This window comes from Cetorhinus maximus, chromosome 10 (genome assembly GCF_964194155.1).
Source record: "Cetorhinus maximus chromosome 10, sCetMax3.hap1.1, whole genome shotgun sequence".
Lineage (NCBI taxonomy): Eukaryota > Metazoa > Chordata > Chondrichthyes > Lamniformes > Cetorhinidae > Cetorhinus > Cetorhinus maximus.
Genome location: NC_135888.1, coordinates 85,063,232 through 85,207,410, shown reverse-complemented (window position 1 = coordinate 85,207,410; position 144,179 = coordinate 85,063,232). Strand labels below are relative to the sequence as shown.

Below are 144,179 nucleotides of genomic sequence, written 5' to 3'. Positions count from 1 at the left end.
AAAGACACATTCCGCAAATAAGGTACAGAACAAGTAGATTACGAGACAGCCCAACCACCTACGTCATAACACTCATAAATAGTATGTAAATGATTGAAAATTTAATGAACGCAACCTGACTACCTATGATCTATGGACTTTAATACAAAATGCAAGGTGCTGTAGATCTTTTATTTCTATTCTGTAAATTAAAGAGACCTGCGTTTTGCAAAGTATTGTAATTATTTGCATGTTGAAATTATTATAATTGCGCAATCCTTTTATTATTTTATATTTTAGTTTTATTTTAATAATTGTCTATGGGCAGAATTTTTAACTCGGCGGGTGGGCGTGCACCTGACCTGACCAACCGTGAAATGACACGTAATGATGTGCTGATGTCAACGTGCAGTCACGCGATAGTTTGGTCGGTGGACGCACCCCGGAGCCAGCTGCATGCCCACCGACAATTAAAAGGCCTATTAAGGCCATTAAGTTAACGATTTACTTTCATTTTTCACTGCCCGTTCAACCTAACGGTTGGCAGGCAGGCGGAAATGCCAAGCGACCTTTGCATTTTTTTGGAAACGTCATCCACGGGCGGGATGAGGTTTCTAAAAGCAAATACAAGTAAAATAAAAGCTTTATTTTTTAATTAAAAACATGTCCCTGCTCATGTGACAGATGAGGGAACGTGTTTCATTACATTTTTCTGCGTTTTTTACTTTTTTTTTTGAAAATTCTTCATCTCCCTCACGTGTCATGCTGGGCGGGCCTTAATTGGCCTGCTGCATAAAATTGCGGAGCGCTGCTGATCAAGGGCGGCAGTCAGCTTCCTGACTGTCTCCGCCAACTCCCGCCGATCCCACACGCCAAGGACAAAATTCTGCCCTATAAATATGTCCATCAATCTGTATGTCTATCTGTCTGTTGTCTCTCCTCATTCTTCTAACCAAACTGTATCACCTCACACTTTGCTGCATTGAATTTCATCTGCCATGTGTCCACCCATTCCAAGAGTCTATGTCCTCGTGAAGTCTATTACAATTTTACTCACTGTTTACTGCACTAACAGCAACAGTCCTTGTATTCCTCTCTATAGTCTGAAAAACACTCATTCACTACAACTCTATCCCTTAGTCAATTTCGTATCCATGCTGCTACTGCTCCTTTTATTCCATGGTCTTCAGTTTTGCTCATATATAGTACCTCATGAAATGTTTTTTGAACCTCTGGCTACACAACATCAAATCCATGCTGGCTCTCCTTTATTAGTCCAGGCTTGTCCAAGTGGCTGTTAATTTTATTCTGTATTATTGGGCTGGATTTTGTGCCCCCTTAGTGGTGGATTTGCAGGTAGGGATGCCTATAAAATGCCATAAGCGCCATACCCACCAGCTACTCAGCCACCATTGCCCCCACCACATTTATCAGCTGTTGGGATGGCGGTGGGACTACCTGCCCGAGGGCCAATTGAGCCCATTAACTGGCCAATCAATGGCCATTTAGGGGCCTCAGCCTGCCACCTCTGGGATTTAACCAACCTGGAGATGCCAATCTGGCAGCTTTCATTGTGTGGACTTGAAGGGGTCAAGAGGGGGACCTCCTTGATGGGCCCCCTGGAGGGCCCACCCAAGGTCTTTCCCATTCTGGTTCCCCTCCACTCCTGGCCTGTCTACCCCAGCCCTTGACCTCTTCTTGCCCCTCTCGCTGGGGCCTCTAACTTACCCCCTTCCCACTTAGCTTTAACTGCGACTACATGGTTCCTTACCATTGGGGACTGGATGCACTCCCTGCAGTGGCCACCTCTCCCTGTGGCACTGCTGGCACCAGAGAGCTGTCGGCCATTTGGTTAGCCAGCAGCTCTCAGAAACAGGAGCAACTGCCCAGATGGAGGCAGAAGGCCCGCCTTAAACCAATTAATGGCCTCACAGCCATTAACTACATGCAGGACAATCAACTGAAGCAGGAGAAAACTTGTCCTCAACTTTTGCGCTGGGGCACTAGGTGGGATGATGGGTACCTCAATGCCCCATAAAATCCAGCCCATTGTTTCTAAAAGCTTTGTCATCACCGAGGCTAAGCTGACTGGCCTGTAGTTTCTGAATTTATCTTTCCCCCCTTTTCTGAGTAAAGGTGTAATGTTTGCAATCTTCCAGTCCTTTGGTTCTACCCCTGCATCTAAGAAGGATTGGAAGATTATGGTTAGCACCTTGGCAGTTTCTACCTTTACTTCCTTCAGCGAACCCTGGATGCATCCAATCTGGACCAGGTGACTTACTGCCAGGTATTGCCAGCCTTTCTGGTACCTCCTCCTTATCTATTTTTATCATATACAGTATCCTGACAACCTCCTCATTTACAGTAGCTTTGGAAAAGTCCTCTTCCTTGGTAAACAATGATTCAGGGTTTCATTTAGTACCTCAGCCATGCCTTCTGCCCCCACCGGTAGATCTCCACTTTGGTCCCGAATCAGCCCCACAGCTTCTCTGACAACTCTTTTACTGTTAACTTGCTCTGTGAGTATAGAATTTATAAAATTAGCACAGTATTAAAGGGCAGGACTTTTACCTCGTTGGGCGGGCATGGCAGGCAGGCCCGGGACCAGTCGCGAAACCAACTGCTACCCGTGATCGGGTCCCGACCGCAATTTCATGCTGGCTGGCCAATTAACAACCAGCCAGTGTGAATCGTGCACTGTAATGTTGAGCACCGCCGGGGTGGGTATGTTTGCGCATGCGCGCGGGTGCACGCTCAGAGCTACCTCAGGGAGCTGAAGATTTTTAAGAACATAAATAAAGAATTAAAAAATGTTAAAACCATGTTCCCTCATGTGCCTCTGTCACACGAGCAGGGACACGTTATAAATGAGATTTTTAATTCCTCTTGGAAACCTCATCCCGCCCGTGGATGAGGTTTAATAAAAAATCCAAAGGGCGCCTGGCAGATTCGCCTGCCCGTCGACTGTAAGGTTGGACGGGCAGCGAAAAATTGCATTTAATTATCACTTTAATGGCCTTAATAGGCCTGTTAATTGTCAGCTGGCATGCTGCCGACTCCCATGCGCGCCCGCCGTCCGAAATATTGCGCAAATACACAGTTACATCAGGACACTCGACCGACATCATCGCTCGTGATTTTACGCTCAAGCGTGTCGGGCCCACGCCCCAAACCGAGTGAAAAATTCTGGTCAATAGGTTCAACCAAGATTTAGAATTTCGTCCCATAAATATGGGATATCTCAACTAAATCAATGAATACCATACCAATTAATACCTTGCCGAATATTGCTAATTTAGCTGATCTCAACCAAGAGGACATCCAGTGCGATGACAAACAATTAGACTCAGAATCCTTAAGCTACGGATGGGAACGGTCAGAGTCCCCATTCTAATTATTATTCAATATTTCCTGTTGGAAGTTATGCAGATATTAATGTTCAATATGGATAGTTTCAGCCTTGGCAGTGCCTCTATCTCTTCCCCTAAATGGTTAAAAAGTCTGTCAACGCTTTTTATTTCAGTTTGCTCCTCAAGAACAAATAATTAAATGGGTGCCAGAGGAATGCTGATACCTCGTACCTCAGCATTAGTCACTACCTTCAGGGTAGAGAGGGAAAAATTGATATAGTTCTTGAATTGAAATTGTTCTAACTGAGATACAGAAATTGTGACATAAAATAGACCATTTAGCCCAACCAGACTATGGCAGGCCAGTGATACTTATCCTTGATGGGCAGTTGTCTTGGTCACAGTTACCTACCCTGCTTCTATGCTTCTCTATCCACCTTTCCAAACTAATCTTGAATGTTGGCATTGTCTTTAACTCAATTCCACAGCCTCACAACTCTTTATTCTTTCATTTATTTTTTTCATAGGACATGGGCGTCATTGGCAAAGGAAACTTTCTTGCCCACCCCTAATTGCTCTTGCGCTGAGAGATTTGCTCAGCTCTTTCAGAGGTCAGTTAAGAGTCAACCATTTAAGGAAATTAGTGAACCAGATGGGTTTTTACAACATCATGATAGTTTCATGGTCACCATTATTGATGACTAGCTTTCAATTCAAATTCTACCAGCTGCCATGGTGGGATTTGAACTCGCAGCCCCAGAGCATTAGCCTGGGCTTCTGGATTACTAGGCCAGTGACATTATTACTATGCTGCCATCTTCCCCACTGTCATTGCCTGAAGTAATTTATTTTCTCTCTGCTCTAAATTTTTTCTGTTTAATTTTGTATCAATGACCCCTTGTTCTAGGCCCCTCAACTATTGGAAACTGTCTGCTTTAATTTCAACCTGATGGGCACCCTTTAATGCCCAATGGGCAGGATTTTACACGTGGGCGAGCGGGGGCGGGGCCCGCTCACCGACACGTAAAATGATGCATGGTGACATCGGGGGGAACTCCCAACGTCACCATGCCCCATTTAAATTTTCAGGAAGGCGGGGGTGCAGTGAAATCAGCTGCGCGCCTGCCGACCTATCAATGGCCAATTGAGGCCATTGACAGAGTCAATTATGTAATTAAAGGACCTGCCCGTCCAACCTTAAGGTTGGCGGGCAGGCCAGGAGCCCCAGCACGAACTAGAAAAAGCATGAAACCTCATCCACGGGCGGGATGAGGTTTCATGTAGGTTTTTAAAAAGTTTAATAAAGTTTTTGGGAAAATTATGGGGCATGTCCCAACTCATGTGACATTGTCACATGAAGGGACATGTTAGGGAAATTTTACATTTCTATTTTTAGGTTTTTAACATTTTGAGCCGATCTCCCTGCACTTAGCCTCAGGGAGATGAGTGCGCTCTTTCGTGCGCATGCGCGAAAGAGCGCACACTCGATTTTGGGATTCCCCCCCCCCCCACCCGCACAGGGAGCACATAGCGCTTCTGTGCGGACGTCATGCTGGGCAGGCCTTAATTGGCCCGCCCACATAAAATGGCGCCGCACCTCCGATTGGGGGCGCCGATCGGAAGCGCGCCTATGCATGCCTCTCCATCAACTACACCCCTCGACGGGGGGAGGATTCAGCGCTATGTGTCCTAAATTCCTCTATTCTTCCACAACACTGAGCCTATTTCCATTCAGAGTATAATTATTGCTGTTGTATTGCCAAAGCTGCTGCCTTTCAAAAGTGATTTTGGCAAGTATTTTACAGGCCCACAGGAGGCAGAATGGGGAGACTGGAAAAATCACAGGGGGCTGCATTAGATTGGCCCCCTGAAGCAGTCCCACCCTCGGGGCATTTTACTGACAGCAGGACCAAATGCAGAGAGGCCCAATTAGCAGCTATTTTATACTGCTGTCAGCATTTTACTAATTGAGGGGTGTCCCACCCCCAACGCCATGTGGGGAGGCTGCCAACAAAATGGAGGTGGCCTCCCAGCAGCAGCCCATCAGGGAAGGTCTCACAAGTCAAAGAAGGGGCCACGGGCAGGGAAGGCAGCACCTGTGGTCCCAACAACCAACCCCTCCAACCCTTGTGAATTTTTTTTCTCCTTACCTAACTCCAGCCCTAGATCTGCTGCATAGCTCAGCAATGACCACCTATCCCAGCATGGACAGCCTGTTCAGCGGGCCCAAAGATGGCCAGTTATGTGGTTACCTGTAGTATAATTGCTGAGCAGGTCCAACTGTTGGAAATGCAGGCTTGGGACCAGCTTTTTCCCTGGACGACAGGGTCCTGAAGCCCCTTGTAAAATTCAGCCCATTGATTTAGCTATATTTAGCTAGGGAGTGCTTCATTCAATAATTGGGCACAGCATCCCTTGGCTAGGCGGGGAAAAAACTAACTTGGATTCATGCTTCCAATTGCTGCTGCTAGAATGTAAGTGTCATTACCAGTCTGCCCTAGATATTGCCTTGGATTTCAGTGGCACCACTACCTCCCCATAAGTGAATCCCATATTGCTTACAATCAGAATGCTCCCTTTAATAGTTTAGGAATACAAAATTCAGTTCTCTAACTTGTCTTCGTGCAATGGGAGGCAAGTGATGAAAAAAACAGGGATCGCACCTGATGACTTCTGGCGTGGTCCAACTCAATTGCCAAGTATTGAAGGCCAATAACACAGTTATCCCGATTGAGTAGCAAAAGTATGCAGAGAGGAAGATCATGTTGTTAGTTAGCATCTAATGCTGATTTGGCACATAACCCACTATTTTGGACCTTGGTAGTCCTGCTAATGCCCTCTCTCAAACATGCACAGTTGAACATGCAGTAATTTTTCTTTTGTCTAGCTTTAATAATCATAACCAGCCCCCTGTTGAGCCTGCAAGCATTCAGCAGTGCATTTAGTTGTGGGCTGCACACCACAATCATAGAGTTGAGCAGGTAACACAAAGTTTATGTGCTGCCTGTATCACTCCCATCAGCCACAGGGCAAATGCACATTATGAATCTTAGTCCCGCTAAAAGGCCTTATTCAATTTTTAGCCCCAGATATCTAAATATATAATATAGTGTGACTGAAGATCCTGTCAATAAAATCCTATTTGTTATATGAACCGGATGCCACAATCTCACATGTGCAGTCACACAAGATGAGGCCAGATTTGGATCATCAAGATGTTTCATTTTACAGACATTAAGTGAACATTCGGAGAACATTTATAGAAAACCTCTCCCTACTTCAATTTAATTCATTCCCTTCTCATATTGTAGAAAATAATAAAGTATGCCATACTCTTTCTATTAGCAAAATAAGCATGGCTTTTCTGGTCAATAGTTCCTCTGATCCGACTTGCTGTATCTTAAGGAGCAATAGTTTAATCTCTATCTGTCTGCCTCATCAAATCTATATTACGACTCCAGATCATGTGTTTTCATGTTCTCTGTTTCCACCTGGACAGCAAGACTGTTCCAGACAGGTTTCAACAAGAAACAGATAAACTTTATTACAGAGAGCTTTTCAGGATGCTACATGTTTCAACAGGGTCCTTGACTGGACGCCCCATCCCCCCAGATTTCCTGCACTTATGGCTCATTGGTCGGAGCCTCCAAGAACATCATGTGACCCCCCCTGATAGACAGTAGGAGAGGCTATACCTTCAGTTACTACATTTCCTTCCCCTTTAGCCTTTTATAGTTTCTATTTACAGAGAACATTTGAATATCCAACAACATATATATATATATATATATATATATACAACTCAGGTGATTAAAGATTAAGTCTCTGACGCGCTTTCCTTATTCGGTTAGAGCAGCGTAGCTCGAACCACTTAAGGTTCTTCCACAGGATCAACATGATCAGGAACTGCAGTATGAGATACATCATTAGAAAGTGGCAGTTCGGGGTTTGGCAACTCTACAGGGACGTCGGGCATATCTACTCTAGGTTGATCTGTCACCTCAGGGACTTTATTGTTCGACGTTAATCACAGGCGGAATAGATGGTTGTTGGAATATCTCTCTATCATGAAGATGGTCCACGTGTTTTCTAACAATTCTGTCTTCCACTTTCACCTGGAAGGACAGGTTTCTGGGACAATAGTTCCAGGAACCCAACAAGGTCCACTTCCAAATTTTTGCACGAAAACAGTGTCTCCTATAATGAATCTGCGAGCTTTGCAATGAATATCGTGATTCAATTTTTGATTACTCTGATTCCCTGCTACCATCCCGCTAAGTCTGGAAACACCAGGCTTAACCTTGAACGTAGGCAATGTTTCATCAATAATTCAAACGGTGTTAAACCCGTAGTCGAATGAGGTGCTGTACGATAACTGAGAAGAAAGTGGGAAAGTCGAGTTTCTAAAGTACCTTCTGATAACCTCTTCATTCCAGATTTGAAAGTTTGCACAACTCTCTCAGCTAAACCATTTGATGAGGGATGGTATGGGGCTTTTTTAATATGTCTGATTCCATTTAAATTCATGAATCTTTGAAACTCGGTACTGATAAAGACTATTGTTATCAGAAATGATGATTTCCAATAGCCCATGTATGCTAAAACAATTACGCAACTTTTCGATGGTTGCGTTCGATGTTGGTGATCTGACTTCATACACATCCATCCTTTTAGAATGTACATCTACGGTCAATAAAAACATGGTATCTAAGAATAGCCCTACGTAATCAATATGTGGTCGAACCCAGGGTCAACCAGGCCACTCCCACAGACGCAATGGAGCTGAAACAGACAGCCTCTGTTGTTGCTGACAATGGGACAGTGCTTGACCATGCTTTCAATATCACTGTCAATGTCTAGCCACCGGACATAGCTTCATGCAAGCATTTTCATCTTTGATATGCCTAGGTGGGCACTGTGAAACTCTGTCAAGAGTGGTTCTCTTCCTTGTGCTGGGACGACAACTCTTAATCCCCACAACAAGATTCCATCTTGACAACTTAACTCTGTTTTTTTGGCATGGAATGGTCTCATCTCTTCAGACACTGGTGAATTTGACCACCCTTGCAATGTAAGGGGCAGAATTTTCTGCCTGTCGGGCGGGCAGAGCAGGAGCGGCCGTGGGCAAGCACGGACTCGATCGGTGCCTGCGATCAGGTCCGCGCCACCATTTTGTGCGGGCAGGCCAATTAAGGTCCGCCCAGTGTATTTCCTGACTCCCATGGATAGCGGGAGTGCGAGGGCTGCAACGGGCGTGCACAGGCCTCCGGGTCCTACGGCAACCCGGCAGTCTTTTTAAAGGAAGACCTGGCAGCCTCCTGTACGCTGCTCACAATGGCCACTTCCAGGTCACACCGCAGGGGGTGGGCTGAACAGGGCACGCTGGAAGGGCAGAGCAACAGGGCAGGCTGCAAGGTCTGCCACAGGAGCAGGGCAGGCTGCAGGGTAGGCCAACGAGGGGCCAATGAACCCCTCGCTTTTCTGATGACTGCCTTGCTGCCCTCTTCGAGGAGGTGGCAGCACGGCGGGAGGTATTGGTCCCCCAGGATGGGAGGAGGAAGCCCCCCCCACGTGACCAAACGTGCCTGGGAGGAAGTGGCAGAGGTAGTGAGCTCCCACGACGTGGTGCAGCGCACCTGGATCCAGTGCCTTAAGCACTTCAATGATTTGTTGCGCTCTGGAACAGTGCGTACCATGTTGGCATTGGGCATTTAACCCAACAGGTAGACTTAGCCCCCTCCCAATCTTACTGTCATGACTGCATTGGATCATGTTGGGCATTTCTCGTATGCTGGGTGGGCAGGCAGATAGTGCCCATGCTTAGACCAGCCTGAGTGGTTCATGAGGAGTTGAGTTCTCCCCCACACCATGTGTTGCACTTAGTCGCACATGACTAGTCTGGGGGCAACCTGCAGGAGATGCAGCTAGGCGCATACTTAGAACTCCAACACATGTCCTGTTCACGGTGATGAGATTGTGGAAGGGGAGCCTCAAGGTCTCGTGGTCAAGAGCCATCTGCTGCCCTCGATGCTGCACGTAGTTGTGCCTCCTTGCTATGGGAGCTAAGATCAGTTGTTTCCTAAAGTGATGTACGCAGAACGTGTGCAAGGTGACCGTTGGGTGGTTGGGGTGGGGAGTGGGGGGTGGGGGGGCGGGGTTGGGAGCAGGCATACTATCTTCGTGTGACTGATCAGCAGTAGCGCGGAGAGGAGGCACTGGAGGCCTGACATGGGCCACTGTGGTTGGGGTGCGGTGTGTGTGTGCAGAGTCCATGTGCAAGTTGCCTCAATGAATGGCCTTCTCTGTTTTTCAGGAGAAGAATGCTCACAATGCGTCTGAGCGTTCGAGGACTGGAGGCGGCCAGGCCCAACTGTTGATGTTAAGCCGCCTCGAACAGGAAGCCCTGGAGCTTGAGAGGCGCCATGCACCCAGGTCAACTGGTGTCGGTGAGGCTGGAGTGGAACGACCAGATATTTGAGGCCAACAGTGAGATCCGCTATGTCCTCCCAACATCCATAGCACTGATGATTTTTTAATTTGTTATTGTTGCAACATTGCTCGGTCACAGAGTGATAGAGTCAGACATGTGGATCATAGAAAAAGGTCTTTCGGCCCTTCAAAGATGCGCGCGTCAAACACCTTCCTAAGTCTCCTAATCCCATTTCCCAGCACTATCTCCATAGCCTTGTATGCCATGGCATCACAACGGCACATCCAAAAACTTATTACATGTTAGGAGGGTTTCTACGTCCACTGCCCTTTCAGGCAGTGAGTTCCACATTCCCAACACACTCTGTGTGCAAAAATTACTCATCACATCACCTGCCAACCTCATACCCCTTACCTTAAATCTATGCCACCTGGTTACTCATCCCTCCACCAAGTGGAAAAGTTCCTTTCTGTCGACCCTATCTATGTCCCTCATAATGTTTTAAACCTCAATAATGTCACCCCTCAATCTCCTCTGCTCCAGGAGAAATAACCCAAGTCTATGCTATGTCTCCTCATAAGTAAAACTCTCCAGCCCAGCCAACATCCTGGTCAACGACCTCTGCACTCTCTCCAGTCCAATCACATCCCTCCCGTGTTGTGCATTTCACAACTGTACGCAGAACTATAGCTGTGACCCAGGCAACATTTTCTGCACTTGGAACATTACCTCCCTGTTCCTATATTCTATTCCTCGGCTAATAAAGGCAAGTATGGCATTTACCTTCTTAAACGCCTTATGTACCTGTCCCACTACCTTAACGGGCCTGTCGACATGCACAGCAAGGTCCCTCTGATCCTCCTCACTTTCCATGGTCCAACCATTCATTGTGTATACCCGTGCCTTGTTTGTGATAAGTGTGCATCACTTCACACTTATCCACATAACATTCCATTTGGTATTCCTTAGGCCATCTGAGCAGCCTGTCTATATGCACCTGTAATGTAAGGTTATCATCCTCACTATCTGCCACCCCACCAATATTTGTCTCCATAGGATCTGGAAGGTTGAGCACATACTGAGCCGGGGGAAAGGGATGAAGTGTGTCACTGTGTGCACGCTAACCGATCCACTGTCCTTGTTGTTAATTTCAGCATCATCGGAGCCTGTCCACCAGGAGGAATTCCAGATGCCCCCTCTCACACCTGAGGGCCCTCAAGTGTCACCTGCGTCACACCATTTCTGCGAGGCAAGCACCAGCGCAGACACTAGCACCTCGGTGAGCATTGCAACATCGGCTAGTGTCCCGGGGCACAATGGAGAGGGCACTTCACAATCGCTGGAGTAGCTGGCAGAGACAGAGAGTGCCGATGGCGCCAGCAGTTGGAGGGCTGCAGGGGACCAGGCACATGCTCAGTCGGTGCATGATGATGTGCCTCTGGAGTCGTTCGCAACGCAGCAGCTGCAGGAAATGCGGCCGGGTGTGCGGGAGCATCTAGGAGTGTTGCATGAGATGGTGCTTCGCTTGGTGTCCATGGTGGAGGAGTCCACGCACAGCGTCACTGATGCAATGAGCCTCATGGCTGAGCGTCATGCTTCCTCCATGGAGAGAGCAGCGATTCTCGTGGAGAAGGGCTTCCAGGAGACCAATCAGGTTCTCCTGGGGTTATGCTTGGACCTGCAAGCCCTCACAGCGCCAGTGGCAACAGCTGGTCATTGCCAATGTGGGAGATGGTGTGGGCTTCAAGCTTCCCAGCTCATTGCCCATCCATCGATGGGGAGCAGGGAGGTCCAGGTCGACCTCACGTCAGCGCAGCAGCTGCCTGTCGTATCTGCGGGATCCTCTCAGGGCACTCCGGATGAGGGCACCAGCTGCTCCGCCCCTCTCCCAGTGACAGCTTCATCAGGTGAGACTGCGACAACTGGGGAGATGGCAGCTTTGGAACTGGGAGATCCCTCCCAGGTGGGCCCAGCACAGGCTCCACAGGCCAGGGGACGACCACCAAGGTCATCGATGCCAACAGGACAGCAGAGTCAGCAGGCTGTCTCAGATGCCACTCCGAGTGATGGGGCGGCACCAAGACATAGCACCCATAAACGTGAGCATAAGGCACCTTAGGCACACCACGGGTTTCTCACTGGCGCTTTTGTGTTGGCCCTAGATTAGGTCCTTATTATTTGTTTCTGCTTGATTAACGTTTTGTTTTGAATTTGTGAGAACTTCTGATGGTGAAAATTAAAACCAGATGTGTTACCATGGCTGAGGGTGGCTCCTTTGTTCTGCATTTGTATGTTTAAGATAAATGTCATGAGTGTTTGAGTCGACATTGAAGTCTATGTCCAAAGCTCTTAGTTGCAGTTGATGACCTGGCAGATTTAGTACTTAAGTGCTGAGTACGGAAGCGCCAGGCAAGGCTGGTCTTGCTGATCCATTTGTGTGGAGCTAGCTGAAGGTTCATTGGATTAAAGTCTCCCAGGTGTCACTGCCTACTTGGTGTAGTCCCGGGTCAGCGTCTACCCCCTCAGCATTCCCCTATGCCTCCTCATCCTCAGAATCAACACTGGACTCATCATGTGCAGCCGCATAACATCAACGTCTTCATCGTCCACTGCATCCCCCCTTTCCAGCGCAAGATTGTGGACAGCGCAGCATGCAACCACTATCACCAACACACGATCTGGGGAAGCCAGCAATGGCCACGAAGCCTCTGGCTTGCTGTGTCTGGCTTGCCTAGTCCCAACGGTAGTGGATGAAGGTCAATGCACGCCTGAACAGAGCGTCTGTAACCTGCTTGACACAAGTGTGGACAGCTGATTGGGAGACACCACAATGAACACCCACCGAGCCCTGGAAGGAACCAGAGGCATAGAGGTTGAGGGCAACTGTGACCTTCAGAGCCACTGGCATGGGGTGTCCACCCACACAGTTAGCGGAGATCTCAGGGCCAATCATCTGACAGATGTAGTTGACTGTCTCCCTTGAGAGTCGGAGCCTCCTTCGGCACTGCACCTCAGTCATATTGAGGTAGCTGCTTCACCGCCTGTATACCCTGGCAGCAGGATAGTGGCATTTTCTGCGGCCCCTTCCGCCTTGGACTATCTCTTGGCCCTGTGCCCCTTGTGCCTGCGCCTGTCCTCCCAAAGGTGGCTCCCTTGGAGGCCGATTGTGCACTCCTGGACTCCTCCTTATTCTAGCCCTCCCTTCCTCCTCAAAGGAGCTGCCTCCAGTGGAGAGGTCAGAACCCATAGCCAGGCTAAGGGAGGCCTCTGGAAAGCTGCAGGCCCATTAAAGATTACTGACTACAGAGTGCTGACCTGAAGGTTCAAAATACACAGAAAGCTGCTGGAATTTGTTCTGAACTGCTACAGATCACACAGGCAAGTTTAAAACAATTTCTGCAATAAATACTCCACAAAGCAGATTGACAACCCCACTGAGCCCTCTTATCCCGCCCGTGGATGAGTTTCATTAAAAAGTATCTTACCCGCCTGCCCGTTGTGCCCAAGCACCAACCCAAAGATCGCACGGGCGCCTGAAAATCGCCATTGATTGACGATTTAAGGGCCTTAACTAGCCCGTTAATTAATGACGGGCACGCGTCAAACTTCAGCGCGTGCCCGCCCAGCGAAGTATCGCGTCACCACGCCCACCCCCCCGCCAGCCCCCCGCCACCCCCCCCACACGTCAAGCAGAAAATTCTGCCCAAGGTCTCAGACTTTCAACAAAATTGGATCTTTGCTCGTCCAATTTCTAATTTGCTTCACACACACAGGCAAAGAATCCAAGAAATTCAGTAGGAGCCACAACTTCTTATGGCACTGGGGCATGTACAATGCTATCTAGTAACAGGAGATGTCTGAGTGCGTGCACATTTGCAATATGCAAGCCAGGACGGTGTATAAAGGAATACTTATGCGCAGATAATATCAAAGGCCAATGTTGTATTTTTGCTGATGCTATTGGTGGAATGGCCCTATCCTTACTGAATAAACCAACTAATGGTTTATGATCTGACACAATGGAGAAATGTCATCCATGCAGATACTGGTGAAATTTCTTCACTCCGAATACCACCGATAACCCTTTCTTTTCTAGTTGGGAATAACATCTCTCGGCTGTGGAGAGGGTTCTCGAGACAAAGCTAGTGGGCCTTTCTGATCTGATTTCTGTCTTTTCTTCTTCTGTTTGCAATAGAGTTTCGCCTTGTCCTTCATTTTGAGTTCACTGTTTGCCAAGTTTCTGTCTGGTGAAATCGTAACTTAGTTGAGCTACCCATGGCCTCATTATCCACTCGCATCTTGAAAACTTCTATGTCTCTTCGTTCTAATGCCTCTTCTGTTTCATTTAGCTGATTCTTCAGCTCTTCAGTCTCTTTCTTGTATCTCTTGGCTTCCTCCTAGAATACTGAACATAGTTGAGTATTATCTGTCAACTGTTTCTTCAGTTTGTTCAGAGTGGCACTAAATTAATTTTGTTTCTCTTCATGATTTTCCAGAGGAACAAACTCTGACCTGAGGGATCCTTGCAGCATATGAAGGTCCTTTGATTCTCCTAACTCATCCCGAAATACAGTACCATATTTCCATACCAGTTCAGGAACTCCTCCTCCTCTCAAGTGAAATATTTCAGAGCTGTCAAGCTGAATTTTTTGTAACCAGTCTCTACCCAGGAGACTAGGCCCTTCACCTGTCACTATTATCACTGGAAGTTCAGCTGTCTGTTGTCTATAAGACACAGGTACTGTGGCAATGCCCTTTACCTATATTGATTTTCCAGTGTATGTCTTCAATTTAGCGGTTATCCACTCCAGATTCAGTTGCTGGGTATCTTCATTTAGGTATTTAAATGTGTGCTCTCCCACCACTGTGGCTGAGGTTCCAGTATCTACCTCTATTATTAGTGGCTTCCAATTAACTTGCATTGTGGCAGTGATAGGCTCGGTTTTTACAGCAGGGACGTTGTACAGAGAATAGATGTCGGTATCAGCAGCTTCAGGTTCTGCTGTATTTTTCAATTCAGTCATGTTGGTTTGCTGCTTTATTGGCTGTTTCAATTTTGCATTTCCTTACTACGTGACCTTTCTTATGGCAGTAATGGAATTCTGCCTCCTTGAATCTGTCCGGTTGTGGTCACCCCCACATCTAAAACAGATTAACCTTGAAGTCACTGCTGAAGTGTTTTTACTAGGCTTTTTCATTTTCCTAACAGTGGACATTGCCTCTCACTTCAATGTTGTGTCTCTGGTTTTCGCGTCACGCCCGGTGTTAAGTCCCCATCCCACAAGAAGAACAGCACCATGTTGAATGCTTTGCAAAGCCTGCAAATCTCTCGTAGCACTTTCCATGGTGAGGGATATTTCCATGACGCGCTTCAAATAGATGTCAACTTCTGCGAGTAAGTGGCTCTGAAAGACTTCGTTGTGAACTTCACAAACTAATCAGTCCTGCAGCATATCATTGAGTGTGCTCTGAAGTTGCAGTGTTCTCTCAATTGCTTCAGTTTCGCTCTATAGGTTGTGATGGTCTCTCCCGGAAAACTTAAACTTAAACTTAAACATCTGCATTATTACAGATAGTTTCAGCTGAAAATGCATTTTCGCAAGGTCCACTAATTCACTAAAGGACTTAGAATTGGGCACGTTCTGGGCTGTCAGACTGCGGATGAGATTGTATGTCTTGCTACCACATACAAACAGAAGAATTGCTTTCTGATTTTCCTCCGTGGTAATTTTGTTCGCTACAAAATAAAAACTAAAGTGCTCTGCATACTGGCTCCAGTCTTCCATACTCGCATTGTAAGGATCAATTCTGCTGAAGAGTGGCATGACTGGTGAGTCGCCTTATCTTTTTTCCTAAGATTCAATGTACTCACGTTAACAAGGTGAGGTGCAGCGCCAGAGCTATTTTACCCTCATCTCCAACTGTAATGTCTTGATGTATCAGACAGGTTTCAACAAGAAACAGACAAACTTTATTACAGAGAGCTTTTCAGATGCTACATGCTTCAACATGATCCTGGACAGGAAGCACCACCCCCAGATTATCCGCGCTAGGGCTCATTTGTCGGAGCCTCCAAGAGCATCACGTGACGTAGGAGAGGCTATACCTTCAGTTGCTACAAAGTCAAGGGCTAAGATTTTGAGCAGCTGCTTGCTCTCCCTATCCCTGGACAACCTGTAAAACTAACAATTAAACCAGCACCTCAAACCCAACCACCCATCATTGCAGAAGAAGATTCTGGTATATACAGGGTTAATGTGGGACTGAGTACAGTACTGCCCATACAGTGATGTAAGAAGGCACATCACCTAGACCTAGGGCCAGTGTGGTATTGGCCAGAGATATGTTAAGACCTAGGATGGGGATAGCTCCATGCCTGTACCCTTTACTGTATATTTGTACATCATTACAAGACTTTCTGTTAACATACAGAAGATTATGAAGACATCTTTAACATACACATTCTGTAACCAACACCATAGCAACATGGTGGCAGCTCCAGATCAAAACCCTCATCCTCCCAGAAATGCTGAAAGACTAAGGAAAAGGACATATTTCATGGATTCTGAACTGAAAGAAGCTCCCAACTGAAGCTACAGATGCTGAGAAAGTTTGCCAGAAAAATCTCCAAAGAGAAGAGCCTGGAAGCTAAGGGCAGGAGTTTTACTGCAGCAGAAGACACCACACAATCCCCCTTGGCAGTTCAGCTTCAGCACACAGAGCTCATAGCCTGCAAGGGTGAGCTAAATTCTTTACTCTTCCAGGCTGCAGCCAGTCCTGAGAAGCCCTTTTACTAATTCAGTTAGAAGTGCCGTTTGAATGAAACCCATCGCTAACCCAGATTCCCCAACTCTGAGCCTCAAGGCATGGCCTCTGAGCTAAATAGAAAAAAACAAATTAATAATTAACTTACTCAACTCTTGGGGACCTCATGACTGTTCAAATCCTTAAACAGGAAGCCTGCGGTTCATTCAAACGCCTTGTTACTTGCAATGCTAGATTACTGATTAAATCATGTTGGTAGATCGACGCAGCCATTGTTAAAAATTCTTCCTTCCAAAGCGTGCCGCCACCATTTTGAGAAGCCTGCCAAAATCAGCAAGTGCAGGAAATTCATTATTCTGCAGTGGATGGCGATGCCATCTTAGAAACCTGTCAGCTCTTAAAACTGTACCAACACTTCTAAAGTCTTCAACATGGATCATAATTCCACACTTCCAACTCCACTGTGACTCACCCAAGGCCCAGACCAGTCAAAAAATTGGAGCTTTTGGAGGAAAATATTTTTAAAAATACAGCATTGTTTCAGGTTTAAATAAAAAATCAGAAGCAGAACAAGTGTACTCACTTCTTTACTCAATAGGGCTAATTGCAGACAGCAACATTGCACAACAGGATATTGATGAGTCATCCACCAAATTTGAAGAGGTTTTAAAATTCTTTGACATTTATTTCAACTTGAGATCCAAAAGAATATTGGAAAGAGCTAAATTCATTAAGAGACTCTAATTGCCTGGGGAACCTGTCAATTCCTTCACCGATGATCTTTACAGGATGGCAGAGGGGTGTAAATATGGCGCTTTAAAGTCTGAGCTCGTCTGAGACAGAATTGTGGTGGATCATGTTGCAGATGAGTCACTCTCTGACCTCCTACAAGCTAAAGATAATCTTACACTAGACAAGGCAATCCAGCTAGTTAGATTTTCTGAGCTGCGCGATCAGCAGGACAATCCTGAGGGGAGAGAATACAACATGGGGCAGAAGCCAACCCCCCATCCAGCTTATCAGACCACAGAGACACAGGAACAATCCAAGTCAGAGAAAGCAATTCCTGAACCTCCCAGCAGAGTGACCTTGCCTGCACTACGATGTGAAGCACCCTCACAGGAGAGATCAGTGTCCTGTGAGTACTGCCCAAAGTTTCCACTGCAACAAACAGGGACACTTTGGTAAACTGCAAATCAAAACCCCAGCACCGCACAGGCATCCCAAAGGTAATCTGTGATGTTGATTCTGAAAACCCAGAAGACACACAACCATGCTTCTTGGGTGAGATCAAACATTGTGGTTCCTTATTTTAGAATGCTGACATCCTAATATATGGTCTTCTAACAAATTTTAAATTAGATTCATGTGCCAGCATTACAGTCCTGTCAGACGAGGAACCATGACTCAAAGGCCTCTGACATCAAACAACAGACACCACTTTACCAAGCAAGAGGAGTCCGACTCCCAGTCATCAACATGATCCTGGAACCACCAAGGTATGGCAGCAAACAAACCTTAGAGCTGATGTATGACAACCCTAACCAGCCTTTCTCTCTCCTGAGCAGGGATGCCTGCATAGCCCTGGATCTCCTCCAGACAGCAGGTGATATAAAGACTACCATTGTCGCTAGCCAGCCAGAACAACACGGTCCTGAGTGGTTAAATACTAGAGAGTATTCAGACTTGGATTTCACCTTCGATCTCCCTTCTCTCTTTGCGGAGCAGGTTTGTCCATTATCATTCCAGGTCCCGGAAAGTTTCCAATGGTCAGACCAACCTACTACCCACAAGATTACCATGCCACCTCCGGTGAATGTGGTACCAGAGAATGATCAGCAGTCTGAGAAGCCTGTACCTCCAACAGAGAGGATGGTACAGCGGGTCGACAAACCACACTGCAACTTCCAGCCAGCATGCCACAACCACATGCGTAACAGTCTTATCACCACTGAACACAAAAAGCAGATGTGAGCACACCACTCAACGTTCTTCTCACCACAAGAATGCTCTTTCCCAGCTTCAGAGGGCTTCCAGACAGCCCACACAGAAAAATAAAAAGAAAAAACAGTGCCAAGGAGATGAATACTGTCTTTGCTCACCTCGCAGAAACAATCAAGAGTAATAGCAACAATGCATGGACACAACAGCCAAACCGACCAGGCATGAGTCAACATAAAGCAATGGTGAAAAAGAATGAAACCATAGCCAAATGCCAGTCCAAACTCCAAGCCAACAACAAGAGCCGGAACCAGCAGAACCTTCTACTCTCATGACAGAGCGGTGAATGAGATGTGGAAGAATTATAAGGCCTCTAGACTGTCTGAACCTCTAACTTCAAGGACTTGAAGCGGGGAGATGGGGTATTGAGAATATTGTTAATGCTAATATTGTAACAGCAATAATGTTGGAATTGCATTCAGGTTGTAAAATAAGGTAAATGCATAAAATTTATAACAATGTAAGACCTGAAGTAAACTAAAATAACTCTATATCCATGGGATAAAGATGTGGGGAGAGGTATAGCATAACGGTCTGGTGTATAGAGGGTTAATGTGGGACTGAGTATAGTACACAGTGATGTAAGAAGGCACATGGCTTAGACCTAGGGTCAGTGTGGATTTGGCCAGTGACGTGTTAAGGCCTTGGATGGAGATAGCTCCTTGCCTGTATCCTTTTCTGTATATTGTATATAGTTACAAAGTTACAAGTAATTAATAAAGACTTGCTGTAAACATACAAGAGGCTATGAAGACTTCTTTAACAATACCATCCCAACAACCATCACCCCACACCCTCCACAAGAAGCCATATCAACTCCATCACTCACTCTCGTATCTGCAATGGATTTATGTACTGTATCTTATTTGTCTCCACTCGATCAGGGGTACAAGAAATACCATTCTGCAATAATGGGTAAGAAAATACACTGTATTGCCTGATTAAACTCCATTAGTCTCAAATAGATATGGCATGTGAGAGGCATCAGTTTAAGAACAAGCCCAAAGTAACAGTCCTCAGCACACAGGTAAGCCTTTACACCAACAGCACACTTGACAAATTTGTTGCTGAAAGGCACTGTAGCACTGCACCTGGGGCAAGTGCAGTGATGTAAACCAAAACTATGTGTCACCTAGATAATGTCCCAGGAAGCCGTGCCCTGACTTGCTAATACAGCCCTTTCTCATGTTATGGGTTAACTTTCCTCCTTAAAAAGGGGACACTGAAAAATAAAAAAGTACTATCGTGCCTGTGTCAGCAAACTGGAAAAATAAAGCCATTATTCTATATAAAAACTTTCAAACTGCTATCAGAAGGGACATTTTGTTCAAATATATTGTCCCACCACTCAGGCTACAGGCAGGATTTCTGTGCAAAGGTGGGTTGTCTAAGGAATCCCCATTATATGTGTTAGAGCAAGAGGAGGAGGGGGATGCACAAGAAACACTGCTGGGTGCAAGGATGGTAAAATAGCAGTGAGGGAGGAGAACACTAACTGGGACATATCCAGCCAGGAGTACTGTTAACATTTGTGTTATTTCTACAGAAACATCCAGCCCATTATAGCAGGGTTTCTGGACTATTCAACAGAAGACTTAAAGTACAATTTTGCAAAAATCAAAGTTAATGTGCTAATAGCTACACTAACAACCAATTTAAAATAACCAGTTAAGCTTGTAACGTGGCTCATTTACGCTTGCTTGAAGTGACATACATTCATGCATAGGGATGCATTCTCTGCAAACAGTAGGAATATGTTCAAACCTTGCACCTTTTATTGAATTACCATGCTTGGGGAGCAGTAGTTCCCTGGTGCGCTCACCATGACAATGCCTCAGCCAATCAGAGATGACTTTCCAACCAATCAGCACCCTTTTCTCTTGTAGTATAAATTGTTGAGATAATTTGAAATTTGGCATTCTTGCATTTGTCCTGATGAGTATAAGGCAAAAAGCTTTGGCAACATGTCTCTCTTTTCAACATTGTTAAGGAATTCTTAACAATGCACTTAGCAAAGTATAGCATGATTAGAACAAGTCAACATTATTTTAAAAAAAAGAAAATCCTGTTTGGCAAATTTATTAGAGTTTTTTGAGGATGTAACTAGTAGAGTGTTGTAAGATGTAGGGTGTAATTCAGTAGGTCTTATGAAGATATTTGTACTCTTCCACAGTAAGTATTTATTAACTACTAGAAACTAAGTACATAGGTACAGCAAAGGTTCAAGCTGTAAGTTGTCTCCATGCTTGCTTCTACACACAGCTCTGTCCAACACTACACTGACCACTAGGTGCAGGTCTTGTGTTCTCTTACATCACTGTATGGACGGTACTGTATTCAGTCCCATGTTAACAATTTATGTGCCTTATACTAAGCCTCCCCCCAAGTCTTTATCCAACTTATTTACAAGTTATCTCAGTTTACCTGATATATTTACATCATTACATCTCCTCCTTTCAAGTCTCTGAGTTCATAGGTTCAGGTGGTCTTCAAGTCTTATAACCCTTCCATATCATTTTTTAAAAATTCATTCATGGGATGTGGGCTTCACTGGCTAGGCCAGCATTTATTGCCTAGCCTTAGTTACCCTTGAGAAGGTGGTGGTGAGCAGCTTTCTTGAACTACTGCAGTCCATGTAGGTACATCCACAGTGCTGTTAGGAAGGGAGTTCCAGGATTTTAACTCAGCAACAGTGAAGGAACGGCAATATATTTCCAAGTCAGGATGGAGAGTGACTTGGAGGGGAACTTCCAGATGGTGGTGTTCCCATCTATCTGCTGCCCATGTCCTTCTAGGTGATAGTAGTCATGGGTTTGGAAGGTGCTGTCGAAGGAGCCTTGGTGAATTCCTGCAGTGCACCTTGTAAATGGTACACACTGCTGCTACTGTGCGTCGGTGGTGGAGGGAGTGAATGTTTGTGGATGTGGTACCAATCAAATGGGCTGTTTCGTCCTGGACAGTGTCAAGCTTCTTGAGAGTTGTAGGAGCTGCACTCACCCAGGCAAGTGGGGAGTATTCCATCACACTCCTGACTTGTTCCTTGCAGATGGTGGACAGGCTTTGGGGAGTCAGGAGGTGAGTTACTCATCACAGGATTCCTAGCCTCTGACCTGTTCTTTTAGCCACAGTATTTATATGGCTAGTCCGGTTTAGTTTCTGATCAATGATAACCCCCAGGATGTTGATAGTGGGGATTCAGTGATGGTAATACCATTGAATGTCAAGGGGCGATGGTTGGATTCTCTCTTGTTGGAGATGGTCATTGCCTGACACTTGTGTGGCGTAAATGTTACTTGCCACTTGACAGCCAAAGCCTGGATATTGTCCAGGTCTTGCTGCGTTTGGACATGGACTGCTTCAGTATCTGAGGAGTCACAAATGGTGCTGAACATCATGCAATCATCAGCGAACATCCCCACTTCTGATCTTATGATGGAAGGAAGGTCATTGATGAGGCAGCTGAAGATGGTTGGGCCCAGGACACTACCCTGGGGAACTCCTGCAGTGATGTCCTGGAGCTGAATTGACTGACCTCCAACAACCACAACCATCTTCCTTTGTGCAAGGTATGACTCCAACCAGCTGATTCCCATTGACTCCTGTTTTGCTAGGGCTCCTTGATGCCACACTCGGTCACTACTGTTGTGGAGTGGTCGGCTCTGTTGCTGCAGGTAAACTTTGTTGAATTGGAGGTTATTCTGGCATCTGTGTGTCTTCCTCAATTTCTCTCCACTGTACATTGGGTGGGAGCCTTCGAGGGATAGAACAGGAGGCTCCTCCTGTTTCTCCTGACTGTACCCTCTTGGGCAGAAACATCTATCTGTTCCCCTTACATAGAATCCCCATCACTATTGCTCTCCCATTCTTTTTTCTCCCCCTGCCTGTGTAACTGAGCCATTCGTGGTGCCACAGACTTGGCTCTCCCTGCATTCGCTTGAGGAACCATCTCCCCCAGCAGTATCCAAAATGGAAAATCTGTTAGGGAGGAAGATGGACCCAGGGGACTCCTGTACTACCTGCCTAGTGTCTTTACTCTGTCTGGCAGTCACCCATTCCCTTTCTGCCTGTGCAATCTTTACCTGCGGTGCAACCACCTCACTGTACATGCTATCTATGAAAATCTCCACCGTGCGGATGCTCCACAGTGATTCCAGCTGCTGCTCCAGATCCAAAACGCATATTTCAAGTAGCTGCTGCCGGAGACACTTATTGTACACATGGTCACTATGGACACTGGAAGTGTCCCTGACTTCCCACATTGCACAGGAGGAGCGTTCCATGTGACTGAGCTGCCCTGTCATGACTTACCCTTAAGTTACTCCTTTTACTTTGACTTCCTCTAGTTTAGAGAATATTATGGACATTCGAAATACTCACCAAGTCCTACTTACCATGGCCACTGCTCTTCTTTCTGAGGAAAGGTAGAAAATGAAAGGATCAGCTCCTTCCCTCTTCAGAAAAATCACTCACGCACCAAACACCAACTGAAGTACTCAAATGTTGCCCAAGACAGCACTCAGTGCAGACAAGGCAGAACCCTAGCCTTTATGCTCCCTGAATCTAGCTTGTGAAAACCTATTTAAACCAGTTATCCAATTAATTAGCTGCAAGCGGAGCCTGACTGAGCCCTGTTTTAAAGCTGGACTAAAACTCACCTTCTCCCAACCCAAAGAGCAACTTTTAGTTAAATGCTAAATTAAAGAAAAATGAGACTGTAAATAGAAGTTAACCCTTAAATTAAATTAACCCTTAAAACTCCCTCACTCACCAAACACCAACTCAAGCACTCAAATGCAGCTCAAGACAACACTTAGTGCAGACCAAAACACAAACCTGGTTGTGGGCCATGAATAGGGTCTCTCGGATTCTTTTGTCTTTCACAGGAAGTTTAATGCCTCCGGCTCCATATAAGTACATAGGTACATAGGTGGCATCAACTGTTGGGTCACCAGCCATAGTTCTCTGTTTGATAGGATTATAACACTGGCTCCCGTGTCCAATTTAAAGTTTGTGTGATGGCCATTAACTGAGATATCCGCATTCCAGAATGAACATCTAGGATCTTTGATCTCACCCAAGAAGCATGGCTGTGTGTCCTCTTGGTGTGTTGTCTCAACCTCGTGAATCCTCTTGGGATCCTCTGTGTGATTTGGTGTTTTGACTTTGCACAGCTTCCTGAAGTGTCCTATTTGGTTACATTGAAAGCATTGGGCTGAAACTACCGAACATTGATCACGCCTGTGTGGGTGCTTTCCCCCAGAGCGCTGACATAGTCACTCTACTGGTCAGTTAGGGTATTGCTCCCCTTGGCCTGGAGTGTCCCTGTCCCTGTGCTGTTTCACGAGCTGGACAGTGGGTTGTACCATGGTGTTTTGACACAGCAGGTGTTAAATACTGAGCTGTACAAATCCCAGGGGGAAACTTGAAACAACTGTCACAACTAATTTTCAATTTGTATGTTTCAAAATGTGGGCTTTGAATTCAGTAATAAGAACGCCAAGTCTTAAGAGGTTTTTATGAAACTAAATCAAACATTTATTAATAAAAGGTTGTAAGCACATACAAATTACTGCTACAATAATTTTTAAATCCCCTAGTTAATCTCTTTCTCAGTTACATCTTCGTTAAGGCAACAGTAAAATACATAGGGCAGAATATTGCGCTCATTGGACGGGCACACACCTGACCCAAGCGAGTGTAAAATGACACGCAAGGATGTCAGGTGAGTGTCCGACGCCGTCGTGCACTCGCGTGATATTTCGGTCGGCATGCGCACCCAGGAGTTGGCAGTGCGCACTGCCAACAATTAACAGGCCCATTAAGGCCATTAAGGTTCTTATTAAATGAAATTTTTCGCTGCCCATCCCACCTTATGGTGGCCAGCAGGCAAAAAGGCCAAGTAGCCTTTGGATTTTTGGCGAAGCCTCATCTAACATGTCCCTGCTCATGTGACAGGGTCGCATGAGGGGGCAAGTTATTAACATTTTGAATTTCTTTATTTTTTATTTTCAAAATTCTTCAGCTCCCTGAGGCAGCTCTGTGCCTCAGGGGGCTTTTACTGCGTGCACCCCAGTGCATGCTCACACTTCATGCTTGTGCTCCTCCTGCCCCCACCCTGGCAGCGTTGAGTGCTGTAGCACATATTTCACGCTGGCTGCCCATTAATTGGCCAGGCAGCGTGAAATCCATGTCGGGGCCCAATCGCTGGCAACGTTTGGCTTTGCGACCGCTCCCGGGTCCGCCTGTCACGCCCATCAACGATGGCAAAATTCTGCCCATAGAGCTTAAAAAACCCAGGCAAAGTAAACGATACCCTGAACAGTTGAAAAGTGAGTTATTTTAACTTCAGTCCCTGGAGGCAGCAGTTTGAGGCATAGATACTGAAGGCTTTTCAAACTTGTTGAATCTCAGACTGCCTACCCATACACACAACCTTTGCTTCTTTATACATGTTTTTCCCTTTGAATGCAAATTCCCATTTTTTCACTGTCTTTGGACTTTATCTTTCTGATAATAAAAAATCTATCCTAGAACCAATTCCAGCAGTAATGTTGGGAAAAATAAATAAACACACTATGTCTTACTACTTTTGTTGACTATGTATACATTACACCCTCTCCTTTGAATTCAAGCCATTCTAGTTTGTTTAAAAATGCATATGTTCCCTTTACACTTCACATTCTCAAGCTTCCCATGTTTTCCTAATTAACATTTCAAACCTAACTTCTCTTCTTACATCAAAGAGCCCAGACTAGTTGCCTCTAATTCAATTAAGACACACACATACACACATCCCACTATTACTCTATTTTACAATAAATTCCAATAACATTATGAGAATTATTATATATTCCTGACAATGCTTTGCTTTCTCCCCTTAATATGGATCTGTGCTGCAAATGGATTTCAGGTTGTCTGACAATTTGGATGGCTTTCTCAAGGGTTAGATCGTTCTTCATTTGAAGCATGTCTGAGAGTGTGTCGTCAGCCACTCCTACAACAATTTTATCCCTAATTAGCTCAGATTTCAGGTCACCGTAATCACAGCCTTCAGCCACTCTGTAAAGCTCATTAATGAAGGAGTTGGCAGGTTATCCTGACCGCTGGGCCCGTTTATTAAATTTAGTCCTTTCAAGAATTTTGTTACTTCTAAGCTTAAATAAGTGTCAACTTAAAACTTCATTAAGTTTTGCAGGTGATTCATTGATTCCTTGTCCAGTTATCATATCAAGTGGATTTCTGGTCCATGGTTAAAATTTTTAAAGGTTCAGCTATAAGAGGTTTTTGAAACCCCAGAAAGGTGCCAATGTACAGTTCTTCACAAAGGTTTTTCCCACACTTGACAGTTTTGCTGGGCTCCCGCAGTAAAGGTGTTCGTGATCTCTGGCTAGAGATTTCCCTGCTCTAGCTTTGGAAGCGTCAAATCATGGCTTTTGCTGGATTTTTAAAGCTGCCTACTCAGTCATAATTTATTGCTAATTATTTTTTTCTCTCTTTATTTGGAGTGAGCTGGTGCTGAGTGGGAATCCGTTTCTTGGACTGTGATTTAAATGGTCATTTCTGATCACTGCAGTATTTAACTTTTTTCAGGAATTAAACATTTTTAGCTCACCCCTGCAATGGTCTGCTGACTCTGCACCTCTGGATATTGAAGCTGGAATTCCATGGGGTTCAATGGAATCATCTGCTGCAGTGAGGAATTTAATTTCTGCCTTCAGCTTCCAAGCTTTTCTTTGGAGCTTTTCTTTGGCAATTTCTTTCTGTGCCTTCACTTCTTGAGTTTTTCTTCAGGTCAGAATGCTTCTTTGATTTTCCCTTCAGTTTTTCAGGGTTGTAATTTTCTTTCATTGTGTCTGTGGGGTTTTGAGTTGTTCCATCAGCTGGCACCATGTTGTAAGGTGTTGGGCATAGTTTGATAGGTCATATTAAGTTATTCATGCTATTAGGTAGTTCAACAGCATGCATTTATTAACTCTAGAAACTATATGCATCCGTACAGTAAAGGTCCAAACTAGGAGCTGTCTCCATGATCGCTTCTACACACGGCCCTGTCCAACACTATACTGACCCATAGGTGCAGGTCATGTGTTCTCTTACATCACTGTGTAGGTGGTATTGTACTCAGTCCCATGTTAACCCTTTATGTGGCAGGCTCTTATACTACATAGAATAGCTAAAGGGGATCCAGAAGATGTAGTATACCTGGATTTCCAAAAGGCATTTGGTAAGGTGCCACACAAAAGGCTAATAGGTAAGGGCCCATGGGGTTGATGGTAATAGTGGAGTGCTGCGAAGATCAGTGTGTGGCCTCAGCTATTAACAATATAAACTAATGACTGAGATGAAGAGACAGAAAGTAATGTATTTAAATTTGCTGATGGTACAGAGCTAAGTGGATAGGTCAGCTACTGGGGGAACACAGAGTGGCTGCAAAGAGATATAGACAGGTTAAATGAGTGGGCAACAATATGGCAGGTAGAGCATAATGTGGGGAAATTTGAAGTTATTCATTTTGGTCGTAAGAATAGAAAAGCAGAATTTTTTTAAAAGGTGTAAAACTTTTAAATGTTGATGCTCAAGGAGGTTTGGGTATGCTTGTACAAGGAAGTAAGGAAGTTAGCATGAAGGTACAGCAAGCAATTAGGAAGGCAAATTGCAGATTGGCCCTTATTGCAAAGGGATTGGAGTACAGAAACATAGAAGCCTTGTTACAATTTTATAGGGCGTTGTTGAGACCCTGGAATACTGTGTGCAATTTTGGTCTCCATATTTAAGAAAGGATGTACTTGCATTGGAGGCAGTACAGTGAAGGTTCACTCAGTTGGTCTCTGACATAAGGCAGTTGTCCTCTGATGAGAGGCTGAGTAAATTGGGCCCATAATTCAATGGAGTTTAGAAGAATGAGAGATGATTTCATTGAAATTTACAAGATTCTGAAGGGGCTTGATAGGGTAGATGCGGAAAGGTTGTTTCCGCTGGCTGGGGAATTTGAAACATGAGGGGAAAGTCTCAGGATAATGGGCCAATCATTTAGGACTGAGATGAGGAGAAATTGATCCACTCAAAGGGTTGTGGATGCTCCATCGTTGAATACGTTAAGAGATTTTTGGTCTCTCAGGGAATCAAGGGATATGGGGAGAGGGCAGGAAAGTGGATGGAAGCCAAAGATCAGCCATGATCATATTGAACGGTGGAACAGGCTCTAAGTATCGTGTGGTCTACTCCTACTCCTATTTCTTGTGTTCTTGAAAAAGAAAGAGTCCACGAGACCATCTGTGGTTAACTAAGGGAGTTAAGAATGGTATCAAATTGAAAGAAAAGATGTACAATGCTGTAAAGATGTGTGGTAGGCCAGAAGGTTGGGAAAATTTTAGAACCCAGCAAAGGATGAATAAAAGAAAGGATGGAGCTATTGGAGTATGAGAGAAAACTGGTAGGAAATATAAAAACAGACATTAAAAGCTTCTGCATATTAAAAGAGAAAGAGTAGCTAAGTGAGCTTTGGTCCCTTCGAGAATGAGAATGGGGAATTAATAATGGGAAACCAGGAAATGGCTGCGACTTTGAACAAGTATTTTGTAACTGTCTTCACAGTAGAAGATACAAAAAGCATCCCAAGAATAATGGAAAAGCAAGGGGGAAAAGGGAGGAAAGAACTTAAAACAATGATCACTAGAGAAAAAGTACTAGGAAAACTAATGGGACTAAAGGCTGTCAAGTCACCTGGACCTTCTAATGGCCTGCATCCTAGGGCCTTAAAAGAACTGGTTGCAGAGATAGTGAATGCATTGGTTGTAAACTTCCAAAATTCCCAAGATTCTGAAAAAGTACCAGTGGATGGGAAAACCACAAATGTAACACCTCTATTCAAAAAAGGAGGGAGTCAAAAAGCAAAAAACTATAGGTTAGCCTATATTTGTTGTTGGGAAATGCTAGGATCCATTTTTAAGCAGGTAGTAGCAGGACATTTAGAAAATCACAATACAATCAGGCAGAGTCGCCATGATTTTGTGAAAGGGAAATCATGTTTGACAAATGTATTAAAATTCTTTTCAGGATGTAACAGCAGGATGGATAAAGGGGAACAAGTGGATGTAGTGTATTTAGATTTCCAGAAAGCCACATAAAATTTTAATGCAGAAGGGCACATGGGGAAGAATTTTATGGTCCCTCGCCAATGGGTGGGCCATTACGTGAGGCGGGCGTAAAGTCCCCCTTTCCAATGTCTGTGCCCTGCTGGTGGTCCCTCCCCACAGATGAGGCGACGACAACCACCACTACCACTGCCACCATCAAATGAGGATGTTGTCGTCCTGGACTCCAGGACTTGGAATGGAGGAACTGCTTGCAGTCCCAGTCCTGGCCACCGCTGGCGCTGCTGAGACTACAGAGCTGTTGGCCAATCAGATTGGTGTGATTCCACAGGCCGGACCTTATGCTATTGGAACCCACTAAGGTGGATATATCCCTTTCACTATACCTGTCTAAAAGGGCACCATTGACAACAATAATGATGGATTTGCCTTGCATTTAAGATTAAGGAAGAGAGTTAGGGGTGGCCACCAAAGAGTGAGATTGACTGACCACAAAACCCATTGAAATATGTGAGTGTTGTGCTTTTTTTAAGAATGTTGAATGAGCTTAATCTATATTTTGATATGAAATGAGTTACGATTATGAGTCCTGCGTTGGAAGCCAAGTGGAAACAGAAAAGGGGAATGAGTTTGAGAAAAAGCAGATGCAACAGACGAGAGAACGGCGCCGCTTTTTGGCCCCGACAGCCGCCGTGGCTGCTGCGCAAGCGCGCTGGTGCCGGTCTGGCCCAGGGGATTGTGGGTAAGGTGGCGGATGTTGATGTTGCCGGGCTCGAGCTCCCGGTGCAGCGGCGGCGGACACGGTCTGTCCGCGCAGGTGAGGGAGGCAGGCGCGGCTGCCCCGAGCCGGGATCCAGACCAGAGCAGCGCTCTCTCTCCCCGGCAGGGAAGGCCGGGCCCTGCTCCTGGCTCCTGCTGAGGAATTGCAGCCTGATTTATTACCCCCCACCCCCCCCCGGTTTCCGTGGAAAGGAGCCGCCGCCGGGCCTTGGTCACCGCGGCCTCTCCTGCAGCCCGAACCCCCAGGAGAAGCCGCCTTCATACCGGCCGCTGACACTGCCCTGGGGTTTGGATCAGAATAACCGCTGAGACTTCCTCTAGAGAGGGCGAAAACCCAGGCCGTTTTTTTTTGTGGGTTTTGAGGAACCTCTTCCATTTCTTGTGTCTGAAGAGTTTTATTAATGTGGAATGTAGAACTGAGAGCAGCAAAATATAGGCTAGACATGAGGATTTTCAATTCAAAATATTCTCCACCCATAATTTCCAAAACAATAAATAAACACTTCCTGCATTTTTAAACTGAATTTCTCTCATGTCATCCTACAGTTCCCATTTCAGGTCTGCATTTGCAGCTGCTCATTCATCTGAAGCTATTCTGCTATGGGCGAATAATCTGGACGTCAGCACTTTTAACTGCCCTGGGTGTGACTAGAGATATGAAATACTAGATGTCTGACTTACTTACCAAGTCGGCACCTGATTTGGTTTAAAGTGTTGAATTCTGGGTTACACCATCTGGTTTGGCTCCTAGGCGAACTCCTGTCTAATATTTTTGTAATGGTTCCCTGTGTAAAGAAGAGATGGGTCTCTGGGGTGAGATTCGATACTGAATTTATCACCTGGAAGGTAGACAACCATTTTTAATAGAATCTTTGATCAGTGTCTAGGCAATTATTTAGGGGTTAACTTGCTTAGCTTGCTTTCATTTCTTCCTATTAAAATTCCCAAGGGGCCTAGCATGCTATTGTTTCCAAGAGATTTCCTGTTTGATCTGCTTGCTATTGTCTGAAGTTCCTAGCTGTTCTGTTGATTAACAATGTGCTATAAGCCACAATGGTCTTGGGTTCAGGGGTGCTAAGCTGGTGGCTAGGGTGACTTACTTAAGACAGGTCTTTCTAGCCTTCAGCTTTAGTAAGTCTGCAATGCTTATTCTGAGCTTCACTCCTGAGCATTCCCTGCCGCCTGCTCCCTACCCACCATCAGCCCTATATAACAGCATCTATAGAGTTGCAAGACCAGCCTGAATCCCAGGTAACAACATTAAAACGGATAATGAAAAGCTGTAGAACAAGAATGACCTGTCAATAGTTACATTTGGCAGAATATAAGAAATTAAAGTGGAAACAGTTGGACAAGTACAAGAGTCATAGTGAGAAATTTCAGGATGAATGATTTGCAAGGATAAAGTTGTGGAAACAGGTCAAAGCTTAACCTTGTTATGAACGAAATACATTGCAAAGACACACTGCAGTTACTGGGCAGTACTTGTTCTCAGTTCCCATTGCTACTTTTAGGTTTGACAACAGTTGAACTTTCACAATATTGAGATGTGCGTTAATGTTTTTGATTAAATGAGAAATTAAATCCCCACTTATATTTTCATGCTTATACTTGCTATTTTAGAAATTCTACTATGACCGATGGAGTGTAAATTATCAATTTTTAAGGTGGCTGAGGAGAAAAATATGTTTTTGTAAATAAAGCCCTGTAGGATAGCACTGGTGGCATCATTCATGACACTTCAATGACATTTGGCTGGACAAGGGATTTTAGTGCCAGGGAAGGAAACCTTTCCAGAATGGTTGCATATTGTGTATTCATCTTTTAAACATACTGTGTATTACAGATGTGAAATTATATAGCGATTAATGATATTGGCTATTCAAGAAAAGCATGCTTTTATCATTCCCTCTCAGATGCCCCAAAGTATACAGTGAATTATTTGTTGGGCATTTACTGTTAGAGAGGCAAAAACAATCATTACATGATGAATAAAACTGACCAAATAGCAATTAGGTTACTTCTGGGTGCTTGATTATTGATATAAACATTGTAAATCACAACCATTGTGTAAGCTGCTTCATTTATTTTTCCATGACATTCTTTCCATAGTAGAAAAAATTTAGAACATTTTTGATATCAGCAGAAAATATCCCAAGGTCAATGAATGCACTTGGGTAAAGAATAAAGCTCTATCCACTCTGCCCAACGACTTGACATCTTAAAACATACTGCATCATTGTGAAATATTTCAATTTCATCAAAGGCTACACTGTGGCCTATTGACAGAGATTGCCAATTGGTGCTGAATTGCTGATAGCTCTGTGCTGTCAACCCATGCCAATTAGAAACAGTGTCTACCTGAATTTATTGCAAATAGGATACTCTCAGCCAGTAGACAGAGAATAGTTTTATCGAGCTCATGGGATTGGAGTTCACACCCCAAACACAACAGACCAATGTACTACCTAATTATCTGGGGATAATTTGATAAAAAAATTACAGGTCTTGTAGGAACCAGCTGATTGTTTACTGAAAGTTTAATTTGATATGTTTGGACTAGCAGTGACTTCAGAAAGGAGGGCACTTCAGAGGCACTTGCTGAAGATGGGACCTCGACGGAAAAGCATCAAAAAGTGCTTAAATGTGAATGAAGGAGGGGAAGCTGCAAAGCAAGATGAACCAAGGGACTATATGAATCAGTTTTCACATGAAGTGCTCTGTCACATATTCAGGTGTGTGCATGTTTTAAGTGTTTATTTTTTAACCTTTTCATAATTGTTGGGGAACCAATTGGTCTCTCTCTCCCTCATAAAACACACGAATAAGGGTTGCTATTAGACTCAAGCCTGCTCTGCCAATCAATCTGATAGTGGCATCAATGCCAGTTTCCTGTCTACCCCTTATACCCTCCCTTGTCAGTCAAGAATCTTATCTACCTCTGCCTTAAAAATATTCAATTACCCTGCCTTTGCTGCTGTCTGGAGGAGAGTTCCACAGAATCACAAACCTCTAAGAGAAAAAAATTCTCCTCATCTTTATCTTAAATGTTCCCTTATTTTTAAACTGTATCCCACAGTTCTGGCATCTCTCGCAAGGGGAAACATCCTCTCAGCATCCATTCTGTCAAGTCCCCACAGGATCTTATATGTTTCAATAAGATCACCCCTCATTCTCCAATGGATACAGGCCCAACCTGTCCAACCTTCCCTCATAAGATAACCAACTGCCTCATCCCAGGAATCAGTCAAGTGAACGTTCTATGAACTGTTTCTGATACAATTATGTCATTTCTTAGATAAGGAAACCAGAACTGTATGCAATACTTCAGATGTGGTCTCACCAATGTCCTGTGCAACTGTAGCAAAACACTTTTATGTTATATTTCCCTTGCAATAAATGCCAACATTCCTATCTATCTTTCGGTCATCAGCAATTGTACATAAAGTCCCTTCATCCAAATCATTGATGTAGATTGTAACTAGTTGAGGCCCCAGCACTGATCCCTGTTGCACTCCACTTGTTACATCCTGCCAACTTGAAAATTACCCATTTATGCCTACTCTCAGTTTCCTGTTAGCTAATCAATCCTCTATCCATGCTAATATTTTTCTCCTTTTTAATTACCTATATTTTTAAATATTTTTAGCTAGCTTTCTCTCATACTCTAATTTCTCATTTGTTATTCTTTTAGTCATTTTTTGCTTTTAAAAAAATATTCTGTCCAATCTTCTGATTTGCCACTGATTTTTGCGGAATTGTATGGTTTTTCTTTCAATTTGATGCTGTCTTAAACTTCCCCAGTTAACCACGGATGATGCATCTTTCCCCTAGAATATTTCTTTCTCACTGGAATGTATCTTTGTTGAGTGTTATGTAATATCTCCTCAAGTGTCTGCCACTGCATCTCTACTGACCTATTCCTTAACCTAATTTGCCAGTTCACTTTAGCCAGCTCTGTCTTTATGCTCTAATAATTGCCCTTATTTAAGTTTAAAACACTAGTTTTAGACTCTTACCTTCATCAAACTGAATGCAAACTTCAATCATGTTATAAAAGCAAAAATCTGCAGATGCTGGAAATCCAAAACAAAAATAAAAATCATGTTATGATCTCTGCCACCCCTGGGTATCTTTACAATGAGGTCATTAATTAGTCCTGTCTTGTTGCACATTATTAGATCTAGAAAACCCTGCTCTCTGGTTGGCTGTTGAACTTGCTGCTCTAAGAAACTGTCCCGAAAACACTATGAATTTATCTTCCCAGGCTACCTTTGTCAATCTGATTTGCCCAATTTATGTGTAGATTAAAATCACTCATGATTATCACCATATCTTTGACACAAGCCCCCATTATTTCTTCCTGTATACCCTGTTCTACGGTGTGGTTACTGTTAAGGGGTCTGTAAACTATTCCCACAAATAACTTCCTGCCTTTGCTATTTCTTATCTCTACCCAAACTGATTCTACATCTTGATCTTTAGAGGGGGGATAACCTTAGCTCTAATGTATTGTCATCCTTAATACAGCTACCACTTCAACTTTTCCTAGCTTCCTGTCCTTCCGAAATGTAATGTATCCTTGAATATTCAGGTCCCAGCCATTGTCATCTTGCAGCCATGTCTCTATGATAACTATCAGATCATTGTTATGACTATGCAGTTGGTACAACTGAGTTATTTAAAATTCCCAGAGGGAAACTTCAAACAACTGTCATAAACTATAATTTTAAGTCTTATATTTGAGATGTGACTAAATTCAGGAATCAGACCACCAGTTCTCGAGGCTTGACATTAAACTAAATGAAACATTTTATTAATTTACACAGGTTAAACTAATATATATACATGGCAAAAATTACTACTATCATAACTTTTAACAAATTCCCAAACTAATCTCCATTAAGGCAACAGCAACCCATAGACTTAACCAGATATCAGGCAAAGCATTTTCACCTTACAAATTCAAAATGAGGCTCCTTTCACTTTGGTTCCTTGCAGACTCCGTGGTAGGCTTACAGACTTTGATCTTAAACAAAAACATAAGTACCTGGAAAAACTCAGCAAGTCTGACAGCATCTGCGGAGAGGAACACAGTTAACGTTTCGAGTCCGTATGACTCTTCAACAGAACTAAGGAAAAATAGAAAAGAGATGAAATATAAGCTGGTTTAAGGTGGGGTGGGACAAGTAGAGCTGGATAGAGGGCCAGTGATAGGTGGAGATAACCATAAGATGTCATAGACAAAAGGACAAAGAGGTGTTGAAGCTGGTGATATTATCTAAGGAATGTGATAAAGGTACAGATAGCCCTAGTGGGGGGTGGGGGGAAGGGATCGAAATAGGCTAAAAGTCTCCGTCGCATCTGTTCTGATGATGCCACTTTCAAAAACAGTTCCTCTGACATGTCTTCTTTCTTCCTTAACCGAGGTTTTCCACCCACGGTGGTTGACAGGGCCCTCAACCGTGTCCGGCCCATCTCCCGCGCATCAGCCCTCACACCTTCCTCTCCCTCCCAGAACCATGATAGGGTCCCCCTTGTCCTCACTTATCATCCCACCAGCCTCCGCATTCAAAGGATCATCCTCCACCATTTCCGCCAACTGCAGCATGATGCCACCACCAAACACATCTTCCCTTCACCCCCCCCGGCGGCATTCCGCAGGGATCGCTCCCTCCGGGACACCCTGGTCTACTCCTCCATCAACCCCCTCCCACGGCACCTTCCCATGCAACCGCAGGAGGTGCAACACCTGCCCCTTTACTTCCCCTCTCCTCACCATCCAAGCGCCCAAACACTCCTTTCAAGTGAAGCAGCATTTCACTTGCACTTTCCTCAATTTAATCTACTGCATTTGCTGCTCCCAATGCGGTTTCCTCTACATTGGAGAGACCAAACGCAGACTGGGTGACCGCTTTGCGGAACACCTTCAGTCTGTCCGCAAGCATGACCCAGACCTCCCTGTTGCTTGCCATTTCAACACTCCACCTTGCTCATGTCTGTCCTCGGCCTGCTGCATTGTTCCAGTGAAGCTCAGCGCAAACTGGTGGAACAGCACCTCATCTTCCGACTAGGCGCTTTACAGCCTTCAGGACTGAATATTGAGTTCAACAATTTTAGATCATGAACTCTCTCCTCCATCCCCACCCCCTTTCCGATCCCCCTTTTTTCCAATAATTTATATAGATTTTTCTTTTCCCACCTATTTCCATTATTTTTAAATGTATTTCCGTCCATTGTTTTATCTTTGCCTTTTAGCCTATTTCGATCCCTTCCCCCCACCCCACCCCCACTAGGGCTATCTGTACCTTTATTATCACATTCCTTAGACAATATCACCATCTTCAACACCTCTTTGTCCTTTTGTCTATGACATCTTTTGGTTATCTCCACCTTTCACTGGCCCTCTATCCAGCTCTACTTGTCCCATCCCCCCTTAAACCAGCTTATATTTCACCTCTTTTCTATTTTTCCTTAGTTCTGTTGAAGATTCATACGGACTCGAAACATTAACTGTGTTAACTGTAACCTCTGAACTAAACCTCTCTAACAACAAAACCCCTTTCATAGCACCAATTTTACTAGTAATGTAAACACATTGCATGGTATCTGCTAGATAGGTGTCAATTTTCAGCCCACCTCTTGAATGCTGTATTCAAAAAATGCAAATGCACTCTATCTCTCCCACATATCAAAACGAGTACACATCAAAGCACCCAAACTAGCTGGCCTTAATCCAATTAAGAGAAACACCCAGACTAAACCTCTATTTTAAAAGAAAAATATTTTCCAGTAATATATACATTAATAGCTTCATGACAATCATACACCTTTATTTCCAATTGAGCTCTCAATTCATCTGTGTTATAAATTCTACTTGCATTTAGATACAGAGCCTTTAGTTCTGTGCTTTTACTATTTTTGCAACTTCTAGCCTTACCTTGTGGCTCACCCTTAGGTTTGTATGCTCTGTTCCTTCTTGCCATGCTCTGATTATCATTGTTTTAATTGCTACCTTGCTTCCTTGCCTTGTCTTCTCTCTTTAATTTATTGCATCTTCTCACACTTGATCCCTTGCTCCCACTATTTAATTTAAAGTCCTCTCTACTGCCCTGGTTATACGACTTGCCAGAACACTGGTCCCAGCATGGTTCACGTGAAGACCATCCCGACTGTACAGCTCCCACTTTCCTCAAGTACTGGTGCCAGTGCACTATGAATCAAAACCCATTTCACCCACACCAATCTTTGAGCCACGCATTTAACTTTCTGATTATATTTACCCTATGCCAATTTGCTCGAGCCTTAGGTAATAGCCCAGAGATTATTACCTTTGAGGTTCTGCTTTTTACTTTAGCCCCTAGCTGTTCATACTTCCTCAGCAAAACCTAGTCTTACCTATGTCATTGGTACCAATGTTTGTTTTGTTTGATGCGCAAAATACCAGTGTTTTTTTTATATGGTGCCAATGTTTGACTCTAAAGCTGAGATGAAATGTTTCAACCTTACTAATAGTTTCCTGACTTAGTCAGTGCTCCTTACTAAGCTGAGCACTGAAGGGACATGGAGGAGAGAAGGGAAAGAAAACAGAATGGCTGTGCTTGTGAAAATGCACTCCCTGTTGATCCATTTTTGTATAGTATGCACAGCAATTCTATAGCACCCTCCAAGCTGTGCTAGAGCATATGAATTGCACTCCCCCTGCCTAGTATATTTTTAATGAATGTAGGCATGAGTGTCGACTTTAAAAATTGTTTCAGTAAAGTGTCCCGGGTTCTCATGGGTATGTGTCAGAGTTCTGTCATTGGCACTACTGTATATCATTTATGTACCACTTCTTGATAATTCAGAAGCATGAATTAGCTTTCACATATGCCATATTTTCACAACTCACCTTTTTGATTACATGGCTGCCAGCTACCAGTGACCTGTCTGTAATCAAGCTGTCTCCAGCTGGACAAATATTTGAAGCAGAGGGGCATAAAAGGGTATGAAAAGAGAAGCAGGGACATGAGATTATTTTTGGATCCCTCTTACAAAGAACCAGCATAGATATGATGGACTGAATGACTTCCTTCTTTACAAATTTCCATCATTTCATAGTCTTTGGTTTTAATGAAATTAAGCTACCTACCATGAACCACTGTCGTGCTTCCTCAGCCAGAAATACAACTTGCAGGTAAACTTCTTCAGTGCTGTTCTTGTCAGCTTCCCCATTTCAATCATTTATAAACTGGCTGTGCTCACCTGCTTCCCCTCATACATGTCCTTGATTAGCTTCTCTGACTTCCTCAGTCCCAGAGAATCAACTTCTAATATGACTCTCACCTGCAATCATTCTTACCTCCAGTTCTGTATACTTGCTCACATCCTATATCATCCAATTTTAACCTTTCTATTCCCTTATACATTTCTTATTTCTTTCTCTATCCTTTAGCACCTTTCACTACATCTTTCCTTGCCTTCAAAAATCTAAGACCCTGAGGTTTCATTCCAAGATCCTCTTCCTTCACTCCCTCCTCGGCTTGGTATCTACTCACCAGCTAAGTTACTCTAAACTATTCTGAGACATCTTTACATGTAATGAGGATTGTGGAAAGTTGATCATTGACATGGCCATCTGGTTACTTTACTCATTTTCCTCACCAGCTATATTGTTTGTCTACCTTCAACTCTTCCACCCTCATGTAGTCTTCTAATCCCCTTTATCCCCAATATTCCAGGTCATTCGTCAATATACTCTCAAGCTTTCAACTACTAGTGGTAGTAGTAATACTATTAACATATAATGCAAACCATAGTCTAGGTTTTCTAGAAATGAACTCTGTTATTGTTGTTGATTATGTAAGCATTAGCTCAATGCCCCAGTATCTTGTTTGCAGGTATCTTCCCCTGCAGGACATCATGTGTATGGAATGTTTGTCCCGGAAGTTGAAGGAGGCAGTTACTGTATATATGCGAGTAGTGAAGGTTGTTGACTTGTGTGCTGGCTGCTGGTGGGAGTACATGCCATCAGGTGGGTAAAACATGAAAATTAAAGACAGGTTCACATATTGCAGTAGTAGCCATATTAGTTGTGCTCTAAATGTTCCACAAAGTGCTAATGTATTCTTGCAATCAACTAAAAATATACATGCAACTTTCAGGCTGTCTGTTAAAAGTCAATTGCGCCTGCTTTCTTGCACTGGTTCTTTTTAAAGCGTTGAAATCGGAACTTTAAATTCTAAATATTGTGTATAATGTACTTTGCAGGTTAAATGCTGGCTGCTACAATGTTGACTTTGGTTTACATAGAATCAAGTTTCAATTTCAGGGCAAATTTCCAAATTCATTTTAATGGTGTCTGTCACACAGCACAAACAAAGCCATTTGGCCCATCGTACCTGTCTTGGGTCTTTGGTAGATTTATCCAATTATTCCCACTCCTCTGCTTTTTCCCATAACCCTGTAAGGTGTTTCGCTTCAAATATTTATCCAATTTTGTTTTGAAGGTTGCTATTGAATCTCCTTCACCCTTTCAGGCAGTGCATTCCAGATAATCAAAACTCACTGCATAAAAGAAATCCACGGGCAGGATTTTTCAGTTGGCTTGCAGAGGAGGGCCTGATATGCCGACGTATAAAATGACATGCGATGACGTTGGGCATGCATCCTGACATCATCGTGATGTTTCGTTCGGCGGGTGCGCGCTAGAGTCAGCTGCGCACCCGCTGATATGTAAACAGCCTATTAAGGTCATTAAGGAAGTAATTAATGCAATTGTTAACAATGCCCGTCCAACCTTAAGGTTGCAGCCAGGTGAAAAGGCCAAGCGGCCTTCACATTTTTTTAGGAAACCTCATCCACAAGCGAGATGAGGTTTCCTAAAGCTTTTATTAATTAAGTAAATCATTTTTACTACATATAAAAACATGTCTCATCTCATGTGACACAGTCACATGATGGGACGTTTAAATGAATTTTTAATCCATTTATTCATTAATTACAATAGCAATTCAATCTCCCCGAGGCAACTCCATGCCTCAGGAGATTGAAGCGCTTTCGCGCGCATGCACGAAAGAGCTCTGGCCCCGACACCCTCTCCTCCCCCCACCCGCATAGGTGTCGCTGAACGCTATGGCTCGCGTCTTACACTGAGCAGGCCTTAATTGGCCCACCCACGTAAAATGGCAGTGCGGAGCCTATCGCGAGTGGCTCCACGACTGCTCCTGCTGAGCCCACCCGCCACCTAAAACTTCAGGCCCATGTTTTGGCCCTGGTTCTTTTGCCAATCACCTTACATCTGTGCACTCTTTATCAACCCTTGTGCCATTGGAAGCAATTTCTCCTTATATCTTTATCCAAATCCTTCATGATTTTTGAACCCTTATATCAAATGGTACCATCGTTGCTCAAAGGAGAACAACCCCAGCCTAGAATCAGCAGTCCTTTTCAACACTTGTCATACCTGTGCTGGCTCCTTGAAAGAGTGCTCATGCTTAGTTCCACATCCCTCTTTTGCCCGTAACCCTGTAAGTTCCTCATCCTTAAATATCTGCCCAACTCCCTTTTAAAATGGAATCAGATCCCACCACCTTTTCAGATAGAATGTTCCAGATCTAGATAACTGTGGGGGAAAAAAATCTCCCCCCGTCTCCCCTCAAATCTTTTGTCAATGATTTAAAATCTATGATGGCTGGTTATTGATCCACTCACCAAGAAGAAGAATTTTTTTCTCCATCTCTCTATCAAAACCTCATTATCTTGAAAACCTCTATTAGGCCATTTCTTAGCATTCTCTGTTCCAAGGCAAACAACCCTAATTTTTTCAATCTTTTTTCAACTGAAGTCCCTCATCCATGGCAACATCCTGGTGAGCCTCTGTATCCCTTCTAAGGTCTTTACATCTTTCTTGAAGTATGCTGCTTAAATTATCTGCATTACTCCCAGCTGAGCCCTAATGAGTGATTTATATCCGTGTTTCTGCCCATTTAACCATTCTGTTTATGTCATCCTGAAGTCTACAACTTTCCTTCTCACTATCTACTACGTTGCTGAGTTTCTTTTCTGTGAAGTTTATAATGCTGCTCCTTACAGCCAAGTCTAGGTTGTTTGTAAGAATTAAGAGTAATGCTGTCCTAACTGAGGTTCCTCATCCTTGGTGTCATTCTAGTAAATCGCTCTGTGCCCTCTCTCACGCCTGAGGTTTTTATTCAAGTGTGATGCCCAGCCCAGAATGGGGCCTCACCAGTGATTTATAATGGTTTAGCACCACTGCCTCACTTGTGCCCTGCTTCTTTTAATAAAGCCAAGGATCCCTTGTGCCTTATTAACAGCTTTCTCAACTTACTGTGTCAGCTTCAAAGACTTTTGTACATGGACCATTTCTCTTCCCTGCTTCCCCTTTCCCACCCTCCAAGGACTCATTGTTGCTGCACTCATTTTAAAAATGTACCATTTAGGTAGTTTTGAGTTGCTGTTTCCAAAGTTTTTTTTATGACTTAGCAAGTAAACTAGATTGCTTGTCGTGCACTGTGACTGGGAAGGCAGGCTGACTTGCTCTTGGATTGCTTCCAGTCATGCTTGTAACAAGTTGCCAGGCAGTATTCAATTGCACTCCAACTTTTGTCTTTCCTCCTCATTCCCACCTACCAGCTACTTCAATAGGCTTACTAAAATTTGAAGTTATGGGAATTAAGGCTGAGAGCTATGTGAACAGCACGTTTCCAGTTATTGTCACCCCACAGTTTAAGGATATGCCGGGCAGTCGAGGAGGATAGTGCAGGAATTCCAGAAATGTGTCTCACTCTCCAACCCGTATCAGTTCTGAATACCGATGAAACTGATGATGCCTCTGATGATTGCAGCCAGAATCAGGTCCATGACACCAAGGCTATCTCAGCTGTATAGAGGAGACAGGAGAGGTAGCAAGAAGATTGGAAAGCAATAGTGATAGAGGTTTCTACAGTTATGGGAGCAGACAGATGTTTCTGCAGCCGCAGATGTACATCCAGGGTGGTATGTTGCCTCCATGGTCTGAGGGTCAAGGATGTCATTGAGTGGCTGCAGAGCACTCTGACGGCCGAGGAACAGCTAGCGACTGTGTCCATATCGGTACCAAGAAAATAGGTAGAAAGAGGAATGTGAAAGAAAATAACAAGGGCATCAAAAGCAGTGATCTCTGAATTACTCTCGGTGCAATGTGCTCGTGAATATATAAATAGGGTAGAGCAGATGAATGCATGACTGGATTGATGGTGCAAGGAGGAAGACTTTAGATTCCTGGGATATTGGGACCAGTTCTGAGGCATATGGAACCGATACAGGCTGTATAGGTTGCACCTGAAAAGAGCCGGGAGCAACGTCCTTATGGGTTTTGATTGCGATTGGGGAGGGTTTAAACTAAGTTGGAAGGGTAATCAAGATGTAACATTAGAGAGGAAAACCAAGAATTGAGAGAGATAGTCCTAGAATAAGAAACAGTCAGATACTAAGTGGGGTCAGAGTAAGAGGAAATGTGCTAAAGTCTAAATTAGGTTTAGAGTGCATGTATCTGAACACATGGAGTGTGGTAGCTCAGGATGATGATTTGCAGGCACACATAACCAAGAGGGAATATAGTGATGTGGCAATAATAAGACATGGCTCAAAAATGGGCAGGACTGGGAACTAAATATTCCTGGATACAAGGCATTCAGGAAAGAAAGGAGGAGGGTTGATGGTATTGATAAAGGAGAATTTTATGCTGCTGGAAGGAGAGGATGTGGCCAAGAGGGGTCAGAAGATAATCTATTTGGTTAGAGCTACCATTGCACCACGGGGTGTATTCTGTAGACCACCAACTAGTGGGAAAGATATAGAGAAATAAATTTGCAAGGAGATTACAGAGGTGCAAAAAAGAGTGGATATAATTATCATAATATAGGCTGGGGAATTTACACATGCAGACAGAGGGCATGGCTAAGGTACTAAATGAGTACTTTGCATCTGTCTTTCCAAAGAAAGAAGATGCTGCTCAAGTCATAGTGAAAGAGGTGGTAGTTGAAATGCTAGAGGGGCTAAAATTGATAAAGAGGATATACTAGAAAGGCTAGCTGTACTTATAAGTTGGTAAGTCACCAGGGCTCGAAGGGATGCATTCGAGAATACTGAGGGATGTAAGGGTGGAAAATGCGTGGCACTGGCCAAAATATTCCAATCTTCTTTAGATACAGGGATGGTGCCAGAGGTCTAGAGAATTGCAAATATTACACCTTTGTTCAAAAAGTAGTGTAAGGATAAGCCCAGCAACTACAGGCTAGTCAATTTAACTTCAGTGGTGGGAAAGTTTCAGAAATGATAGTCAGAAAAATTAGCAGTCACTTGAGCAAATGTGGATTAACTAAGGAAAGTCAACATGGATTTGTTGAAGCAAAATATGTTTAATTTGATTGAAATTTTGATGAGATAAGAAAGGATTGTTGAAGGTAATGCGGCTAATTTGGTGTAGACTTCCAAAAGGCATTTGTAAAAGTGCCACATAACAGGCCTGTCAGCAAAGGTTAAGCTCATGAAATAAAAGTATGGGTACGAAGTTGTCTGAGTGACAGGAAACAAGTACTAGTGAGTGTTTTTTTATTGGGACTGGAGAAAGTTATACTGTGAGGTTCCCCAGGGGTCATTATTAGGACCACTGGTTTTCTTGATCTATACTTATAACCTTGGCTTGGCTGTGCAGGGCATGATTTCAAAATTTGCAGATGACGTAAAACTTGGAATTATTTTAAACTGTGAGGAGGAGACTGGTAGACTTTAAGAGGATATAGAGAGTGGAATACACTGGCTAGTGACAGATGAAATTTAATGCATTGAAGTGTGAAGTTTATACATTTTGGCTGGAAGATTGAGGAAAAACAATATATAATAAAGGATACATTTCTAAAGGGTGTGCAGGAACAGAGGGACCAGCAAGGAAGGTATATGTTCATAAATCGTTGAAGGACGGTTTAGAAAGTGGTTGAAAAGGCATACAGAATCCTGGGACTTTATAAATAGAGGCATAGAGTGCAAAAGCAAGGAAGAAATTGTGACCCTTTATAAAGCACCAGTTTGGCCTCACCTGGAGGATTGTGCCCAATTGTCCAATTCTGAGCAACACACTTCAGGAAGGATGTGCAGACTGTAGAAAGGGTGAAGAAAAGATTTACGGCAATAGAATCATAGAACAGTTACAACACAATAAGATGATTCTAGGGACAAGAATAGATTGGAGATGTTGGGCCTATTCTCCTTGGAGAAGAGTTGGTTGAGAGGAGATTTGGTAGAAATGCTCAACATTGAGGGGTCTGGACAGAATAAATAGGGAGACACTGTTCCCGTTTGCAGAAGGATTGAGAGCCAGAGCGCATCAAATTAAGTTGAATAACAAAACCAAAGGTTATCAGAGGCAATACTTTTGTATGCAGCAAATGGTTAGGATCTGGAATGCATTGCTGGAGAGTGTGGTGGAGGCAGATTCAACCATGGATTTCAAAAGGGAACTTAATAATTATCTGAAGAAAAAAATGTACAGGACTATGGTGTAAAGATGTGAGAATGGGACTAGATCAGTTCTTGTAGAGAGCTGGCATGGACATGATCAGCCAAATGTCGTCTCCTGTGCTGTAACCATTCTATGATTTTATATCCTATACCTCTGTGCACTTGTATATTAATATGGTGTCAATGTATCATAACCATAAATTGTAGACATCTCTTAATTAGATGCATATTATGGATTGCAATGTGCTTGAGAAATGTTTAGTTATGAGGAGAGATTGGATAGACTGGGGTTATTTTCCATGGAGCAGAGGAGATTGAGGGGGGACTGATTGAGGTGTATAAAATTATGAGGGCCATAGATAGGGTAGACAGGAAGGAACTTTTCCACTTGGTGAAGGGATCAATAACCAGAGGGCATAGATCTAAGGTAAGGGGCAGGAAGTTTAGAGGGAATGTGAGGAAGAATTTTTTTCACCCAGCGGGCGGTGAGAATCTGGAACTCACTGCCTGAAAGGGTGGTAGAGGCAGAAACCCTCATTACATTTAAGAAGTATTTGGATGTGCACTTGCGATGCCATGGCATACAAGGCTATGGGCCTAGTGCTGGAAAATGGGATTAGAATAATTAGGTACTTGTCTGACCGGCGCAGACTCGATGGGCCGAAGGTCCTTTTTCTGTGCTGTAGACCTCTATGACCCTATGATTAAAATTGTGTTGTAATTAATCTGGGGTATTTAGAGTGTGTATACTAGCTAATTACTCTATGCTAGTGAAATATAAACTGTTTTTGTGTATTTAATACCAGGTTTCATCGATGCCAGCTTTTTAATACTATTAAAAAAAATGCCTGATTTGGAACAGCTGTATGGGTTGCATCCTCGACACTTAGAACGACGGCGAGTAAGAGGGCATGTTGCATTCAGCATTCCTGGTGTACTTGAAGCTTTGCAAGCCTGCCCAAATCTATTGGCAAGTAAAAATAAGCTTCCAACAAGCGATATAGTTCAGCTAGTTAAAGATTAATTACATATCACACAAGCAATAACAATTTTTTAAACTTGGTATACAGAGAGCAAAAATCGGGTTTAATAATAAATTGATATTTATAATCTGCATGGAATAGAGAAAAATGGCACAGATTGTTGATGTTTGCAGTTGCTAACTATAGGTAATGTGGCTATTGTTACCATATAGTCTTGATTATTAGAATTTCCCTTATGCTGTATTGAATTCCGTTCTAAATCAGCTCACTTTTCTTAAGCCTTGTTAAATATCGCAAGGTGCTAAACAGTCTAGCCTCATTATAACATTCCCTCCAATTTAAATATGCAATGTCTACGTGTATTTGTATTGCTGGCTGATTTCCATAAAGTACTCTGTATACCCCTACTGTACACTCTCATTTGGGAGGAAGCTAAACCAGTTGCCATCACAATTGTGATGGCAAAATTACTGGTTGAGTTAATAGATCTCGGCCACAGACTGATATAAACTGCATCGTGAAACTAGTGTTTTCTGATAGGCTAATCACATGCACTTCCTTCTCTGTTAACAGGATTGCCAAGTAAAGACTAATGCCTGTAGCAAAATAGTGAGAATACTTAACGCAATGGAAAAATCAAAACATTACAACAACGATGTACTATTGCAGCCAGTTCCCATGAATCTAGTATTATTCTCAATGTATCTAGCTGCCTTTTCTGCGTTAGTTAATGGTACAGTAGTTAAGCATTGGAAATAATATGGCAAGCTCCTGAACCAAGATTGTATAATATTTGCAGATTTCATTATTTAGAATTAAAAACATAAAATGCTGGAAATACTGAGCAAGCCGGGCAGCATCTGAAAGGTCATTGACCTGAAACATGAACCCTGTTTCTCTCTGCCACAGATATTGCTTGACCTGCTGAGTATTTTCAGCATTTTTAAAATTTCGGATTTCCTGCATCTATTGCATTTTGTTTTTGTTTTATCATTCAAAGATGTATTCTGACTTGTTTTATATTGTAACTTGGATTCCAGGATCCAGCTCCCAACTTATGCTGCTTAGCAGCAGACCTAAATAAAGCTGTCAGAATTCCAATTAAAAGAATGGTAACCTGAAAACAGCTTATGATGAGGCTTCACTGTTTTAGTTTGTGCTTACTGCTGTTGTAGTGGCAAATATTTTGAGAAACTATGTGAAGGTAAATCTCAAAAATAGGTGCTGAAGATTGGTTTGAGATTTCAATAGTAAGTAGGTGAGGGAGTAATTTACTAAACCCTAGTAAATTACCCTCTAACATTAGCGAGGGAGTAATTTACTTCTTAGGTTCAAAATAAACCCTGCTAGATTAGTTGGAATCAAAAAAATACTAGAAGAAATTCCATTTCCCCACAGTAGAATGCCCTGAATGACCTTTCCAGAAATTTGCTGAAAATTGCATAAATTTACGTCAACTGAATTATATAATTTACCATCAAGTGTTTTAGATTTGTGACTGTTCAGAGCTATGCAAATCTAAGTGAACTTATTGTATGTAGTGTGTTCTTTGGCTGTTAATTATATTATGAAATTCTTGTTTACTCAGTATCTTTGTTTTGTTTTTGACTTTGGTAGGGTGTAGAAACTTCCCATTTAGAATTAGTAGAAGCCATCTGGAATTACATGCCACAGGTCCACATCTTGGGAAAGTTTCGAAATCGTAATGGTGCTTTCCCAATCCCTCCAGAAAACAAACTAACAATTCCAGTAGGAGTCAAGATACAAACACTTCACCTAGTTGGTAAGCAGTTTTTTATGCATGTGGTTTTCAGTGAAGAAAAAAGGATTTGTTTTAAAATCTGTTGGCTGAAACATTCCTGTAAATTTGAATTAATTTATTTTAAATTTCTTTCTTTTTAGGAGTAAATGTTCCTGAAATCCCTTGTGTCCCAATGTTAAGACACCTGTATTTGCAATGGGTCCGACTAACCAAACCTCAGCCTTTTAAAGACTTTCTCTGTGTCAGTTTACGCACTTTTGTAATGCGGAATTGTGCAGGTATAAAGGAAGAGTAATTTCATTATCGATGTTCTACTGTACAGAAAATGGTTATTTCTTTAGAACATTTTTTCCAAGTTGCATAAAGTGCACTCTTGTTATTATAAGCCATAGATAATTAGTAATAAAGCATGATTTGTGCTTACAGTATAAAGAAAATGTTTTTGAAATTTAAAAAAAATCCATTTGCTGTGTTGCATTTTGTAGGTCCCACCAATTCCTTAAAGTATGTTCCATTAGTGACTGGGCTAGCTTCAGCAAGGAACTTAGAACATCTTGAACTAGTTCGAGTACCTTTTCTTGGAGGACTGATTCAACATGTAGTTGAGGACAGCTCAAGATCAGGTATGTGACTTGACATTATGCCTAAAAATAGGTTAATGTGACAAAAGTTTTGATTTTGTGGCTTTTAAAAAAGAAAGTAATTGTGCTTTGGTTGTTTATCAGCTAGTTAAAACTAAAGTGTTGCATTAAGCCTATTCTTACAGAATGTCACAAGTTTGTTATAGTTTCCCTGGTAACAGGAAGTCGGGGGAACATTTGTGGGATATAAAAAGGGCTGTTGTGTTCATGTGAATAATTAGAAAATTTCATGACATTGTCAGGCTTATGATTTGAGAAGAAATGGGTTGATGTTCTTGAGAAACTGTAGGCCTGCAATTCAACTTTGGTAGTAATGCAAAATGGGTGGTAGTGGATTGATTGCCTGTTATACACCCTTTTTCCATTTTTCTTTCTATTCGAGTAGCATGTTTAATGAATGGCTGATTTGCTACCCAATCCTTTTTTGCACCTTTGCTAAGTTGAATTCCACTTTTTATGTAAGGAAAAGAATTACAACAGATTTCTTTTAAGCTCTTTAAGATTGCAATCTTGTACTTTTCTCCACTGGTGAGTTAGTTAAGACTGCAATAAATAGACAGCATATTAATGGTAGATTATCTTTTGTTCTCTATTTAATTAATAAATTCACTTTGTGTAATAAACTTTAAATGAGGTCTGATGTGATACTCTGCAGCTCTCGAAGATTGAAATGAGATTTTGTGGAGGCATAAGATAGTCCAGTACCTAAAAGCAATTACTCAGCAGGATTTGCTGTCCATTTACCCAGGTGCGTTATCAAAATAACTTGCATAGATCTCAGGTTAAGGATAGGCAATCTCCAAAGGTACAAGCTGATGGATTTGCCCATGAGAGTGGTATGAGAGCTGGAATGATCTGGGGTAAAATGGTTAGAAAAGACCTAATTAAAAAAAATATAAATAGCTGAGTCAATGCTTATGCTGCTACAGAAATGCACCTCTTTAAAAAATATATTCTTCTTGATATAGGTGGTTTCCGAAATCTACATACTATTGTGTTTGGAGCATGCAAAAATGCACTAGAAGTGGACCTTGGCTACCTCATTATCACTGCTGCACGTAGGTGAGTTTATGCAACATATGCCATAAATGACTTAGTAGGGATAAGGTGCACCTATAGAGGACAGTGCCATAACATACAAGATCATAACAGAATGTAAGTTATCTCAAATCCCATTTCCTAAACAGAATTTAAAGATGTAACAAATGCATCTTGGATATTAAGAGAAAGGAAAAATTCCAAGTGATTGTGAAAAATGTGACTTGTGTGAGCTATGTTGCCAATAATTTATTCTTATTTCAGTGCTGTTCTGTTGTTTGTTCTACATGTGATGATTTTTAATAATGTTATTTACTACAAAGTAATGATTTAATTGGCACATCATTCCACCAAGTTGGAAAATTTATGAAGTTGCATAAGATTTGATCTTATGGAATTTGTATTGAAGTTTCATAAGTTAATTTCCTGCACAATATTATAAAAATAACCTTTTTAAGGTAAGAAACATCGGCAATACAGTTACTTTGTGACAGTACAGAACAGGATAGATCCTTGGGTAGTAAACAGGCAAAGAAAAAACAAAAGCTGAAAGCCTATTTCAAGTGATAGAAGGACAAAGAGATTGAAAAGCCTTGTAGAGTTAGTACAAGAGGGGATAAGACGTTCCTGTAAATTCATTGTTTCTAATAGTGACACTTGGGAAGCAAAGTTTAGCTTGAGCCTTCTTTGCTGGAAGTCTAACTTGATAAATTTTAGGAATCAGGCACTGCTAACAACATAATATCATAGAAATTATAGTTACAGAATAAAGCTATTTGACCAGTTGTTCTGGTGCTAGCAATCCACTGGTGCTTTGTATTATAATGTTTCCTTTTCTTTGCCTGCCCCCTTTTAATACCACCTTCAATTGTTTATCCAGTTAATTTTTATATATACCCCACTGTGTTATCAGTGCCACTTGGGAGTAATTCATTTGCATTGTAATGATCTTTTACATGAAAAAGAATTGAAACCTGTTTGCCCACACCTCATGCTTCTAATACTGATTCATCACTTGAGTGGAAACATCTTTCACTATTTGGCTCTGATTTGTCACTCTGCTTGTGACACATCTATTATTGGAAGACCAGAAGCTTTCTCCATTTAAATATTGGGAAGACCGAAGTCATTGGGCAGAATTTTGCCCTTGGCGTGTGGGATCAGTGGGGGTGGTCCGGAAGCCGACCGCCACCCGTGATCGATAGCGCACCGCAATTTCACGCTAGCGGGCCAGTTAAGGCCCGCCCAGTGTAATACGCGAGCAGCAGCGCTGAGCGCTGCCTGTGCAGGCGGGGGAAGGAGGGTGAGCAGGCCTAGCGCGAACTTCACGCATGCGCGCGAATGAGCGCTGAGAAATCTCCCTGAGGCACAGAGCTGCCCTCATGTGACTGTCACATGAGCAGGAACATGTTTTTAATTAAAAATTAAAGTTTATGTTTCATTTGTATTTGCTTTTGGAAACCTCATTCCGCTCGTGGATGAGGTTTCCAAAAAAATGCAGAGGCCGCTTGGCCTTTTTGTCTGCCCATCAACTTTTAGGTTGAATGGGCAGTGAAAAATTCAGGACAGTTGATTACTTAATGGCCTTAATAGGCCTTTTAATTGTCGGCGGGCACGCTGCCGGCTCTGGCGTGCGCCTGCCAAATAAACCATCACGCGACTACATGCTGACGTCGGCACGCTCGGCTGACGTCAACACGTAGTTAATCTCCTCCCAAGGCTAGGCCAGTTTCTATGGACCTAGAAGGTAGGGATGTTGACATATGGGAGGGGCCACTCCCACATCCACATCATGTAGAGCTAAAATGGTGCAGCCTGCTTTGTCTCTATAGCTGTGTTTAAATGCAGTGAGCACCCTTGTCAGGTCTCGCTGTTCTACATTTAGATGGTGAATATAGGACAGAATTTAGCTCTTGTTGGGTGAGCTCAGCTGGGCTGGTGAGTGAGGGCGGTCAGGAAGCTAACCGCTGCCCACGATTGAGGCTGGAAGGCGATTTCACGCTGGTGGACCAATTAAGGCCCACCCAGCGTGAAACGCGAGGGGCAGTGCTCAGCACTGCTTGTGGGGGGAGAGGGTGAGTGCGAACTTCGTATATGCGCGCAAGTGCACACTTCAGAATCTCTGAGGCACAGAGCTGCCTCAGGGAGATGAAGAGTTTTTAAAAAAACTATATATAAAGAATTGAAAAATGTAATAAAACGTCCCCTCATGTAACTGTTAATTAAATTTTAAAACTTTTATTTTTATTTGCTTTGGGAAACCTCATCCTGCCCGTGGATAAGGTTTCCAAAAAATTGCAAAGGCCACTTGGTCTTTTCGCCTGCAAAAAATGTAACTTAATTGATTCTTTAATGGCCTTAACCGACCTTTTAATTGTGCCGGCCACCGAAATATCACCCGACTGCGCGTTGACATCAGGGTGCTTGCCCAACATCAACGCGCGTCATTTCACGCTCGAGCGGATCGGGCATTCGCCCGCCCGCCTAGTTGAAAATCTTATCCATGGTGTCCAATTTTGCTAGAATTTCTGTGTTTGCTGGCCAGACAGTCAGGGATTTAATGTGGACCTCGACCACGTCTCCCTCCAATTTGTTCCTCTCATCCTCCGGCTTTGTTGTTATTGGACCAATCGTTACCTGCTTGTCCCCTTCTTGGCTGTAATATTATTTTATCGTGTTGACATGACACAGCCTTAGCTTTTTCCTGTGGTCTAGGATATCAGTTAGGTAGTTTACCTCCTCAAGCTTTTTTTCTACTCTGTATGGGCCACTGAACTGGGCATTTAGGGGCTCACCCTGTATTGGTAGGAATACGAGTGCATAGCCTCCCGACTGAAAGGTTCATGTTTCTTTTCATTGCTGTTTGGGAGATTTTTTAAGTGTTCTCGTGCCACATTACAGGCTCTCGTGAGTCGCTCAGGGAATACTGTTACGTAGTCTAACATGGGGACTTCCTCCTTCTGTTTGAAAAGTCTCCCTTTGATTTGTTGCATAGGACCTCTCACTTGTTGTCCGTAAACAAATTCAAACAGGGTAAAACCGGTGGACTCATTGGGGGAGTCTCTGGTAGCGAACAGATGGAAACCTAGTCCTTTATCCCAGTCATGGTGGTATTGGTGGCAGTATGCCCTGATCCTTGTTTTTAGGGTCTGGTGGTACCGTTCTTGAGTTCCCTGTGACTGCAGATGATAACCTGAGGACTTCAGCTGGGTCAGACCCAGGTTACCCATGACTTCTTGGAATATTCGGGACATAAAATTTGAGCCCTGATCTGACTGGATCTCAATGGGCATTCCATACCGTGGTGGTAAAGAATTGTGTTGATTCCCCCATCACTATTTTAGCAGATATGGTTCTCAGGGAACAGCCTCTGGAAAGCGGGAAGCCACATCCCTGATGGTAAGAATACACTGGTAGCCCCGTTCTATTTTGGGCAGGGCCCCACACAGTCCACTAGCACTTTGAATGGTTCTCCGAAAGCTGGCACGGGAATCGTAGATGCAGATTTTATTGCAGGCTGGGGTTTTCCCACAACCTGACAGGTGTGGCAGGTTCTGCAAAACCATACTACATCCTTGTGGAGGTGTGGCCACTATAAATGCTGGCTGATGTATGCTTGGGTTTTCCGTATACCAACATGCCCAGCCATCAGGATTTTGTTTGCTAGCCTTGATATTTTCCCTCGGTGGGTATACTACTTGGTGGATCACTGTCCATTCCTTGTTTGTGGGTCTGTGAGGGGGCCTCCACTTCACCTTATTTTTCATATAGTTGCATTCAGGGATTGCCTCTGCCTCAGCTTCAGTTTGGGCAGCCTGAGTTAACTCTTTTAACAACAGGTCGGCTTGCTGAGCTGCAACCAGGGAAGACCTACATATTATAAAAGCAAAATACTGCGGATATTGGAAATCTAGAGCAAAAACAAAAATACCTGGAAAAACTCTGCAGGTCTGACAGCATCTGCAGAGAGGAATACAGTTGACGTTTCGAGTCCGTATGACCCTTCAACAGAACTAAGGTAAAAGAAAGTTCTGATGAAGGGTCATAGGACTCGAAACGTCAACTGTATTCCTCTCTGCAGATGCTGTCAGACCTGCTGAGCTTTTCCAAGACCTACATAATTACCTCCTTAGGTCCCCTAGACTCCCGAGAAAGGTCTCAGATAACCAGGCAGTAGGGTCACCTGTATGCAACGCCACTTTAGCCTCCTCTGACAGAGTCTGTCTGGCCAAAGACCGGTTACCACACAGTTAGGGAAGTGCCAGGCACCTTCTCTTGCAGCTGTTCTGAGTCCCTGATGTTGGTCAACTTCTCTGAGATAACTGGGGATGCTATCACTTCTGATCCCACCAGGTCATTGCCGAGGAGCAGGTCAACTCCATCCACAGGCAATCTGGGAATGACTCCCACAATCACCGGTCCTGACAAAAGACTGCACTCCAGGTGCACCTGATATAAGGGATGGGCATGTACCCTCCTTCAATACCCTTTACCAACACCTGGGCACTTACTGCACTCTCTGGTAGAAAAGTCTTCCCAGCAATAGAGTTCAGCTGGCCCCTGTATCCCTCAGTGTCGTTATAGGCTTACTCACCTTGCTCTGGGGAAATGTGGCCACTCTTCCGTCTGCTACAAAATCCTTGTAAGTCAAGGACCTACCTGCAATCACTAGTGTGTCTACAGGGATTTGCTGCCACAGTCAGAACCGTAAGCTCAGGTCTGCTATGCTCTCTGTCTGACACCCATTTTCTGCCCAAGTTTGTGTGCCCCAACAAATCCTACGGGTTTTTCCCGTAACCCCCAGTAATCAACACAGAGATGTCCTGCTTTGTGCTGTTAGAACACATGGGCTCCTTTGCCTCACTCCTCTTCTCAGCACCATCCTTTCTGGCCTGAGGAGGGCCCCCTACATTTCCAGCTGTTACTTCTCACACAAGGATGCTCAGTTTCCTATCACTCTCCCACCTTCTATCCTTCTCAGTTGGCTGGGGGTGACTAGGGAAGGGTTTCCTTTAGGATGAGGGTTTGTGGACAAGCTCATTAGCATCAGCTAGGGTTGCTGGCCTCTGTTACTCTCTATTCCGCTGTGAGTTCTTATCGTGAAGGGTATGGAGATTTTGAACTCCTCGAGGAGAATTATTTCACGAAGGCTTTCATAGGTGGCCTCAATTTTAGTGCCTGGACTCACCGATCAAATGCGAGTTGCCTAAGCCATTCGACTTCCAGTACGTCTGGTCAGGTCGTTTCTGAGAGTACGAAATTTCTGATGGTACACCTCATGGAACAAATGGGACATTTTGGGGTGCCATAAAGGAGAGGACACACTGATTACCAAATTTCAAAATGACCCAGATACTGGATGCAAGCATCAGTGCAATGGAAAGATTAAAGACAGGCAGAATGAGGATGAAAGCATCTTTAGCAGATCTAGCTATCACAGCAGGAAACAGAATTGGAATAGAAATAATAGGCAAATACATACCAAAAATGCCTAAAGAACAGTTAATAGGTGCTTCAGGAGTGACTGGAAATATCATTATGGAGTGAAAGCAGGGTTCTCAAAATGATAAATGACAGTAATGAAGATAATGAGGAATCTGAACGAATTATACTGGCCACAAGAAATTTTAGTCCTGTGATGAATGTGTTGGTCGCAGACTCCTCTGTGCAGTGCTGGATAGCATTTACACTTCAGTATGTGGAACAGATTGGTTAATATGTTACCTTGATCATTAAGTTGTGAGGATCGACACAAGGTTAAAGAATATATAACTACTATTTCCTTTAAATTTGGTGATGACATCACATTGAGATCACTAAAGAGAGTTGTAATTTCATGTAAAATAGCTGGATTAAGTCACTTTCTGAGTACTGATGTAGTCTCTAGTGCAAAACCTATGTTGTTGAGTAAATCTATGAAAAAGCATAAGTGAAACTTGACATGGAGCATGATAAGGCAACTATTTCTGGAAAGTCAGTAGATTTGTAGTTTACCCATTCAGGACATTTACTGTATCCCCTTAACAAAACCTGCTGTTTTTCATCAGTGTGTTAGACAAGTATTAATGGCATCAGGTAATAAGAATCAGAGGGAAAAAACATTTGTCTTAAAAATTGCACTGGAATTTCCTTGCGCTACATGTCAAACATCTTGCTAAAAATTGCAGGTTGATGAGGAGCACACAAGGCTAATAGAAGAGAAGTGTGAAATCATTGCCACATTCTATTGTAAGCTTTCCATTAGCATGTGACTTTAACAAGTTAGTTGCCATGGATCTAAAGGTATGGGACAATTAAATATTTTCATTCTTCATTTTGTAGACCTGGTGACTAGATTATCTACAATTTTTTTCACCATAATACTTATTAAAGACAAAAGAGTTATTACGGACAAAAATTTGGAAAAATGAATAGGGAGCAGACTTAATTACCAGCTGAGTTCCTGACTAATAATGGGGGACTCACACTTCCTCCTACCTCTCCCTGGACCATGACCCCACCACAGAACATCAAGCCATTGTTTCCAGGACTGTCACTGACCTCATCTCCTCTGGAGATCTTCCTCCCACAGCTTCCAACTTGATAGTCGCCCAACCTCGGACGGCCCGCTTCTACCTCCTACCCAAAATCCACAAACAGAACTGTCCTGGCAGACCGATCGTGTCAGCCTGTTCCTGCCCCACGGAACTCATTTCTCGTTATCTTGACTCCCTTCTCTTTCCCCTTGTCCAGTCCATTCCCACCTACATCCGTGATTCCTCTGACACCTTACGTCACATCAACAATTTCCAGTTCCCTGGCCCCAACCGCTTCCTCTTCACCATGGATGTCCAATCCCTCTACACCTCCATCCCTCACCAGGATGGTCTGAGGGCCCTTAGCTTCTTCCTTGAACAGAGGCCCGAACAATCCCCATCCACCACTACTCTCCTCCGTCTGGCTGAACTTGTTCTCACACTGAACAATTTCTCCTTTAACTCCTCTCACTTCCTCCAAATAAAAGGTGTGGCTATGGGTACCCGCATGGGCCCCAGCTATGCCTGTCTCTTTATGGGGTATGTGGAACATTCCTTGTTCCAGTCCTACTCTGGCCCCCTCCCACAACTCTTTCTCCGGTACATCGATGATTACTTCGGTGCTGCTTCATGCTCTCGTCGGGACCTGGAAAAATTTATTAATTTTGCTTCCAATCTCCACCCCTCCATCATTTTCACATGGTCCATCTCTGACACTTCTCTTCCCTTCCTTGACCTCTCTGTCTCAATTTCTGATGATAGACTGTCCACCAATATCCATTACAAGCCTACCGACTCCCACAGCTACCTCGACTACAGCTCCTCACACCCCGCTTCCTGTAAAGACTCCATCCCATTCTCTCAGTTCCTTCGCCTCCGTCGCATCTGTTCTGATGACGCTACCTTCAAAAACAGCTCCTCTGACATGTCCTCCTTCTTCCTTAACTGAGGTTTTCCATCCACGGTCGTTGACAGGGCCTCAACCGTGTCCGGCCCATATCCCGCGCATCCTCCCTCACGCCTTCTCCTCCTTCCCAGAAACATGATAGGGTCCCCCTTGTCCTCACTTATCACCCCACCAGCCTCCGCATTCAAAGGATCATCCTCCGCCATTTCCGCCAACTCCAGCATGATGCCATCACCAAACACATCTTCCCTTCACCCCCCCTGACGGCATTCCGTAGGGATCGTTCCCTCCGGGACACCCTGGTCCACTCCTCCATCACCCCCTACTCCTCAACCCCCACCTATGGCACCTCCCCATGCCCACGCAGAAGATGCAACACCTGCCCCTTCACTTCCTCTCTCCTCACCGTCCAAGGGCCCAAACACTCCTTTCAAGTGAAGCAGCATTTCACTTGCATTTCCCCTAACCTAGTCTACTGCATTCGTTGCTCCCAATGCGGTCTCCTCTACATTGAAGAGACCAAACGCAAACTGGGCGACCGTTTTGCAGAACACCTTTGGTCTGTCCGCAAGAAAGACCCAAACCTCCCTGTCGCTTGCCATTTTAACACTCCACCCTGTTCTCTTGCCCACATGTCTGTCCTTGGCTTGCTGCATTGTTCCAGTGAAGCCCAACGCAAACTGGAGGAACAGCACCTCATCTTCCGACTAGGCACTTTACAGCCTTCCGGGCTGAATATTGAATTCAACAACTTTAGATCTTAAACTCCCCCTCCCTCCATCCCCACCCCGTTTCTCCCCCCTCCCCTTTTTTTTCAATAATTTGTATAGATTCTTCTTTCCCCACCTATTTCCATTATTTTTAAATCTAAAACTAAAACCTTGTTAGTCTTTCCACCCCACCCCCACTAGAGCTGTACTTTGAGTGTCCTGTCTTCCATTCTTAATTAGCACTTTTCTTAGACAAATATCACCACCTTCAACACCTCTTTGATCCTTTTTTCTGTGACATCTTTTGATTATCTGCTCCTATCACTGCTTGCTTATCTCCACAATCACCACACCCTCAACTTCTCTCTCCCCCCGCCCCCCCACCTTAAACCAGCTTATATTTCTCCTTTCTCCTAACTATGCTTCAGTTCTGCCGAAGGGTCGTGAAGGCTCAAAACGTTAACTGATTTCTTCTCCACCGATGCTGCCAGACCTGCTGAGTTTTTCCTGGTAATTCTGTTTTTGTTTTGGATTTCCAGCATCCGCAGTAGCTTTTAGCTTTTTGTTTTTAAATCAACAATCTGATTTAGAGAGTGCTACTCCCATCCTGGTTAATCATAGTAGGTCATCTAAGATTATATATCTCAAGAAGAGACAAAGCAATTGCAAAGCTTGATAGTTCATTTGATTGGGCAGTCAGACTGGACCAAATACTCTATACCCTCTCTAAAGCCCTCCTAAAGTGTGCTCCCTGGAATTGGTCAAATTTTGGGGCCTAATCTATGTGTTATATAGGTTTAGATTAATTTATTTGCTTTTGTACTCTATGCCTGTGTTTACAAATCCAAGGACCCTTCTTTAACAGCCTTTTAAACTTTTCCTGCCACCTTTAAAGCCTTATGTACATATACCCCCAGGTGTCTCAGTTCCTGTACTTGCTTTTAAAATTGTACTACAATCGAATATGCTTTATCCATACATTAGAAAACTGAACAACAACCAAAAACCAAAAGTTTTTTTGAACAACTATGTCGTTAATTTGTATATTCATAAAGCGATGCTGTAGTAAGTTAACAGGTAAGAAGTATGGTGTGTGAGAATTGGCAATTAGGAGAAACAGCCTAGTATTTGTAGACTATAGCAAGCCTAGGCTTAAGGTATTGTAATGTAAGTAGGCCTAGGCCAACCATATATACGATAGCTGTATCACATCTGAAAATATTTAATACCAAAACACAGTCGGTCCCAGGAGTTTCAGTTAAAGGATAATCGACCAATATTTTGTTTAAATTGCCCCTCATTCTCCCTATCAAGATGAATTACTTAATACTTTTCATCTGTCCTCCTGAAGTCTGTTACTATCTTTCTCACTTTTTTTTCTCATTCATTTACGGGATGTGGGTGTCGCTGGCTAGGCCAGCATTTATTGCCCATTCCTAATTGCCCTTGAGAAGGTGGTGATGAACTGCCACCTTGAACCACTTCAGTCACTGTGTTGTAGATATACCCACAGTGCTGTTAGGGAGGGAATTCCAGGATTTTGACCCAGCAACAGTGAAGAAACAGCAATATATTTCCAAGTCAGGATGACGAGTGACTTGGAGGGGATCTTCCAGGTGGTGGTGTTCCCATGTATCTGCTGCGCTTGTCCTTCTAGATGGTAGCGGTTGTGGGTTTGGAAGGTGATGCCTAAGGAGCCTTGGTGAGTTTCTGCAGTGCATCTTGTAGATGGTACACACTGCTGCCACTGTTTGTCGGTGGTGGAGGGAATGAATGTTTGCGGAAGGGGTGCCAATCAAGCAGGCTGCTTTGTCCAGGATGTTGTCAAACTTCTTGAATGTTGTGGAGCGACATTCATCCAGGCAAGTGGAAAGTATATCTCTCACTCCTGATGTGCCTTGTAGATGGACAGGCTTTGGGGAGTCAGGAGGTGAGTTACTCACTGCGGGATCCCTAGCCTCTGACCTGCTCTTGTAGCCACATTATTTATGTAGTTAGTCCAGTTCAGTTACTGTTCAATTGTAACCACCAGGATGTTGATAGCGGGGGATTCAGTGATGGTAATGCCATTGAATGTCATGGGACAATGGTTAGATTCTCTCTTCTTGGAGATGGTCATTGCCTAGCACTTGTCTGGCATGAATGTTACTTGCCACTTGTCAGCCCAAGCCTGGATATTGTCCAGGTCTTGCTGCATTTGGATATGGACTGCTTCAGTATCTGAGGAGTCGCGAATTGTTCTGAACATTGTGCAATCATCAGCGAACAAACCCACTTTTGACCTTATGGTGGAAGGAAGGTCTTGATGAAGCAGCTGAAGATGTTGGGCCTTGGACACTACCCTGAGGAACTCCTGCAGTGACGTCCTGGAACTGAGATGATTGACCCCCAACAAACATAGCATCTTGGAAAAACTCAGCGGATCTGGCAGCATCGGCAGAGAAGAAAAGAGTTGACGTTTCGAGTCCTCATGACCCTTCAACAGAACTGAGTAATATTAGGAGAGGGGTGAAATATAAGCTGGTTTAAGGTGGGGGAGTTAGGGGAGAGAAGTTGGGGGTGGGGGGGCGGTGGTTGTAGGGACAAGCAAGCAGTGATAGGAGCAGATAATCAAAATATGTCACAGACAAAGGAACAAAGAGGTGTTGAAGGTGGTGATATTATCTAAACGAATGTGCTAATTAAGAATGGATGGCAGGACACTCAAGGTACAGCTCTAGTTGGGGTGGGGTGGAAAGACTAACAGGGCATTAAAGGTATAGATTTAAAAATAATGGAAATAGAATAGGTATAGATTTTTAAATCTATACCTTTAATGCCATGTTAGTCTTTCCACCCCACCCCCACTAGAGCTGTACCTTGAGTGTCCTGCCATCCATTCTTAATTAGCACATTCGTTTAGATAATATCACCACCTTCAACACCTCTTTGTTCCTTTGTCTGTGACATCTTTTGATTATCTGCTCCTATCACTGCTTGCTTGTTCCTACAATCACCCCCCCCCTCAACTTCTCTCCCCCCACCCCCCCACCTTAAACCAGCTTATATTTCACCCCTCTCCTAATATTACTCAGTTCTGTTGAAGGGTCATGAGGACTCGAAACGTCAACTCTTTTCTTCTCCGCCGATGCTGCCAGACCTGCTGAGTTTTTCCAGGTAATTCTGTTTTTGTTTTGGATTTCCAGCATCCGCAGTTTTTTGTTTTTAACATAGCATCTTCCTTTGTATCAGGCACGATCCAACTAGCGGAGAGTTTTCCCCCTGATTCCCATTGACTCCAGTTTTGCTAGGGCTCCTTGATGCTACGCTCAGCCAAATGCTGCCTTGGTGTCAAGGGCAGTCACTCTCACCACATCTCTTGAGTTCATCTCTTCCGTCCAAATTTGAACCAAGGCTGTAATGAGGTCAGAAGTTGAGTGACCCTGGCAGAACCCAAACTGTGCATCAGTGAGCAGGTTATTGTTAAGCAATTGTCGCTTGCTAGCACTATTGATGACCCCTTCCATCACTTTACTGATGATCGAGAGTAGGCTGATGGGGTGACAATTGGCTGGATTGGATTTGTCCTGCTTTTAGTGTACAGGACATACTTGGGCAATTTTTCATATTGTTGGGTGATGCCAGTGTTGTTGTTACATTTGAATTTTGCGTAATGTTCAAACTTTGAAATTATACCCTGTATATACAAGTCTAGCGCATTAATATATATCAGAAATAGCAGTGGCCCTCAGGAGACACACTGCACACTTCCCTCAAGCCTGAAAAACAACCATTTGCTTTCTGTCCCTCAGCTAATTTTGAATCCAAGCAATCATTGTCCCTTGAATCTCACGGGGTTCAATTTTGATCAGTCTGTTATGTGGCACTTCATTGTTGTGGTTCTCAAATTGTGATCTGCCAGTGTCATCGAGTGGAGGCCTGCGGTTGGTCCAAAATGCAAGTCACTGACATGCAATGCCACGGCTCAGGCTATATGAGAAAACAGGCCAAGACCCTCATCCCCATTACTCTCATGATGTGTCACAAGATTTATGTTACTGTTGATTGTGCTTGATTAATATAGATGCAAGGTAAGTATTAGTTTCTCAGGTTATTCTTATTTTACAACATTTTTAGAATGTTTCAAATAAATGTGTTGTCTTGTATCATTAATATTTATAATATGAAATTGTCTATACTTTTGTTTCTGGCATAAATTAGTTTACCTATGACATTTCATTTACAAAAATCACATTATTTTCCCAATAAATTCTGATGAGTTTTTTTCTGGTGGCAAGTGAAGTAGGACAGAAAGGTGGCTTGTGGGGTCTTTTGCCCTGCCTAAGTGGCCCATGGCAACAAAGTTTGAGAACTACTGCTTTATTGAATATTTTTGAAGGTATTATACACAACTTAAATCTCTCAAACCTTTCAAAGTTTTGAACACTTTCTGGAGTGAATGCTGGCCTAGTTTTTAATCCTCTTTATAGCTATCTATTTACCTCTGGTATTATTCTAGTGAATCTACATTACACTATTTCAATAGCTTGAATATTCTTTCTGTAATGGAAAGCCTAAAACTACATACAGTACCCTAGATTGTGGCACAGAAGGTGAATTATGCAGATTGAATAGAAAAACAAGGATGTGATAAATCAGTGTTCTATTTCCTTAAAAATATTTTTGATTTTTTTATGGTTGATTCCTTCCTCAATCATACTTTTAAAGACCTGAATATCTGCATTTCCAGAATCTGTGTTCCCTGTTGTTATTCCTTTATAAGTTTACCATTTTGAGTATAATTTTATTGCAAAAAAAACCTTACAATTAAATCTATTTTATTTGGTATATATATATTTCATTTAGTTATCACCGTAGAGTTTACTACATAGATTCAAGATAAGTGGCAGAAGGTGTAGGGGGACATGAGAAATAACTTTTTTACGCAGAGGGTAGTGGGTGTCAGGAATTCGCTGCGCAAGTTGGTGGTAGAGGCAGAAACTTTAAACTCTTTTAAAAAGTACCTGGATCTGCACCTAAAGTGCTGTAAGCTGCAGGGCTATGGGCTGGGTGCAGGATGGTGTCCTCGGGCTGGCATGGACAAGATGGGCCGAATGGTCTCCTTCTGTGCTGTAACTTTTCTATGGTTCTAAGTGTATACTTAATGTTTGTGTTCAAAATTGTGTTGTCAACTTTGATGCCCAGACTTTGGGAAGAGCATATATACAAAATTGCTGAAAGAGCTTTAGTGCTAATCAGTTTATAGCTTTTTTATGTAAATAAAAGTGGACTTGAGGTTTTTTTAAATATATAATATTGAAAAAAGAGACATGCTCTTGAAGCTTTTCACCTTGCACCCATCAGGACAGCTTGCAAGAAAATACCAGCAATAAAGGGAGCAGCAATTTATGCTTATACTATATGAGAAGAGAGTGCTGATTGGTTGGCAAGTGGACTCTGATTAGTAGAGGTGTTGCCATGGGGAAAGCAAGAAACAGTTCACTGCCAAGCTTTTATTCAGAATTCAAACCAGGCAGGTCGACTCAGGTCAAGGCATTGCAATCAGAGTTTAACAGCTTCACAGTTCCAATGAACGTTCGCACTTTTTACGCACATTCATGCCTACTTGTAGCAATCCCAAAGGGCACCTGATCTCTCCAAAGGTCTCCTGGGACCATATCCAAATGGGTATCCTACCTCTCCAAAAGGATACCCCACCTCCCCAAAGACCTCCACAAAGTTCAGACCTGCTCCTGCCAGGTCCAACCTGCACACGTTCTGTTTCGCACACCTTGATCATCAAAATTAGACATGAGTGGAGGCATCTGCTGATTTATATGGGCAAGTGTCTCTGTGAAATGCGCATGCACAAATCCCAAGCTGGGCCCATTCCCATCCCCACGAAAATGGTGGGTACCGTGTTCGGGGGTGAAACCTCCGACTTTCAGCCTTTCCCAATGATTAAATCGATGTCATAGTCTCAGATTAAACAAACTCTCACTTTCATCGATGGCATGTCCAGGCACTTCACTGCCTTACATCATCCACATCTATAGAAAATCCAACACACAATCAAAAAGTGTCCTGGTAGGTTTTAGCCCAAAACTAAGCCAGAAATAAAAACTAAGGCCCAGATTTTTTGCCATGATAAGATCCTGAAGCCAGGATTTCCCATTTTTGCAGGGGTGGGAGGAAATCAGCAGCTGCCTCCACTCTCGGAAAAAATGCGCAATGTGTGGACATGCTCCTCCTGTCTGCAATTTAAGATTATTAGTCAGGCTTGCAGTGTGGCTCACTTACCCATGCTAGAAGCCATATATATTCACACACAGGATCCTGCCCTTTGCAGGCAGAAGGAGCATGTCCATGCATTGCACCTTTTTCAACTAAACAAAAGCTTGGGGGATAGCCATTTCCTGGTTGTTTCTCCATGGCAATGCCTTGACCAATCAGAGTTGACCTGCCTAGTTTGAATTATGAACAGAAGCTTGGCAGTTAACTGTTTCTTGCTGCAGTGCTTCTAGCAATCGGAGTCCACTTGACAACCAATCAGCACTCTCTTCTCATGCAGTATTGTCTCCTTTACTTGTTGGTATTTTCTTGCAAGCTGCCCTGATGAGTACAAGACGAAAAGCTTTGATAGCGTGTCTTTCTTTTTCAGCAATAGTCAAGTTCTGTGCTACCAAATGACTATATATGAGATTGAATAATTAAGGAAATCACAAAGGAACCTGGCACAATCAATAGTCCCTAAATACTGGCCTTGAATATGTAGTGCAACATGGAAAGAAAACAGTGCAATAGAAATAACGTATAGTTTTATTTCGCAGGGAAAGATGAAATGCAAATAACAAAATTAAGCTGCACAACAAGGCAATGTTTTTGACTTTTGTCCTATAAAAATGTGGTGGATCATCAGATTAGTTGAAATGGGAATATCTAAGTATATTTTAAGAGGTCAATAACTTTCCAAGAATTTTGAATTGTTTTGTTCTACTCGCTTTAGGTTACACGAAGTTCGTATTCAACCTTCGCTAACCAAAGATGGTGTTTTCTCGGCACTAAAAATGGCAGAGCTGGAATTTCCCCAGTTTGAAACCCTGCACCTTGGATATGTAGATGAATTTCTATTACAGTGTAAGGATCTAACATTGTTTCTCCTTCCTTCATTGGCGTGATTCAGGACATGACTATGTTCCACCAATGGTGAATAATTCAGCTAAGTTTTAGTTGAGTAGCAAATGGTAATGGTATTTTTACGGATTTTTTGTTTATAAATTATATACATGATATAATGTGCTAGTAAGTAAAAATCTAAACAACTATTCTGTTCAAACTATGTTGATATATGACTCATCATATTTTCCCTATTTCCAGGTAAGATGACGAATGCTGAATTAGTGAAGCATGGTTTGGCAGATGTGGTAGAGAATCCTGGTATCATCACAGACATTGGGATGAAAGCAGTAAATGAAGTATTTCCTTGCATCAAATACCTAGTTATTTATAATTGTCCCCATCTGCATAATGCACATAACTGGATAACAGGTACAACACTGATTTTGAAAGGTCTTTTGTTGTGTGCCATATAGAAATGTTTGTTTTGGATACGTTACTCAGACTACAAGAGTCTAAATTCATTGTAGACCATGTATGTAATAGTGCTAGCATTAAGCAGTTCAGTCATTTTTTTAAAGCATATTTAGTACTAAATTTAAAATATGTATATCTCCTGAATAATATGGATACTTAACTTGAAACGACTTGCAAAGTTATGGTTTTCAAAGTGTAAGTTGATAAGATTCATAATAAAGGAAGACTATTACACCTTATCGAGGATCTCAAATGTTACATTCAAAACATTTTACATGCGCTGAATTATTTTGAATTGTGGTGGCTTGCGTTAGCAAATATTTCATGATTGCAAGTGAAAAAACATGACTTCCTTCCTCAGCACTATTTTCTTGTAGGAATTAATTCATATTTATGTAATTGCATAATCTCCATACACAGATCAAAATTCAAACTACACCATCGTTAATACTAAAAATGGTGCATAAATTTGGGCTGAAGTTTATTATAGATATACATGATGGCATTTATCAAGTTTATTTGTGTTCTTTAAATCGTTTCTCAATCTTGGGGTCCACAAGAATGCCTGAAAGGGATGCCAAAAATAACTATTAGAAACTCCTATTTCATCTCTCACCTCAGTCGACCACTCTCCTAATCAATAATCTTTGCCTAATTCTTTCTTCTGGATTAGATGTGGCCAGCCTGGTTGGTCATTTTATTTGGCACTTTGGGTAGGTGATACAAAGCCAAACAACGCAATGATTACAGGTGGGTCCAGGTTGGGGGATGTCATTGTGCTTGTGACATGACGGGCAGGATAGTCAGTCCATGCAAAGAGATAGGGCCAACAGGCAGTATATTGAGGTTATCACCAACAGTATCAAAAAGACTGTGGATTTGCTCAGCTCATTCGGTAAGGAGCAGCAGCCAGTGAATAATAAATAACCATCAGTAACAATAGATAGGAACATAAGAAGTAGTGGATCAGATGGCCCCTCAACCTGCACCACCATTCAGTACTACCAAGACTGATCAGCTCCCTAAATCCGTTGATTCAATGATACACCAAAAATCTGTTTATCTCAGCCTTAAATATATTCAACAAAATCACTAGAGTTGTCAAAGGAGAACTTTTTGCACACTCTCACTCCAGTGGATACCTGTAATAACGAGATTTAGGGTCCTTTTCAGATCCTATTCTGTAATAATTTGTTTCTCATAAAATTCATCTAATTTTCACATCAATTTGAAGGGGATGGTGTTAATATATGTTTAGGTTTTAAATCATCTGTATAATAAAGGCATTTAACATGTGTGTATGTGTGTGTATATGTGGTACTTTTGTTTATTCAAAAATATAACTCAAAATATCACAAGCTTTGTGGGATTCTTTCTCACTCATGAGAACCTTGTTACGTGTCCCAACACTGATGAATTACCTCAAGGTTGTTTCCTGAATTGCCGGCTACTTTAATTTGATCAGGCCCTAAATAGCATTGAAATTCACCAAACTGCTCATCTGTGAAGAGGAACGTCTCTTAATACTAGTGTGTCCAATGATGCCCATCAAGGAAGGCTCTTTTAAGATGTCCCTCACCCTGTTGGTAGCGCACAAAAGCTCGTCATTCACTTGTGACATCTAATTTCCACCCTGTCGCAATGCAGTACTCATTACTGCATTGGAGGTTATGATCAATCTTCAAGTCACATTAAATAAAACAAAATAATTTTTTAATTGTATAACTTTATTATACAGAAGAAAATACTTTGTTATACCAAAGTCCATGGAATTTTTATAATTGGATGGGAGAGATGCTGAGAGACAAAAGGCTTGAGACCCCTGCTTTACATTAGAAGAATAAATAGAAATATATCCTGAATATAATGTGATTTTGTTTCGATAATTTCTAGACCATTCACGGTGGAGTCGCTTGGTGGATCTGACGCTTGTTCGTTGCCACGCAATCAAACTGGAGTCATTCAGTCAGTTTGTAGAAATGCTGCCAAGCTTGGAGTTCATTTCATTGGACCAGATGTTCCGGGAACCTCCAAAGGTCTGCTTTGGATTTTGCAAACACCAGGGAATTTATTGATACTATTTACAATTGCTGGCATAACTGTTCGTAACATGCATTTTTTAAATAGAAGTCCTCTCACATGCAGTGCTTGGGTACTTTAACATTAAGGGAACTGATTTCCAAGCTAGCGTGTTGCAGATTTGAGACCTAGATCTGCCAGTTTTATCTACTGGACAACCAATAGCTTCATGAATCCTCAGCATGCTTTTTGGTGGCATATTTCGAAGAGTGATTCACCTAAGTGCGTTTTTTTTTGCAGTGTGGAAGAGAAGGTTGGGGAAAGAGGATGAGAGAGAGGAGAAATATCAAATTATTCCAAGATCACTAGAGTGTCAATAATTTTCTCTCCATGGACGGGATATCTGAGCTGTTAGGCATTTTGTTTCATCAGGAGAAATTGGCTAGAGAAAGAAAATAATTTGTCTATGGATTGAATAATTTGAACTTCACTAAGATTCTGTTTACTATTTCTGATGCTATGAGACTGTTATTCAACTATTTGTGTTACATTTTGTGCTACGTTATAGCTACAGCATGTTAGAAGAAAATTATTTGATTTACAATGAACTATAATCAATGCAGTGTGCAGATGTAAATTTTGTTGATGCTTATGCAAACTTCCTTGCATATCTAGTGCAACAAAGAACCTTTAGAATGATACTGATAAATTCACTGTTTTGCTTATCTATCACGTCAGGGCTGTGCTCGCGTAGGGTTGAGTGCTGGCACAGGAATTGGTGTTTCTTCTGCTCTCGTTAGCAATCAGAATTCCAACAATGATAATGATAACCACCAAAATAATCACGCCAACATCAATAATAACAATAATGAGGAGAATGATGCTCGACAAGAGAGAGCAGCAGCTGACCTGCCAAACCCAGTGAATGGTAAGTTTTTAATGTTTTTAAAGATATTCAGAGCTTCTGTGTTATAAGATCTGCAGTGTCACCCTTTAATTATCAGTCCTGTTGCATGTGAGATTCGCATTGTGAAATTTACTTTGGTTTAACAAATAGTTACTTAGCACCTGAAAATACTATGTCCTTTTTCTATACAATATCCAAACTGCCAGAGTCTTTATCTGTTGTTAAATGGAAATTCCCCACTAAAAAATTAACTGGTCAATCCTAACTATTTAGGAGCAACTAAATGAAGAGCTTTGAGAGCTGTTTTTGACAAATAAGTACACAATGGTAATATGTTTGACAATATTCCAGAAGTTGGCAAGAAACAAAACTAGGTTACCCAGATACTGGGAAACCTGTGCTGCATTGTGTCAGGCTATTACTTCATTGAGTTAAAGTTTTTGCAAAGTTTTTCTCTTTTTGTCGTCTTCCCCATGCCAATTTTTGAAAATGAGTCAGTGGGTGACCCCTTCTTTCTAGCTCCTGTCACTGTTTCTTCACCTAATCTGTAAAATTTGTGTGCAACCAGTGCAGTTTTACTTTCCCTCTTGGTTTTTTTTATATATAATTTAGATCACTCAGATGTGTGAAGGAAGTTATTTTTTGAAATATTGTGGAAACGAGCACATGTTCTATTGTTTCAAGGGATGGCATATTGGCACCATCAGACCAGGTTGAATGCGAACTATCCTTTAAATAAACTGCATTTTATTTTAACTGATATTTTCAAGTATTGCGGTGGAGTTTTCTATATGATGCTCGTGGACCAGTAATGCAAGCTGTTAAATCTAATCTTGTTTTTAGATATGTTAATTCATTTGTGGGCATTTTGCTGTTTTAGAACAAGGACTTCAGGAGGCAGTCCAAGAAAGTAGACCAAATGGTGCTGAATGTAATCCTGATCAGAACAGTGGGCATTCTGTGACACCTATGGATATAGATGAAGAACAAGCAGGTAAAACGTGTGTGTGAATAAGATGGTTAGATCTGTGGGCAGAAGCCTTGTCTTATCACTCTGGTGACTTGTACCACTATGTACCTGTAACTGCATTGTCTGTCCCAAGGTGATGCTGAATCGTAACATGTATGATCTTAAACAGTGCTGTTGGACAGAAAGGAAGTGCAATAATAAAATAGCTTTCTGACTATTCTGTGTTTAATGGAAGACTTTTAAACCAGGTCAGATGTAGTTGGGAAGAAATGACAGTCAGTGGATGAGTTACTCTGGGCGGAATTCTCCCAAAATGAAACTCAGTGCGGTGGTGGGTGATCTCGGCAGTGCCCATCTCCTGCAGGAGTCATGGCAGGGCCCTCGGGTACCCACAGGGAGGATGAGTGTCAGCTGGACATCACGGGGATCTCCCCTCAGGACATTCCCAAGGGTGTGCAGCCGCCCAAAGCCCCCTCTGCCTGTGACCCTATCCACTCCAGCTTCTCAGGCCGCCAAGGGCACTCCTGCCCCTCAGCAGGTGACCCTTATCAGGCCGGGCGCTGCAGGCCACCAGAGGACGTCCACCAAGATCATCATGGACATCAGGATGCAGCAGTCAGCAGGCTGCTTCCGCCTCTGCTGCAGATGACGGAGCTGCAGCCAGGCGTACCGCTAGAGTTAAGAAAGTTAAGAAAAATTGATGTCACTTCTGGATCACGGGTGTGCTAAGCATATAACTAAGTTGCACTTTTGTGAATACATTTGATGGTTATGTGAATGTTTTGGGCAACTGAAGGCGCTGTGATTTTGCACTTTGGCGTCCTCTTATTTTGAGGTTTAGCATTCCTCCTACTCCGTGATAGTGTTCCACGATGAGATTTGCATTCCTGTGATGTCAACCTCAGTTGAACTAGTATCTGCACCCCTTGTGTGATGTCAGGGAAATGTGTTAAATCTTTATTGGAAGTGTGTAATGTAAGCATTTCTCACCCTTCTTAACACCATTGAGTGAGGGAAGCTCATCAGCATTGATAACCTAGTGGCATGTGTGTCTCCTCGGTGATAGTGGCAGAAGAAAACACATACATGGTGGGGGAGGAAATCCCTAGGCATGTCCACATCTTAGTTGCAACCGTGTTGGCGTCATTAGATGGTGGTGAAGGCTTCAAGCCTTCTCCCACATCGATCTTCTTCCTAAGTGGGCTCTCAGTTCCCAGAGTGCACTCACTTGAAGGGCCCCACGGACCAAAGAAAGATCATGGCATGGCGATTCATGAGGCAGGTGTGAATGCGGGACTCGTTCTCGCTGCCAGTGGGTGGACATCCCCTGAGTTGAAAGAAGATGGCATTGAGGGCTAGGAGAGATGTGGCCATATTCCTTCACTTAACTTTACTCTTCCTGGAACCTTTCAGTGAGCAACGTATCACGGGCACGTCTTTCTTCCTCCATAGCTTGATCGCTCTCATACTGACCCTCAGCAGCCTCTTGAGGTTCCTCGGCCTCCAGATCTTCATGCTCTGATGAGCTCTCATCCTCCTCCAGATCATCCTCTGGCAGGGAGTCACCTCTTTGCATAGCCAGGTTGTGAAGGGTGTAACACACTTTGATGATGCAGGAAAACCTGTCGGGAGCGTATTGGAGTGAGCCACCAGAGCAGTCCAGGCATCTGAAACGCATCTTCAGAAGCCCTATGGTCTGCTCTATAAGGAAGTGTGTGGACCTGTGAGCAGCGTTGTACCACTCCTTGGAACGACTCTGAGGGCAATGCATCGGTGTCGTCAGCCAGTCCATGCAGATGTAATGGCCCCTCGAAAATCTCAGGACCCTGGGAGTGACTCAGGATGTAGGAGTCATGGCAACTCCCAGGGTACAGTACACAAACGTGCAGTGTGTGCTTCCGGAGATCACACACCGGTTGCACGTTGATGGAATGATAGCTTGAATGATAGGTTTATAAACATTAGGGCCTGCTGCCATGGAGCCCGTATAGCCACATGGGTGCAGTCTATTGCACCCTGCTCTCTTGGGAAGCCTGAGATGGTGGTGAAGCTGGTGAATCTTGCAGCCTGGCTATCTTCGCCCAGAGCAAACTTGCCATAATAATGGGCCTTCCTGTGAAGGGCACCTGTGACCTCCTTTATGCATATATGTGTTGCGGACTGAGAGATGCCACTCAGGCCGCCTGTTGATCCTTGAAAAGAACCAAGGGTCAAGAAATTGAGTGCAGCAGTCACCTTCAAAACCACTGGCAGGGGACACCCTCCAACTCCATGTGGCGTCAGGTCTTCACGAAGAATGTGGCTTATGTGATGTACTAGATCTCGGTTCAAGCACAGACGTGCACGGCATTGCGTTTCGCTCATTTATAAGTAGGAGACTCTTGGAAGATAAACAATTGGTCAGGCGAGTTGCCCCTGTTGTCTGGGGGTCTCCTCCTGGTTCTCCTCAAGCTGTGGCTCTGCTTGACCATTGCCCTCCTGCTGAAGTTGCTCACGGAGTCGCCTCTCTCTCCTTCGCCGCCTCCATTGCATTAGGACCTGACAAAGGTAGCATTGAGCCCTGGATCCATATCTGGTTTTGCCTTCTCTCTGAAAGGAAACATTGAAGATATTAATGATTTAAGGGGCAAGAAAGCTAAGCTCAGAGGGTAACACGTTTGAAAACTGCAAGGGTCCATTGTTTTTCCTGCCCTACTTGCATGGTGGCTGATGCTGCCTTGCCCCTGAGACACTAGCACATACATCGAGGTGAACAAGATGGCATCGCAGATATGTAACATCTTGAGCCCTGCGTGGAATACTAAAGTTTAAGTGAGGTGATTGACCCAACCTAGCTCTGCTCCAATCTCTGATGTGGCATATTGATGACTAATCATTTGCTCATGGTCAATGAGTGAATGCCCTTTGTGCCATTAGGAGTGTCATATCTGCTAAACACATGACAGGCCTTCATTGTTGGAATGCCATATATGATACAGCTGTGTTTCCATCACTATTGCCTGCATTCCCAAATTCTACATTCCTATGTGTTACATTTGAGATGCAGGAACTGTGATGTGTAGCCACTGATTTCTGACTAGCCCTTAACAGTGCTAACGAAGCCATTGGCTTTAAGTGGCTTTCATTGCAAGGAGGTCTTCCTCCTTTCTTCCTAAGCAGACTCCTGCTCACTCCTGTGCAACGAGGTTAGAGAGCGACCCCAGAAAGGCCCCCCTCGTGTTCACCCTTAGCCCTTACTGCCATTCCACAGCCTTCACTCCCTGTTGCCCCCTTTGTGTTCACCCTTCCTCCGACTGCCTTTCCACAGCCTTCCTTCCTCATTGCCCCCCTTGTGTTTGCCCTTCCCCCGACTGCCATTCCATAGCTTTCTCTCCCCATTGACCCCGTTGTGTTTGTCAGCCCACCCCTGATTGAAGTGCTAGTCTCTGAAAGTGGATGCCTGCATGAGTACCACAGCACAGTGGTGTTCCTTGGGACACGGAAAGCAAAGAGAAGGAGCAGTCCAACCCTACAGTCCCAGCAGAGTGGAGTTCATCACAACAAGACCATTACAGTGCTATAGCAGGTATGTTTCACTCACCTGGAATTACCAGCAAACTAAGATCCAACTTGTGCATGCCACTCCCTTTCAAACAGGTTTGACACCGGCATAATTTCCCACTGTTGTGACGGAAGATTGGAAGGCATGGCAAGATTCTGTCGAGCAGCTATTTTAATGAGCATTCATTACATGTTAATTAATGTAAATGGAATTCGTACCACTAGTTAGCGAGATAACCGACCCGCCATGAAAACACTGAGAGAACTGCGACCTGTTTTTACGATGGCTGGTTTCCAATTTTTTTGCCTCCCATTGGAGTCTCCACTCCCGCCCGCCACGAAACCCGCCATGGGTGGGATGGGAGAATTCCACCCTTTGCTTTACCTGCTCTTGGGATTTGGGCGTCACTGGCAAGATAGCTCTTTAGTTATGCGCGAGAAAGTAGTGGTGAACCTTTCTCTTGAACAATGCAGTCTGTGTGCTGAAGGTGCTCCCATAGTGGTGCTAGGTAGGGAGTTTCAAGATTTTAACCCAGTGACAGTAATGGAATATATGTCGAAGTTGGGGCAGTGTATGACTTGGTAATGGTGTCCCCATGCACCTACTGCCTTTGTCCTAAGAGATTGGTTCAACTGGGACTGTATTCACTAGAGTTTGGAAGAATGAGAGGGGATCTGATTTAAATCTATAAAATTCAAACAGGGCTAGACAGACTGGATGCATGGAGGATATTTCCCCTGGTTGGGGAGTCTAGAACCTGGGGCGACAGTCTCAGGATACAGGGCAGGCCATTTAGGACTGAGATGAGGAAAAATTTCTTTACTCAGAGGGTGGTCAACTCGTGGAATTCTCTACCACAGAAGGCTGTGGAAGCCAGGTCACTTAGTATATTCGCGAAAGAAATTGATAAATCTTTGGATATTGGGGGAATCAAGGAGTATGGAGAGAAAGCGGGAATATGGCGTTGAGATGGAGGATCAGCCATGACCATATTGAATGACGGAGCAGGCTCAAAGGGCCGAATGGCCTACTCCTGCTCCTATGTTCTATGTTTCTTTGGTGGAGGTTGTGGGTTTGCTGCCAAAAAAATCCTAGTGAGTTCCTGTAGTGCACCCTGCAAACAGTACACTCTACAGCCAAGGTGTGCCCATGGTGGAGAGTACCTCTCAAACAGGACTTTTGCCCTGAATAGTGTTGTGCTTTCTGAGGTGCCCATTTATATTTTCTACATATTGTTTGCATCATATTGTTTCAAATGTACAATTTAAACTCTAATCCCTGTTCTCAAGCCCTTCTATCCTGTGAATTTACTTTTTTTAGTACTAAGCTAACCTCAGCAATTATATTTTTAAAGTTAATTGCACCATGTACCCTCTGTAATATATTTTCTACCATCTGATGACTGAAGATATTTTTAAAAATTGAACATAAATATGCAATTTACTTTGATCAGGGCTAATTATTAGACATGCCATACTGTCTCTGCAAAGACAAAGTAAAGGTTGCAGATTTCAGATAGTGAGGATGTTTTGGGATTTCTAACTGCCATTACAGAGGGCCCATGGGTGCAATTAACTTTAAAAATATAACTGCTGAGGTTAGCTTAGTTCTAAAAAAAAGTAAATTCACAGGATATGAGGGCTAGAAGAATAGGGATTAGACTTTAAGTTGTACTTTTGAAACCATATGATGCAGACAATGAAAGATGATGTTTTTGAGATAAATCGTTTTGATTGCTATTCACGGTTGCTGTGGCAGTTCTATTCGTTTTAACCCAACAGATGTCATTAGCAAATTTGGCAGGTGGATTCGGTTCGATAGTCAGCTTGGGTAGTCAGTTTGACTCAAACCCGACATTGAAGCAAGGCTGACCTCAAAAACAACTACCAATGTGGAATAACTTAGTGAGTTGGTTACTTTATGAGAGGGGAAGTGAAGCCGAGTGGAGTAAATGAATTTTGATTACATTCTTCATGTTCACCGTTCTGTGAAATAAGGTGACACCAAATTGCAACAGACCTCATTTTACTTGGTTTGCCTTTGAAAAGATTGATAAAACATTTATGAAAACTGTAAATACCTTGTTCATAAAATAGATTATTGTGTATCTGCAATATACTTCATGCAAATACATATAGGGGAATATGAATTAACTTCTATAAACGTAATGTGCTCTGTTGCTTATGGGAACGATTGCCCCTGAACCCAAACCTATCTACGGCAGACCTGAATTTGTAGCAAAGAGATAGTCTAGCTTAGAAATATTGTTGAGGCAGTTTGAAAAATAGTGATTTGGTAGTACAGAACTTGAGTATTGCTTGAAAACAGCATAAGTCAGCAAATGGCTGCTTGTGTGTACCGGAAGCTACATATATTAATACACAGGACTCTGTTATTTGCACGCAAAGAACATGTATACACATTGCACCTGTTTCAGCTGAACAAAATAAGTGACAGCCATTCACCAACTCATTCCTGCCTTGACCAATCAGGGTCAAGCTGCCTGGTTCAAATTTCAAATAATGATTGGCAGTTAACTGTCAGTCACCATCATTGGTGCATTCTCTATGGCAACGCCTTTACCAATCAGTGTCCACTTGCCAACCAAACAGCTCTCTCTTCACATCCAGTATAAATTGTTGGTTTGGTATTCTTGTGAAGTGTCCTGATGAGTGCAAGACGAAAAGCTTCGACATGTCACTTTTTTCAGCAATACTCATTAAATGAATATTTAAAAATCAAAATTGTAGCACTGGTGATGTCAGTTTAATTCCCTGCCTTCACAGTGGCCACAAAATGCCATAAACTATTATGACAATGAGAGAACAAGTTGAAGTTTTTTAAAAAATATTCTTAAAGTTGATACTCCCAGTAAGTACTAAACAAGGGACTGCCAAACTTATACCAATTAATAGTTGTGTAGCACTTGAAATATTGTATATACTTTTGACTTCCTACTTTAGAAAGGATATTGAGGCTGTGGATAAGACACCGAAGACATACAGGATTATACTTGTGGTGGCATTAGATGCTTCAGGTATGAAGAGAGACTATTGAGTCTGGGACATCTTTATTTGAGCAGAGAAGGATAAATGTTAACCAAAACACCAGGATAAGACCTCTGCTCTTTGTAAATTGCCATAGCATCATTTACATCCATCAGAAGTAGTAGAGAAGTCTATAGTTTAATTGGCCAACATTTGCTGCCAGAATAATGATGAAACTAATGACGCTCACTGTCATTTATGCATAAATGGTGGAGCAATTTCAGGCGAGGAGTAGATTTGTGACTACCCAAAAGTTGGTGTCCAAGTCACCCTGCTCTGCTGTTAACTTTGTAAAAACGGTATTTCATTGTCTACTTCACAATTGACATGCACGGAATGCTGAAAAGTTACTGCCTTTTTTTTTAACAGTAGATATGAACTGAAGCCATCTCTTAAATTATATTTTTTTTCCTCTGGTTTTCCTTTGCCTCTCTCTCTCTCTCACTCTCTGTGTACCTGATTTGACATTAAATTCACCCTATTTTTGGTCATTCCACATTTAGTTCTTAATCCTTTAATCTCACTTGCAGGGAGATACCATGTTTGTCCTGTTCTAAAGTTCCAGGTGCTCTGTTTTTCTCTCTTGCACCATTATACCCTTGTCCTTCTTGCAACTTCATGGGCAAAGGTTCTTTGAGCTGAACGGTGCAAGGGAAAGTCTAACTATTGGCAGATGCTGTTAGATGCCCTACTACAGAAAATTCTGGCCCACTATTTTATCTGAATGTCAGAACCCCTGAATTCTTTCAGCACTGCATTGAAGTATCTGTGGAGTAGAGCGTGAATCCACAACCTTCTGCCTCGGCTGAGTTTGCTACCATTGAAACAAGGCTAAATAGGTTAAATTGAACCCAGTAATGTTCCAGTGCACTGCACCACTCATGGTTGTTTATGCTTAACGAGGATTCACATGCTAGATTACCACTATGATCTTCCTGAACCAAATGCAAAATGATGCAATGCACTGGGGAGCAATCCGTTCCCAGGTCCCTACCCGCATTGCTGCAGAGCGAGCCACCCCCGAACCACGCCACCCCCGAACCACACCACCTCCCTTCCCCCAATCAAAAAAGATGTATCAGTGTTTGCTGAGTCAAATGCTGCCTCCTTTGTCAGGGGTTCTCAAGGGTACTTGGGAAGGTTTCAAGGGGTCCACCGAAAATAATTAGATATGGCACTTTCCATTTACAAATGAGTATCTATCTGTGTCCCAGAATCAGTTACACCAGGCTTGTCCAACCCTTGAGTTGCGGGCCTCTATCTAGCACCCACAAGCCTCTTTATCTGGCCGAAATTCAAACTACAGGTTGAGTTCAATGAATGATTCTGCAAGGAGCTGCTCCTCCAATCACAGGCCACTTCTCTCCCACATTTGCTGCTGTTAGACTCACTGGTGAGTCCATCAGCAGCAAATTTAGGAGAGAAACAGTCTCTGATTGGAGGAGCAGATGACAGTGTGAAGGTGAATGGCATCTCTTTGTTTTCGCAGTGCACAATCTCTCTGTCTTTGGCTGCAGTCTTTCTCTGTCGCCCTCCCGCGCAGGTGCTGGTGCCCTGAAGGAGCGCAGAGCTCGATATGGTGGGTCGAGCCGGGGAGGCCATGAGAATTGCAGCAACAGTGCTCGCTCAGCCCTCTGCCTGCCCAGAAACTTGCGCCAAGCCCCACTCGCCCTTCACTCCTGTGAGCCTTAACCTACATTAGCCGTTGGCCCAGCAATGCTTATCTAACCCCTGTTTTCAAATACCTCCAAGTTCCTCAGCCCTCCCTATTGCTGTAACCTGCTCCTTTACTACAACTCTCCAACGTCTGCCCTTCTCCAATTCTAGCTTCTTATACAGCTGATTTTTAATCGTGCCACTGCTGCTAGCTCTCTCTTCAGCTCTCTAGGTCCTCAGCTATAGATTCCCTGCTATAAACCTCTGTCTGTCTCTCTATCTCTTTGCTCTTTTTAAGGCAAACTTAAAATCTACCCCTTTGACCAAGCTTTTGGTCACCTATTCCAATATGTGGTTCAGTGTCAATGTCATTTGATAATGCTTGAGACAATTTAGGCCATTTAGAAGTACAATATAAATGCAAGTTGTTGCACTTCAAAGTAAATTTGTCTATAAAGCACTTTAAGAGATATGATTAAGTTGCTATGTAAATGATCAGTTTTTGTTCTGAATACTGGTATATTTAGGTTCAGATATTTTGGACTGTGTTTGTGTATTACATCTTTTGAGAGAAATGTATAACATTTGTTTAGGACCAAGTGGACTTCAGCAAACTGTGAAAGTAAAGCCAGTGATGGTACATGATTCAGATAGTGAAGACGAAGATGAATATAACATGGATACTTCTGGGAATCGGAATGGGAATGATACTGGGGATAATTATTCAGATGGTGAGGAAAAAAAGAAAGCTACAGCTATGCTTTGTGAAAGTTCTGGTGAGTGCTGCAATTGGTGGGTAGAGCACTATATATGCTGATGTTAAATTTTACTTATTGTTTCCAAATTATTTGATTTTAAACATCAAGCTGTTAGTCAAATGAAAATAGATATTTACAAAAGTTGAAAAGCTCTATGTTAAGCACAAGTAATTATTTCATTTTGTACACATTTTGACATGAGTGACAAAATATATTAAAAGGTGGAATCTATTTGGTAAATCTGATCAATACGATTCTATCACTAGTGAGTAACAAATCATTTTTCATGCATCTGAATTGTATAACCTCGTTGTAATAAAAAGTCTACTAGCTTGAAGTGAAAATTTGTTGAATTTTAAAGGCAACATTTTCCCCTGTCGGTGAGGGGAGGGAAGAAAGTGTGGGAGTGGTGCGGGCAGGCAGGCTTCTGATCGGCACCCCCCGGTTGGGGGCACACTGCCATTTTACGTGGGCGGGCCAATTAAGGTCCACCCAGCATGACATCCGCCAGGAAGCGCTATACTCTCCCTGTGCGGGCGGGGTTCCCTCAACTGGGAGTGCGTGCAAAAGAGCGCACAAGATCTCCCGGAAGCAAAGTGCTGCCTCAGGGAGATCGGCTCCGATTTAAAACTTTCAATGAAGGCGATTGAAAAATTTCCCTGCCTTGTCGCCTCATGTGACACTGTCCATAATTTCTATTTAAACATTTAATAAAAATTTTAATACCCTCATGAAACCTCATCCCGCCCGTGGATGAGGTTTCATGTTTTTCCTGAAGCCCGCCTGGGCTCCCGGCCTGCCCGCCAACCTTAAGGTTGAACGGGCAGGTCCATCAATCATGTTAATTAGTTTGTTAATGGCCTTAATAGGCCGCGAACTGAAAATCTAAATGACGTGGGGTGATGTCAGGACACAAGCCCGACATATCCCCGCATCATTTTACACGGTGAACGGGCCCTGCCCCCTTAGTGTTCGCTGTGTGGGTCAGCAAATCACATCCCACAGCTTAATAGTAAACTGATGTTTCCACTCAGCATTTGTATGTTAAGCTCCTGCCCACAAACTATCTCAATACATTAAAATCCAGTTTTGCCGAATTGATAATGGTCACTCACATTTCTAGAAATATTCTGCCAAGGATTGCCATTTACAGAAAAATAGAGATTAGAAAGATCTTTTTGATTGACATTAGAGTTTATCGAGCACTCTTTCGAAATTCCAGCTGGTGTTTCATTTACCACAGCTTTTCCTCTTGCCTGGGATATTATGTTATTTTGTCCCAAATGTATTTTCCCAAAACATGTCTGGAAGTTTTACATTGAGTTTTGCTGTCTTTCAGCTGATTTTCTGTAACATAATTTCCATTTCTTTTGATTTTTCCCTCAATTTCATTAGATACCTGCGTGTTTTGCTCTGTAAATGTTATTTTTCCAACATTAATAATCTGTATTTATATATATTATATATATATATGGCTTGGAACAGTTCTGACATGATGCTCAAGTGATTCATTTGTTTCATAATGTTAGATTAATGCTATTTTATTTTACAGGCATTTGTGGTAAAGGCAAGGCCCCATTACGAAAGAAGAGCCCAGTTAACCAATCAGGTCTGTTAACACCATCGCAAGTGGAGGAAAGCAGTTGTGAGAAAGGCTGTCAGGTGACCAGTGAACAGATAAAAGCTGATATGAAAGCAGCTAGTGATGTCCCAGAGAGGAACAGGAGCAAAGATGTTTCTTCTGGAGCTGGAACCTGTTCTGCTCCTTCGAGAACAACCAACTCAAACACTGTCACATCTCCTCAGTATATAGAATCTAATAGGACAGCCACTGTGGATGGAGGGTGCAGACATTGCAATGCAGCATATTCGTCACATCCTGGTAGTGGAATCCATGCCTGTTCATGTACTTCACATACAATTGGAGACTGTTCAGACAGTACTGAGGGAAACTCAATGAATAGTTCAGATCATACTGGCTGCATATGTAACACATCTCAGGTAAATGAAAGCAGGACAGGTGAATGCTGTGAAGCAGATAAGCCTTCCACAAGCAGGACATCCGATAATTGTGATTTAAATGGACACTGCAACACAGATTCAGCTGTATCAGAATTTTCACAAAGGAAATCTTCCACTTGTGCAGAAGGACAGCTACATGTTGATAATGGGAGGACTAGCAGTGATGGTGTCAGAGATACAGAGAATTCTAACCATCATCCCATGTGCTCTAAAGGATCCCAGCATGAAGGCTATCCACGCAGACCTGTGACAAGAGCAAGTAGCAAGTATAGCCAGGTTCCATTGATCACAGAACCAGGTAAACAGCATGTGTGATTGTAAATATTTTGCAATGTATAATACTGAACAATACCTACTGTTGTGTATTGTATTAAGTGCAAGGTAAATATGGATGAAGTAGACAATGTAGTCCACCATATAAACTATAGTTAACCCAATTGTTAAGTAATTCAAAGATTTTCACCCCCATTGTACCCACATGTCTGGTATAGATGTTGATCATTGTGTAAAGAGCTCCTGATATCAGGCCTAGATTTGACTTTGACTGCTTTAATTCTGTGACTCCCAGACCTAGTCTTAGTTTTGGATCTGCCTTTACATATTGTTTTACAGTTTCTTAACATTGCATCTGCTTTGCTCTTTCAAGGTTAAAGGGCCTATGTTTCCCCAGCTTTACCTCATACCTAAGACATATGACTCTTGGAACCACCTTTGTGGCTCTTCTCCGAGCTGCCTTTAGTGCTGAATATTCCTTTCTGTCCTGGGTGACTGGAACTGGCCTCAAGATAAGGTCTGATCAATGCAATAGTCTGTAGGCATCACTTGCACACTATTTTTTGCCAATACAGTTCAGCATTCAGTCATCTGTGTTTATTGCCGCTCTGCATTAATTAAACATGTTTAACAACAAATCACCAATTTTATAGCTTTCACCAGTAGCTTGGGTATTTCAATATTATTCATGAAGTGTGTATTTAACATATTTTTCCCATGTGTCCAATTCTTTACACTTGTCTATCTTCATTTTCACCTGCCATAGTTTATTTTACTCAACTCTGTATTTCTCATGCTGCTTTCCTAGAAATAATCTGGCCCTCTTAGTTTACCATCTGTAAATTTGACCATTTTACATTGGGTTTCTGAATGCAAGAGAAAAATTTTCCGGTCAGCGAGCAGGGACGGGGCCCGCTCGCCCACGTGTAAAATGACGCACAGTGACAGTGTCCCAACGTAACCCCGCGTCATTTAGATTTTCAGTTCGGTGGGCACGCAGCCGTGTCGGCTACACACCTGCTGAACTGTCACAGGCCGTTAAGAAAGTAATTAAAGTGGTTGAGAATGCTGTCCATCCAACCTTAAGGTTGGCGGGCAGGCGAAGAGCCCAGGCAGCCTTCACGTTTTTCATGAAACTTCATCCACGAGCAGGATGAGGTTTCATGAAGGGTTTATTAATTAAATAAAAGATTGTGAAAAAATTAATTGATATGTCCCAGCTCATGTGACACTGTCACATGAGAGGACATGTCTTAAAATATTTTTTCTTTATTTAAATGTTTAAACCTCTGTGCCTCAGGGAGATTTCTGCGCTCTTTCGCGCACGTGCGAAAGAGCGCGGGCCCCGACTCAGCGAATCCCCCACCCGCCCGCACAGGGAGCGCTTCTGGGTGCGCATCATGCTGGGTGGGCCTTAATTGGCCCGCCCACGTAAAATGGTGATACGAACCCAATTGGGTTCGCGCCCGCCCCCGCACGGAGTGTCTGTTTCCCCCCCCCCCCCCCCACCAGACATGGGGAAATTTCTGCCCCAAGTTGATGTAAATTAGAAACCATGTTGCCTTAATTCTTTTTTTAGTATCTTTTCATGGTATGTGGGCATTGCTGGCTAGGGCAGCATTTATTGCCCGTCCCTAATTGCCCTTGAGAAGGTGGTGGTGAGCTGCCTCCTTGAACTGCTGCAGTCCATGAAGTGTAGGTACACCTACAGTGCTGTTAGGGAGGGAGCTCCAGGATTTTGACCCAGCGACAGTGAAGGAACAGCAACATATTTCCAGTTCAGGATGGTATGTGCCTTGGAGGGGAATTTCCAGGTGAAGGTGTTCCCATGTGTCTGCTGCCCTTGCCCTTCTAAATGGTAGGGGTCATGGTTTTGGAAGGTGCTGCCTAAGGAGCCATGCTGAGTTTCTACAGTGTATCTTGTAGATGGTACAGACTGCTGCCACTGACTGTGGAGGGAGTGAATGTTTGTGGAAGGGGTGCCAATCAAGCGGCTGCTTTGTCTTGGATAATGTCAAGCTTCTTTTTGAGTGTTGTTGGAGCTACACTCTTCCAGGCAAGGGAAGGATATTCCATCACACCCCTAACTTAGATAGTGGACAGACTTTGGGGAGTCAGGAAGTGAGTTACTCGCCACAGGATTCCTAGCCTCTGACCTGCCCTTGCAGCTAAGGTATTTATATGATTAGTCCAGTTCAGTTTCTGGTCAATTGTAACCCCAGGATGTTGATAGTGGGGGATTCAGAAATGGTAATGCCATTGAATGTAAAAGGGAAATGGTTAGATTTTCTCTTGTTGGAGATGGTCATTGCCTGGCACTTGTGTGGCACAAATGTTACTTGCCATTTTTCAGCCCAAGCCTGGATGCTGTCCAGGCCTTGCTGCATTTGACCATGGACATCTTCAGTATCTGGCGAGTCAAGAATGGTGCTGAACATTGTGCTATCATCAGCGAACATCCCCACTTCTGACCATATGATGGAAGGAAGGTCATTGATGAAGCAGCTGAAGATGGTTGAGCCTAGGACACTACCCTGAGGAACCCCTGCAGTGATGCCCTGGAACTGAGATGATTGACCTCCAACAACTACAACCATCTTTCTTTGTGCTAGATACTGACTACTGGGCACCTAAGTCGCAGGTTCTTTTTACCTCCTCCATCTTCCAAAGTAACTTTTCTAATTAGCCATAAATTACTAGCCTCCAATTTCTAATCCATTTCCAAGCTTTAACCTGTATCCGCACCACTTTGACCTTAAATCTTCAGTGCTGTATATGCACCACATTATAGGACTATCTATGCATTGTCTCCTTGGCTATCACTTTCTTAAAAAAAAAGGTCAAGGAGATTTTGGATTCAAATTGACTGTTTATTAATATTAATTACACAGGTTGCCAAGTTTATTTTGATCCAATTATTTGACGTGCTACAGTAAATGGTAATATATTGAGAAGTATAGAGGAGCAGAGGGACCTTGAGGTGCATGCCCACAGATCTTTGAAGGCAACAGGATACATAGATAAGGTGTTTAAAAAGATATATGGGATACTTTCCTTTATTAGCTGAGGTATAAAATATAAGAGCAGGGAGATTAGGCTAAATTGTATAAAACACTAGTTAGGCCACAGTTAGAGTACTGTGTACAGTGGTCACCACATTACAGGAAGGATGTGATCTCACAAGAGAGGATACATAGGAGATTTATGAGGATGTTAGCTGTACTGGCAAAAAATTTTCACAGAGGAATGATTGGATAGGCTGTTTTCTTTGCAACAGAGGAGGCTGACGGGAGATTTAATTGAGGGATGTGAAATTTTGAGGGGCCTAGATAGAGTGGATAGCAATAGCCTATTTCGGGGGTGGGGAACCATTTTCTTCTCAAGGGCCACTCTCACAGACAAAATCAGTTTCGGACCACACATATATAAAAATCAACTTAAATTTTTTTAAAGAGAGAATACCGAAACATTCAACTCACCCACTGCTTTAATGTGATGGCTGAATTTGCTTTCCCTTAATGAGTAGCACAGCTTCTGTGTCTCAATCGTAGCATTCCTGAACAAAAACAGAATTACCTGGAAAAACTCAGCAGGTCTGGCAGCATCGGTGGAGAAGAAAAGAGTTGACGTTTCGACTCCAACATGACCCTTCAACAGAACTGAAGTATAGTTAGGAGAGAGGTGAAATATAAGCTGGTTTAAGGTGGGGGGCGGGGGGAGAGAGAAGTTGAGAGTGGGGTGGTTGTGGGGACAAGCAAGCAGTGATAGGAGCAGATAATCAAAAGATGTCACAGACAAAAGGATCAAAGAGGTGTTGAAGGTGGTGATATTATCTAAGAAAAGTGCTAATTAAGAATGGATGGCAGGACACTCAAGGTACAGCTCTAGTGGGGGTGGGGTGGAAAGATTTACAAGGTACCTTGAGTGTCCTGCCATCCATTCTTAATTAGCACTTTTCTTAGATAATATCACCACCTTCAACACCTCTTTGATCCTTTTGTCTGTGACATCTTTTGATTATCTGCTCCTATCACTGCTTGCTTGTCCCCACAACCACCCCACCCTCAACTTCTCTCTCCCCCCCACCTTAAGCCAGCTTATATTTCACCTCTCTCCTAACTATACTTCAGTTCTGTTGAAGGGTCATGTTGGCTCGAAACGTCAACTCTTTTCTTCTCCACCGATGCTGCCAGACCTGCTGAGTTTTTCCAGGTAATTCTGTTTTTGTTTTGGATTTCCAGCATCCGCAGTAGCTTTTAGTTTTTTGTTTTTATAGCATTCCTGAAATTCAGCTCAACTTCTTGCTTGCTTTCCTTTCCCATTGTCTTTCTCTGTCATTCTCTCTCTCTCTCTCTCTACTTTCCCACTCTATGGGCGGAATGGCCCCAGATTCGCACTAAATGTGGTAGCAGGCAGATAAAACGACGCTTTACCCGCCGGCTGCAATGGTGGGTTTCGTGCCGTATCGCCCCAAACCCACCACATTATTTATACATTCCTGGGAAACGTGCTGTTTCCATGGCAGGCAAGCTCTCATTCACCCGCCAAGTCATCACCTCGCCATTTCATCACGCCAGGCGCCATATTTAAAACCCAGCCGCACGCACACATCCCAGTGCTTCCAGCCCACGACTACTGCAGGGAAGATGTCCACGAAAGGCAAAAAGACTGCAGCCCCCAGGTTTAATTACACATCACTAGAATGCCATTTGGATGTCATGGAGGCCTGCCGCAATGTTCTCTATCCCTGCTCTGGTTGCAAGATGGGCAGCAGCGTCTCCAATCCAGCATGGCAGGTGGCGGCAGCAGCGGTCAGTGCCAGTGCTGCACAGAAAAGGTTGGCCATCCAATGCAGGTAGAGGATGAAGGATCTCATCCGTGCAGCTAGGTTATGGCAACCATTTCATCACTCAACTCTCACTCACAAGGCCATCACACGTTAACTGGCATCTCACTCACTGCCAGCTCAAGGGACACCACCACCCATTCTCTCACACATACCGTCACATGTCCATCTGGTCTCATCTCCTCTGGAGACTGCCTCCTCAGCCTTCACCATCTTGAGGCCACTTGTACAGATCAACCTGTGCCCCCACACACACACCCTGGGATACCCTCCTTCCCCAGTGCAGCTCTCGTCCTGCAGCCTCTTCCCTTGCCTGAAGCCACTTCTCCCCTTTCCCCAAGCCCTGCAGCCATTGAAAAGTCACCCACATATGGCTGATTTGGTAGGTAGAGACCTACCCGTGAGCCTCCCTAAAAGTGATGGGTGCCGCCTGTGAAGCCTGGCACTGATGACTACTAGTGCTGACCGAAGCAAGGTAGGCAAACAAATCTCAACCGAGCGAGGTGCAGCCTGCCAGGTGCACATCGCTTATGTGCTGTTGTGAAACACATCGGCGTGTTTTCCTGCTGACGTGGGTGGATGATCCAGCCGGGGAGGCGGGGATGAGTCTGGTGGCCTTATAATGATATGCTGATGTATTACAATGAGGTTCCCGACGTCCAATGGCAGGCAGTGACTCAACAACCCAAGGTTCTTGTCAACTCCCAGCCCAAGGCTGCACCTGGGTCTGGAGCCTGGGCCTCTTCCTCAGTCTGCAGGGCTTGAGCCCCTGTCCTGGGGCACCAATGGAGTGGGTGGGGGGGTGGGTTGAGCCGCTGATGAAGGGAGCTGGATGCCGTGCTCCCTCTCTCCCCCGTCCCGGGTTACTCATACTCCACCACCCAATCGACAGCCGGCAGCTGTCCACCCCCACCCAGTGCCCCTACTCCTGGATCTTGGGCCTCGCGCTCTCCCCACAACCTGGGCCTCTTGTGACTGCAGCCGAGGCTCAAGCATCAGAATATGGCAGCACCTGGCCCAGAGCACAACACACTGGGGCAGTGGGGGGTGGGATTTTAAAATCTCCCCACGAGCCAGCTGAAAAATTGCAACAAGCTGGACACGGGTCGGAGACTCCCCATCCCTGGCCTATTTCCATTAGCAGAGATGTCAATAGTCGGGGGTAAAGTCTTCAAATAATTGGTCGGAGGAATAGAGGAGATTTAAGGAAAACATTTTTTGACCCGGAGGGTGGTAAGGGTTTGGAACTCCTGCCTGCAAGGATTTTAGAGACAAAAACCCTCAGTACATTTAAAAATACTTGGCTATGTACTTGAAGTGCTGTAACATACAAGGGTATGGGCCAAAAGCGGGAAAGCGGATTTGGCTGGACAACACTTTTTCTACCAGCATGGACAGGGTGGGTTGAATGGCCGCCTTCTGGGATGTAAATTTCTATGATTCTATTGAATAAGACTAATTATTCTGTAATAAAAATTGAAAATGCCAGAAATGCTCAACAGGTTTGACATAATCTGTGGCCGGAGAAAACAAGTACCACTTCAGATCGGTAACCCTTTGAGAGAGCTTGGACTCCTGACAATTGGTCACAGACCTGAAACATTAATTGTTTCTCTCTCCAAAGATGCCAGACCAACCGAGCATTTCCAAAATGAAGTGTTCTTATTTAAGATTTCTAGTATCCCTAGTGATTTTCTCTAATTAGATTGTTTTATCTCCTTTTTTGATGAAAATGAATGCTACTTTATTTATATACTTGCCAATCTGGTGCTACCTCTTCAGTGTTCTAATAACTCCCTCAATTATCAACACCTAACAAATTATTATGTTTCTCTTGGTATTCTGGGATAAGTAACAAGTATCTTTGGCATTTTTGTTTTTGAGGCTAATTAGATGCCCTACTTGGTTATTGCAGCTTAGGGCCTACTGCTTGTGGCTTCTCTTGTGTATACTTGGAGAAAGCGATCATTCAAACTATTAACCATAATATTAATATTAAAATATTAACCATGTAATATTTATGGTTCTTGCCTTTGATTGCCCTCCTAAAATACAGAGAGTTTCTTAAGTTTTGCAATTGAAGCTGTTTTTTCCCAGTTCTTTCTCTATCTCCCGGCACCTTTTTAACATTTCTGAATGAACCTTGCTCCCTTGCAAGCCTAAAGATAAACAGGACCTGCATTTGAGTGGAGTCTCCCATGTACTCAGAAGAGCTCAAAGTTCTTTAAATTTGATGGGTTCATTTTGAAAAGTGCTTATTATGCAGACAAGTATGATAGCCGCTTTGCATGCAGTATGGTCCCATAAACAGCAAGTGACCTAAATTATTAGATCTATTTGATGGAGTGGCTGAGGCCAGTGAGAAACTAGTTCATAGCATCCTTTGTATCCATAGCATCTTTTGTATCCACTTGAGCAGGTAAGGCAGAGCCTCAGTTTAAACTCATCCAAAAGACAGCATGTCTGTGAATACAGCTCTTGCTCAGCATTGGAGTCAAGACTCAGTCTTACGTTTTGTTCTCAAACTTGAAGTGGGGCATGAATTTACAACTTTCTGATTTGGAGGTGAAAATGCTATAGACTGAACTAAGCTAATACTCCTGATCAATTTGTTAATACTCTTGTGTCTATTTATTCTATGCGTACTATTTATATGTGCATATTTATGCTGCATGCTTAAAGTTAGGGCTGTAAAGATGTTCCTTGAACTCCCCTAACTGGTTGTCAAATAAGCTTCGTTTCCACAGCTCCCACAAAAATCCATTTGCTTCACCATGGCAACTGCAGATGTGGTGAACTATGTGAATTGTTATTTTTTTGAGCTATTGTGACTTTAATTGGCATTCCCTTTCCCAGTTATTCTCAGAGTGGCTACTCCAAGTAAAATGAAATTTTGAATTAGTCTGACATTGTATAGGAACTAATTCCTAAGTTACAGCTTTTTAAAGTTGTGGGAGTATAAATTCTCTCAAGTCTTGCTCCTGATGGTCTCCTGATTCAAAGCCTTCAATTCTGCTGGTCTTCATTATTGATGTTGAGATAATCAAGGATACTGAAAATAGGGAACTAGTTTTGAATAAAAGCTGGAACATTCATTTCTAATTTAGTTAAGCTTAGAAGACAGCTAATTAGATTTAGCTGCAACTTCCTATAAGTAATTCATTGCTCCTCAAAACAAAGGGAATATCCTTCTCCATATACACAACAACCTGTTCTTGTTTGATTTCCCAACACCTGGAGCGGAATTTTCTGCCTGGCGGGCGGGGAGCTGATCCCCGCTGGATAAGCGGGCCGCACCACCATTTTATGTGGGCGGGCCAATTAAGGCCCCCACAGCATGACATCCAGCGGAAAGCGCTATGCACTTCCTGTGCGGGCGGGAGAGATTCCCCAAAAGCGAGAGTGCGCTCTTTCGCGCATGCGCACGAAAGAGTGCGCATCTCCCTGAGGCAAAGTGCAGCCTCAGGGAGATCGCTTCCATTTTGAAAAAGATTAAAAATAGAAGGAAAAAAATTCCCTAACATGTGCTCCCCCCACTACCACCACATTGTAAATGTTTTTCTGACTTAAGGCACTGTTTTTCTTTCAAAACTACAGTCAACAGCCAGTCCTTAAAAGACCTATTCCCATTGCTGTCCTCACTAACTGTTTTGTCTCTAACCTCCCCAATTCCAACCTCCCCTTCCTCCTCAAAGTTCTTGAATTTGTTGTAACTACCTCAATCCATGCACGTTGCTCTTGTAATTCTCTGCTTAAATCCCTACAAAGATGTTGCCACCTCCCTCACTATCCAAACAGCACTAACCAAGGCACAAAGGCCAATCTCTGATTGTGGTGAATAACTCCTCCTCGATTTCTCTCTTATTTTCAACACAATTGATCTTGCATCTTCCTCCATCTTCTCTTGTCCTGTTCAATGGGATTGCCTTCACTTTCTACTGCTCTAATTTATTAGACCATAACTGGAGCATATCGACCCAATCACCTTCCTTTGGGAGCCCTTCTCTTGCTCATCGACATGATGCTGCCCTTTGCAACATCGGTATACACCTTCCATGGTTATGCTAACATCAGCCTCCTCACCACCTTTTTTCAAGCCACCACTGCCTCTGGCCTATTACACACTGTGTCTGACTTTCAGTCTTGGATGAGTCATATTTTCCCCTAGCTAAACACTGGGAAGGGCCAGGGCTATCATTTTTGACTTCCAGCGCATATTCCCTCACGGCACCAAGTCCATTTTCCTTGTTGACTCTTGTCACAGGCTGGAATAGATTGTTTGCATCCGTGATATCCTGTTGAACCTTGTATCCTTTCCATTTACAGCACTAACTTCCAGACTCAAACCATCTGCAATTGAAGCCCTGAATCATGCTTTTATCACCTCCACACTTGTGTATTTCAATGTACTCTTGACCAACCTATCACCTTCAGGTATTCCAAAACTCTGCTGCCTGTTCCCTATCCCGCACTAAATCCTGCTTGCCCACCCCCTTAATCCTTGGCGATTGATGTTACATCCTCCAGTATATTGCATTTAAAATTCCTCCATTGGTTTTTCCTAATTTATTGTATGAGAGCTTCTGGCGAGGCCAGCATTTATTGCCCATCCCTAATTGCCCTCCCTTCTCTAATTCTTTCCTCTCCCCCACCTCACGCTCAACTCTCAACTCCTCTTAATCTGATATCTAATATGCTTAGATTCATGTGATTTAAAAGATCATTTGAAGCACTTGAATAGTTACTGCCTTGTGACACGCTCTAACTTAGACATTTTAGAAATAGCTCATTTGCAACCATCTGTTTTGTTTCAGAAGGAACAATTCCTTGGCAGTAGTATATTAATTCAGCCCCACACACTGCTTTTTGTTCTACCAAAGCTTTACAATTGTAGGAAAGATTACTTAGAATTGTGGGAAATATATTGAATTATCATGTAATCGTTTTCATTACAAAAGAAAATAGATGTGCACTTTTTGGGGCCTTTTCATTGGCATCTTGATGCCTGCTTAGACCTGTAGTTTAGGAATGACTTGGAAGCAGATATTCTAGCATCTTCTAATATCATGAAGTATAAACCGAGTCAAGATATGAAATAAAAATGGTTTCCATTCTAGTCTTTCTACTCAATGATATGTGGAGAGTTCCACACAACATCTCTTCCAGACGACCCTAATCAGCTGTTCAAAACATATATCAAGGAAGCAGTCGGTGGTCAGGGATTGTATCACTACCTCACTTTATATGTTTCATTTAATAACCTGAAGTGATTGAGCCAATTCAGTAGGCTTTGCATTAATAAAATATTAATTAAGGAAAATGAAAATTCTAGAAATTGTGGAACTAATTAGTGTTTGATATGGGCCGGAATTTTTGGGTCGGCGAGCGGGGGTGGTGCCCGCTCGCTGACGCATAAAGTGACATCGGGCGTGCATCCCGACATCACCACGTGTCATTCAGATCTTCAGTTCAGTGGGCACGCACCAGAGTCGGCTGTGCGCCTGTCGAACTGTCAAAGGCCTAGTAAAGCCATTTAAATATCAATTAAAAAAATTAACTGCACTGCCCGCCGAACCTTAAGGTTGGCAGGCAGGCGAAGAGCCCAGGCGGCCTTCGCATTTATCATGAAACCTCATCTACAGGCGGGATGAGGTTTCACGAAGTGTTTATAAATTGAATGAAAGTTTTTGTTTCACATTGACATGTCCCAGCTCATGTGACACTGCCTTAAAAAAAAATTTTTTCTTCAGTTTGATTTTTTATAATTTTAATAATCTCCCTGAGACAGCTCCGTGCCTCGGAGATTTCTGCTCTCTTTCAAGCGCATGCGTGAATGAGCGTAGGCCCCGACTCAGCCTACTCCCCCCACCTGCACAGGGAGCGCACAGCACTCCCGGGTGCGCATCACTCTGGGCAGGCCTTAATTGGCCCGCCCACATAAAATGGCGGCACCAACCGATCGCGGGCAGCGATCAGCTACGTGCCCCCCCTCGCCCGCTCCTGTCCTTGCCCGGACGAAGAAAAAATTCTCCCCATAAAAACCTATCTTATTTTAATGTAGTTTGCTAATTGCTTCTGAATGGCTCTTTTCTTAATTTAATAGATCTTCAGTTAAGTGTGAGTGGTAATTATAACTGGAAAAATTTCATTGGAGGCTTATTTGAGAAAGGGTGCAAGGACAGTCTTAGTAACTGGAGGCCAGTCAGTTTAACATCATTGATAGGTAAAGTTTTAGAAAGCAACAACAGACACTTGAGGTCTGAGCTAATTAAGGAGAGTCAGCATGGGTTCCCAGAATGCTGAAGGAGGTGGCTATAGACATAGTGGAAGCTTTGGTGGTTATCTTTCAAGATTCATTTTGGAAAGGTAGCTGCGGACTGGAAAGTAGCAAAGGTGACCCCACCATTTAAGAAGGGAGGGAGAAAGAGAATGGAGAACTACGGGCCTGTTAGTTCTAATGTCAGTAGTGGGGAAAATGTGAGAATCTGTTATAAAGGATGTGATAACTGGACACTTAGAAAGTAATGGTAAAATTGGGCAGAGTCAACATGGATTTATGAAAGAGAAATCATGTTTGAAAAACCTGTAGGGGTTTGAGGATGTTACTTGTGGCATAGATAAAGGAGAACCAGTGGGTATGGTGTATTTGGATTTTCAGTAGGCTTTTGATAAGATCCCACACAGGAGGTTAGTAAACAAAAGCTCATGGGATTGGGGGTAATATACTAGCATGGATTGAGAATTGGTTAACAGACAGAAAGCATAGAGTAGGAATAAACGGGCCATTCAGGATGGCAGGCTGTTGGTAGTCGGGTACCGCAAGGAGCAGTGCTGGGGCCACAGCTGCTCACAATCGATGTAAATGATTTGGATGTGGGGACCAATTGCAATCTTTCCAAATTTGCTGATGACACAAAGCTAGGTGGGAATGTAAGCTGTGAGGAGGATACAAGGAGGCTTCAAGTTAAGTGAACTGGCAAGAGCATGGCAGATGGAATATAATGTGAATAGGTGTGAATGGTGGAATGGTAGAAAAAACGGACAGAATATTTCTTAACTAATGAGAGATTGGGAAATGTTGGTGTCAAAGGGACCTGGGTGTCCTCGTTCATGAGCCACTAAAAGCTAGCATGCAGGTGAAGCAATCAATAAGGAAGGCAAGTGGTATGTTGGCCTTCATTGCAAGGGCATTTGAGTGCAAAAGTAAAGATGTCTTGCTACAGTTGTATAGAATTGGTGAGACTACACCTGGAGTATTGTGTACAGTTTTGGCCTCCTTATCTAAGGAAGGGTGTACTTGCCAGAGATGGAGTGCAATGGAGGTTCACCAGACTAATTCCTGGAATGTCTTATGAGGAGAGATTGAAGAAACTGGGCCTGTATTGTCTAGAGTTTCGAAGAATGAGAGGTGATCTCATAATTCTTATAGGGCCTAACAGGGCGGATGTGGATAGAATATTTCCCCTGGCTGGTGAGTCTAAAACCAGGTGACACAATCTCAGAATAAGGGGTAGGCCATTTAAGACTGAGATAAGGAGAAATATCTCCACTAAGAGGGTGGTGAATCTTTGGAATTTTCTGTCCCAGAGGGCTGTGGAAGTGCAATCATTGAGCATGTTGTTGTGGCACAGCAGTTGTTAAAGGCTGAAGTAAATTTTATAAGTCAGTACTGCAGAAAGAATTTGCATTTATATAGTGCCTTTCATGACCTCCAATTGTTGCTAAGTGCTTCAAGACCAATGAAGTACTGTGAAACTGTCACCATTGTAATGTAGTCAATTTGTGCACAATAATGTTCCTCAAACAGCAATGTGGATCATATTATCTGTTTTCAGTGGTGGTGTTGGAGGGGTAAATGTTATCTACAATACTGAGATCTCTATCCTGTTCTTCAAAAAGTGCTACGGAATCTTGCCCATGTGCAAATGATAGGCACGGCCTTGGTGTTACATCTCATTTGAAAGTTAGTACCTCCACCAGAGCAAAACTGCATTGAATTGTTGGCGAAGAGTCTCTGAAGTGGGATTTGAACCCATGACCTTCTGACTCATAGGTGAGAGTGCTAATGCTGATCCAAGACTGACAAGTCAAATAGTGGAGCACAGCATATTGAAAAGTTAAGCTGTATTATTTTCTGACTTCTTCACAAAATACTAGTGTATTGATTTCCTTGTTCTTGTGACCTATATTTGCAACATCGTTAACTGACTTAAGCAGTCTGTTAATTTCTTGTATGTTGAATCTGGAGCCTACGCTTGCTTAAGATATAAAGTTGGATTTAGAGAAATTGGGAGGGATTTGGTAGTTTAACAATAAAAAGAGGGGTTTTGTGGGCATTTAACAAGGTGCAGCATGCAAGGTTTTTGAAAGAAATTAAGGTGTACCAAATTAGAGGCATATTGAATAACTGGATTGAAAATAGGTTCAGCTAAATAAAACAGAAAATAGAAAAGATGGCAGCTATAGTGTTGGTGGGTGTGGAGAATACAAACAGTGACCAATGGAATTCTGTGAAACTGATTTCGAGTCACTTACAGTTACATTATTCAGAAATTATATGCAAGAGAATACCATCATTTTCTGTTGGCCTGGAGATTGATAACATTAATCCAGACTTGGATCAATTAAATTGATCAAATAAAGGACTGCAGTGCATTTTGTTTTATTTTCCTTGCCTTATCCTTCCCTCAAGTTGGAAGCTCATAGGGTGACCACCACCACTATGGAACTATGGTAATTTGCCAAAATGAGTCCCTGAACATTGGAATTTTGTAGCCTACTCAACTGTAGTACCATCATAGCCAAGCCTAACTTTGTCCACATTTGTCCATATGGCACCATCAGGAGGAGGAGTTTTGGCCAATATTTTTTTTTCCCCCTATGACAGGGTCACTTATGCACTGAGACCAATTGTAGCGCCCCACAGCTGCCCAAGTTGAGGACGGCTAATTCAGTAAAGGGACCAGACCTGGGACCCTAACATGTAGAGCTTTTACCCAATGGGCTGCAGATGGATTTTAACATGGATAAAAATAAGTTATTACACATTGGTGCATAAAACAAAAATGCACTGCCTTGGTGTCCATTACCAAAGGTGTAAATGGAAAAATATTTGTTTTCATTATCAAAATCATGGCAACTAGGCAAAAACTTTCGAAATAGATCTAATGTTACAACCTACATTATGCAACCATTTCAGTTACGTTTCAAAGACCATTACAGCAAAAGAACTAATGTTCAATATGCATTTAATAATCTTACATCTATGTTTATAGATACAAGTATGCACATAATGTAAAGTTAATGCTTAATTATAATTATAATTCAAAATGGGTTACTTTTAAAGTTTTGCAACATTTTGTTAGATGACATTTAGAATATAGTGTAGTTTAGAACGTTCTGCATTCAGTAGTGAATTATTATATGTTGAAAAATTCAGTAAAAGGAAACAAACGCTATTGAAGTTTTAAGTATTGATGGGAAGCTAACTTTCACTGGGGAGGACATTGAAATGGGACATGAATCCTCTGATAGGTAGGTTGCTAGAGGTGGTGATACGTTTTTTTAGCTGATTGTAAAGTATCGAATTAATAAAGCTCAGGCAAGATGAGAGATTTTAAAAAATTGCAATCACTCCATTTCAAAGTTGTACTACAGAAGCAAGATTAATATTCGTTTGAGTACAAATGACGGTTATAACCACTAATTAATATTCTGTATAATTCTTTCTTGGTACTTTTTTATTATAAACAGGTCCCTACCTATATTGATACGACTGATAAATTACTATGATAGGTCACAAAACTGTGCAAGCATAAACGTGGATGTAGATCATTAAATGCATAATTGAGCATTAATTCTTTTGCTGGAACGGACTATGGCGATTGCACCTTTGAAATGTAACTGAAATGATTGCATAATGTAGATTGTAACATTAGATCCATTTCCAAAGTTTTTGCCCAGTTGCTAATGATTTTTTTTGAGATTTTCAACAATTTTTGGAATTCTGCTTGGATTCTCTGTTTTACAGGACCTAATCCATGCTGGTGCAAATTATGTATGTCTTTTGGAAGAAGCAGTTTTTTTTTCTTTTGAACAAAGCTACTTCGTTAAAGCGTAGCTATTGATCTACTGTGCTTGTACAGCACACACAAAGCAGTTCAGCCAACATTTTAAAAATTATTCTAGTAGTAATTCCTATGCCAAGCCAAGAACAAGATTAAAGGAAGGCTATCCATGTAAGTATTTTTCTTACTGAATGTGCTTTCATGAAACTATCAACAAGACAACATTAGCTTCAGAATTATACCATGTAATGAGCTAACCTGGGAATTAATTTACCAATTCTTTGTGTTTAACCTCTGTGCATAAAATTATTCAGTAAAGGGCTCATAAGAATTATGGTAATATAGCTGCTTTGTTTTGTTTTAGCCACCACATCTCTCATCGAGAGAGAAAGTAAGACTAAAACTTGAGAGTGCAATAGTGTGGCATTAAACAGTACTACTGAATGAAAGGAAACACACCTTTTCTACATTAGTCCTTACTTTCAGCATACTCTTTTGATGAGGGAAAATGGAATCACTCTCCTGTGAGTGACTTATGCAAATTTCATGGGCTGGGTGAAGAACAGCATTGACTTTGTTACTTGTGAATTTGGCAATGATTTGGAAGAATATTGAGGAAGAATGGGAGGGTTGGGAAAGAAGTAACAGCCACAAAGGGAAAAATCTACTCAGCCCTCTCTGCCATCCACTTAGTAAGGGTATAGATCTGTACATTTTTCCTTCCAAGGCTGATATCTCTATTTCAACCAAGTCATTTACTGCAGAAAGTGGGAATCTATTTCATAGATCAACAACTCCTAAGTATAAAGTTCTTTCATCAGCTAAATTTAGCTCATGACTTCTTTGATCCTTAGCCTTGGACTTTCTGCGGGGCATTTGTGTTAGTGGAAGTGAGGTGGGACAAGCCAAACGATTATGTCCTGCTCCATTTGTATTTTTGGCCTGGCTTCATTGCCATACAGGCATTGGGCTCCTCAGCCTCTCGTTTTGGAGGATAATGATGCACTCCATAATTTTCAGATATGTCAAGAGAAGCATGCCAACAGAGCTATACCCTGGTATCGCACTAAAATCTTTCTTGAATTAAAATGAAAATGTACTGTTGGAAATATGCAATGGATCAATCAAGATCTGAAAAAGAAAGCAAGGTTCATGTTTTGGTGGAGTGAAGGGTCATATCTAAAACATTAACCTTTTTCTGTTTCATTAGCTAGCTTTCCTTTATTTTTAGTTCTTTCATTTTAGATATCCAACATTTTGTTTTTTAATTTTTATCCACATATATCATGTGGCAGTCCTTGAACCTGTAGCTAGATCAATGAATCTTCTCATAAGTTTTGAATCCCAGACAGTCAGAAATTTAGCAAACTTGGCAAAGTAAGTTGGCAAACTGATTAGTGAATGTTTCAATTAAGTCTTAGGTAATAGTGTTTTTAAGTTTGTGCATCTATAAATAAACAGCCACATCACATTTATGAATTGATTCAGCACTGCTCTTTTGTAAGATATTGACCAGAAATTTACATCCTGCGGGCGACCTGGACCTGAACAGGCGTAAAATCACACAAGCTGACTTCAGGCAAGCGTCCCGATGTCATTGCGCACTCGTGCAATATTTCACTTGGTGGGTGCGCGCAAAAGTCTGAAGAGCTCCTGCTGACAATTAAGCGGGCAATTAAGCTCATTAACGGCCCAATTGTAAGCGATTTTTCATGGCCCATCTAACCTTACAGTTGGCGGATGGGCCAGGCGAGCTTTACATTTTTGATGAAACCTCATCCAAGAGTGGGATGAAATCTCCATTAGGATTTAAAATAAAAAGAAATATCCAGGGATATTTTTTTATGAGGTATGTTTTCAGGTGCTTGATTGTGCTGCATGGACATTTTTTGCAGCATTTTTGTGCTTTCTTTTATTATTTGAAGGTCTGCAGCTCCCTGAGGCATCCATCTGCCTTCAGTGAGCTCACTGGAAGCGCTCGTCAGCACCCGCAGTGACATCGGTTCCCGCCCTCTTCCTGCCCCCACCAACAGTGCTGAGCCTTTCCCTGGGTGCGTTTCATGCTGGCTGGTCGTTTTATTGGCCACCCAGCGTGAAATTACGGTCAGGGGACAGTTTCCCGTCCACTCCTGCGCACGCCCAACAAGTGCAAAATTCAAGCCATTGTTGGGAATCAGTTATACAACATGCATTTGTAGAGTCCCACTCACTGGCTTCTAAATGCAGGTTAAATTTTAATGGAAAATGATTGGGAGTGCATGTGTTCTGCTGCATTGAAACAATTCAAAAATGTTTTATACTGCAGCTAGTGTTTCTACGTCTTGGTGGTAGTTTTGTACCTGTTACATTTGTAGCGCCAACAATTATATCACCTATCAAATTCCTGTATTACACTTATACAGTGTTATGCATTGGGCAAAAGTGTTAGTGTAATTTGTACATTGTATGTTTATTAACTAACCTGTGCTTTTTTAATACTAAATTGTGGTAAGCTTGGGCTTAATATATAGTCCTTAAGTGAATTCAGTGGGTGGCACAGGGCAGATTGCACTGAAAATCTTCTGTCTGTTGGATCCACATTAAACCTGCTTTACCTGAACTTAAATAGTTAGAGAGCAGTGATTTCCCCCTCCTCAGATATTTAAAAATGTCTAACTATTGGGAGAAAGCTCTGAAGGGATTGTATCCAGGGTTGCAGAATTCTCTCCAAAGTAGGGCAGTTAATTTCCAACCAAGCAGAATCCAAACAACCTAAATGTGATTCTGCCTGGCTGGAATACAGACTGTAACGACATATCTAAGTGCTGTATAAATGCACCCTTAATTTCGTTCCCAGTATATTTACAGCATTAGCTTCCAATTTACAGGTATGTTCAAGAAGACACAAATAGCTGATGTGAAGAATGTAGACATCATACTTGGCAGAGTTGTGAAAGTTTGGGTTAAAATGCAGTTAGAGAAGAATTTGTTTTCAACTTATGCTAACCTGAAAGTATTTCATATTGTTGGGGTAAAAAGTAGAAAATGTGTTCTGTTACTCATCACTAATAACACCATGTGAAATGTAAAAGCTTTGGTGTACAGTATAAAAAAAAGACTGGTGTGAAAATAGTAAATGCACTAATTGCAGAGTTAGGTGGTTTCTTATGACGCTATGGGCAGAATATTACACTCGGCGTGAGGGCATGCGCCCGACACTCCCAAGCGTAAAATGACGCGCGATGAAGTCGGGCGTGCATCCCAATGTCATCGCGCAGTCTCACGATATTTCGTTCAGTTGGTGTGTGCTGGAGTCAGCTGATAATTAAAAGGCCTATTAAGGCCATTAACAATGTAATTAAATTCAAATTTACACTGCCCGTCCAACCTAATGGTTGGCGGGCAGGCGAAAAGGAGGCCGTTACATTTTTTAGGCAACCTCATCCACGAGCAGGATGAGGTTTCCTAAAGCAAATAAAAATAAAATAAAAACTTTATTTTTGAATTAAAAACATGTCCATGAGGGGACATGTTTTATTAAATTTTAATTCTCTTCATTTTATTTTACACAGCTCTTCAGTGTCCCTGAAGCAGCTTCGTGCCTCAGGGAGATTGAAGTACTCTTTCTTGCGCATGCGCTAACTGTGCGCTAGGCCCGGCACTCTTTCTCTCCACCCCCCCATCCACACAGGTAGTGCTCAGCACTGCCATTCGTAATCCACGAAGGGCGGGCCTCAATTGGCCCGCCCATGTGAAATTATGGTGCGGAGCTGATCGCGGATGGTGGTCAGGGTAGATCGACTTCTCGACCAACCCCCGCCAAGGGCAAAATCCTGCCCAGGTTTCCTATGAAAGCATTAAATGTTCCCATATTCCCTCTGAAGCTTTTTATATCGTATTATCTTAGTCCAAAGAGAGTTCTGATGATGCTTGTCTCAGTAAGCCCCCAGATTGCAGGTAAATGCATTGAGTGTGCAGCTAAACTCAGATCAACATTGTGCTTTTATTTTGTTTGAACGTCAGTGCATTTCAGTATTGTTGGCAGTTCTTGTGCTTTTCAGTCTGTAAACTGTTTGTTAATCCTTGAAAAAATTGGCAGAGATTAAAGGGTCTGAAGTTTGCCTTCATTGTTGTAACAGGATCTGTAAGATCTTAATGGCTGGTTGGCTGGTTTTTTTCTGTGCTGCATTGTTTTTATTAAAACATTACTGGGGCCCATGAGAGACGTTCTTGTCATTCACAGACATATTGCTGGAATTATCTTTAAAGAAATTCACCTGAAGTATAAAATTTATATATTGCAGATTAAAGCCTAGACTGGTTGCCTTGTCAAATTGTCAGTCTTGGTGTTGAGTTTTATCCATTTTCAGCTATGTTCAGACGCAGTTCCATGTTTGAGAGCGATGAAGAATATTCTTTAGTATAATGCTCTGTCGTCTTCATGCTAATTTCATAGCATCATTGACAGTGCTTAGGAGTGGTTCTGTGTATGAAGGGAGACTATATCGGCTACCTGTAATTTGTGTACCCATATACTGGGCATCGTATCGATGGCTAGGTCAGCATTAATTGCCCGTCCCTAATTGCCTTGAGAAGGTAGTAGTGGTGAGCCACCATCTTGAACCACTGTAGTCCATATGATATGAGTACAACCACAGTGCTGTTAAGTAGAGAGTTCCAGGATTTTGACCCAGTAACAGTGGTAATATAGTACCGAGTTAGGATGTTATGTGGCTTAGAGGAGAACTTGCAGGTGGTGGTGTGTCCATGCATCTACTGCATTTGGTAAAGGTTGTGGATTTGGAAGGTACAATGCATCTTGTAGATGGTACAAAAACAGAATTACCTGGAAAAACTCAGCAGGTCTGGCAGCATCGGTGGAGAAGAAAAGAGTTGACGTTTCGAGTCCAACATGACCCTTCAACAGAACATACTGTTGGTACATACTGTTGCCACTGAGTGTCAATGATGGAGGGAGTGAATGTTTGTGGATGGAGTGCCAATCAAGCGGCTGCTTTGTCCTGGATGATGTTGAGCTTCCTGAGTGCTGTTGGAGCTACACTCATCCAGGCAAGTGGAGAGTATTCTATCACACTCCTGACTTGTGCCTTGCAGATGGCGGACAGGCTTTGGGGAGTCAGGAAGTGAGTTACTCACTGCAGAATCCCCAGCTCCTGACCTGCTCTGGTAGCCACAGTATTTATATGGCTTGTCCAGTTCAGTTTCTGGTTCATGGTAGCCCCCAGGATGTTGATAATGGGGGATTCAGCAATGGTACATGTCATTGAATGTCAAGGGGAAATAGTTAGATTCTGTCTTGTTGGAGATAGTCATTGCCTGGCACTTGTGTGGTGTGAATGTTATTTACCACTTATGAGCCCAAGCCTGAATATTGTCCAGATCTTGCTGCAAATGGTCACGCACTACTTCAGTATCAGAGGAGTCATGAATGGTGCTGAACATTGTGCAATCATCAATGAACATCCCCACACCTGACCTTATGATGAGCAGCTGAAGATAGTTGGGCCTAGGACACTACCCTGAGGAGTTCTTGCAGTGATGTCCTGGAACTGAGATGATTGACCTCCAACAATCACAACCACCTTCCTTTGTGCTAGGTATAACTCCAACCAGTGGAGAGTTTTCCCCGAATCCCATTGACTCCAGTTTTGCTGGTGCCTCTTGACGACACACTCGGTCAAGGGCAGACACTTTCACCTCACCTCTTGAATTGAACTCTTTTGTTCATGTTTGGACCACGGCTATAACAAGGTCAAGAGCTGTGAAGTAGCCTTGGTCACACTCAAACTGAGCAGGTTATTGCTGAGTAAGTGCCTCTTAATAGCACTGTCGATGACCCCTTTTATCATTTTGCTGATGTTCGAGAGTAGATTAATGGGGTAGTAATTGGCTCGGTTTGATTTCTGCTGCTTCTTGCAATCAGGACATACCTGGGAAATTTTCCACATTGCCGGGTAGATGCCAGTGTTGCAGCTGTATTGGAGCAACAAGGGGCTTGGCTAGTTCTGGAGCACGTCTTTAGCACCATTGCCTGAATGTTGTTAAGACTCATAACCTTTGCAGTATCCATGGTGCAAAAAAGTGAAACCCAGTGTTTTATTAATGGAAACAGATGCTTCCTTGTTTTGATATAAGGAGAAGGCCTGATAAAGATTCAATCCATAAAAGCATCTCTTCTTGTAATAACTTGAAATTTGAATTGACCAAGGTGTAGATTAAGTGGTATCTTAGTTTATACAGAACTAGCCCTGATTCTGTTTTTGATGTTTCTCCAAAATGCAGTGTTAATATAATTATTCTGATCTACGTTTTTGTTTGGTTTACAAGTGTTCAATTCCTATTCACTCATATAAATTCATTTTTTGCCAGATATTCCTAAACCCAGGCCCAGGCAATCTGTCAAGCGGAAACGAACAGCGGATAAATCCACAAGTACTAGTGATCCTGTCATCGAGGATGACCATGTCCAGGTGAAATATCAGATTTCTAGAGCAACTTCTTTTAATATTGCTATTAATTTGGTGGGAAAAATTAAAATTGAAGGATCACTCACTGCAAATTCTTTTAAGTAAACTGCTCAGTTTAATAAATCATTATCATTGGTATTTTTTTTTGGTTGTGCAGTTATAAGAAGAATTCCCAAGTCGTCTTTTTTTTTATAGTTTTCTTTCCTTTTTTTGCAGTCTTCACAGCTTATCATGCATTGTCTCCTTGCTGGGTTTCTATGAGTGCCCTCTGGCAATATGGCTAAGAAGCCATTTTTCATGTGTGAGCCTTAAAATGAGTCTCAGCAGGTTATGTGATCACTTAGGACATGACAGCTCCTCACCAGCTAGCATGCACGCTTTCAACAGGAGGTGCTGGGTGATAAAAAAAAGAGACACAATTTTTTTCTCCCTTTTTTCTCCTTGTACCCAGGACAAGGAAAGCAACCTTAGCACCTGTGCCATCGCTTTGGAAGATGTTGGTTGATTCAGCACAGACCTGAAATCTTCCAAGATTGGATAGCTCAGCTTCTCCTTCAGCTGTTGGACAAGCTATATGTTGTCCAAACTCCAAACTGACATTTTATTTTGTAGTCTATGGCATGCATGGCCTCCAGAGCTTATAGCAATTGCTTTAAAAAATAAAATTACATTTTTAATTTTAAAAAATGTTCCCTTATTGCCCTCTAAATAATTAACTTGCACGATGTATTATTACAGGTTCTTAATCTGAAGTCCAAAAATTTGGTTGGAATTACACTTACAAATTGTGGAATTACAGATTTGGTACTCAGAGATTGTCCCAAAATGATGTTTATCCATGGTAAGTGCTTGAATCGTTTTTGGCATGTTCATCATATCAACGCATTAGGAACATCTTGTATAAAATGTCTTTAACGTAGTGAAAAACTTGATGGGTGTTATTCACTGGCCAGAAGTGGGAAAGCAACTGAAAGCATGATTGACAGACATTCAATGTACAAAAGTTTCAAGCAACTGCAGGCAACTTCAGAATGGCTGACAACATTGTAGAATTGTTGAATGGCTGACAACATTGTAGAATTGTTGAACAGTAATTAAATGAAAACTGTAAATATCATTATCACTCAGTCAATATCATGGTAATTCCTACCTAACAGCCTTGTCGGATTACTCTATTTAGGGTGAGATTTTAATTTATTCAAAGCCCCAACCACTTGCACAGACTTAAGTTCGGGCCCATGGTATTTACAGGACAGAAACAGGCCATTCAGCATAACAGGCCTCTACTTAACACGAGCCGCCTTCTACATTACTTCATCTCATCCTATCAACATACCTTTCTATTTCCTTCTTCCTCATGCACCTGTTTGCCTTCCCCATGAATGCATCTATGCAATTCATCTCAACTACCATGTGACAAGTTCCACATTCTAATCACTGAGTAAAGAAGTTTCTCCTGAATCCCTTATTGAATGTATTATGAGACCACATGAATTGCAGATGTTTAAGAATACCCAACACCATCTTCTCAAGGTCTCTTGGGCAATCTCACTATTGATATCCAAATTCCAAGAATGAAGTTTGAAATCTCGTAGGGACGATCCTGGTCTCTGCTCAGGCAGCATAGAGGACCTACAACCGCGTTCTAATTTGTTGTGGTGCTGCACTTCCCATCTTGAAAATTTGAATCTTAAGTTAGATTGTTTTTTTCTAAACATGTATACAAGACAGGGAAAATGCAATGGCCTGCTCTAAGAATTTAAGTTATATAGAGTCACCTGTCAAGTCTGCTACAGAGACTTGAGCACGTTATCTAGGCTGACACTTCAGTATCGTACTGAACTATCTTTTGGCGGAGATGTTAAACCAAAGTCCCAACTCCATTCCCACCACTTTTCTGGGTTGAAGCAGATTGTTTGCAACCTCTTTGACCCCAAGCTGAACTACTTATCCCCATCTTCTCCATCACACATTGTCTGCTTCCATTTATGAAACATGACCTGCTTCTCCCTTCTCTTGCGCTTCTTCCTCATTCCTTCCCCACCATCCTCCAAATTCAACTATCTGTTAGGGCAGCCTCCCAGCTTCTTCCTTCTGCAAGCCTCAGATCATCCAAATCTCTACTGCTGATATCCCATTCCCTATCTTTCTCAGTCTGCACTGGTTCCCAGACCCCCAACATGCAATTTAAGATTCTCATCCTCATGTTTCAATTGGGGACGATAGCATAATCACTGTGTTACTAGAATGGTAATCCAGATGCCTGGACAAATCTGGAGATGAGTTTAAATCCCACCTTGGCAGTGGGTGAATTTAAATTCAATTAATTAAAAAAAATCTGGAGTACAAAGCTAGTATCAGTAATAGTGAGCAGATTGTTAAAAACGTACTTTAGAGAGGAAATGTGCCATTCTTACTTGGACTGGCCTATAGGTGACTCCAGACTCACAGCAATGTAACTAAACTCTTACCTACCTTCCAAAATGGTCTAGCAAGCCACTCAATTATATCAAACACTAACAGAAAATTCTTTTTTTTTTAAATTCATTCACGGGATCAACCTAGGCACGAACACAATAAAGGCACAGGCAGCCCAGTCAAACTTGCAAAACCCTAACTCACTAATCCTCAGTAACATTTAGGGACTTGTCAGCAACAGCCTGACATAGGTATACTTGCAGCATCATACTTTTCAGCAAGCGTCCTTCTGTCATCATCCCTGAGTGTGTCCTCTACCATGACAGGTGATGACACAGTGGTATACAGTTGGGAGGGAGTGGCCCTAGAAGTCCTTAACATTGACTTGGACCCTGTGAAGTCTCATGGCATCAGGCAAAACATGGGCAAGGAAACCTGATTACCATCTACCACCCTCTCTCTGCTAATGAATCAGTGCTCCTCCATGTTGAATCAGTATTGGGAAGAAGCACTGAGGGTAACAAGGGTACAGCATGTACTCTTAATGGGGGGCCTTCAGTATCCATCACTAACAGTGGCTCAGTAGCACCATTGTGGCAGGTGGTGATCAAACAAACACAAGAAAACCTACTTGTCCTTGTCCTCACCAATCTACAGTCAACAACTGCATCTGTCCGTGACATATTGGTATGAATGACCACCACACATCCTTGTGAAGACAAAGTCCTGTCTTCACACTGAGTATACTCTCCATCGTGTTGTGTGGCATTTTTGTCGTACTAAATGGAAAACGTGGAACAGATCTATCAGCTCAAAACCAGTCATTCAAGAGATGCTGTGGATCATTAGCAGCAACACAATCCGTGTTGTCATGTACTGGCATATCCCTCACTCTATCATCAAACTAAAGGTTCCATGAAGAGTGTAGAAGAGCATAAGAGGATTAGCACCTAGAACCCAAAAATGAGATGCCAACCAGGTGAAGTTGCAACACAGGACTTGCATGCATGCTTAACAGCAGGAGCAGCATGCAATAGACAGAGCTAGGCAAGCATACAATGAGTGGATCAGATCAAAGCTCTGCAGTTCTGCCACAACCAGAGGGTGGTGGTGGCTCCATGAGCATTCCGATTCTCAATGTCGGGGAAGCCCTGCAAATAACTGCAGAAGATATAGCTGAAGTATTTGCAACCATCTTCCAGCAAAAGTACCAAGTGGATGATCCATTTTGGCTTCTCCTGAAAGCCCCACTATCACAGAAGCTGGTTTTCAGATAATTTGATTCGCTTCATGTGATATCAAGAAATGGTTGAGTGCAGTAGACACATTGAAGGCTTTGGACTCTGACGACATCGCAATTGTAACGCTGAAGACTTATGCTCGAGAACTAACCCTGCCTCTAACCAAGTTGTTCCAGTACAGTTACAACACTGGCATTACACACCAAAGTGGAAAATTGATCAGGCATGTCCTATCCACAAAAAGCAAGAAATCTATTCATCCATTTACTGCTTCAGTGTACTGTCAGTCATCAGCAAAGTGATGGAAATTGGTATCTACAGCATTGTCAAGCAACATTCACTACTAAAGCTGCTCACCAATGCTCAGTTTAGGTTCTGCTAGGATCACTTGGCTTCAGACCTCAGTACAGTCTTGGTTCAAACATTCACAAAAGAGCTGAATTCCAAAGGTGAGGTGAGAATGATTGCCCTTGACATCGAGGCAGCATTTGACTGAACGTAGCATCAAGGAGCCCTAATAAAGTTGAAGCCAATGGGAAACCTGACCACTGGGTGGAGTCATATTTAGCACAAACGAAGGCCAGCTATTTCAGCCCCTGGAGTGCTTCAGGAGTTTCCCAGGTCAGTGTTCTAGGTGTGACCATCTTCAGCTGCTTCATTAATGACCTTCCCTACAACTTAAGATCACCTGTGGGAATGTTTGGTAATGATTACACAGTATTCAGTGCAATTCACTACTCCTCAGGTAATGGAACAACCCATGTCCATATGAAAGACCTGGGCAACATTCAGGCTTGGTCTGATAAATGGCAAGTAGCATTCACACCACCCAAGTGCCAGGCAATGACCATCTCCAACAAGAGTGAATCTAACCATCTCCCTGTAATATTCAACGGCATTACCATTGCGGAACCCTCCACCAAGCATCCTGGGGTGGCCTTTAATCATAAACTTCACTGGACCAACCATTTGAACACTCTGATTACATTAAGAGATCAGAGGCTGGGAATTCTGCAACACGTAACTTGCCTCTTGTCTCCCTAAAGCTTTTCCACTATCAACAAGGTACAAGTCAGCAGTGTAATGGAACATTCTGTACTTGCCTGAATGCGTGCAGCTGCAACAGCACTAAGCCTGGTTGATTCACACCACCTTAAACATCACTCCCTCCAGTACTGGCACACAGTACTGGTGCAGTCTGTACCATCTACAAGATGCACTACAGCAACTTTTCTAGGCTTCTTTGGCAGCACCTCCCAAAATGTGACCTCTGCTACCTAGAAGGACAGAGGCAGTGGGTGCATGCGAACACCACTACCTGCAAGTCACTTCAAGTAGTACACCATCCTGATTTGGAAATCTATTTCCATTCCCCCACTGGGTCAAAATTCTGGAACTCCCTACTGAACAGCATTGCGATATTATGGATAGGCAGTAAATGCTGGCCTTGCCAGTGAGGCCCACATACCATGAATTAATAAAAAAACAATATCTATTCATGGTTTTGGCCCTCTTTAATTCTTTAATCTCCTCCATCCACCAACTCCTGGACTCTTCATTCCTCCAATTCTGGCTTCTGTGTATTTGGTGGCTGTGCCTTCAGTCATGTCCCACACTCATGAATTGCCCCCTAGCCGCTTCTGCCTCACCAGCTCCCTTCTTCCTTTAAGGTCGTCCTTAAGCCCACCTCCTCCACAAAGTTTTAGTATCTACTTTAGCTTCACAGTCAGTTTTATCTCATTAGGCCTCAGTGACATGTCTTGGGAGATTGTTATTTTTGCTGTTAAATGCAAGTTAATGAAGATTGAAGTTGATGAAAGTAAGATTTTCACAAGTTACTGTTGCTGCACTTGGATTTGTGAAGAAACTAAAATTTGATTTTTGGTGAAAATATATCATATTCTTAAGGTTTCATTGCAATAATGTTAGATAAATAGTGCCCCACTGCAGAAGAATTCTCTGAACTAAAAATGTAATGTGTACTGAATTAAGCTATGCTTTTGTGCTCACTTTCTTTTCATCTTGTTTGAATAGTTAATTTATTTCCATCTATTCCATAAATCCTTTAGCCAGCAGGTGGGATTGAATAAGTAAATGCTGGTGGTTGTTTTTTTTTAAGCTACTCGATGCAGGGTACTAAAGCACCTAAAGGTGGAGAATGCACCAATTGTAAACCGATTTGACTATGTACAGTGTCGGAAGCTCAACATTGAACAAGTTCTGGACCAGATTTTACAAATGCCTCCTGAAAGAAACCGAATCATTTATCTCCGACCAATGCAGCAGGTGAATGAATGTAGCTATTTTAAATGCAATTAACTTTCATTTTAAGGTCCATAAAGTTATCTTTCATTTCCATGATATTTCAGTAGATTCTTAATAGTTAATTTTATAAGTGGCATTAACTTGTGTATATACCATTCTAAGGTAATGTGTTCCAGATTTTCATGTAGGAATAAATTGTGTTTAATTTTAGTTGGTGATATGGTCTGTTTGCCAAACCATTGCTTCTCTGGTAATGTTTCACACAGATTCAATTTGTGAAATGAGAGCTCTCCCATTCAGTGATACTTGTAAACCTGTGTGTATTTTACATTTATATAGCATATATGTGTGTTTTACAACTTGTCTATGATGATGCAATGTTTTTATTAGCAATGATGAAGTCTGGGAACTGAAAACTTTCCTGTGTTGTTTTCTTTGCCCTACTTCTAGCTAGGAAGTGTTGTCATGGTGCTAAGGTATTGAGACAAACTGAGTCTATCATGCCTGTGTCATCCCTTTAGATGAGCTTTTCAGTTAGTTCCAATCCCTGCTCTTTCCCCATAGACCTCATTTTTTCCTTTTCAATGCAGCAAATATGAACCTGTTAATTAATTTGTATAAATTCTTAAGTGTTTAATTTTTTAAAAACAGCTGCTGTATTCCAGTAAGTCTCGGTGGGTCACCTTTGAAACTTAATTGGACCAGCCGTATAAATACTGTGGCTGTAGATTAAGGGGGATGGTATTTTGTGGTATGTGACTCACCTGACTTCCCACCACCCACTAGACACAAGTCAGGAGTATGATGAAATGAGTGAAGCTCCAACGAGACCTTGAAGTTTGACACCAGGACTAACCAACCTACTTGATTGGCATCCCTTCCACCACCTTAAATATTCACCATTCCATCACTGGTGCACCATGGCTGCAGTGTATGCCATCTATAAGATGAACTGCAACAACTCGCCAATGTTTCTTCACTTCCCAAACTGCAATCTGCTGTCTAGAAGGATAAGAGCAGTGGGTGCATGGAAACACCACCTAGATATACCCCTCCATGTTATACAGCACCCTGACTTGGAAATATATTGTCATCCTTTCATCATTGCTGTCCATAACTCCCTAACCAACAGCAGTTTGGTGCTACCTTCACCACACAGATTGCAACAGTTCAAATGATGGCTAACCACCATCCTCTCAAGGGCAATTACTGATGGGAAATAAATGCTGGCCTTGCTAATTATGCTGACATTCTGTGAATGAACACATTAAGAAAGCAAAATACAGAAGCTGCTGGAAACCTGACACAAAATTAGAATATTATTGAAAATACCCTGTAGACCAGGGCAGCATTTGCTTGACACTGCTAAGTGTTTCCAGCAATGTTGATTTTTAATGCTGAATTCTTAGTGGATTCAAAATACTTCAGCTAATAAATTAAACATTTTCATTGTTTTATTAACCTATAGAAATGTAAATTTTGTCAAAATTAGGGTTAAAGATCATTTTCCCCTTTCCACAGACTTCAACAGCAGGTGTCATCCCTTCCCTTTATCATTGCTCAAGAAATCCTAACATAATAAACTTATCAGAAAATAAAATGAGAAGAAAAATTTTCCTTTTCATAAATCGAATGTATCCACTTCATAAGAGAGAAACTATAAACTACACTCATGGATTTATTATTGAAAATTGTGTTAGACATACAATTTTAATTACTTTTCATATCATTGCAGATTGATACTTTAAAATTGGAACGGAAGATATTTAGTGGACCATACCCCTACCATATCTGTATTATTCATGAGTTTAGCAACCCACCAAATGTGCGAAATAAGGTTCGCATTCGTAGTTGGATGGACACAATAGCAAATATTAATCAGTAAGTAATTTCTGTTATACAAAGTTGAGATTATTTCAATGAAATCATAGAAGTTACAATTAAAAAAGCATTCTTGTATTATTATTCTTACATTGCTTGAGCTGAGTGAACTGGGGACAGAGTGTGGGTTTCTTCAAACAGAAATTTGTTGAGTGGGGAAGAAGCAATATAGAAATTGTTTGTTACATTTAAGATTAATTTTTAGCTTGAAACAACTGTAGCCAGTTGGCAGTTCACTGTCAGTCAGCTGTAAGTAGGTCACTGACCAGGTGTTAATAAGAAACTGGTTGAAGGCTTACTGACCAGTTGAAATTGGTTTGTGTCCAAAAAGTATGCAAAAAGGCATGTCATCTTGTGCCGCTGACACAGCTGTGAGCAGGTAACTGAGTGAAAACTTTTTAAAAATGGGCATTTGGTGAAGGTGCGAATTCAGTGCAGAAGAGAAAAGATTTGCTAGGTAAACCAGCTGAGGAACCTTCTCTCCATCATAAGGTTAGAAGTAGGAATGTTCGCTGATGAATGGACTCTGTTCAGTTACACAGGGCAGGATTTTGTGTCCTGCGGGCGGGTGCGTGCCCAACCAGATTAATTTTTGGAATTAATGTTTTCTTTTTAAATGGTTATGGTGGAAAAAAATTAGGTTTCAGATAAAGAGATCCCCGGGATCTGATGGTTTGCACCTCAGGATATTAAAAGAAATAGGTGGAAATATTGCAAATGTGTTGGTCACAATTTTCCAAGCTTGCTCGATTCAAAAGTTGTGCCTTTGGATTGGAAATATGCAAATATCGCTTATTTGAGGGGATAGATGGAGAAACCAGAAAACTACTGATCTCAGTTTAGCGTCCATTGTGAGGAAATTACTGGAATCTATCATTGGAGAAAAAAACAACAGCACTTGGCCAAGTAAGTATAAGCTGGATCATGGATTTGTGATAGGTAGGACATTCTAAGTCATCTAGCTGATTATTTTGTTGAAGAGGTCACTAATGGATATTGTCCATATGGATCCGCGGAAGGCATTTTACTCGAGACTTTCAAGAGAAAAATGGAGCACATGGAATTGAAAGCAATTTAGTTACATGGGTTGGACGTTGAGGTAGTTAGCTGGTGAGATGCAGTAAATGGCATTCCCCAGGGATCCATATTGGGACTTCAGCATGTCACCATATGTATTAATGACTTGAAAGAAAAACTAGAAAGTTAAACATACAAATGTGCAGATGCCCCCAACAATTGAAGTATAGTGAATTGCATAGATGGGAACAGGGAGTTGTTAAGGGCTGAATAATACGGTTGCTTGCCAACGGCTGGTTCCGCACCCAGAAATCTGCAGCGTTCAGACTTCTGGGCCTGCCATCAGTGCATGCTCGATAATGCGCTATTATCGCAAATTAGCGGTAGGGGCAGCTTATGGATCATCATCGCACCTAAAGAGTGCTGGAGGGCAGGATGTCCAGTCTTGTAAGCTGCAGACACCTTGAACAAGGTAATGGTCAACATTTTAATGTGCCCCTGGCACGGGACAATGTCAGGTGACCCATCAGATTATCAATCGGGCGCATCTACTATACATAGTAATGATTTGTGCACCTTCCAGTCTGGTCAGGTAAGTCAATTTAATTTTTAACTAAACTAAAAGGAAAATACGACGGATGCTGGAAATCTGAAATTAAAACGCTGGAAAAACTCAGCAGGTCTGGCAGTATCTTTCGAGAGAGAAACAGAGTTAACGTTTTAAGTCTGCATGACTCTTCAGAGCTGAAGAGAGGGAGAAATGTGATGAATTTTATACTGTTGAAGAGAGGGGTTGAAGCAGGTGGAGCAAAATAGAAGATCAGAAGAGATTTGACAAAGATGTCACGGACACAAGACAAAGGAAGTGGTAATGATGGTGTTAAAGACTAAGGAAGGTGCTAATGGTGACATAAAGGTCATATAGCAGAATGTGTTAATAGCAGAAGAAGGGTCAGGGATCTCAAAGCAAAACATAAGAACAAGTTACAGACTGGCCCTGTAGTGGGAGGGTGTTGGGAAAAGAATATCAAAATGGAGGGCTGAGTTCATGGTCTGAAGTTGTTGAACTCAATGTTAAGCTCAGAAGGCTGATAAGTGCCTAATCGGAAGATGAGGTGATGTTCCTGCAGTCCCAAAGCAAACTAGAGGAACAGCACCTCATATTCCGATTAGGCCTTTTACAGCCTTCTGCATTTAGCAATGAGTTTTTTTATTTTTCCCAACCCACTCCCCCCCAGAAGGCCAGTCTGTAACTTGTTCTTATGTTTTGCTTTCAGAGAGCGCTGACCCTTGTTCTGCTATTAACACATTCTGCTATCTGCTCTTTGTGCAACTTTTAGCACCTGCCTTAGCCTTTAACACTGTCATTACCACTCCCTTTGTCTTGTGTCCATGGCATCATTGCCAAATCTCTCCTGAGCTCCCACCTACCCCTTACATTCTATTTTGTTCCACCTGCTCCATCCCATCTTCAACACTAAAACCCATTACATTTCCACCTCTCTTCAGCTCTGAAGAAGAGTCATATGGACTCGAAACGTTAACTCTGTTTCTCCCTCCACAGATGCTGCCAGACCTGCAGAGTTTTTCCAGCATTTTCTATTTCTCTTGTAAATTTTAGCTAATCTCTGCCAACCATGTCAAACTTCATAGGTGGCAGAAGTTTTAAAATTCAGCAAGTTTCCCACCTTTTGGCATTGAGGAGTTGTATATTTATTACATATTGCCATGCATAGATGCCTGCACCATCAGAGCAAGAGGGGAGGTGTTCTAGCTACCTCCAAATTCAGGTCAGAGAGGCCGCCCTTGGTGTCCTCCTGCATGCAGTACATGATAGACATCACCAGCTTATGCCAAGCACTGGGAAGAGGAGGAAGCCCAGGCAGACTCGTGCTGCGTGGGAGGTGGTGACTAACGAGGTCAACAGGGTTAACGTGGTTAGGAGGACTTGATCCCAGTGCCACAAGAGGCTCAATGGCCTCATGAGGTCAGTTGCAGGTAGCTAGATCTCTGCCTGTATACCCTTGGGGCGGCATAAGTTCATTTGCGCCTCCACTGAGAGTTTTTGGGTTCCTCCTGACCCTCGGGGTCTGGCGCTGTTCTGACCCCTTCCTGAGGAACTACAGCATCCTAAGCCCCCCTGTGTTCCCTTCTTCCTCTCTCCCTTCTCCAGCTCCTCCTCCTAATCCTTCTATCCTCCTCACTGGAGGCTGTCTCTCCAACTGAGACAACAATCCCCATCTGTTTCCGACACTTTTCACCCCTCACCCCTGAGCAATGGACGGGAAAATAATCCACCAAAAAAGCCCTCTGAATCAGAGGAGAGCTCTCCTCATACAAAAGGTTCCTCTATTCACTCAAATGAGCAGTCCCTGTAGTCAATAGAGTTTGAACTGCAAAGCTGAGGCTCTGAATTTCCCACATGTCTTAAATCTCGCCCTGAAGGCATATTATTGCCTTCTGACCATATTATTTCAGTGAGATGAGTAGTTAATTAGCTCAGTTGCCTTTTAAATTGACATTTAAATAATGCGGGTGAGTTCCTGACTTTTTGACCTGCCCGCCCACGGATTATCGGAAACTGACGTGATGACATTGTAAACACCACCCAACATCATCCTACACCTTAATACACTCCGCAAAGCAGGAAATGCTCCCAATCTCGGATCGTAAAATTCAGTCCTATGTGAGTGGGAAAGAATTTATGGAGTTAAACGTGGGAATTTCTGAAGTCGTAGGATATGCAGCACAAAAGCAGGCCCTGTGGTCCAACCAGCTGCCTCCAAATGGCAAGCCATCTATTTTGGACCTAGGAAAGGCAAATCAAAATATTTCTTAAATGAAAGATGGGGAACTGTGGATGGGGTAAAAGGATTTGGGTATCTGTGTACACATACCACTAAAATCTCATGTGGGTTGGAGTACAAAAGAGAGAAAGTTATGCACCAGGTGTTACATAGCCTTAATCAGATGCTGTCTGAAGTATCATGTTCAAATTTCACTATCTCATCTCAGGAAGGATATGTTGGACTTAGAGGGGTTGTGCAGATTCACCAGACTGATATTGTGGCTTAAAAGTTTAAATTGTTAGGGCTGAATAAACTTGGCATATATTCCTTTGGGTTTAGGCAGTTGATGAATAATTTAATCAATGCTATTAAAATGATAAATGAATTCAGTAAGATCGATACAGAGAAGTTATTTTGCCTGGACAAATCCAAAACATGGTGGCGCAGTTTTAAAATTAGAGTTAGACCATTTGGGAGTGCAATCAGGAAATTTTTTTACCAAAGTGCAATGGGATTTTGGAGCCTGTACAATGCTGTGGATTTTGGGTTAATTGAATTCTTCGAAACTGGTTAATGGAACTGAGGTACAGATCAGCCATGGTCTGGTTGAACGATAGAACCGGTTCCATGAGCTAAATGTCCTACTCCTACTTCTATGTTGTGGAAACTTGTACTGATTTCTTGATCTACAAATTGGAATTTGTTGGGTAAGAAGTTGCTGATCTTAAACTTTTTTTGCATCTTTTTTTAGAGAATTGATCAAGTATGAATTCTTCCCTGAAGCCACTAGGACTGAAGAAGATGTAAAAAAGTATCTGAAGTACCCATGGGGGAGGGATATTTACACTTTAGAAGGTAGGTGCAAGTACTGTAATTTAGTGGTTATCAAGTTGGGGTTCTCAAAATTTTGGAGGCCACAAGCACCAAATAATATTTTGCAAAATAGCATATGTACGCTAAACCCAGTTACCTAAATTTTTATTTTACCATTCTGAGCTTTAATTAATAGAATGGCTATGATTAGCAGGTTATCATCTTCAAAGGAGAACATCAAGCATCCAGTGACTAGTGCAATGATGTTTAGCCCAACTCATATTCTCAGTGATAGCTTTATCATGATTTGCTTTTGCTCTGCTAGTCTCCAATTTTTCAATTATTGTTGTCGACTCCCCTCACCAGCTTATTATTGCTGATCCTTGCTGTATTTTAATATTTTTCTCTAACATACCATGCTGTGTTTTGAAAAGCACACCTCCAAAGATCATGACCTCCTGCCTAAATTCTTCAAATCTCCTGCTGATGGAGTGCCCAGTTTCCTACAGTACAGGATTACAGAGAAAGATATTTGTATTGCAGGTATGCTGGATGAGAGGAAAACCAGCATTTTACACCAGGGTTCATACACAGAAACCTTTCTAGAAGTGATTGCCTGAAGTTCACTTCTGTATAAAGTTTGCTCATTTGTTCTTGTATCCTGAGTATCATTTTATTAGCAGTAGAAAATAAAGGAGACCCCATAGAAAAGATCCTTATAAAACTTGAAAATTACTAAAAATTCATTTTGTTATGCTCCATCTATGATGATTAACATATGAGATACAACTGCGTAAATTAGATAGATGCACGTTTCTTTAAACTGTAGTCTCAGAGCATACTGTTCTCTATAGATATTCCATGGTTACATTAGAAAATTCTTTCTTTCAATCTTTAGGGAAAGTTGTTTTGTTTCCTTATTATGGTTTGGTGATTAGTATGTCACCATGGCTCTCATGTTAGACAGAGTAATTTATTCTCAAAAGACCCCTGATATCTGTCTTTGAGTTCAAACCTTTCAGCAATAAAATTATTAATGCACAATACATATGCTTCTTTACTTGGAGGGTGATGAGAGTGCTGAACTTGTTACCCCACACAGTAGTTGGGGTGAAGGGTATACCTATGTTTGAGGGAAAGCTAGATACGCCCATTTGAGAAAAAGAAATATGAGGCTATATTGATAGTAGAGACTGGAATCTGGGCGATATGTGCATAGAGAACAACAGTGTGAATATTGGCTAATTTTACTTTCCTCAACTAGCTAATCACAGCTGGGTTACTATAACTCAACAGATTTGAGAATCAACCTGGAGTCTTCTGGTTTGTATGGCCTTATGCTTTACCGGGCAATGTTTCTAGCCCCTAAACCATTGAGGTGCTTCATGTTATTTTCAAAATTTATGCTATCAATATATTGAGGGTATTATGTAATCATTCCACATGTAGCTTAAGGCTTAGTATTTTATTTATTCACCAAGTTTTTTGCATCTTATGCTTGAGAAAAAAAATGCCATTTTCTCAGATGTTAGATGTTCTACTCATGATTTTGTTTCGACAGGAACAGTAGATGGAGCTCCCTATTTCATGATCACTGACTTTCCATGGCTTCGTTCGCTACGCACTGCAGAACCAAACAGCTATGCAAGATATGATTTTGAAGATGATGAAAGAAGTAAGTATTCTCTCTATATTCTGATTGTTTTTATGGTTAATCTTTAGATACTTAAGCCATTGATTTTAGACCAGAGCTCAAGATCCTTGAGGTTTCATGGAATGACTTTTGGCTTCATAATTGTGAATCCACACATTTCTTTCCTATCCAGTATTCCTTCTTAATCCCTCTTTTGCTGGTTCAGTGTACCCCATCATATTAATACATTGATGTATCAATTGAATCAGCTCCTGACCTCATTAAAGCCTTGGTTCAAACATGGACAAAAGCGCTGAACTCCAGAGGTGAGCTGAGAGTGACTGCCCTTCACATCAAGGCAGCATTTCACTGAGTGTGGCATCAGGGGTTCCTAGCAAAATTGGAGTCAATGGGAATCAGGGGGAAAACTCTCCGCTGGTAGGAGTCATACCTAGTACAAAGGAAGGTGGTTGTGGTTGTTGAAGGTCAATCATCTCAGTTCCAGGACATCACTGCAGGAGCTCCTCAAGGTAGTGTCCTCGGCCCAACCATCTGCAGCTGGTTCATCAATGACCTTCCTTCCATCATAAGGTCAGAAGTGGGGACATTCACTGATGAATGCACAATGTTCAGTGCCATCGTGACTCCTCAGGTACTGAAGCAGTCCATGTCCAAATGCAGCAAGACCTGGACAATATCCAGGCTTGGGCTGACAAGTGGCAAGTAACATTCATGCCACACAAGTGCCAGGAAATGACCATCTCCAACAAGAGAGAATCTAACCGTCACCCCTTGACATTCAATGGTATTACCATTGCTGAATCTCCTACTATCAACAACTTGGGGGTTACCATTGACCAGAAACTGAACTGAACTAGCCTTATAAATACTAAGGCTATAAGAGCAGGTCAGAGGTTGGGAATCCTGTAGCGAGTAACTCATTTCCTGACTCCCCAAAGCCTGTCCACCATTTGCAAGGCACAAGTCAGGAGTGTGATGGAATACTCTGCGCTTGCCTGGATGAGTGCATCAACACCCAAGAAGCTTGACACCATCCAGGACAAAGCAGCCCACTTGATTTGCACCCCTTCCACAAACATTCACTCCCTCCACCGCTGACACACAGTGGCAACAGTGTGTACCATTTACAGGATGCACTGCAGGAACTCACCAAGGCTCCTTAGACAGCACCTTCCAAATCTACGACCCCTACCATCTAGAAGGACAAATGCAGCAGACACACGGGAACACCACCACCTCCAAGTTCTCCTCCAAGCTACTCACCATCCTGACTTGGAAATATATCGCCGTTGATTCACTGTCACTGGGTCAAAATCCTGGAACTCCCTCCCTAACAGCACTGTGGGTGTACCTATAGCACATGGAATGCAGCAGTTCAAGAAGGCAGCTCACCACCGCCTTCTCAAGGACAATTAGAGATGGGTAATAAATGTTGGTCCATCCAGCCAGCGACACAAATATCCCATGATTGAATATTTTTTTAAAATGTTCAACAGCAGGAGTCTGAACATTCATCTTTTCCTCCGCTGGCCCCAACCCACATCACAATCTGGGAATGCTGAAGCCAATAGGCCATCCCTAATGCCATCTTGATTGTGATCAGGTAATTTAGAACAGAATTGAGCTTTGACCTTTCCTGTACAAGCAGAAATCAAGAAGAAGGCAGACAACAGCTTGTTGAAGCTTACCTGTTTAATACTTCATCGCTCTCAGCCTACCATCCAATGGTGTCTTTTAAAGTCTCGTGGTTTCTACTAGGCTGCCTGGCAGGTATTCCACACACTGTCCACTTTTGGCTTGTTTTGAAATCTATTTTTTGCACCAGTTTATAACATACAGTTCTATTATCCTTACATCAAAGTAATATTCAGGCTTCACCGTATCGAAGCCCCAGCTATCGTTTTCTGTAGAATTAAGGATTTCTTTACAAACTTTTGCCCTCCCTCTCCCATTTATATGAGGCAAAAAATTATCTTAACCTCCAACATCACTTGTTTTGTGGCACTCATTTTGAACAGTGATGGCACCATGTCTGAGGAAGGACTGAAAGGTAAGTTATAATGTCAAGCATGTATAGTACAGTTTCCTTTAACTATACAAAGGCCAAGCACAGAAATTAAGGGTGGGATTTTAACTCCTTTAAAATCCACCCACTTGTACGGAGTTAAAATCGGGCCCAAACGGCCACAACAGAGAATCGATGCAAAGAATTTCCTCAGCCATCATCCACAATGAAGGAAAAATTAGACCAGGCTCCTGCTCCATTTCACTATCCAAGCATTGTTGGTTTATTTATGGTAACCTAATTGTTACTTGTCTAGGTTGATATACTTTAAGACCTTAAAAAAAATGTAATTTAATCAAATAAAATTGAATAGTCTTGAACCCTTTGACATGTAATTGTCTTGGGATTTTTTTTTTCTCAGCTACAATCTATGCTCCACGGAGAAAAGGACAATTGTCAGCTGATATTTGCATGGAAACAATAGGTGAAGAGATCTCCGAGCGGAGGCAGATGAGAAGTGGTGTATTTCAGCGAGTTGTAGCTATTTTCATACATTACTGTGATGTCAGTGGAGAGCCTGTTCACGATGATTATATCTGACTATGCCTTTCTTGCTTATGACTGTCCAAATCCCAGAGACTACAGCCTGCAAGATTTGAATTATCAGCACTGTGTAGCTGCACTATGCCCAAATACTTTTGGAACAAATTATATAATTGTGAATAAAATATTTGTGTACAAATGATTTCTGTATAGAAATGCTCTTAAAATGAATTAGCTTCTGGAAGCAGTATCATTTCATATGTTTATACAATTGAATCCATTCAAATGTTATTGAAAGGGAATATAAATAGGATTTAAAAAGAGGCTATTTATATCCCCAACTTATATAGTTACTAAGATGAACATTTTCTGATATTTTGTTACAATATTGTTAGGTACAAAATATGTATCAAAAATCAAGGCCATGTTCTTTGGCATACTTCAAAGCTCAATAAAGATATGACTTAGCTCTATGAATTTTCTTTGGTACTATGTGCCTTTTCCCTTGAATTACACTTTTGGGTATGTTGAGGAAAAACAGGAACTTTGTCTTGTGTTTTTTTAATATGTACAAATAGAAATGTATATCTAATTTGAGCATTATATTGATGCTTCATTGTGAGGCAGTTAACCCAGAATGTGGGTAGTGAGCAGAAAATAGTTTTATTACTACACAACGACATGTGTTTTGTTGTGCACTGCTTCCAGGGAACTAAGTGGCAGGGAAATTGTATTATAATAAAATATTTAAATATAAAAAGCATTGCTGAAAACACATTTCTTTAGGCTTCTTTTCCCAATAAATTGTTCAAACTCTGGTTTGATTTCACTCACTAATTTCTATAGAGTACATTTGAAACTAAGAATTGTTTTCTGCCTCCTAAACAGTTAAAGTCTGGTTTAAAATTATTTTAGACCATATCTATTATAAGTAACTGACTTTTCATATTTAGTGAAATGTATTCAGATTGATTCCAGTTTTACCTTTGATCCTTGCCTCCTTCAGCTAGTCACTACTTGCTACCAGAGATTCAGTTTTCAATGAATATTTGAGCTGCTAGCCCAATAGTTTGAGTCAGCCTGGAGTAATCATGATTGCCAGGGAGACTGAGGTAAGTCAAGTCCCCCATTGCTGACTGGTATCGTCATCTTGTGCAACCAGACTAATACTGCGGTTACCCATTTTGAATACAAATTAGAAACCCCAAGCTTTGTTCTGTCTATAAACGTTACATTTATTCCTGTTAACTCAATTTTAATTTGTACCACTTAAGTTGTTTGTGCTGAAACTGTAGATCTATCCATATTTGCCACAGTTTTTAATTTTTTTCAACATGTTAACAAATTACAAGTTAAAACTGACGTGAAACAATTTACATTTTTGGCATTGAGGAATGGCAAGTACTAGCATGTAAAGCAGTTGCTCCTGCTTGTGCTCTTTTTCCATCCCTACATAGTAGCTTCCAGGCTTGCACTAAGTTATGGGTAGTCCTGCTGCAGCACTAAGAAATGATCAGTTTTGCACTGCGTAAATTTTGCTTGGGTCCATTCTATAATTGGAGACTTGGAATGGGAGTGGCAGGAGGAGAAATTTTCCCACAATGGTTTTGCTAACTTTTAATATAAAAATTTTCATTCTTATTTTCAAATCCCTTCATGCCCTCACCCCTCTCTGTAACCTCCAGACTTGTGCATTCTGCTGACTTACATTTTTTAAAATTCATTCAATGATGTGAACGCTGCTGGCGAGACCAGTATTTATTACCTATTCCATTATTCTTAAAAAGCTTGTCGATTACATTATGCTTGTAGGTGTGCCACCTTCTTGAACTGCTGAACTCCAAGTGGGTAGATATACCAACTGTGCTGTTAGGGAGTTCCAGGTTTTTGACCCAATGGCAGTGAAGAAATGGTGATTTATGGGGAGAATTTTCTCCCTATCGGGGAGGGTTGTGCAGGGGCGGGCGTGGACCTGATCAGTGGGTGGGTCAATTAAGGCCTGCCAAGCATGACGCACACCCAGGAGTGCTGAGCGCTCCCTGTGCAAGGCAGTGGGGGGGAGATCCCTGAGTCTGAGTGCGCTCCCATGTGTGCGAAAGAGTACAAAAATCTCCCTGAGGCACAGAGGTGCCTCGGAGATAAGTTTAAAGTGTAAAAGCTTAACAAAGTGGCAGAAATTATTTTATGACATGTCCCCTCATGTGAAACTCTCACATGAGCTGGGACATGTACATTAATTTTATTGAAATTTTTTGTGAAAATTTAAAATCATTCATGAACCCTCATCCCGTCTGTGGATGAGGTTCCATGAAAAATGCGAAGGCCGCCTGGGCTCTTCGCCTGCCCGCCCACCTTGAGGTTGGATGGGCAGCTCCATTAATTACTTGAATTGAAAGTTAAATGGCCTTAATAAGCCTTTGACAGTTCGACCGATGACGTCGTGACGCACGCCCGACGTCACCCCGTGTCATTTTGCACCTCAGTGAGCAGGCCCCCCTCCCCTGCACACCGAGCTGAAAATCCTCCCCTATATTTCCGAGTCAGGCTGATAATTTAATGTTGCATGGGTAGGTTTCCCAAAAACCAAATTTGTCACCATTTTTCAATCCAGAATCTGAATTTTAAGTTTTATCTTCATCTGAATCCATTTGAAAGAAACTAATGTGCAGGAAATTAACTCAGGATGGTTTTGTTCAATATATCTCACACGTGGAATGATTTTTTAGAATCAGACCTGATGTCTACAATGATGCACAACAATTATTGAATGTTTTTTATACAATTGTTGTAATTCATTAATTCGGGATTCGTCAAGGTAATCGCCTGTATAGCCAGAAGGGACTCATCTATTCTCCCTGTGAATCTCCAACTACTGATAAGCTTCAATATCAGCTGGCATACACTCTATTGTAGTGAAAGAGCTTTGTAGCTCTCTTAAAGACTTTTCAGCTTAACTGACACAAACAAAAGCTTAAATAAAAATGTTGTGACAATTCACTGCTTTTTATACATTAAAATCTTTATGTAGAAACTTAAATATTGCAGCTGCGTACTGTTTACCTGTCAGGAGCTATTAGAATTAAAACAGGGAAGCACTAACTAACACAGCTCAACAATCCAGGTGCCTTTCTCTTTACCAAGTTCCTAGCACTAAACTGCTAACCTGTTTTTGGAGGCATTTGTAACATGGTAACTGATTTATAACACTAAGCACTTAAAAAATAAAAAAAATAATTCAACCAGATTTTGTGGTCAGCGGTGCACAAGAAAGATTATGCATAAAACTTGTCCACAGATTGTGGATTTTTGCATGACAATTTATGGTAATTGAAGAACTGTTTTGGTACAGTCACACTACAGCTCACTACAGGGAATCTGGTTCTCTTGTAAGCAGAGTAAATAACTGGGTGTCTCTTCAAACAATCAGGTTGAAGAATCCTTATTTACCAAGAGAGAAAATAGAGGAAAAGAAAAATAGGATTGAAAAATAGAGACAAATTAAATATCATGTCATTTGTTTTAAATTCTCCAACAATAATTAAAATCTAAGGAATGAGACCCTGCATTTGGTAAAGTACATTTTCAGTGCTGGAGAGGTTGTTTGGAAGTAATTAAAACTTGTCAAGCTATTAAAAATTACCTACACTTGAATGGGCAACTTTTTCTGGGCTGTTTACTGGGTGCCTATTGGGTAAATACCATAACTTCACATTGTTCACATTCTTTGAGTCTCCTGGTGAGGTACTGATATAACCCTCTGGATTTCCATGCTTAATTGCATGTATGGGTGTCACAAGTTGTTGTCCTATTTATTCCTTCATAAGGATGAGTGCTGAAAGCCTCATTATTCCCACTGCAAAGCCTGGGCCATTTTAAATTGACTTCAAGTTTTAAGTGCTTTCAAAAATAAATTGTCATTTCTTGGCTCAATGTTGGCTAAGAGGATCAGGTGAGGTGGAAGAAGGGAAGACGAAGGAGAGAAGATTAAGGACATGGGGAAGAGGAACAGAGAAGGGAGCGTGGGTGGAAGCATGACCAATTGCAGAGGGAGATGTGCAATGTAAGGTGAAGGAACAGTGCAACAGAGAAAGACTATTCTAGTGATTCGATCGTGGGAAGGAGGTGATTGTAAATGGGATAAGTATAATAGATGATAAGGAATTGAAACACCCACTAATGTTTTTGTGCTCCCTCTCACTGGAAAGTACTAATTCTGTCTCCTCCTTTTCCCATTGTTTCTCAATCCAGCCCCTTGCCTTGTCCTTTCCTTCCTGCCACCTACCAACTTCTTCAATGCCCCACCTCATCACCACTGACTTCCTGCACCTCCCCATTCCTTACTTTTTTTCCTGCCTATTCCTTAACCTCCACTTATGTATCACCTACCAGCATTGTAATCTGCTATAAACTTGTTTTGCTTATCAGCCAAAGTAGGCAAATTTACATGTTTCTAGTGAACACTGAGGAGGACGTTGTTATTTTCCTTGTCATGGATCCTTGGTTTTATAAGTTTAAAATTATGGGAAAGATTTTAGGAGGTTAAGTATGTTGCAGGGGTGTATGCTTCGAGTACAGGTATAGTGTAAGGAATAAGATGCACATTGTGCCGATTCAGCATATTGTCAGAACAGGGCCTGTGAGGGTCAACAACACTTCTTTTGGTGGGTATTGCTTCAATTGTGTGCTGTTTGACAGTCAAGTGGAACGTTACTCTGCTGCTTTGTTTCAAGTTGCCACAAGATTTTGAGGCAAAGTTGTTATTAGATCTCAATTATGAAGGCCTGAGCGAGAACATATGGGGCAGAATTTTCTGGCGGGCAGGTGCGGACCCAATCGCTGCCTGCGATCGGGTCCGCGCTGCCATTTTATGCAGGCCAATTAAGGCCTGCCCAGTGTGACTCGCGGCTCCCGAGGACAGCGGGAGTGGGCGGGCGGCGGCGGGACTACAATGACCGGGGGGTCCAATGGCGACCCGGCGGCCTGTTTTAAAAAGCTGCTGCAGCCTTTCAAAGGCTGCGAGTCATGGCCAGTGGAAGGGCTCCCCAGAGCACTGCTGGTGAGCAGGCCAGGCAGGCGGGTAGGGCAGGGGGGCGCTGTGCCCCTCGTTTTTCTGTTGATTGCCTTGCTGCCCTCCTCAAGGAGGTGGCAGCACGGCTGGAGGTGTTGGTCACCCAGGACAGGAGGAGGAGGTCCTCCACATGACCAAACGTGCCTGGGAGGAGGTGGCGGGGGTGGTGAGCTCCCACGATGTGGTGCAACGCACCTGGATCCAGTGTCGCAAGTGCTTCAATGACCTGTTGCACCCAGGAAAGGCGAGTACCATGTTGGCATTGGTCACTTAACCCAACAGTTAGGCTTTCTCCCCTAGTGCCGCCCCCCCCCCACCCCCCCAAAATCTGAATGTAGTGGCTGCATTGAATCATTGACAGTATGTGTCCTTCCCTGGGTGGGCCAGCAGATATTGTCCATGCCGTGGCCAGAGGGTGGTGAAGAGATGGGTTCTGCACCTGCAGCATGTGGTACACTGAGACCCACATTACTGTTTTGGGGACAACCTGGAGGAGCTGCACCTCGACGCAGTGCTGGAACTCCAGGACATGTCAAAGTCAGGGTGATGACATGCTGGGAGGGGAGCTTCAAGGTGGCATTGGCACCAATCGATCTGCTGTCCTCTGTGCTTCACGTGCTTGCGTCTCCTTACTATGGAAGGTTAGACCGTGTGGTGGCTAATGTGATATAGGCAGCATTTGGCCAAGGGGTTGGGGGTGGGGGTTGTGGGACAGGCCTAGCATCTTTGTGTGAGTGTTCGGCAGCAGTGGGGTGAGGAGGCACTGGAGCCCTGCAATGGCCCACTCTGGTTGGGGTGGGCCATCCGCGAAGAGAGTCCAGGTACAATTAGCACTAATCAATGCTCTTCTCTCCTTTTCAGGAGAAGAATGCAGATAATGCCACTGAGCAAGTGAGGACTGGTGGCTGCCCAGCACAGTTGGTGATTCTCAGTCACTTCAAGCAGGAGGCCCTGAATTTGGAGAGGTGCCATGTGCCCAGGTCCACTGGTGTCGGTGAGGCTGGGGTGCCATGGGCAGGTATGTGTGCCCAGCAGCAAGGTCACCATTGTTCTCCCAACAGCCATGGCAGTGCTGAAAGTTCAGTGATTGAAGTTTGCAACATGGCTTGGCCATTGCTTATGGAAGGATGAGCGCATAATGATCCGGGGGACAGGGGTGCACATTGACATTGTCTCCACTTTAACTGATCCAATGTCCTTGTTCTTCCTTTAAGCATCAGCGGGGGCCCCCTCTCATACATGAGGGCCCTGAAGTCTCAACAGCTTCACACGAACTCTGCCAGGCAGGCACCAGCGCAGATACTAGCACCTCGGTTGGAATTGGAACATCAGCTAGTGCCCTGAGGCACGGTGGTGAGGACACTTCACAGTCACTGGAGGAGCTGGCAGAAACAGAGAGTGCCCATGACGCCAGCAGTCGGAGAACTGCAGGGGACCAGGCACATGCTCATTCGATGCCTGATGTGCCTCTGGAGTCGTCCGCGATGCAGCAGGTGCAGGAAATGCGGCCAGGTGTGCGAGAGCATCTGGTGGAGACACATGAGGCCATGCTTGGCTTGGTGTTCGTGGTGGAGGAGTCTATGCAGCCAATCGCCGAATCAATGAGTCTCATGGCCGAGCCCATGGGTCCTCCATGGAGAGATTGACGACTCTCATGGAAAGGGTCCTCCAGGAGACCCATCAGGGCTTCCTGGAGATGCACTCTGACCAGCAAGCCCTCACATCGGCATTGACCTCAGCTGGTCAGTGGTAGTGTCAGGGCACCAAGTTTCCCAGCTCGGTGTGCACCCATCCACGGTGAGCAGGGAGGTCCAAAGCGACTTCACGTCAGCGCAGCAGCTGCCTGTCGTCTCTGCGGGTTCCTTTCAGGGTGCTCCAGATGAGGGTGGCAGCTCCTCCACCCCTCTGCCAGTGACTTGCATCTGGTGAGGCTGCAACGACTGGGGAGATCTCAGCTGTGGAACTAGCAGCTCCCTCCCAGGTGGGGCCAACACAGGCTCCACAGGCCAGAGGACGACCACCAAGCTCTTCGAGGCCAACAGGACAGCAGAGTCAGCAGGCTATCTCATATGCCACTCCCAGTGAGGGGGCAACACCAAGACGTAGTACCCAAAAACATAAACATAAGGCACCTTACGCACATGGCGGGTTTATCACTGGTGCTTTTGTATTGGCCCGCAATGAGGTCTTTATGAGTTGGTGTGATTTTTAACACCTTTGTCATTTTGTTTCATTAAGTTCCTTTGGTTGTAATATTCAATTCAGACATGTCGCCATGGCTGAGGGTGCCTCTTCAGCAGTTGGCTGGTTTCCAATAATGTAATGAGTGTTTTGTGGGACAGTCGGCTTTATTAACAAGGAACAAAAACAGAAATACCTGGAAAAACTCAGCAGGTCTGGCAGCATTGGTGGAAAAGAGCAAAGTTGATGGTTCGAGTCCTCATGACCCTTCAACAGAACTAAGTAGAAATAGGAAAGTGGTGAAATATAAGCTTGTTTAGGGGGTGGGGGAGGGTTGTTGGGACAAGCAAGCCGTGATAGGAGGAGATAACCAAAAGATGTCACAGACAAAAGAACAAAGAGGTGTTGAAGGTGGTGATATTATCTAAAAGAATGTGCTAATTAAGATTGGAGAGCAGGACAAGCAAGGTAGCTCTAGTGGGGTTGGGGTGAAATAAACCATGGGTGGAATACATTTAAAAATAATGGAAATAGGTGGGAAAAGAAATATCTATATAAATTATTGGAAAAAACAAAAGGGAGGGGGAAGAAACGGAAAGGGGGTGGGGATGGAGGAGGGAGTTCAAGATCTAAAGTTGTTGAACTCAATATTAAGTCCGGAAGGCTGTAAAGTGCCTAGTCGGAAGATGAGATGCTGTTCCTCCAGTTTGCATTGAGCTTCACTGGAACAATGCAGCAAGCCAAGGACAGACATGTGGGCAAGAGAGCAGGGTGGAGTGTTAAAATGGCAAGCAACAGGGAGGTCTGGGTCATTCTTGCAGACAGACCAAAGGTGTTCTGCAAAGCGGTCACCCAGTCTGCGTTTGGTCTCTCCAATGTAGAGGAAACCGCATTGGGAGCAATGAATGCATTAGACTAAGTTGGGGGAAATGCAAGTGAAATGCTGCTTCACTTGAAAGGAGCGTTTGGGCCCTTGGACGGTGAGGAGTGAGGAAGTGAAGGGGCAAGTGTTGAATATTTTGCGTTTGCATGGGGAGGTGCTGCAGGTAGGGGTTGAGGAGTAGGGGGTGATGGAGGTGTGGACCAGGGTGTCACGGAGGGAACGATCCCCACGGAATGCCACCAGGGTGGGTGAAGGGAAGATGTGTTTGGTGGTGGCATCATGCTGGAGTTGGCGGAAATGGCGGAGGATGATTCTTTGAATGCTGAGGCTGGTGGGGTGATAGTGAGGACAAGGGGGACCCTATCATGTTTCTGGGAGGGAGGAGAAGGCCTGAGGATGGATGCGTGGGAGATGGGCCGGACACGGTTGAGGGCCCTGTCAACTACCATGGGTGGAAAACCTCGATTAAGAAAGAAGGAGGATATGTCAGAGGAACTGTTTTTGAAGGTAGCATTATCAGAACAGATGCGACGGAGGCGAAGGAACTGAGAGAATGGGATGGAGTCCTTACAGGAAGCGGGGTGTGAGGAGCTGTACTCGAGGTGGCTGTGGGAGTCGGTAGGCTTGTAATGGATATTGGTGGACAATCTATCACCAGAAATTGAGACAGAGAGGTCAAGGAAGGGAAGGGAAGTATCAGAGATGGACCATGTGAAAATGATAGAGGGGTGGAGATTGGAAGCAAAATTAATAAGTTTTTCCAGGTCCCGACGAGAGCAAGAAGCAGCACCGAAGTAATCATTGATGTACCGGAGAAAGAGTTGTGGGAGGGGGCCGGAGTAGGACTGGAACAAGGAATGTTCCACATACCCATAAAGAGACAGGCATAGCTGGGGCCCATGCGGGTACCCATAGCCACACCTTTTATTTGGAGGAAGTGAGAGGAGTTAAAGGAGAAATTGTTCAGTGTGAGAACAAGTTCAGCCAGACGGAGGAGAGAAGTGGTGGATGGGGATTGTTCGGGCCTCTGTTCGAGGAAGAAGCTGAGAGCCCTCAGACCATCCTGGTGGGGGATGGAGGTGTAGAGGGATTGGACGTCCATGGTGAAGAGGAGGTGGTTGGGGCCAGGGAACTGGAAATTGTTGATGTGACATAAAGTGTCAGAGGAATCACGGATGTAGGTGGGAAGGGACTGGACAAGGGGAGAGAGAAGGGAGTCAAGATAGTGAGAAATGAGTTCCGTGGGGCAGGAACAGGCTGACACGATCGGTCTGCCAGTACAGTCCTGTTTGTGGATTTTGGGTAAGAGGTAGAAGCGGGCCGTCCGAGGTTGGGCGACTATCAGGTTGGAAACTGTGGAAGGAAGATCTCCAGAGGAGATGAGGTCAGTGACAGTCCTGGAAACAATGGCTTGATGTTCAAAAACTCAAAACGTCAACTTTGCTCTTCTCCGTCGATGCTGCCAGACCTGCTGAGTTTTTCCAGGTATTTCTGTTTTTGTTTTGGATTTCCAGCATCCGCAGTTTTTTGTTTTTATTAACAAGGATCTTAGTTAATGTTCCTAACCAGGCAAATTTGGCACTTAGGTATCGAGTATGGACCCTACAGCCCAGGCTTGTCCTGGAGGCCCATATGTGGTGTGCTAGCTGAAGGTTCATTTTATTAAAGCCTCCCGGGTGTCCCTGCCTCCCTGGAGTATGTCCAGGTCAGCGTCTACCCCCTCAGCATTTCCCTGTGCATGTTCATCCTCCGACTAATCTTGTGCAGCCGCAACCACTGCATCGACGTCTTCATCGCCCACAGCCTCCCCTCTTTCCAGCGCAAGATTGTGGAGAGAGCAGCATGCAACCATTATCACCGACCAACGATCTGGGGGATACTGGAGTGTGCCCCCTGAGCAGTCCAGGCATCGGAAGCGCATCTTGAGAAGACTGATGGCTCTCTCCACCACAGCCCTTGTGGAGGAATGGCTCCTATTGTAACACTGCTTAGCTTCTGTTCTTGGATGGCAGAGAGGTGTCATGAGCCACCTTCTGAGGGGATAGACCTTGTCACCCAGCAGCCATCCATCAAGCCGGCTGGAGCACTGAAGAGCCCCGGCACCTGGGAGTGTCTGAGGACGTAGGCGTCCTGGGAGCTGCCTGGGTACCTGTCACAGACTGGTAGAATCAGCATCCTGTGATCACACACTATCTGCACGTTCATGGAGTGGAAGCCCTTCCTGTTGATGAAGGCACTGGGCTCACCTGCTGGCACCTTGATGGCCACATGTGTACAATCTATTGCACCCTGGACACGGGGGAAGCCAGCAATGGCCGCAAAGCCTCTGACTCGCTGTGTCTGGCTTGCCTGGTCCCAACGGTAGTGGATGAAGGTCAATGCACGCCTAAACAGAGCGTCTGTAACCTGCTTGACACAAGTGTGGACATTTGACTGGGAGACACTGCAAAGATCACCCATCAACCCCTGGAAGGAGCCAAAGGCACAGAAGTTGAGGGCAGCTGTGACCTTTAGAGCCACTGGCATAGGGTGTCCACCCACACTGTTCATGGAGATCTCAGGCCCTATCATCTGACAGATATAGTTGACTGTCTCCGTTGAGAGCCTCCTTCGGCACTGCACCTCAGTCATAATGAGGTAGCTGCTTCGCTGCCTGTATACCCTGGCAGCAGGATAGTGGCATCTTCTGCGGCCCCTTCTGCCTTGGACTACCTCTTGGCCCTGCACCCCTTGTGCTTGCACCTGACCTCCCAAAGGTGGCTCCCCTGGAGGCTGAATGTGCACTCCTGGCCTCCTCCCCCTTCTAGCCCTCCCTTCCTCCTCAGAGGAGGTACCTCCAGTGGAGAGTTCAGCTCCTGTTCCCAGGCTAAGGGAAGGCTTCCTGAAACATGCAAGCCCAAAAAATAATACTCTTTGCAGAGTGCTGACCCGAAGGTTGAGAGTCTAGACCAAGCAGCTGGTATGTATTTTGAAGTACTGCAGATCACACAGACAAATCACATCAGAAACTTTGAAACATCAATATTTGACAGAGCACACTAGCAACCCCAGTGAGCCCTCTTATCCCGCCCATGGATGAGGTTTATACAAATGTGTCTGACCCGCCTGCCCATTGCGCCCATGCGCTGACCCAAAGATTGCACAGGCACCGAAAAATCGCCGTTGATTGGTGCCTCATGGGCCTTAAGTGGCTGCTTAGTTAATGGCGGGCACACATTGGAGATCAACACACGTCCGCCCAACAAAATATCACGATGGCACACGATGACGTTGGGATGCTCACCTGACGTCACCGCGAGTCATTTTATGCGTGTGCGTGCGGGGCCCACCCCCACATGCCATTGGGAAAATTCTGCCCACAGAGAAGCTATTGAAGTTCTTATTTTTTAATGACTATATTTTTTAAAAAGGATAAACCCAAGGTTTTAATGGTTCTATGGTTATAAGTTGAATTTTTGGTTATACTCTCTTCCTGTAATAACACTGATCCCTGGCTTCTCATTGCAACTCCCAACTCAAAAAGATCATGCAAAATATCACAACAACAATGCAGTCTCCAGAAAACCTGTGATCAATGCCTCAGGATATCAGCTAGTTGAATTTCAATAGTTATACCTAATTATAGACATAGATTTCAGAATTGGTGGAGAAGCAACAACACTCACTGCTGACCTCAAAGAAAGCTGCACAAAAAATCTAGCAATCTCTGTGGCCTGAATTTTACCTTTATCCAATTCTAGCTTGAACCTAACACCCAACCAAGGAAACCTCCAGCTACCCAGCAACAGAGCTGTCATCAAGCAGGGCAAGCAAACAATCACATTGAAGTATTCCCACAGACAGCAAAACAGGCAAAATAAAATGCACTGATTATCCTTTGGATATGATTATACATGGGATATACAAATGGAATTAAGGCAAAAGTTGAAATATCAAACATTTTTAAAATTAAAAATGTGGCATTTATCATATTTTAGTAGATTATATGATTCATTTTTCAGGGCCAGTGAGGCTGTTCAGCATTAATTATGAATGAAATATACTACTAAAAACCTTGCTCAACCTTATTCAACAAGTTGTAACTCTTACATGGTTTTTACAGCTAGAGAAATAGTATAGAAATTCAGTAAATTCTAATCGATTGCCAACTGGGCATATTTCAATAGCGCTTCCTCCGGGGTTGTGTGGGATCACTGGCAGCAACTCCTGGATTTCTGTGTTTAATAGTCAGGAGTGTGATGGAACACTCCCCACTTGCCTGGATGAGTGAAGCTCCCACAACACTCAAGAAACTTGACACCATCCAGGACAAAGCAGCCCACTTGGTTGGCACCATATCCACAAATATTCACTCCCTCCACCACCATTGCACAGCAGCAGCAGTGTGTACCATCTACAAGATGCATTGCAGGAATTCACCAAGGCTCCTTTGATAGCATCTTCCAAACCCACGACCACTACCATCTAGAAGGACAAGGGCAGCAGATAGATGGGAACATCACCACCTGGAAGTTCCCCTACAAGTCACTCACCATCTTGACTTGAAAATATATCACCATTCCTTCACTGTCGCTGGGTCAAAATCCTGGAACTCCCTCTCAAACAGCACTGTGAGTGTACCTACACCACATAGACTGCAGCAGTTCAAGAAGGCAGCTCACCATCACCTTCTCAAGGGCGACTAGGGATGGGCAATAAATGCTGGCCCAGCCAGCGAAGCCCACATCCCCTGAATGAATGAAAAAAATATGCAGACTCTAGAAGTTGCTGTCAGTTCCAAAAGAGTAATGATTGAATTCTGACAATTTTGTCATCATTAACAAAGGTAAAGTTTCCTTTCTTGTTGTTCCTGACCTGCCTGCAGCCTTTGACATGGTTGATCACATCAGCCTCCTCCTTTGCCTCCCCACTGTCATCCAGCTGGTTGAGACTGATCTCACATGGTTCTGTTCTTATCTATCTAATCATAGCCAGAGGATCACTTGTAATTTCTCTTCTTATTTCCACACAGTTACCTCTGGTGTCCCCCAAGGATCAATCCTTGGCCCCCTCTTTATTTCTCACCTACATGCTGACCCTTGATGACATTGTTTGAATACACAGCATTAGTTCTCACATCTACGACCGCCACCTCTCTTGACTGCACTGTTGCTAAATTATCAGACTGCTGATCCAATAATCAGTTCTGGATGACCAGAAATTTCCTTCAATTAAACATTGGGAAGACCTAAGAGATTGTTTTTGGTCCCTGCTCCTAACTTTGTTCCCTAACTACTGACTCCAGCAGTCTGAAATTAAGCCAACTTATTTGCAACTTTGTTTTCACATTTGATCCTGAGATGAGCTTCCAAGCGTGCACTGGTATCATCTCTAAAATCACCTATGACATTGCTCAATGTTGCCCCTGTCTCAGCTAATCTGCTGATGAAACCCTCATCCATGTCTTTGTTACCTATGGATTTGACTATTTTAATGCACTCCTGGCTGGTCTCCCACATTCTACCATTCCTAAACTTGAGGCCATTCCAAAGCACTGCTGCCCATGTCTTAACTCTCAGCAAGTCCTGTTCCCCTATCACCCCTGCGCTTGCTGATCTTCATTTGCTCCCAATCAAGCAATGTCTTGATTTTAAAATTTTCATCCTTGTTTTCAGATTCCTCCATGGCCTTTCCCCTCCCTATTTCTGTATTGTCCCCCAACCTCAGAATCCTCCAAGATATCTGCGCTCCTTGGCCTCTTGTGCATTCCCAATCATAATTGCTCCACCATTGGTGGCCGTACCTTCAATTGCCTGGACCCCAGGCTTTGGAAATCCCTCCCTACACCTCTCACCCTCTGTTCCTCACTTTGCTCCTTAAGGACACTTCTTAAAACCTACCTCTTTGGTCAAGCTTTCGATCATCTAACCTAATATCTCCCGTGTGGCTTGGTGTCACACTTTGTTTCATGATGCTCCTGTGGACTTGGGACGTTTCATTATGTTAAAGGTGCTATATAGATATAAGTTGCTGTTGTATTATTGATGTAAAATCCAAACCATAATGTAAAAGTGCTGGATTCATTGTTCACTGGAATATTACAAACTGAACCAAAATGTCTGCAACTTCCAGGTTGATTTCTGTGTGTGAACCCAGTGTTCACGTAACAGAATCTTTTTCACTAAAGTGGAGCCTTGGGAAGCTGATCAAAAAATTTTTGAGTTCACTGCTTTCATCTGGTTTTCCATTGTTTTCTTCTGCTAGTTTTAGTAATGCAAGAAAATTTCAACTGAGTTAATGTTAAACTGATTTGGGTTTAGTTTCAGGTTAAAGTGAACTAGTACAATGGCACAGGCCCCGAGGCCCTATGCAATTCTCCATAAGTAGGGAAATCATTTATGACTACTTATCTGCAGTCAAGCATTTGTATTTCAGACCTACTGGTTTGCCCTGTTTGAAATTCAAGCCTGCAGATTAGAAAAGGAGTTCTGTTGAAGGGTCATGTGGACTCGAAACGTCGACTCTTTTCTTCTCCACCGATGCTGCCAGACCTGCTGAGTTTTTCCAGGTAATTCTGTTTTTGTTATGCTTTTAGTGCTGTTGCCTCATCAGAGTAATAAAGCCTCAACCAGAATATCAAACTCAATTAATAATCAACAACTTGGCATATATGCAAATGAAATAAAGCATTGATTTAAATTTTATGTGTGGTTTTCAAGGCTTCATTTGCATCCACATGGATCGAAAGTTGTCACCCTGGCCACAGATGAAAGTTTAGTATACTTGTTTGCAACAAAAACTAGCAATTCTATGCCCTGTACTCCTGTAGTTTGGTCAATGTGTAATTACAATTACATAATGTCTAGAGTGTTTCCTGTCACATAACCTATGTGGAAAAGCTACCACAAATCTACAGTTCTTCTTGTGGTACGTTGCAGACTGACTACAAAAAAAATCAAAGCAGAATGGCTAGAAACATTTTCTTCAAATTCTTCAATTATCATGAGGGAACATGAACTGCAATTCTTTTACCAAGCACTTGCATTTTTTTTTAGATATAGAAAACACAGGACTAACAAGATATACCACTATCCTATTTAATTGGATAGCTGAATGATAAATGAGCTCAAAGCTCAACCTCAATTCAACAAGGCTTTGTGGTATTCAATTATGCATTACACTTTTACATTTTAATTTTAATGAATGTGCTTTTATTTAGTTCTCTCCTTTCCACCAGTGGTCTAAACATGCCAGTATCAAGACAGCCAATGTCATAGTTGCTTTCTTCAAACAATCTAATCAGTTCTTAATGAATAAAGTAGTTGAAAAGATATAATTAAGGACAGAATTTTCTGCTTAACATGTGGGGGGGTGGCGCGCGGTGACGTCGGGTGAGTGTCCTGATGTCACCACGCGATATCGCGATATTTCACTGGGCGGGCGCGCAATGAAGTTCATGCCATTAATTAACGGGCTAGTTAAGGCCCTTAAATCGTCAATCGACGCTGATTTTTAGACACTTCGGGTCGGTGCAACAGGCAGGCGGGTAAGAGACTTTTGAAAAAAACTCATCCACGGGTGGGATAAGAGGGCTCAGTGGGGTTGTCAATCTGTTCTGTGAGTATTTATTGCAGAAAGTGTTTTAAATTTGCCTGTGTGATCTGTAGCAGTTCAGAACGAATTCCAGCAGCTTTCTGTGTACTTTGAACCTTCAGCTCAGCACTCTGCAGTCAGTAATCTTTAATGGGCCTGCAGATTTCCGGAGGCCTCCCTTTACCCTGGGTATGGGTTCTGACATGTCCACTGGAGGCAGCTCCTCTGAGGAAGAAGAAGGGAGGGTTAGAATAAGGAGGAGGCCAGGAGTGCACAATCAGCCTCCAGGGGAGCTACCTTTGGGAGGACAGGCACAAGGGGCACAGGGCCAAGAGGTAGGTCCAAGGTGGAAGGGGTTGCAGAAGACATCACTATCCTGCTGCCAGGGTATACAGGCGGCAAAGCAGCTACCTCAATATGTCTGAGGTGCAGTGCCAAGGAGGCTCCGACTGTCAAGGGAGACAGTCAACTACATCTGTCAGATGATTGGCCCTGAGATCTCCGCTAACTGTGTGGGTGGACACCCCATGCCAGTGGATCTGAAGGTCACAGCTGCCCTCAACTTCTATGCCTTTGGGTCCTTCCAGGGGTTGGTGGGTGATCTTTGCGGTGTCTCCCAGTCAGTTGTGCACACTTGGTCACAGACACTCTGTTCAGATGTGCATTGACCTTCATCCACTTCCGCTGGGCAAGGCAAGCCAGACACAGCGAGCCAGAGGCTTCACGGCTTCCCCCGCGTCCAGGGTGCAATAGACTGCACATATGTGGCCATCAAGGCACCAGCAGGTGGAGCCCGGTGCCATCGCCAACAGGAAGGGCTTCCACTCCATGAACGTGCAGATAGTGTGTGATCACAGGATGCTGATTCTACAAGTCTGTGCAAGGTACCCAGGCAGCTCCCATGACGCTTACATCCTCAGACACTCCCAGGTGCCAGGGGTCTTCAGTGCTCCAGCCCAGCTTGATGGATGGCTGCTGGGTGACAAGGGCTATCCCCTCAGAAGGTGGCTCATGACGTCTCTCTGCCATCCAATATCAGAAACTGAGCAGCGGTACAATAGAAGCCACGGCTCCACAAGGGCTGTGGTGGAGAGAACCATCAGTCTTCTCAGGATGCGCTTCCGATGCCTGGACCGCTCAGGGGGCGCACTCTAGTATCCCCCAGGTCGTGTCTCTGTGATAGTGGTTGCATGCTGCGCTCTCCACAATCTTGCGCTGGAAAGGGGGGATGCAGTGGATGATGAAGACATTGACACAGTGGATGCGGCTGCACATGATGAGTCCAGCACTGATTCTGCGGTTAAGGAAGCACAGAGGAATGATGAGGGGCTAAAGGCTTTCCTGGGACTACACCAAGGAGGTAGGGACACCTGGGAGACTTTAATCCAATGAACCTACAGCTAGCTGAACACAAATGGATCAGGAGGACCAGCCTTGCCTGGCGCTTCCATACTCAGTACTTAAGTGCTAATTCTGCCAGGTCATCAGCTGCAACTAAGGGCTTTGGACATAAACCTCAAGGTCCACTCAAACACTCATGACATGTATGTAAAACATAAAAATGCAGAACAAAGGAGCCACCCTCAGCCACGGTCACACATCTGGTTTTAATTTTCACCATCATAAGGTCACACAAAGTCAAACCAAAATGTTTTTCCAGCATAAACAAACAATAATTCCCTAATCTTGTGCCAACACAAAAGCACCAGTGAGAAACCCGTGGTGTGCCTAAGGTGCCTTATGCTTATGTTTATGGGTGCCACGTCTTGGTGCCGCCCTATCACTCGGAATGGCATCTGAGACAGCCTGCTGACTGTGCTGTCCTGTTGGCCTCAATGACCTTGGCAGTCATCCTCTGGCCTGTGGAGCCTGTGCGGGCCCCGCCTGGGAGGGAGCTGCCAGGTCCACAGCTGGCATCTCCCCCGATGAAGCGGTCGCTGGGAGAGGGGCGGAGCAGCTGTTGTCCTCATCCGGAGCGCCGTGCGAGGAGCCCGCAGAGATGACAGGCAGCTGCTGCACCGACGTGAGGTCGCCCTGGACCTCCCTGCTCACCAAGAATGGATGAGCAACAAGCTGGGAAGCTTGAAGCACACACCATCTCCAACATTGGCAATGACCAGCTATGGCCACTGGCGCTGTGAGTGCTTGCAGGTCCAACCGTAACCACAGGAAGCCTGGAAGCCCCTCTCCACGAGAGTCGCCACTCTCTCCATGAGGAAGCATGACGCTCTGTCATGAGGCTCATCGCATCACTGACGCTCCGCGTGGACTCCTCCACCACGGACACCAAGCGAAGCATCATCTTATGCAACACTCTCAAATGCTACCGCACACCCGGCCACATTTCCTGCAGCTGCTGCATTGCGGATGACTCCAGAGGCACATCATCATGCACCGACTGAGCATGTGCCTGGTCCCCTGCAGTCCTCTGGCTGCTGGCACCATCTGTCTGCCAGCTACTCCAGCGTTTGTGAAGTGCCCTCTCCACTATGCCCCAGGACACTAGCCGATGTTGCAATGCCCACCGAGGTGCTAGTATCTGTGCTGGTGCCTGCCTCGCAGAAATGGTGTGACGCAGGTGACAGTTGAGGGCCCTCAGGTGTGAGAGGGCATCTGGAATTCCTCCTGGCGGACAGGCTCTGGTGATGCTGAAATGAACAACAAAGACAGTGGATCAGTTAGCGTGCACACAGTGACACACTTCATCCCTTTCCTCCAGGCTCATTATGCGTTCAACCTTCCAGAACCTATGGAGACGAATATTGGTGGGGTGGCAAATAGTCAGGAGGAGACCCTAACATTATAGACGGATATAGACGGGCTGGTCAGATGGCCTAAGGAATGCCAAATGGAATGTTATGTGGGTAAGTGTGAGGTGATGCACTTGGGCAGGAGAAACAAGGTATGGGAATACATGAGGAATGGTAGGACTGTGAAAAGTAAGGATGATCAGACGGACCTTGCTGGGAATGTCGACAGGCCTGTTAAGGTAGCAGGATAGGTACATAAGGCATTTAAGAAGGTAAATGCCATACTTGCCTTTATTAGCCAAGGAATAGAATATAGGAACAGGGAGATAATGTTGCAAGTGCAGAAAACACTGCCTAAGCCACAGCTATGGTTCTGCGTGCAGTTGTGAAATGCGCTTCATGGGAGGGATGTGATTGAACTGGAGAGAGTGCAGGGGTCGTTGACCAGGATGTTGGTTGGGCTGGAGAGTTTTACTTATGAGGAGACATAGCATAGACTTGGGTTATTTCCCCTGGAGCAGAGGAGATTGAGGGGTGACATTATTGAGGTTTATAACATTATGAGGGGCATAGATAGGGTCGACAGAAAGGAACTTTTCCCCTTGGCGGAGGGATGAGTAACCTGGTGGCATTGATTTAAGGTAAGGGGCATGAGGTTGACAGGTGAGGTGATGAGCAACTTTTGCGCACAGTAATGTGGGACGCACTGCCTGATTCAATGCAGTCACGACAGTAAGACTTTGGAGTGGGGGGCTTCAAAGGCTAAGGTTACCTGCTGGGTTAAATGCCCAATGCCAACATGGTACTCACCCTTCCAGAGCACAACAAATCGTTGAAGCGCTTACGGCACTGGATCCAGGTGCGCCACACCACTTCGTGGGAGCTCACCACCTCCACCACCTCCTCCCAGGCACGTTTGGTCATATCGGGGGGCTTCCTCCTTCCATCCTGGGGGACCTCCTCGAGGAGGGCAGCAAGACAGTCATCAGAAAAGTGAGGGGTGCATTGGTCTCCTGCTGGCAGACCCTGCAGCCTGCCCTGCTCCTCTGCCCTTCCCTCCAGCGTGACCTGCTCAGCCGACCCCCTGTGGTGTGACCTGGAAGTGGCTATTGTGAGCAGCCTACAGGAGGCTGCCAGACCTTCTTTTAAACAGACTGCTGGGCCACCATTGGACCCGGTGGTCTGTGCATGCCCACTGCAGTCCGCACACTCCCACTATTCACGGCAGTCAGAAATGCGCTGGGAGGGCCTTAATTGGCCCGCCCGCACAAAATGGCGGCGCGGCCCCGATCGCGAGCACCGACTGGGTCCGCGCCTGCTCGCCCACCCAGCAGGCAAAAAATTATGCCCTAAGTTCGAGTTACAACAAAACCTCACTTTATGTCTAATGTTGGAACAGAAAAATTCCACATAAGGTAAGTAAATTTGCCAGGAATCATAGAAAGTTTATGGTGCAGTAGAAGGCCGCTTGGCCCATGGTGTCTGAGCCAGCCAAGAAATGAACCTCCCAGCCTAATCCCACTTTCCAGCATTTGGTCCATAGCCTTGCAGGTTATGGCACTTGAGGTGCATATCCTGTCACTTTTTAAATGAGTTGACGGTTGTTGCCTCTACTATCCTTTCAGGCAGTGAGTTCCAGACCCTTACTATCCTCCGGGTAAAAATATTTTTCTTCATCTCCCCTCTAATCTTTCAACCAATCACTTTAAATCTATGCTCCCTAGTCACTAAACTCTCTGCTAAGGTAAATCGGCTCTTCCCAACCATTCTATCCAGGACTGACTAAAGCAATTTTGACAAAAAACTTGGAGTTTGTATCAATTTACATTTTTTTTTTGTCCATGAGACATAGGTGTTATTGGGAAGGCCAGCACTTATTGTGCATCCTTAATTGCCCTTGAACTGAGTGGCTTGCTAGATCAGAATCACACTGCTGTGGATCTGGAGTCACATGTAGGCCAGACCAGGTAAGGATGGCAGATTTCCTTCCCTAGAGGACATTAGTGAACCAGATGGGTTTTTACAACAATTAACAATGATTTCATGGTCACCATGGACTAGCTTTCAATTCCAGATTATTACTTGAATTCTAAATCATCCCTTGACCTCGGAGCATTGGCCTCGGCTTCTGGATTACTAGCCCACTGACATTACCACTACACCACAATCTCCCTATATAGGGGTAAATATAAAGATTTGTGATAAATTGCTGCAGATACAGAAATTTGATTTGAGCAATTTAGTTTAATAATCTTCATCTTTAAAGGCAACAGAGTAAAACTGCTGGTCACATAACTTCCCTAATGTAGAAGCTAATGTAAACAATATCCCCTCCACCTCAAGTACTGTTCGGCCTCCCTTTCAAATCTGCTGTCATCGCCCCACTCCTTTAAAAAGAAAAAGACCCTTGACTCCTCTGTCCTTGACATCTACATTTCAACTTCCTTTTTCTCTCCGGAAGTCACTTTATATGTTATTGCCTGAAACTCAAGTCCATCTTGCCCGCAATTCCATGTTTGGTACTTTTGCAATCAGCTTTTTTCCTCTGCCACATCACTGAAAAGGCAAGAATCAAAGTTATAAATAAAATCATATGAGAGCGTGAGCTTGATGCACTCTGCTTCTTCATCCTTTGCGACCTGTCTGGTGCCTTTGACCGTACCATCCTCCATTGAGAGACTGCTCAAACTTTTGGAGAGCTATATGCAGCACCACTCTGAGTGGATGTAGGGATAGTGCAATAATATGTGCAGGAAGAGTGAGACACTCCATAGCTGAGACGCTTGGAGTGGACCCCCAGCTACATTCCAGCCAGTGGCTTCCTCCAGCATGCAAGGAGTCCATGAAAGGGTCGAGGCATTCGAAGAGGCTAATGAGGGGGCCATGCCTCAGGGGGCACCAGCGTCATCCCTCGCTTCCTCCAACTCAGAACCCCTCCATGCAGCAAGGCCCAATGACAGAGGCCGCTGCAATGATGCAGGCACAGCAGCCTATGGAGGAGCCCGCTAAGGCACCTCCACAATGAGGATGGAAGCTATAGGCATCTCAGTCGGATGCAGACATATGAAGTAGCCTGCTTCCACCTTATTCTTAACAATAAAGGGAGCACCCTGCATGCAAGCCACCACACTGTTAGTTACACTTTATGAGTCACCTGGGTGAAGTTTTCACTCTGGTTTGTCCTTCATTTCTCCTGCAGTTATAATAATTAATTATGGCTTTGATCAGATTTATGCATCATTAAACCTTGATGTCAAAAGTGAAATGAAGGTTAAGAAGTGGGAGGCAAGGATCCTGGGCTTGATGTGGCTCCATGGTGTCTGATGTGGGGCAGTGGTGGTGGTGGAGACCCTGTTCTCTATATTTTGAAAGGCAATAGGATTACTCAGATATATGTACTTGCTGGATAATTTCCCTTTCTAATGGAAGTGGAGTCACAGGGCCAATGGTCGTAGGGTTGAGAGGTACTCAGGAAAAACTTTGCTAAATCATTGTCGCCCTTGTAACTTTAAGATCATAAGAGATAAGAGCAGGATTAGGCCACTAGCTACATCGAGCCTGCTCCACCACTGAATAAGATCATGACTGTTCTGATTGTGGCTTTAACTCCATTTCCCTGCCTGCCCTCATAACCCTTGACTCCCTTGTGAGTCAAAAATCTGTATAACTCAGCCTTGAATATATTCAATAACCCAGCCTCTACTACTCTCTGTGGAAGAGACCATTCCAGTCTGCTGATCATCATGATGCTTTGGACAGCCTTGTCTGGCTCATACTGGAGAGAACCGCCAATCAAGACTTCTGGAGAGAAAAAGGAGGTTGAAATGTAGATGTCAAGGACAGACGAGTCAAGGGTCCTTTTCTTTTTAAAGGAGTGGGGCGACGACAGCAGATTTGAAAGGGAGGCCGAACAGTACTTGAGGTGGAGGGAATATTGTTTACATTAGCTAGCATAGGGACCAGGAAGGGAAGTTATGTGACCAGCAGTTTAACCCTGTTGCCTTTAAAGATGAAGAGTATTAAACTAAATTGTTCAAGTCAAAATTCTGTATCTGCAGCAATTTATCACAACCCTCCAAGATATTTGCACTTAGCTAATTCTGGTTTCTTGTACATTCCCAATTTTGATCGCTGCCTGATTGGTGGCTGTGCCTTCACTTGCCTAGACCCCCAAGCTCTGGGATACCCTTCTTATACCTTTCTGTCTCTCTACTTCACTTTCTTCCTTCAAGACGCTCCATAAAACTAACTTTTCGACTAAGCTTTTGGACGCGGGCAGGCACAGAGCTGATCGCTGCCCACGATCGGGCCCGTGCCACCATATTACGTGGGCGGGCCAATTAAGGCCTTCCCAGCTTAATGTGCGACTCCTGAGGATAGCGGGAGTGGGCGGGTGGCGGCGGGAGTGTAATGACCGCCGGGTCCAATACCGACCTGGCGGCCTGTTTAAATGAAGCGCTGGCAGCCTTGGAAAGGCTGCTCACAATGGCCAGTAGAAGGGCTCACCAGAGGACTGCTCAAGAGCAGGCCAGGCCAGAGGGTAGAGCAGCGGAGCAGGCCAGGCCAGAGGGTAGAGCAGCAGAGCAGGCCAGGCTGGAGGGTAGAGCAGCGGAGCAGGCCGGGCCGGAGGGTAGGGCAGTGAGGTAGTGTTCCTCGGTTTTCCAATGAGTGCCTAGCTGCCCTCCTGGGTGAGATGGCAGCACTGCGAGAGGCCCTCGTTCCGAGGGACAGAAGGCGGAGGCCCTCCCACCCGACCAAACATGCCTGGGAGGAGGTGGCCAAGATAGTGAGCTCCCATGATGTGGTGTGACGCACGTGGGTCCAGTGACGCAAGAGATTCAACGACCTTCTGCGCTCGGGAAGGGTGAGTACCATGTTGGCAGAGGTCACTTAATACAGCAGGTAGGCTTTTCCCCCAAGCACCTCCCCCCCCCTCCCCTGGCAACTCTGAGTGCTGTTACAGCATTGAATCCCTCACAGCATGTTTCCCTCACTGGGTGGGCCAGCAGATATTGCCCGTGCCTAGTTCACCCTGAGTGGGTAGTGCTGAGATGGGTTCTGCACCCGCAGCATGTGTGACACTGACACCCAGAGTATAGATTTGGGGGGCAAACTCAAGGATCTGCACCTAGGCAGAGTGCTGGAACTGGGAAGCATGTCAAAGTCAGGGTGCTGACATGCTGGGAGGGGAGCTTCCAGGTGGCGGGGCACCAATCCATCTGCTGCCCTTGGTGTTCCACGTGCTTGTGCTTCCTTGCTTTTCAAGGTTAGACCGTGTGGTGCCAAATGTGATAGAGGCAGCATATGGGCAAAGGGAGTTCAGCCCTGGCTTCTTTGTGTGAGTGTGCAGCAGCTGTGAGGTGACAAAGCACTGGAGCCCTGCAATGTGCCACTCTGGTTGGGGTGGCAGGGATGCGATGGGAATCCAGGTACAGGCTGGAGTAATCAATGCTCTTCTCTCCTTTTCAGGAGAAGACCGCACACAATGCCACCGAGCGGATGTGGGCTGGCGGAGGCCAGGCCCAGTTGGCCATCGTGACTAGGTTCGAGTAGGAGGCCATGGATCTGGAGAGGCGCCATGCACCCAGGTCCACTGGTGGCGGTGAGGCTGGGGTGCCACGGGGAGGTATGTTTGCCGAGCACTGAGGTCACCATGGCAGTGCTGAATGCTCAGTGATTGAAGTTTGCAACATGGGTTGACCATTGATTATGGAAGGATGAGCACATAATGATCCGGGGGACAGGCATGCACATTGACATTGTTTCCACTTTAACTAATCAAACGTCCTTGTTCTTCCTTTCAGCATCACCGGAGCAGGACCAGGAGGAGGAGGCAGAGGGGCCACTTCTCACACCTGAGGCCCCTGAACGATTAGACTCACCAGCGTCACACCATCTCTGCCAGGCAGGCACCAGCCCAGATACTAGCACCTCGGTGGGAATTAAATCATCGGCTAGTGTCCAGGGGCACAGCGGTGAGGGCACTTCACAACCACTTGAGGTGCGGGCGGAAACAGAGAGTGCCCATGGTGCCAGCAATCGGAGGACTGCAGGGGACCAGGCACATGTTCAGTTGGTGGCTGATGATGTGCCTCTGGAGTTGGCGGTGAGGCAGCAGATGCTGGAAGTGCAGCAGGGTATGCGGGAGGATCTGGCGGAGATACATGAGGCTATGTGTGGCATGGTCTCCGTGCTGGAGGAGTCCATGCGGAGCATCACCGATGCAATGAGCCTCATGGCTGAGCACCATGCTTCCTCCATGGAGCGAGTGGCGACTCTTGTGGAGAGGCTCCTCCAGGAGAGCAATCAGGGCTTCCTGGGGTTGCGCTCGGATCTGCAAGCCCTCACAGCGGCATTGACCTCAGCTGGGAGATGGTTTGAGCACCAAGTATCCCAGCTTGGTGCCCATCCATCTACGGTGAGCAGGGAGGTCCGAAGCGACATCATGTCATCTATGCGGGCTGCTCTCAGGGCGCTCCGGATGAGGGCAGTAGCTCCTCTGCCCCCTGCCAGTGACTGTGGGATCCGATGAGGCTGCAGCAACTGGGGCGATGCCAGCTGTGGAACTGGCCACTCCCTCCCAGGTGGGGCCATCAAAGGCTCCACGGGTCAGAGGATGCCCGCCAAGGTCATCGAGGCCAACAGGACAGCAGAGTCAGCAGGCTGTCTCAGATGCCACTCCCAGCAAGGGGGCAGCACCAAGACATAGCGCCTGAAAACGTACGCTTAAGGCACCTTAGGCACACCATGGGGTTTCTCACTGATGGTTTTATGTTGCCCTGCTATTAGTTCATGACCACTTGGTGTGATGTGTAACACATTTGTAATTACTTTTTTCTGTACTTCATTTTGTAAAATCAGTAAATTTTGATATGTGAGCATGGCTCAGGCTGATTCCTTACTTCTGCAGGTGGATGGAAACCCATGATGTTATGAGTAAATTGTTTGACATTGAGCTTTATTGACAAGGCCCTTAGTTAACGTTCCTACCCAGACAGATTTTGCACTCAGGTATCGAGAATGGAGCCTGGCTTGTCCTGCTGATCCATCTGTGTTGCACTAGCTGATGGTTCTTTGGATTAAAGCCTTCCGGGTGTCCCTGCCTCCCTGGAGTATGCCCGGATCAGTGTCTACCCCCTCAGCACTTCCCTGTGCGTGCTCATCCTCGGACTCACTACTGGACTCATCATGTGCAGCCGGAGCAACAGCGTCTACATCTTCTTCCTCCACAGCATTGCCCCTTTTCCAGTGCCAGATTGTGGAGAGGGAAGCATGCACCCACGATCAGCGACACACAATCTGGGGGGTATTGGAGTGCACCCCCTGAACGGTCCAGGCATCAGAAGCGCACCTTGAGAAGACCGATGGTTCTCTCTACCACAGCCCATGGGGAGGCGTGGGTCATATTGTACCGCTGCTCGGCCTCTGTTCTTGGGTGGCAGAGAGGCATCATGAGCCATCTTCTGAGGGGTTAGCCCTTGTCACCCAGCAGCCATCCATCAAGCCGGGCTAGAGCACTGAAGAGACCCGGCACCTGGGAGTGTCTCAGGATATAAGCGTCCTGGGAGCTGCTGGGTACCTTGCACAGACTTGTAGAATCAGCATCCTGTGATCACAGACTATCTGCAAGTTCATGGAGTGGAAGCCCTTCCTGTTGATGAAGGCACCGGGCTCACCTGCTGGCGCCTTGATGGCCACATGTGTACAGTCTATAGCACCCTGGACGCGGGGGAAGCCAGCAATGGCCGCAAAGCCTCTGGGTCACTCGGTCTGGCTGGCCTCGTCCCAGTGGTAGTGGATGAAAGTCAATGCACGCCTGAACAGAGCGTCTGTCACCTGCTTGACACAAGTGTGGACAGCTGATTGGGAGATACTGCAAAGATCACCCACCGACCCCTGGAAAGAGCCGGAGGCATAGGAGTTGAGGGCAACCGTGACCCTCAGAGCCACTGGCATGGGGTGCCCACCCACACAGTTGGCGCAGATCTCAGGGTCTATCATCTGACAGTTATAGTTGACTGCCTCCCTTGAGAGGCAGAGTCTCCTTCGGCACTGGACCTCAGACATATTGAGGTAGCTGCTTCGCCGCCTGTATACCCGGCAGCAGGATAGTGGTGTCTTCTGCGGCCCCTTCCGCCTTGGACTTCCTGTTGGCCCTGCGCCCCTTGTGCCTGCGCCTGTCCTCCCAAAGGTGGCTCCCCTGGATGCTGAATGTGGACTGCTGGCCTCCTCCCTCTTCTGGACCTCCCTTCCTCCTCAGAGGAAGTGTCTCCAGTGGAGAGCACAGCTCCCATTCCCAGGCTAAGGGAAGGCTTCCTGAAACCCGCAAGGTCCCGGAAATGATGTTTGCTCAGGAGTACTGACCTGAAGGCTGTTACTCTTGTCCAAGCAGCTGTGGAGAGTTTTTAAGTATTCCTGCTCACGCAGGCAAGTATCAGTAACTTTCACAATTAAATGTCTGACAAATAACACTCACGACCCCACTCACCCCTCTTATCCC

General features: G+C 43.7%; 1 protein-coding gene across 4 annotated transcripts; it reads left to right on the top strand.

Moving 5' to 3' along the window:
* Nucleotides 1–28,962: 28,962 nt before the first annotated feature.
* On the top strand, nt 28,963–118,043 carry fbxo38 (F-box protein 38). 4 transcript variants are annotated; one of them, XM_078550719.1, is made up of 23 exons: nt 28,963–29,129; nt 31,966–32,134; nt 38,282–38,415; nt 44,705–44,868; nt 46,499–46,664; nt 46,784–46,921; nt 47,129–47,266; nt 48,253–48,346; nt 63,440–63,570; nt 63,811–63,981; nt 65,920–66,062; nt 66,784–66,973; nt 67,833–67,946; nt 76,760–76,942; nt 78,477–79,244; nt 88,392–88,499; nt 100,502–100,602; nt 101,338–101,440; nt 106,378–106,544; nt 108,259–108,404; nt 112,962–113,065; nt 114,585–114,698; nt 117,104–118,043. In XM_078550719.1, exons 2-23 carry the CDS (start codon nt 32,007–32,009, stop codon nt 117,280–117,282), a joined length of 3,684 nt encoding a protein of 1,227 aa, XP_078406845.1. In that variant the 5' UTR covers nt 28,963–29,129; nt 31,966–32,006; the 3' UTR covers nt 117,283–118,043. The 4 variants fall into 4 exon arrangements, with proteins under 4 accessions (XP_078406845.1, XP_078406844.1, XP_078406848.1 ...); XM_078550718.1 differs by lacking the exon at nt 28,963–29,129 and adding an exon at nt 29,352–29,436; XM_078550721.1 differs by lacking the exon at nt 28,963–29,129 and adding an exon at nt 29,558–29,750.
* Nucleotides 118,044–144,179: the final 26,136 nt, after the last annotated feature.

Bases quoted from the DNA above. Each gene is read 5' to 3' on its own strand.
- fbxo38 (XM_078550719.1), top strand. From the start codon at position 32,007: ATGGGACCTCGACGGAAAAGCATCAAAAAGTGCTTAAATGTGAATGAA. The intron at 44,869-46,498 runs GCAAGTAAAAAT...TGACTTTGGTAG, and splicing joins AAGCCTGCCCAAATCTATTG to GGTGTAGAAACTTCCCATTT. The intron at 114,699-117,103 runs GTAAGTATTCTC...TTTTTTTCTCAG, and splicing joins TTTTGAAGATGATGAAAGAA to CTACAATCTATGCTCCACGG.